The sequence below is a fragment of the Heptranchias perlo genome, chromosome 4 (assembly GCF_035084215.1).
Source record: "Heptranchias perlo isolate sHepPer1 chromosome 4, sHepPer1.hap1, whole genome shotgun sequence".
Taxonomy (NCBI): Eukaryota; Metazoa; Chordata; class Chondrichthyes; order Hexanchiformes; family Hexanchidae; genus Heptranchias; species Heptranchias perlo.
The window spans coordinates 140,331,812-140,475,990 of record NC_090328.1 but is presented as its reverse complement, the minus strand read 5'-3'; positions in this window follow the sequence as shown (position 1 = coordinate 140,475,990).

The window sequence follows — 144,179 nt, the reverse complement described above, 5'->3', positions numbered from 1 at the left end:
CAGCAAATGAACATATTTCAGCGAGCTGGAAGTTTTTTCCTGAATAGAGTAAGATTTTATCTTAAAATACAAGAACTTTTCATGGTTCTTGTCAATTTTTGTTGGTTTTCATCTAATGAACTTATTTCAGTCAGCTAGATCTTTCTTGTTCAAAGCAAAAAGATTTTATCTTCAAATACAAGAACTTTTCGAGGTTTTGATGGTTTTCAGCAAATGAACATATTTCAGCGAGCTGGAAGTTTTTTCTTTAATAGCCTAAGATTTTATCTTAAAATACAAGAACTTTTCGTGGTTCTTGTCAATTTTTGTTGGTTTTCATCGAATGAACTTATTTCAGTCAGCTAGATCTTTCTCCGTCAAAGCAAAAAGATTTTATCTTCAAATACAAGAACTTTTGGTGGTTTTGTTGGTTGTCAGCAAATGAACAGATTTCAGCGAGCTGGAAGTTTTTTCCTTAATAGAGTAAGATTTTATCTTAAAATACAAGAACTTTTCGTGGTTCTTGTCAATTTTTGTTGGTTTTCATCTAATGAACTTATTTCAGTCAGCTAGATCTTTCTTCTTCAAAGAAAAAAGATTTTATCTTCAAATACAAGAACTTTTCGTGGTTTTGATGGTTTTCAGCAAATGAACATAATTCAGCGAACTGGAAGTTTTTTCCTCAATACAGTAAGATTTTATCTTAAAATACAAGAACTTTTCGTGGTTCTTGTCAATTGTTGTTGGTTTTCATCTAATGAACTTATTTCAGTCAGCTGGATCTTTCTTCTTCAAAGCAAAAAGATTTTATCTTCAAATACAAGAACTTTTCGTGGTTTTGATGGTTTTCAGCAAATGAACATATTTCAGCGAGCTGGAAGTTTTTTCCTTAATAGAGTAAGATTTTATCTTAAAATACAAGAACTTTTCGTGGTTCTTGTCAATTTTTGTTGGTTTTCATCGAATGAACTTATTTCAGTCAGCTAGATCTTTCTTCTTCAAAGCAAAAAGATTTTTTCTTCAAATACAAGAACTTTTCGTGGTTTTGATGGTTTTCAGCAAATGAACATATTTTGGCGAGCTGGAAGTTTTTACCTTAATAGAGTAAGATTTTATCTTAAAATACAAGAACTTTTCGTGGTTCTTGTCAATTTTTGTTGGTATTCATCTAATGAACTTATTTCAGTCAGCTAGATCTTTGTTCTTCAAAGAAAAAAGATTTTATCTTCAAATACAAGAACTTTTCGTGGTTTTGATGGTTTTCAGCAAATGAACAGATTTCAGCGAGCTGGAAGTTTTTTCTTTAATAGCCTAAGATTTTATCTTAAAATACAAGAACTTTTCGTGGTTCTTGTCAATTTTTGTTGGTTTTCATCCAATGAACTTATTTCAGTCAGCTCGATCTTTCTTCTTCAAAGCAAAAAGATTTTATCTTCAAATACAAGAACTTTTCGTGGTTTTGATGGTTTTCAGCAAATGAACATATTTCAGCGAGCTGGAAGTTTTTTCCTTAATAGAGTAAGATTTTATCTTAAAATACAAGAACTTTTCGTGGTTCTTGTCAATTTTTGTTGGTTTTCATCTAATGAACTTATTTCAGTCAGCTAGATCTTTCTTCTTCAAAGCAAAAAGATTTTATCTTCAAATACAAGAACTTTTCGTGGTTTTGATGCTTTTCAGCAAATGAACAGATTTCAGCGAGCTGGAAGTTTTTTCTTTAATAGCCTAAGATTTTATCTTAAAATACAAGAACTTTTCGTGGTTCTTGTCAATTTTTGTTGGTTTTCATCTAATGAACTTATTTCAGTCAGCTCGCTCTTTCTTCTTCAAAGCAAAAAGATTTTATCTTCAAATACAAGAACTTTTCGTGGTTTTGATGGTTTTCAGCAAATGAACATATTTCAGCGAGCTGGAAGTTTTTTCCTTAATAGAGTAAGATTTTATCTTAAAATACAAGAACTTTTCGTGGTTCTTGTCAATTTTTGTTGGTTTTCATCTAATGAACTTATTTCAGTCAGCTAGATCTTTCTTCTTCAAAGCAAAAAGATTTTATCTTCAAATACAAGAACTTTTCGTGGTTTTGATGGTTTTCAGCAAATGAACAGATTTCAGCGAGCTGGAAGTTTTTTCTTTAATAGCCTAAGATTTTATCTTAAAATACAAGAACTTTTCGTGGTTCTTGTCAATTTTTGTTGGTTTTCATCTAATGAACTTATTTCAGTCAGCTGGATCTTTCTTCTTCAAAGCAAAAAGATTTTATCTTCAAATACAAGAACTTTTCGTGGTTTTGATGGTTTTCAGCAAATGAACAGATTTCAGCGAGCTGGAAGTTTTTTCTTTAATAGCCTAAGATTTTATCTTAAAATACAAGAACTTTTCGTGGTTCTTGTCAATTTTTGTTGGTTTTCATCTAATGAACTTATTTCAGTCAGCTAGATCTTTCTTCTTCAAAGAAAAAAGATTTTATCTTCAAATACAAGAACTTTTCGTGGTTTTGATGGTTTTCAGCAAATGAACATATTTCAGCGAGCTGGAAGTTTTTTCCTTAATAGAGTAAGATTTTATCTTAAAATACAAGAACTTTTCGTGGTTCTTGTCAATTTTTGTTGGTTTTCATCTAATGAACTTATTTCAGTCAGCTAGATCTTTCTTCTTCAAAGCAAAAAGATTTTATCTTCAAATACAAGAACTTTTCGTGGTTTTGATGGTTTTCAGCAAATGAACAGATTTCAGCGAGCTGGAAGTTTTTTCTTTAATAGCCTAAGATTTTATCTTAAAATACAAGAACTTTTCGTGGTTCTTGTCAATTTTTGTTGGTTTTCATCTAATGAACTTATTTCAGTCAGCTGGATCTTTCTTCTTCAAAGCAAAAAGATTTTATCTTCAAATACAAGAACTTTTCGTGGTTTTGATGGTTTTCAGCAAATGAACAGATTTCAGCGAGCTGGAAGTTTTTTCTTTAATAGCCTAAGATTTTATCTTAAAATACAAGAACTTTTCGTGGTTCTTGTCAATTTTTGTTGGTTTTCATCCAATGAACTTATTTCAGTCAGCTAGATCTTTCTTCGTCAAAGCAAAAAGATTTTATCTTCAAATACAAGAACTTTTCGTGGTTTTGTTGGTTTTCAGCAAATGAACAGATTTCAGCGAGCTGGAAGTTTTTTCCTTAATAGAGCAAGATTTTATCTTAAAATACAAGAACTTTTCGTGGTTCTTGTCAATTTTTGTTGGTTTTCATCTAATGAACTTATTTCAGTCAGCTAGATCTTTCTTCTTCAAAGCAAAAAGATTTTATCTTCAAATACAAGAACTTTTCGTGGTTTTGATGGTTTTCAGCAAATGAACATATTTCAGCGAGCTGGAAGTTTTTTCCTTAATAGAGTAAGATTTTATCTTAAAATACAAGAACTTTTCGTGGTTCTTGTCAATTTTTGTTGGTTTTCATCTAATGAACTTATTTCAGTCAGCTAGATCTTTCTTCTTCAAAGAAAAAAGATTTTATCTTCAAATACAAGAACTTTTCGTGGTTTTGATGGTTTTCAGCAAATGAACAGATTTCAGCGAGCTGGAAGTTTTTTCTTTAATAGCCTAAGATTTTATCTTAAAATACAAGAACTTTTCGTGGTTCTTGTCAATTTTTGTTGGTTTTCATCCAATGAACTTATTTCAGTCAGCTCGATCTTTCTTCTTCAAAGCAAAAAGATTTTATCTTCAAATACAAGAACTTTTCGTGGTTTTGATGGTTTTCAGCAAATGAACATATTTCAGCGAGCTGGAAGTTTTTTCCTTAATAGAGTAAGATTTTATCTTAAAATACAAGAACTTTTCGTGGTTCTTGTCAATTTTTGTTGGTTTTCATCTAATGAACTTATTTCAGTCAGCTAGATCTTTCTTCTTCAAAGCAAAAAGATTTTATCTTCAAATACAAGAACTTTTCGTGGTTTTGATGGTTTTCAGCAAATGAACAGATTTCAGCGAGCTGGAAGTTTTTTCTTTAATAGCCTAAGATTTTATCTTAAAATACAAGAACTTTTCGTGGTTCTTGTCAATTTTTGTTGGTTTTCATCTAATGAACTTATTTCAGTCAGCTGGATCGTTCTTCTTCAAAGCAAAAAGATTTTATCTTCAAATACAAGAACTTTTCGTGGTTTTGATGGTTTTCAGCAAATGAACAGATTTCAGCGAGCTGGAAGTTTTTTCTTTAATAGCCTAAGATTTTATCTTAAAATACAAGAACTTTTCGTGGTTCTTGTCAATTTTTGTTGGTTTTCATCTAATGAACTTATTTCAGTCAGCTAGATCTTTCTTCGTCAAAGCAAAAAGATTTTATCTTCAAATACAAGAACTTTTCGTGGTTTTGTTGGTTTTCAGCAAATGAACAGATTTCAGCGAGCTGGAAGTTTTTTCCTTAAAAAAGCAAGATTTTATCTTAAAATACAAGAACTTTTCGTGGTTCTTGTCAATTTTTGTTGGTTTTCATCGAATGAACTTATTTCAGTCAGCTAGATCTTTCTTCTTCAAAGCAAAAAGATTTTATCTTCAAATACAAGAACTTTTCGTGGTTTTGATGGTTTTCAGCAAATGAACATATTTCAGCGAGCTGGAAGTTTTTTCCTTAATAGAGTAAGATTTTATCTTAAAATACAAGAACTTTTCGTGGTTCTTGTCAATTTTTGTTGATTTTCATCTAATGAACTTATTTCAGTCAGCTAGATCTTTCTTCTTCAAAGCAAAAAGATTTTTTCTTCAAATACATGAACTTTTCGTGGTTTTGATGGTTTTCAGCAAATGAACATATTTCGGCGAGCTGGAAGTTTTTACCTTAATAGAGTAAGATTTTATCTTAAAATACAAGAACTTTTCGTGGTTCTTGTCAATTTTTGTTGGTTTTCATCTAATGAACTTATTTCAGTCAGCTAGATCTTTCTTCTTCAAAGAAAAAAGATTTTATCTTAAAATACAAGAACTTTTCGTGGTTCTTGTCAATTTTTGTTGGTTTTCATCCAATGAACTTATTTCAGTCAGCTCGATCTTTCTTCTTCAAAGCAAAAAGATTTTATCTTCAAATACAAGAACTTTTTGTGGTTTTGATGGTTTTCAGCAAATGAACATATTTCAGCGAGCTGGAAGTTTTTTCCTTAATAGAGTAAGATTTTATCTTAAAATACAAGAACTTTTCGTGGTTCTTGTCAATTTTTGTTGGTTTTCATCTAATGAACTTATTTCAGTCAGCTAGATCTTTCTTCTTCAAAGCAAAAAGATTTTATCTTCAAATACAAGAACTTTTCGTGGTTTTGATGGTTTTCAGCAAATGAACAGATTTCAGCGAGCTGGAAGTTTTTTCTTTAATAGCCTAAGATTTTATCTTAAAATACAAGAACTTTTCGTGGTTCTTGTCAATTTTTGTTGGTTTTCATCTAATGAACTTATTTCAGTCAGCTAGATCTTTCTTCGTCAAAGCAAAAAGATTTTATCTTCAAATACAAGAACTTTTCGTGGTTTTGTTGGTTTTCAGCAAATGAACAGATTTCAGCGAGCTGGAAGTTTTTTCCTTAATAGAGCAAGATTTTATCTTAAAATACAAGAACTTTTCGTGGTTCTTGTCAATTTTTGTTGGTTTTCATCTAATGAACTTATTTCAGTCAGCTAGATCTTTCTTCTTCAAAGCAAAAAGATTTTATCTTCAAATACAAGAACTTTTTGTGGTTTTGATGGTTTTCAGCAAATGAACATATTTCAGCGAGCTGGAAGTTTTTTCCTTAATAGAGTAAGATTTTATCTTAAAATACAAGAACTTTTCGTGGTTCTTGTCAATTTTTGTTGGTTTTCATCTAATGAACTTATTTCAGTCAGCTAGATCTTTCTTCTTCAAAGCAAAAAGATTTTATCTTCAAATACAAGAACTTTTCGTTGTTTTGATGGTTTTCAGCAAATGAACATATTTCAGCGAGCCAGAAGTTTTTTCTTTAATAGCGTAAGATATTATCTTAAAATACAAGAAGTTTTCGTGGTTCTTGTCAAATTTTGTTGGTTTTCATCCAATGAACTTATTTCAGTCAGCTCGATCTTTCTTCTTCAAAGCAAAAAGATGTGATCTTCAAATACAAGAACTTTTCGTGGTTTTGATGGTTTTCAGCAAATGAACATATTTCAGCGAGCTGGAAGTTTTTTCCTGAATAGAGTAAGATTTTATCTTAAAATACAAGAACTTTTCGTGGTTCTTGTCAATTTTTGTTGGTTTTCATCTAATGAACTTATTTCAGTCAGCTAGATCTTTCTTCGTCAAAGCAAAAAGATTTTATCTTCAAATACAAGAACTTTTCGTGGTTTTGTTGGTTTTCAGCAAATGAACAGATTTCAGCGAGCTGGAAGTTTTTTCCTTAATAGAGTAAGATTTTATCTTAAAATCCAAGAACTTTTCGTGGTTCTTGTCAATTTTTGTTGGTTTTCATCTAATGAACTTATTTCAGTCAGCTGGATCTTTCTTCTTCAAAGCAAAAAGATTTTATCTTCAAATACAAGAACTTTTCGTGGTTTTGATGGTTTTCAGCAAATGAACATAATTCAGCGAACTAGAAGTTTTTTCCTCAAAAGAGTAAGATTTTATCTTAAAATACAAGAACTTTTCGTGGTTCTTGTCAATTTTTGTTGGTTTTCATCTGATGAACTTATTTCAGTCAGCTGGATCTTTCTTCTTCAAAGCAAAAAGATTTTATCTTCAAATACAAGAACTTTTCGTGGTTTTGATGGTTTTCAGCAAATGAACATATTTCAGCGAGCTGGAAGTTTTTTCCTGAATAGAGTAAGATTTTATCTTAAAATACAAGAACTTTTCGTGGTTCTTGTCAATTTTTGTTGGTTTTCATCTAATGAACTTATTTCAGTCAGCTGGATCTTTCTTCTTCAAAGCAAAAAGATTTTATCTTCAAATACAAGAACTTTTCGTGGTTTTGATGGTTTTCAGCAAATGAACATATTTCAGCGAGCTGGAAGTTTTTTCCTTAATAGAGTAAGATTTTATCTTAAAATACAAGAACTTTTCGTGGTTCTTGTCAATTTTTGTTGGTTTTCATCTAATGAACTTATTTCAGTCAGCTAGATCTTTCTTCTTCAAAGCAAAAAGATTTTATCTTCAAATACAAGAACTTTTCGTGGTTTTGATGGTTTTCAGCAAATGAACAGATTTCAGCGAGCTGGAAGTTTTTTCTTTAATAGCCTAAGATTTTATCTTAAAATACAAGTACTTTTCGTGGTTCTTGTCAATTTTTGTTGGTTTTCATCTAATGAACTTATTTCAGTCAGCTGGATCTTTCTTCCTCAAAGCAAAAAGATTTTATCTTCAAATACAAGAACTTTTCGTGGTTTTGATGGTTTTCAGCAAATGAACAGATTTCAGCGAGCTGGGAGTTTTTTCTTTAATAGCCTAAGATTTTATCTTAAAATACAAGAACTTTTCGTGGTTCTTGTCAATTTTTGTTGGTTTTCATCTAATGAACTTATTTCAGTCAGCTAGATCTTTCTTCGTCAAAGCAAAAAGATTTTATCTTCAAATACAAGAACTTTTCGTGGTTTTGTTGGTTTTCAGCAAATGAACAGATTTCAGCGAGCTGGAAGTTTTTTCCTTAATAGAGCAAGATTTTATCTTAAAATACAAGAACTTTTCGTGGTTCTTGTCAATTTTTGTTGGTTTTCATCTAATGAACCTATTTCAGTCAGCTAGATCTTTCTTCTTCAAAGCAAAAAGATTTTATCTTCAAATACAAGAACTTTTTGTGGTTTTGATGGTTTTCAGCAAATGAACATATTTCAGCGAGCTGGAAGTTTTTTCCTTAATAGAGTAAGATTTTATCTTAAAATACAAGAACTTTTCGTGGTTCTTGTCAATTTTTGTTGGTTTTCATCTAATGAACTTATTTCAGTCAGCTAGATCTTTCTTCTTCAAAGCAAAAAGATTTTATCTTCAAATACAAGAACTTTTCGTTGTTTTGATGGTTTTCAGCAAATGAACATATTTCAGCGAGCCAGAAGTTTTTTCTTTAATAGCGTAAGATATTATCTTAAAATACAAGAACTTTTCGTGGTTCTTGTCAATTTTTGTTGGTTTTCATCTAATGAACTTATTTCAGTCAGCTGGATCTTTCTTCTTCAAAGCAAAAAGATTTTATCTTCAAATACAAGAACTTTTCGTGGTTTTGATGGTTTTCAGCAAATGAACATATTTCAGCGAGCTGGAAGTTTTTTCCTTAATAGAGTAAGATTTTATCTTAAAATACAAGAACTTTTCGTGGTTCTTGTCAATTTTTGTTGGTTTTCATCTAATGAACTTATTTCAGTCAGCTGGATCTTTCTTCTTCAAAGCAAAAAGATTTTATCTTCAAATACAAGAACTTTTCGTGGTTTTGATGGTTTTCAGCAAATGAACATATTTCAGCGAGCTGGAAGTTTTTTCCTTAATAGAGTAAGATTTTATCTTAAAATACAAGAACTTTTCGTGGTTCTTGTCAATTTTTGTTGGTTTTCATCTAATGAACTTATTTCAGTCAGCTGGATCTTTCTTCTTCAAAGCAAAAAGATTTTATCTTCAAATACAAGAACTTTTCGAGGTTTTGATGGTTTTCAGCAAATGAACATATTTCAGCGAGCTGGAAGTTTTTTCTTTAATAGCCTAAGATTTTATCTTAAAATACAAGAACGTTTCGTGGTTCTTGTCAATTTTTGTTGGTTTTCATCGAATGAACTTATTTCAGTCAGCTAGATCTTTCTCCGTCAAAGCAAAAAGATTTTATCTTCAAATACAAGAACTTTTGGTGGTTTTGTTGGTTGTCAGCAAATGAACAGATTTCAGCGAGCTGGAAGTTTTTTCCTTAATAGAGTAAGATTTTATCTTAAAATACAAGAACTTTTCGTGGTTCTTGTCAATTTTTGTTGGTTTTCATCTAATGAACTTATTTCAGTCAGCTAGATCTTTCTTCTTCAAAGCAAAAAGATTTTATCTTCAAATACAAGAACTTTTCGTTGTTTTGATGGTTTTCAGCAAATGAACATAATTCAGCGAACTGGAAGTTTTTTCCTCAATAGAGTAAGATTTTATCTTAAAATACAAGAACTTTTCGTGGTTCTTGTCAATTTTTGTTGGTTTTCATCCAATGAACTTATTTCAGTCAGCTGGATCTTTCTTCTTCAAAGCAAAAAGATTTTATCTTCAAATACAAGAACTTTTCGTGGTTTTGATGGTTTTCAGCAAATGAACATATTTCAGCGAGCTGGAAGTTTTTTCCTTAATAGAGTAAGATTTTATCTTAAAATACAAGAACTTTTCGTGGTTCTTGTCAATTTTTGTTGGTTTTCATCGAATGAACTTATTTCAGTCAGCTAGATCATTCTTCTTCAAAGCAAAAAGATTTTATCTTCAAATACAAGAACTTTTCGTGGTTTTGATGGTTTTCAGCAAATGAACATATTTCAGCGAGCTGGAAGTTTTTTCCTTAATAGAGTAAGATTTTATCTTAAAATACAAGAACTTTTCGTGGTTCTTGTCAATTTTTGTTGGTTTTCATCTAATGAACTTATTTCAGTCAGCTAGATCTTTCTTCTTCAAAGCAAAAAGATTTTATCTTCAAATACAAGAACTTTTCATGGTTTTGATGGTTTTCAGCAAATGAACATATTTCAGCGAGCTGGAAGTTTTTTCCTTAATAGAGTAAGATTTTATCTTAAAATACAAGAACTTTTCGTGGTTCTTGTCAATTTTTGTTGGTTTTCATCTAATGAACTTATTTCAGTCAGCTAGATCTTTCTTCTTCAAAGCAAAAAGATTTTATCTTCAAATACAAGAACTTTTCGTGGTTTTGATGGTTTTCAGCAAATGAACATATTTCAGCGAGCTGGAAGTTTTTTCCTTAATAGAGTAAGATTTTATCTTAAAATACAAGAACTTTTCGTGGTTCTTGTCAATTTTTGTTGGTTTTCATCGAATGAACTTATTTCAGTCAGCTAGATCTTTCTTCTTCAAAGCAAAAAGATTTTATCTTCAAATACAAGAACTTTTCGTGGTTTTGATGGTTTTCAGCAAATGAACATATTTCAGCGAGCTGGAAGTTTTTTCCTTAATAGAGTAAGATTTTATCTTAAAATACAAGAACTTTTCGTGGTTCTTGTCAATTTTTGTTGGTTTTCATCTAATGAACTTATTTCAGTCAGCTAGATCTTTCTTCTTCAAAGCAAAAAGATTTTTTCTTCAAATACATGAACTTTTCGTGGTTTTGATGGTTTTCAGCAAATGAACATATTTCGGCGAGCTGGAAGTTTTTACCTTAATAGAGTAAGATTTTATCTTAAAATACAAGAACTTTTCGTGGTTCTTGTCAATTTTTGTTGGTTTTCATCTAATGAACTTATTTCAGTCAGCTAGATCTTTCTTCTTCAAAGAAAAAAGATTTTATCTTCAAATACAAGAACTTTTCGTGGATTTGATGGTTTTCAGCAAATGAACAGATTTCAGCGAGCTGGAAGTTTTTTCTTTAATAGCCTAAGATTTTATCTTAAAATACAAGAACTTTTCGTGGTTCTTGTCAATTTTTGTTGGTTTTCATCCAATGAACTTATTTCAGTCAGCTCGATCTTTCTTCTTCAAAGCAAAAAGATTTTATCTTCAAATACAAGAACTTTTCGTGGTTTTGATGGTTTTCAGCAAATGAACATATTTCAGCGAGCTGGAAGTTTTTTCCTTAATAGAGTAAGATTTTATCTTAAAATACAAGAACTTTTCGTGGTTCTTGTCAATTTTTGTTGGTTTTCATCTAATGAACTCATTTCAGTCAGCTGGATCTTTCTTCTTCAAAGCAAAAAGATTTTATCTTCAAATACAAGAACTTTTCGTGGTTTTGATGGTTTTCAGCAAATGAACAGATTTCAGCGAGCTGGAAGTTTTTTCTTTAATAGCCTAAGATTTTATCTTAAAATACAAGAACTTTTCGTGGTTCTTGTCAATTTTTGTTGGTTTTCATCGAATGAACTTATTTCAGTCAGCTAGATCTTTCTTCTTCAAAGCAAAAAGATTTTATCTTCAAATACAAGAACTTTTCGTGGTTTTGTTGGTTTTCAGCAAATGAACAGATTTCAGCGAGCTGGAAATTTTTTCCTTAATAGAGCAAGATTTTATCTTAAAATACAAGAACTTTTCGTGGTTCTTGTCAATTTTTGTTGGTTTTCATCTAATGAACTTATTTCAGTCAGCTAGATCTTTCTTCTTCAAAGCAAAAAGATTTTATCTTCAAATACAAGAACTTTTCGTGGTTTTGATGGTTTTCAGCAAATGAACATATTTCAGCGAGCTGGAAGTTTTTTCCTTAATAGAGTAAGATTTTATCTTAAAATACAAGAACATTTCGTGGTTCTTGTCAATTTTTGTTGGTTTTCATCGAATGAACTTATTTCAGTCAGCTAGATCTTTCTTCTTCAAAGCAAAAAGATTTTATCTTCAAATACAAGAACTTTTCGTGGTTTTGATGGTTTTCAGCAAATGAACATATTTCGGCGAGCTGGAAGTTTTTACCTTAATAGAGTAAGATTTTATCTTAAAATACAAGAACTTTTCGTGGTTCTTGTCAATTTTTGTTGGTTTTCATCTAATGAACTCATTTCAGTCAGCTAGATCTTTCTTCTTCAAAGAAAAAAGATTTTATCTTCAAATACAAGAACTTTTCGTGGTTTTGATGGTTTTCAGCAAATGAACAGATTTCAGCGAGCTGGAAGTTTTTTCTTTAATAGCCTAAGATTTTATCTTAAAATACAAGAACTTTTCGTGGTTCTTGTCAATTTTTGTTGGTTTTCATCCAATGAACTTATTTCAGTCAGCTCGATCTTTCTTCTTCAAAGCAAAAAGATTTTATCTTCAAATACAAGAACTTTTCGTGGTTTTGATGGTTTTCAGCAAATGAACATATTTCAGCGAGCTGGAAGTTTTTTCTTAATAGAGTAAGATTTTATCTTAAAATACAAGAACTTTTCGTGGTTCTTGTCAATTTTTGTTGGTTTTCATCTAATGAACTTATTTCAGTCAGCTAGATCTTTCTTCTTCAAAGCAAAAAGATTTTATCTTCAAATACAAGAACTTTTCGTGGTTTTGATGGTTTTCAGCAAATGAACAGATTTCAGCGAGCTGGAAGTTTTTTCTTTAATAGCCTAAGATTTTATCTTAAAATACAAGAACTTTTCGTGGTTCTTGTCAATTTTTGTTGGTTTTCATCTAATGAACTTATTTCAGTCAGCTGGATCTTTCTTCTTCAAAGCAAAAAGATTTTATCTTCAAATACAAGAACTTTTCGTGGTTTTGATGGTTTTCAGCAAATGAACAGATTTCAGCGAGCTGGAAGTTTTTTCTTTAATAGCCTAAGATTTTATCTTAAAATACAAGAACTTTTCGTGGTTCTTGTCAATTTTTGTTGGTTTTCATCCAATGAACTTATTTCAGTCAGCTCGATCTTTCTTCTTCAAAGCAAAAAGATTTTATCTTCAAATACAAGAACTTTTCGTGGTTTTGATGGTTTTCAGCAAATGAACATATTTCAGCGAGCTGGAAGTTTTTTCCTTAATAGAGTAAGATTTTATCTTAAAATACAAGAACTTTTCGTGGTTCTTGTCAATTTTTGTTGGTTTTCATCTAATGAACTTATTTCAGTCAGCTAGATCTTTCTTCTTCAAAGCAAAAAGATTTTATCTTCAAATACAAGAACTTTTCGTGGTTTTGATGGTTTTCAGCAAATGAACATATTTCAGCGAGCTGGAAGTTTTTTCTTTAATAGCCTAAGATTTTATCTTAAAATACAAGAACTTTTCGTGGTTCTTGTCAATTTTTGTTGGTTTTCATCTAATGAACTTATTTCAGTCAGCTGGATCTTTCTTCTTCAAAGCAAAAAGATTTTATCTTCAAATACAAGAACTTTTCGTGGTTTTGATGGTTTTCAGCAAATGAACAGATTTCAGCGAGCTGGAAGTTTTTTCTTTAATAGCCTAAGATTTTATCTTAAAATACAAGAACTTTTCGTGGTTCTTGTCAATTTTTGTTGGTTTTCATCTAATGAACTTATTTCAGTCAGCTAGATCTTTCTTCGTCAAAGCAAAAAGATTTTATCTTCAAATACAAGAACTTTTCGTGGTTTTGTTGGTTTTCAGCAAAGGAACAGATTTCAGCGAGCTGGAAGTTTTTTCCTTAATAGAGCAAGATTTTATCTTAAAATACAAGAACTTTTCGTGGTTCTTGTCAATTTTTGTTGGTTTTCATCTAATGAACTTATTTCAGTCAGCTGGATCTTTCTTCTTCAAAGCAAAAAGATTTTATCTTCAAATACAAGAACTTTTCGTGGTTTTGATGGTTTTCAGCAAATGAACATATTTCAGCGAGCTGGAAGTTTTTTCTTTAATAGCCTAAGATTTTATCTTAAAATACAAGAACTTTTCGTGGTTCTTGTCAATTTTTGTTGGTTTTCATCTAATGAACTTATTTCAGTCAGCTGGATCTTTCTTCTTCAAAGCAAAAAGATTTTATTTTCAAATACAAGAACTTTTCGTGGTTTTGATGGTTTTCAGCAAATGAACAGATTTCAGCGAGCTGGAAGTTTTTTCTTTAATAGCCTAAGATTTTATCTTAAAATACAAGAACTTTTCGTGGTTCTTGTCAATTTTTGTTGGTTTTCATCTAATGAACTTATTTCAGTCAGCTAGATCTTTCTTCGTCAAAGCAAAAAGATTTTATCTTCAAATACAAGAACTTTTCGTGGTTTTGTTGGTTTTCAGCAAAGGAACAGATTTCAGCGAGCTGGAAGTTTTTTCCTTAATAGAGCAAGATTTTATCTTAAAATACAAGAACTTTTCGTGGTTCTTGTCAATTTTTGTTGGTTTTCATCTAATGAACTTATTTCAGTCAGCTGGATCTTTCTTCTTCAAAGCAAAAAGATTTTATCTTCAAATACAAGAACTTTTCGTGGTTTTGATGGTTTTCAGCAAATGAACATATTTCAGCGAGCTGGAAGTTTTTTCCTTAATAGAGTAAGATTTTAACTTAAAATACAAGAACTTTTCGTGGTTCTTGTCAATTTTTGTTGGTTTTCATCGAATGAACTTATTTCAGTCAGCTAGATCTTTCTTCTTCAAAGCAAAAAGATTTTTTCTTCAAATACATGAACTTTTCGTGGTTTTGATGGTTTTCAGCAAATGAACATATTTCGGCGAGCTGGAGGTTTTTACCTTAATAGAGTAAGATTTTATCTTAAAATACAAGAACTTTTCGTGGTTCTTGTCAATTTTTGTTGGTTTTCATCTAATGAACTTATTTCAGTCAGCTAGATCTTTCTTCCTCAAAGAAAAAAGATTTTATCTTCAAATACAAGAACTTTTCGTGGTTTTGATGGTTTTCAGCAAATGAACAGATTTCAGCGAGCTGGAAGTTTTTTCTTTAATAGCCTAAGATTTTATCTTAAAATACAAGAACTTTTCGTGGTTCTTGTCAATTTTTGTTGTTTTTCATCCAATGAACTTATTTCAGTCAGCTGGATCTTTCTTCTTCAAAGCAAAAAGATTTTATCTTCAAATACAAGAACTTTTCGTGGTTTTGATGGTTTTCAGCAAATGAACATATTTCAGCGAGCTGGAAGTTTTTTCCTTAATAGAGTAAGATTTTATCTTAAAATACAAGAACTTTTCGTGGTTCTTGTCAATTTTTGTTGGTTTTCATCGAATGAACTTATTTCAGTCAGCTAGATCTTTCTTCTTCAAAGAAAAAAGATTTTATCTTCAAATACAAGAACTTTTCGTGGTTTTGTTGGTTTTCAGCAAATGAACAGATTTCAGCGAGCTGGAAGTTTTTTCCTTAATAGAGCAAGATTTTTTCTTAAAATACAAGAACTTTTCGTGGTTCTTGTCAATTTTTGTTGGTTTTCATCCAATGAACTTATTTCAGTCAGCTCGATCTTTCTTCTTCAAAGCAAAAAGATTTTATCTTCAAATACAAGAACTTTTCGTGCTTTTGATGGTTTTCAGCAAATGAACATATTTCAGCGAGCTGGAAGTTTTTTCCTTAATAGAGTAAGATTTTATCTTAAAATACAAGAACTTTTCGTGGTTCTTGTCAATTTTTGTTGGTTTTCATCCAATGAACTTATTTCAGTCAGCTGGATCTTTCTTCGTCAATGCAAAAAGATTTTATCTTCAAATACAAGAACTTTTCGTGGTTTTGTTGGTTTTCAGCAAATGAACAGATTTCAGCGAGCTGGAAGTTTTTTCCTTAATAGAGTAAGATTTTATCTTAAAATACAAGAACGTTTCGTGGTTCTTGTCAATTTTTGTTGGTTTTCATCTAATGAACTTATTTCAGTCAGCTCGATCTTTCTTCTTCAAAGCAAAAAGATTTTATCTTCAAATACAAGAACTTTTCGTGGTTTTGATGGTTTTCAGCAAATGAACATATTTCAGCGAGCCAGAAGTTTTTTCTTTAATAGCGTAAGATATTATCTTAAAATACAAGACGTTTTCGTGGTTCTTGTCAAATTTTGTTGGTTTTCATCTAATGAACTTATTTCAGTCAGCTAGATCTTTCTTCGTCAAAGCAAAAAGATTTTATCTTCAAATACAAGAACTTTTCGTGGTTTTGTTGGTTTTCAGCAAATGAACAGATTTCAGCGAGCTGGAAGTTTTTTCCTTAATAGAGCAAGATTTTATCTTAAAATACAAGAACTTTTCGTGGTTCTTGTCAATTTTTGTTGGTTTTCATCGAATGAACTTATTTCAGTCAGCTAGATCTTTCTTCTTCAAAGCAAAAAGATTTTATCTTCAAATACAAGAACTTTTTGTGGTTTTGATGGTTTTCAGCAAATGAACATATTTCAGCGAGCTGGAAGTTTTTTCCTTAATAGAGTAAGATTTTATCTTAAAATACAAGAACTTTTCGTGGTTCTTGTCAATTTTTGTTGGTTTTCATCTAATGAACTTATTTCAGTCAGCTAGATCTTTCTTCTTCAAAGCAAAAAGATTTTATCTTCAAATACAAGAACTTTTCGTTGTTTTGATGGTTTTCAGCAAATGAACATATTTCAGCGAGCCAGAAGTTTTTTCTTTAATAGCGTAAGATATTATCTTAAAATACAAGAAGTTTTCGTGGTTCTTGTCAAATTTTGTTGGTTTTCATCCAATGAACTTATTTCAGTCAGCTAGATCTTTCTTCTTCAAAGCAAAAAGATGTTATCTTCAAATACAAGAACTTTTCGTGGTTTTTGTCAATTTTTGTTGGTTTTCATCCAATGAACTTATTTCAGTCAGCTAGATCTTTCTTCTTCAAAGCAAAAAGATTTTATCTTCAAATACAAGAACTTTTCGTGGTTTTGATGGTTTTCAGCAAATGAACATATTTCAGCGAGCTGGAAGTTTTTTCCTTAATAGAGTAAGATTTTATCTTAAAATACAAGAACTTTTCGTGGTTCTTGTCAATTTTTGTTGGTTTTCATCGAATGAACTTATTTCAGTCAGCTAGATCTTTCTTCTTCAAAGCAAAAAGATTTTATCTTCAAATACAAGAACTTTTCGTGGTTTTGATGGTTTTCAGCAAATGAACATATTTCAGCGAGCTGGAAGTTTTTTCCTTAATAGAGTAAGATTTTATCTTAAAATACAAGAACTTTTCGTGGTTCTTGTCAATTTTTGTTGGTTTTCATCCAATGAACTTATTTCAGTCAGCTGGATCTTTCTTCGTCAATGCAAAAAGATTTTATCTTCAAATACAAGAACTTTTCGTGGTTTTGTTGGTTTTCAGCAAATGAACAGATTTCAGCGAGCTGGAAGTTTTTTCCTTAATAGAGTAAGATTTTATCTTAAAATACAAGAACGTTTCGTGCTTCTTGTCAATTTTTGTTGGTTTTCATCTAATGAACTTATTTCAGTCAGCTGGATCTTTCTTCTTCAAAGCAAAAAGATTTTATCTTCAAATACAAGAACTTTTCGTGGTTTTGATGGTTTTCAGCAAATGAACATATTTCAGCGAGCTGGAAGTTTTTTCCTTAATAGCGTAAGATTTTATCTGAAAATACAAGAACTTTTCGTGGTTCTTGTCAATTTTTGTTGGTTTTCATCCAATGAACTTATTTCAGTCAGCTAGATCTTTCTTCTTCAAAGCAAAAAGATTTTATCTTCAAATACAAGAACTTTTCGTGGTTTTGATGGTTTTCAGCAAATGAACATATTTCAGCGAGCTGGAAGTTTTTTCCTGAATAGAGTAAGATTTTATCTTAAAATACAAGAACTTTTCGTGGTTCTTGTCAATTTTTGTTGGTTTTCATCCAATGAACTTATTTCAGTCAGCTGGATCTTTCTTCGTCAATGCAAAAAGATTTTATCTTCAAATACAAGAACTTTTCGTGGTTTTGTTGGTTTTCAGCAAATGAACAGATTTCAGCGAGCTGGAAGTTTTTTCCTTAATAGAGTAAGATTTTATCTTAAAATACAAGAACGTTTCGTGGTTCTTGTCAATTTTTGTTGGTTTTCATCCAATGAACTTATTTCAGTCAGCTGGATCTTTCTTCTTCAAAGCAAAAAGATTTTATCTTCAAATACAAGAACTTTTCGTGGTTTTGATGGTTTTCAGCAAATGAACATATTTCAGCGAGCTGGAAGTTTTTTCCTTAATAGAGTAAGATTTTATCTTAAAATACAAGAACTTTTCGTGGTTCTTGTCAATTTTTGTTGGTTTTCATCCAATGAACTTATTTCAGTCAGCTAGATCTTTCTTCTTCAAAGCAAAAAGATTTTATCTTCAAATACAAGAACTTTTCGTGGTTTTGATGGTTTTCAGCAAATGAACATATTTCAGCGAGCTGGAAGTTTTTTCCTTAATAGAGTAAGATTTTATCTTAAAATACAAGAACTTTTCGTGGTTCTTGTCAATTTTTGTTGGTTTTCATCGAATGAACTTATTTCAGTCAGCTAGATCTTTCTTCTTCAAAGCAAAAAGATTTTATCTTCAAATACAAGAACTTTTCGTGGTTTTGATGGTTTTCAGCAAATGAACATATTTCAGCGAGCTGGAAGTTTTTTCCTTAATAGAGTAAGATTTTATCTTAAAATACAAGAACTTTTCGTGGTTCTTGTCAATTTTTGTTGGTTTTCATCTAATGAACTTATTTCAGTCAGCTAGATCTTTCTTCTTCAAAGCAAAAAGATTTTTTCTTCAAATACATGAACTTTTCGTGGTTTTGATGGTTTTCAGCAAATGAACATATTTCGGCGAGCTGGAAGTTTTTACCTTAATAGAGTAAGATTTTATCTTAAAATACAAGAACTTTTCGTGGTTCTTGTCAATTTTTGTTGGTTTTCATCTAATGAACTTATTTCAGTCAGCTAGATCTTTCTTCTTCAAAGAAAAAAGATTTTATCTTCAAATACAAGAACTTTTCGTGGTTTTGATGGTTTTCAGCAAATGAACAGATTTCAGCGAGCTGGAAGTTTTTTCTTTAATAGCCTAAGATTTTATCTTAAAATACAAGAACTTTTCGTGGTTCTTGTCAATTTTTGTTGGTTTTCATCCAATGAACTTATTTCAGTCAGCTCGATCTTTCTTCTTCAAAGCAAAAAGATTTTATCTTCAAATACAAGAACTTTTCATGGTTTTGATGGTTTTCAGCAAATGAACAGATTTCAGCGAGCTGGAAGTTTTTTCTTTAATAGCCTAAGATTTTATCTTAAAATACAAGAACTTTTCGTGGTTCTTGTCAATTTTTGTTGGTTTTCATCTAATGAACTTATTTCAGTCAGCTAGATCTTTCTTCGTCAAAGCAAAAAGATTTTATCTTCAAATACAAGAACTTTTCGTGGTTTTGTTGGTTTTCAGCAAATGAACAGATTTCAGCGAGCTGGAAGTTTTTTCCTTAATAGAGCAAGATTTTATCTTAAAATACAAGAACTTTTCGTGGTTCTTGTCAATTTTTGTTGGTTTTCATCTAATGAACTTATTTCAGTCAGCTAGATCTTTCTTCTTCAAAGCAAAAAGATTTTATCTTCAAATACAAGAACTTTTCGTGGTTTTGATGGTTTTCAGCAAATGAACATATTTCAGCGAGCTGGAAGTTTTTTCCTTAATAGAGTAAGATTTTATCTTAAAATACAAGAACTTTTCGTGGTTCTTGTCAATTTTTGTTGGTTTTCATCGAATGAACTTATTTCAGTCAGCTAGATCTTTCTTCTTCAAAGCAAAAAGATTTTATCTTCAAATACAAGAACTTTTCGTGGTTTTGATGGTTTTCAGCAAATGAACATATTTCGGCGAGCTGGAAGTTTTTACCTTAATAGAGTAAGATTTTATCTTAAAATACAAGAACTTTTCGTGGTTCTTGTCAATTTTTGTTGGTTTTCATCGAATGAACTTATTTCAGTCAGCTAGATCTTTCTTCTTCAAAGAAAAAAGATTTTATCTTCAAATACAAGAACTTTTCGTGGTTTTGATGGTTTTCAGCAAATGAACAGATTTCAGCGAGCTGGAAGTTTTTTCTTTAATAGCCTAAGATTTTATCTTAAAATACAAGAACTTTTCGTGGTTCTTGTCAATTTTTGTTGGTTTTCATCCAATGAACTTATTTCAGTCAGCTCGATCTTTCTTCTTCAAAGCAAAAAGATTTTATCTTCAAATACAAGAACTTTTCGTGGTTTTGATGGTTTTCAGCAAATGAACAGATTTCAGCGAGCTGGAAGTTTTTTCCTTAATAGAGTAAGATTTTATCTTAAAATACAAGAACTTTTCGTGGTTCTTGTCAATTTTTGTTGGTTTTCATCTAATGAACTTATTTCAGTCAGCTAGATCTTTCTTCTTCAAAGCAAAAAGATTTTATCTTCAAATACAAGAACTTTTCGTGGTTTTGATGGTTTTCAGCAAATGAACAGATTTCAGCGAGCTGGAAGTTTTTTCTTTAATAGCCTAAGATTTTATCTTAAAATACAAGAACTTTTCGTGGTTCTTGTCAATTTTTGTTGGTTTTCATCTAATGAACTTATTTCAGTCAGCTGGATCTTTCTTCTTCAAAGCAAAAAGATTTTATCTTCAAATACAAGAACTTTTCGTGGTTTTGATGGTTTTCAGCAAATGAACCGATTTCAGCGAGCTGGAAGTTTTTTCGTTAATAGCCTAAGATTTTATCTTAAAATACAAGAACTTTTCGTGGTTCTTGTCAATTTTTGTTGGTTTTCATCTAATGAACTTATTTCAGTCAGCTAGATCTTTCTTCGTCAAAGCAAAAAGATTTTATCTTCAAATACAAGAACTTTTCGTGGTTTTGTTGGTTTTCAGCAAAGGAACAGATTTCAGCGAGCTGGAAGTTTTTTCCTTAATAGAGCAAGATTTTATCTTAAAATACAAGAACTTTTCGTGGTTCTTGTCAATTTTTGTTGGTTTTCATCTAATGAACTTATTTCAGTCAGCTAGATCTTTCTTCTTCAAAGAAAAAAGATTTTATCTTCAAATACAAGAACTTTTCGTGGTTTTGATGGTTTTCAGCAAATGAACAGATTTCAGCGAGCTGGAAGTTTTTTCTTTAATAGCCTAAGATTTTATCTTAAAATACAAGAACTTTTCGTGGTTCTTGTCAATTTTTGTTGGTTTTCATCCAATGAACTTATTTCAGTCAGCTCGATCTTTCTTCTTCAAAGCAAAAAGATTTTATCTTCAAATACAAGAACTTTTCGTGGTTTTGATGGTTTTCAGCAAATGAACATATTTCAGCGAGCTGGAAGTTTTTTCCTTAATAGAGTAAGATTTTATCTTAAAATACAAGAACTTTTCGTGGTTCTTGTCAATTTTTGTTGGTTTTCATCTAATGAACTTATTTCAGTCAGCTAGATCTTTCTTCTTCAAAGCAAAAAGATTTTATCTTCAAATACAAGAACTTTTCGTGGTTTTGATGGTTTTCAGCAAATGAACATATTTCAGCGAGCTGGAAGTTTTTTCCTTAATAGAGTAAGATTTTATCTTAAAATACAAGAACTTTTCGTGGTTCTTGTCAATTTTTGTTGGTTTTCATCGAATGAACTTATTTCAGTCAGCTAGATCTTTCTTCTTCAAAGCAAAAAGATTTTATCTTCAAATACAAGAACTTTTCGTGGTTTTGATGGTTTTCAGCAAATGAACATATTTCAGCGAGCTGGAAGTTTTTTCCTTAATAGAGTAAGATTTTATCTTAAAATACAAGAACTTTTCGTGGTTCTTGTCAATTTTTGTTGGTTTTCATCTAATGAACTTATTTCAGTCAGCTAGATCTTTCTTCTTCAAAGCAAAAAGATTTTTTCTTCAAATACATGAACTTTTCGTGGTTTTGATGGTTTTCAGCAAATGAACATATTTCGGCGAGCTGGAAGTTTTTACCTTAATAGAGTAAGATTTTATCTTAAAATACAAGAACTTTTCGTGGTTCTTGTCAATTTTTGTTGGTTTTCATCTAATGAACTTATTTCAGTCAGCTAGATCTTTCTTCTTCAAAGAAAAAAGATTTTATCTTCAAATACAAGAACTTTTCGTGGTTTTGATGGTTTTCAGCAAATGAACAGATTTCAGCGAGCTGGAAGTTTTTTCTTTAATAGCCTAAGATTTTATCTTAAAATACAAGAACTTTTCGTGGTTCTTGTCAATTTTTGTTGGTTTTCATCCAATGAACTTATTTCAGTCAGCTCGATCTTTCTTCTTCAAAGCAAAAAGATTTTATCTTCAAATACAAGAACTTTTCGTGGTTTTGATGGTTTTCAGCAAATGAACATATTTCAGCGAGCTGGAAGTTTTTTCCTTAATAGAGTAAGATTTTATCTTAAAATACAAGAACTTTTCGTGGTTCTTGTCAATTTTTGTTGGTTTTCATCTAATGAACTTATTTCAGTCAGCTGGATCTTTCTTCTTCAAAGCAAAAAGATTTTATCTTCAAATACAAGAACTTTTCATGGTTTTGATGGTTTTCAGCAAATGAACAGATTTCAGCGAGCTGGAAGTTTTTTCTTTAATAGCCTAAGATTTTATCTTAAAATACAAGAACTTTTCGTGGTTCTTGTCAATTTTTGTTGGTTTTCATCTAATGAACTTATTTCAGTCAGCTAGATCTTTCTTCGTCAAAGCAAAAAGATTTTATCTTCAAATACAAGAACTTTTCGTGGTTTTGTTGGTTTTCAGCAAATGAACAGATTTCAGCGAGCTGGAAGTTTTTTCCTTAATAGAGCAAGATTTTATCTTAAAATACAAGAACTTTTCGTGGTTCTTGTCAATTTTTGTTGGTTTTCATCTAATGAACTTATTTCAGTCAGCTAGATCTTTCTTCTTCAAAGCAAAAAGATTTTATCTTCAAATACAAGAACTTTTCGTGGTTTTGATGGTTTTCAGCAAATGAACATATTTCAGCGAGCTGGAAGTTTTTTCCTTAATAGAGTAAGATTTTATCTTAAAATACAAGAACTTTTCGTGGTTCTTGTCAATTTTTGTTGGTTTTCATCGAATGAACTTATTTCAGTCAGCTAGATCTTTCTTCTTCAAAGCAAAAAGATTTTATCTTCAAATACAAGAACTTTTCGTGGTTTTGATGGTTTTCAGCAAATGAACATATTTCGGCGAGCTGGAAGTTTTTACCTTAATAGAGTAAGATTTTATCTTAAAATACAAGAACTTTTCGTGGTTCTTGTCAATTTTTGTTGGTTTTCATCGAATGAACTTATTTCAGTCAGCTAGATCTTTCTTCTTCAAAGAAAAAAGATTTTATCTTCAAATACAAGAACTTTTCGTGGTTTTGATGGTTTTCAGCAAATGAACAGATTTCAGCGAGCTGGAAGTTTTTTCTTTAATAGCCTAAGATTTTATCTTAAAATACAAGAACTTTTCGTGGTTCTTGTCAATTTTTGTTGGTTTTCATCCAATGAACTTATTTCAGTCAGCTCGATCTTTCTTCTTCAAAGCAAAAAGATTTTATCTTCAAATACAAGAACTTTTCGTGGTTTTGATGGTTTTCAGCAAATGAACAGATTTCAGCGAGCTGGAAGTTTTTTCCTTAATAGAGTAAGATTTTATCTTAAAATACAAGAACTTTTCGTGGTTCTTGTCAATTTTTGTTGGTTTTCATCTAATGAACTTATTTCAGTCAGCTAGATCTTTCTTCTTCAAAGCAAAAAGATTTTATCTTCAAATACAAGAACTTTTCGTGGTTTTGATGGTTTTCAGCAAATGAACAGATTTCAGCGAGCTGGAAGTTTTTTCTTTAATAGCCTAAGATTTTATCTTAAAATACAAGAACTTTTCGTGGTTCTTGTCAATTTTTGTTGGTTTTCATCTAATGAACTTATTTCAGTCAGCTGGATCTTTCTTCTTCAAAGCAAAAAGATTTTATCTTCAAATACAAGAACTTTTCGTGGTTTTGATGGTTTTCAGCAAATGAACCGATTTCAGCGAGCTGGAAGTTTTTTCGTTAATAGCCTAAGATTTTATCTTAAAATACAAGAACTTTTCGTGGTTCTTGTCAATTTTTGTTGGTTTTCATCTAATGAACTTATTTCAGTCAGCTAGATCTTTCTTCGTCAAAGCAAAAAGATTTTATCTTCAAATACAAGAACTTTTCGTGGTTTTGTTGGTTTTCAGCAAAGGAACAGATTTCAGCGAGCTGGAAGTTTTTTCCTTAATAGAGCAAGATTTTATCTTAAAATACAAGAACTTTTCGTGGTTCTTGTCAATTTTTGTTGGTTTTCATCTAATGAACTTATTTCAGTCAGCTAGATCTTTCTTCTTCAAAGAAAAAAGATTTTATCTTCAAATACAAGAACTTTTCGTGGTTTTGATGGTTTTCAGCAAATGAACAGATTTCAGCGAGCTGGAAGTTTTTTCTTTAATAGCCTAAGATTTTATCTTAAAATACAAGAACTTTTCGTGGTTCTTGTCAATTTTTGTTGGTTTTCATCCAATGAACTTATTTCAGTCAGCTCGATCTTTCTTCTTCAAAGCAAAAAGATTTTATCTTCAAATACAAGAACTTTTCGTGGTTTTGATGGTTTTCAGCAAATGAACATATTTCAGCGAGCTGGAAGTTTTTTCCTTAATAGAGTAAGATTTTATCTTAAAATACAAGAACTTTTCGTGGTTCTTGTCAATTTTTGTTGGTTTTCATCTAATGAACTTATTTCAGTCAGCTGGATCTTTCTTCTTCAAAGCAAAAAGATTTTATCTTCAAATACAAGAACTTTTCGTGGTTTTGATGGTTTTCAGCAAATGAACAGATTTCAGCGAGCTGGAAGTTTTTTCTTTAATAGCCTAAGATTTTATCTTAAAATACAAGAACTTTTCGTGGTTCTTGTCAATTTTTGTTGGTTTTCATCTAATGAACTTATTTCAGTCAGCTAGATCTTTCTTCGTCAAAGCCAAAAGATTTTATCTTCAAATACAAGAACTTTTCGTGGTTTTGTTGGTTTTCAGCAAATGAACAGATTTCAGCGAGCTGGAAGTTTTTTCCTTAATAGAGCAAGATTTTATCTTAAAATACAAGAACTTTTCGTGGTTCTTGTCAATTTTTGTTGGTTTTCATCTAATGAACTTATTTCAGTCAGCTAGATCTTTCTTCTTCAAAGCAAAAAGATTTTATCTTCAAATACAAGAACTTTTCGTGGTTTTGATGGTTTTCAGCAAATGAACATATTTCAGCGAGCTGGAAGTTTTTTCCTTAATAGAGTAAGATTTTATCTTAAAATACAAGAACTTTTCGTGGTTCTTGTCAATTTTTGTTGGTTTTCATCGAATGAACTTATTTCAGTCAGCTAGATCTTTCTTCGTCAAAGCAAAAAGATTTTATCTTCAAATACAAGAACTTTTCGTGGTTTTGATGGTTTTCAGCAAATGAACATATTTCGGCGAGCTGGAAGTTTTTACCTTAATAGAGTAAGATTTTATCTTAAAATACAAGAACTTTTCGTGGTTCTTGTCAATTTTTGTTGGTTTTCATCTAATGAACTTATTTCAGTCAGCTAGATCTTTCTTCTTCAAAGAAAAAAGATTTTATCTTCAAATACAAGAACTTTTCGTGGTTTTGATGGTTTTCAGCAAATGAACAGATTTCAGCGAGCTGGAAGTTTTTTCTTTAATAGCCTAAGATTTTATCTTAAAATACAAGAACTTTTCGTGGTTCTTGTCAATTTTTGTTGGTTTTCATCCAATGAACTTATTTCAGTCAGCTCGATCTTTCTTCTTCAAAGCAAAAAGATTTTATCTTCAAATACAAGAACTTTTCGTGGTTTTGATGGTTTTCAGCAAATGAACAGATTTCAGCGAGCTGGAAGTTTTTTCCTTAATAGAGTAAGATTTTATCTTAAAATACAAGAACTTTTCGTGGTTCTTGTCAATTTTTGTTGGTTTTCATCTAATGAACTTATTTCAGTCAGCTGGATCTTTCTTCTTCAAAGCAAAAAGATTTTATCTTCAAATACAAGAACTTTTCGTGGTTTTGATGGTTTTCAGCAAATGAACCGATTTCAGCGAGCTGGAAGTTTTTTCGTTAATAGCCTAAGATTTTATCTTAAAATACAAGAACTTTTCGTGGTTCTTGTCAATTTTTGTTGGTTTTCATCTAATGAACTTATTTCAGTCAGCTAGATCTTTCTTCGTCAAAGCAAAAAGATTTTATCTTCAAATACAAGAACTTTTCGTGGTTTTGTTGGTTTTCAGCAAAGGAACAGATTTCAGCGAGCTGGAAGTTTTTTCCTTAATAGAGCAAGATTTTATCTTAAAATACAAGAACTTTTCGTGGTTCTTGTCAATTTTTGTTGGTTTTCATCTAATGAACTTATTTCAGTCAGCTGGATCTTTCTTCTTCAAAGCAAAAAGATTTTATCTTCAAATACAAGAACTTTTCGTGGTTTTGATGGTTTTCAGCAAATGAACATATTTCAGCGAGCTGGAAGTTTTTTCCTTAATAGAGTAAGATTTTATCTTAAAATACAAGAACTTTTCGTGGTTCTTGTCAATTTTTGTTGGTTTTCATCGAATGAACTTATTTCAGTCAGCTGGATCTTTCTTCTTCAAAGCAAAAAGATTTTATCTTCAAATACAAGAACTTTTCATGGTTTTGATGGTTTTCAGCAAATGAACAGATTTCAGCGAGCTGGAAGTTTTTTCTTTAATAGCCTAAGATTTTATCTTAAAATACAAGAACTTTTCGTGGTTCTTGTCAATTTTTGTTGGTTTTCATCTAATGAACTTATTTCAGTCAGCTAGATCTTTCTTCGTCAAAGCAAAAAGATTTTATCTTCAAATACAAGAACTTTTCGTGGTTTTGTTGGTTTTCAGCAAATGAACAGATTTCAGCGAGCTGGAAGTTTTTTCCTTAATAGAGCAAGATTTTATCTTAAAATACAAGAACTTTTCGTGGTTCTTGTCAATTTTTGTTGGTTTTCATCTAATGAACTTATTTCAGTCAGCTAGATCTTTCTTCTTCAAAGCAAAAAGATTTTATCTTCAAATACAAGAACTTTTCGTGGTTTTGATGGTTTTCAGCAAATGAACATATTTCAGCGAGCTGGAAGTTTTTTCCTTAATAGAGTAAGATTTTATCTTAAAATACAAGAACTTTTCGTGGTTCTTGTCAATTTTTGTTGGTTTTCATCGAATGAACTTATTTCAGTCAGCTAGATCTTTCTTCTTCAAAGCAAAAAGATTTTATCTTCAAATACAAGAACTTTTCGTGGTTTTGATGGTTTTCAGCAAATGAACATATTTCGGCGAGCTGGAAGTTTTTACCTTAATAGAGTAAGATTTTATCTTAAAATACAAGAACTTTTCGTGGTTCTTGTCAATTTTTGTTGGCTTTCATCGAATGAACTTATTTCAGTCAGCTAGATCTTTCTTCTTCAAAGAAAAAAGATTTTATCTTCAAATACAAGAACTTTTCGTGGTTTTGATGGTTTTCAGCAAATGAACAGATTTCAGCGAGCTGGAAGTTTTTTCTTTAATAGCCTAAGATTTTATCTTAAAATACAAGAACTTTTCGTGGTTCTTGTCAATTTTTGTTGGTTTTCATCCAATGAACTTATTTCAGTCAGCTCGATCTTTCTTCTTCAAAGCAAAAAGATTTTATCTTCAAATACAAGAACTTTTCGTGGTTTTGATGGTTTTCAGCAAATGAACAGATTTCAGCGAGCTGGAAGTTTTTTCCTTAATAGAGTAAGATTTTATCTTAAAATACAAGAACTTTTCGTGGTTCTTGTCAATTTTTGTTGGTTTTCATCTAATGAACTTATTTCAGTCAGCTAGATCTTTCTTCTTCAAAGCAAAAAGATTTTATCTTCAAATACAAGAACTTTTCGTGGTTTTGATGGTTTTCAGCAAATGAACAGATTTCAGCGAGCTGGAAGTTTTTTCTTTAATAGCCTAAGATTTTATCTTAAAATACAAGAACTTTTCGTGGTTCTTGTCAATTTTTGTTGGTTTTCATCTAATGAACTTATTTCAGTCAGCTGGATCTTTCTTCTTCAAAGCAAAAAGATTTTATCTTCAAATACAAGAACTTTTCGTGGTTTTGATGGTTTTCAGCAAATGAACCGATTTCAGCGAGCTGGAAGTTTTTTCGTTAATAGCCTAAGATTTTATCTTAAAATACAAGAACTTTTCGTGGTTCTTGTCAATTTTTGTTGGTTTTCATCTAATGAACTTATTTCAGTCAGCTAGATCTTTCTTCGTCAAAGCAAAAAGATTTTATCTTCAAATACAAGAACTTTTCGTGGTTTTGTTGGTTTTCAGCAAAGGAACAGATTTCAGCGAGCTGGAAGTTTTTTCCTTAATAGAGCAAGATTTTATCTTAAAATACAAGAACTTTTCGTGGTTCTTGTCAATTTTTGTTGGTTTTCATCTAATGAACTTATTTCAGTCAGCTAGATCTTTCTTCTTCAAAGAAAAAAGATTTTATCTTCAAATACAAGAACTTTTCGTGGTTTTGATGGTTTTCAGCAAATGAACAGATTTCAGCGAGCTGGAAGTTTTTTCTTTAATAGCCTAAGATTTTATCTTAAAATACAAGAACTTTTCGTGGTTCTTGTCAATTTTTGTTGGTTTTCATCCAATGAACTTATTTCAGTCAGCTCGATCTTTCTTCTTCAAAGCAAAAAGATTTTATCTTCAAATACAAGAACTTTTCGTGGTTTTGATGGTTTTCAGCAAATGAACATATTTCAGCGAGCTGGAAGTTTTTTCCTTAATAGAGTAAGATTTTATCTTAAAATACAAGAACTTTTCGTGGTTCTTGTCAATTTTTGTTGGTTTTCATCTAATGAACTTATTTCAGTCAGCTAGATCTTTCTTCTTCAAAGCAAAAAGATTTTATCTTCAAATACAAGAACTTTTCGTGGTTTTGATGGTTTTCAGCAAATGAACATATTTCAGCGAGCTGGAAGTTTTTTCCTTAATAGAGTAAGATTTTATCTTAAAATACAAGAACTTTTCGTGGTTCTTGTCAATTTTTGTTGGTTTTCATCGAATGAACTTATTTCAGTCAGCTAGATCTTTCTTCTTCAAAGCAAAAAGATTTTATCTTCAAATACAAGAACTTTTCGTGGTTTTGATGGTTTTCAGCAAATGAACATATTTCAGCGAGCTGGAAGTTTTTTCCTTAATAGAGTAAGATTTTATCTTAAAATACAAGAACTTTTCGTGGTTCTTGTCAATTTTTGTTGGTTTTCATCTAATGAACTTATTTCAGTCAGCTAGATCTTTCTTCTTCAAAGCAAAAAGATTTTTTCTTCAAATACATGAACTTTTCGTGGTTTTGATGGTTTTCAGCAAATGAACATATTTCGGCGAGCTGGAAGTTTTTACCTTAATAGAGTAAGATTTTATCTTAAAATACAAGAACTTTTCGTGGTTCTTGTCAATTTTTGTTGGTTTTCATCTAATGAACTTATTTCAGTCAGCTAGATCTTTCTTCTTCAAAGAAAAAAGATTTTATCTTCAAATACAAGAACTTTTCGTGGTTTTGATGGTTTTCAGCAAATGAACAGATTTCAGCGAGCTGGAAGTTTTTTCTTTAATAGCCTAAGATTTTATCTTAAAATACAAGAACTTTTCGTGGTTCTTGTCAATTTTTGTTGGTTTTCATCCAATGAACTTATTTCAGTCAGCTCGATCTTTCTTCTTCAAAGCAAAAAGATTTTATCTTCAAATACAAGAACTTTTCGTGGTTTTGATGGTTTTCAGCAAATGAACATATTTCAGCGAGCTGGAAGTTTTTTCCTTAATAGAGTAAGATTTTATCTTAAAATACAAGAACTTTTCGTGGTTCTTGTCAATTTTTGTTGGTTTTCATCTAATGAACTTATTTCAGTCAGCTGGATCTTTCTTCTTCAAAGCAAAAAGATTTTATCTTCAAATACAAGAACTTTTCATGGTTTTGATGGTTTTCAGCAAATGAACAGATTTCAGCGAGCTGGAAGTTTTTTCTTTAATAGCCTAAGATTTTATCTTAAAATACAAGAACTTTTCGTGGTTCTTGTCAATTTTTGTTGGTTTTCATCTAATGAACTTATTTCAGTCAGCTAGATCTTTCTTCGTCAAAGCAAAAAGATTTTATCTTCAAATACAAGAACTTTTCGTGGTTTTGTTGGTTTTCAGCAAATGAACAGATTTCAGCGAGCTGGAAGTTTTTTCCTTAATAGAGCAAGATTTTATCTTAAAATACAAGAACTTTTCGTGGTTCTTGTCAATTTTTGTTGGTTTTCATCTAATGAACTTATTTCAGTCAGCTAGATCTTTCTTCTTCAAAGCAAAAAGATTTTATCTTCAAATACAAGAACTTTTCGTGGTTTTGATGGTTTTCAGCAAATGAACATATTTCAGCGAGCTGGAAGTTTTTTCCTTAATAGAGTAAGATTTTATCTTAAAATACAAGAACTTTTCGTGGTTCTTGTCAATTTTTGTTGGTTTTCATCGAATGAACTTATTTCAGTCAGCTAGATCTTTCTTCTTCAAAGCAAAAAGATTTTATCTTCAAATACAAGAACTTTTCGTGGTTTTGATGGTTTTCAGCAAATGAACATATTTCGGCGAGCTGGAAGTTTTTACCTTAATAGAGTAAGATTTTATCTTAAAATACAAGAACTTTTCGTGGTTCTTGTCAATTTTTGTTGGTTTTCATCGAATGAACTTATTTCAGTCAGCTAGATCTTTCTTCTTCAAAGAAAAAAGATTTTATCTTCAAATACAAGAACTTTTCGTGGTTTTGATGGTTTTCAGCAAATGAACAGATTTCAGCGAGCTGGAAGTTTTTTCTTTAATAGCCTAAGATTTTATCTTAAAATACAAGAACTTTTCGTGGTTCTTGTCAATTTTTGTTGGTTTTCATCCAATGAACTTATTTCAGTCAGCTCGATCTTTCTTCTTCAAAGCAAAAAGATTTTATCTTCAAATACAAGAACTTTTCGTGGTTTTGATGGTTTTCAGCAAATGAACAGATTTCAGCGAGCTGGAAGTTTTTTCCTTAATAGAGTAAGATTTTATCTTAAAATACAAGAACTTTTCGTGGTTCTTGTCAATTTTTGTTGGTTTTCATCTAATGAACTTATTTCAGTCAGCTAGATCTTTCTTCTTCAAAGCAAAAAGATTTTATCTTCAAATACAAGAACTTTTCGTGGTTTTGATGGTTTTCAGCAAATGAACAGATTTCAGCGAGCTGGAAGTTTTTTCTTTAATAGCCTAAGATTTTATCTTAAAATACAAGAACTTTTCGTGGTTCTTGTCAATTTTTGTTGGTTTTCATCTAATGAACTTATTTCAGTCAGCTGGATCTTTCTTCTTCAAAGCAAAAAGATTTTATCTTCAAATACAAGAACTTTTCGTGGTTTTGATGGTTTTCAGCAAATGAACCGATTTCAGCGAGCTGGAAGTTTTTTCGTTAATAGCCTAAGATTTTATCTTAAAATACAAGAACTTTTCGTGGTTCTTGTCAATTTTTGTTGGTTTTCATCTAATGAACTTATTTCAGTCAGCTAGATCTTTCTTCGTCAAAGCAAAAAGATTTTATCTTCAAATACAAGAACTTTTCGTGGTTTTGTTGGTTTTCAGCAAAGGAACAGATTTCAGCGAGCTGGAAGTTTTTTCCTTAATAGAGCAAGATTTTATCTTAAAATACAAGAACTTTTCGTGGTTCTTGTCAATTTTTGTTGGTTTTCATCTAATGAACTTATTTCAGTCAGCTAGATCTTTCTTCTTCAAAGAAAAAAGATTTTATCTTCAAATACAAGAACTTTTCGTGGTTTTGATGGTTTTCAGCAAATGAACAGATTTCAGCGAGCTGGAAGTTTTTTCTTTAATAGCCTAAGATTTTATCTTAAAATACAAGAACTTTTCGTGGTTCTTGTCAATTTTTGTTGGTTTTCATCCAATGAACTTATTTCAGTCAGCTCGATCTTTCTTCTTCAAAGCAAAAAGATTTTATCTTCAAATACAAGAACTTTTCGTGGTTTTGATGGTTTTCAGCAAATGAACATATTTCAGCGAGCTGGAAGTTTTTTCCTTAATAGAGTAAGATTTTATCTTAAAATACAAGAACTTTTCGTGGTTCTTGTCAATTTTTGTTGGTTTTCATCTAATGAACTTATTTCAGTCAGCTGGATCTTTCTTCTTCAAAGCAAAAAGATTTTATCTTCAAATACAAGAACTTTTCGTGGTTTTGATGGTTTTCAGCAAATGAACAGATTTCAGCGAGCTGGAAGTTTTTTCTTTAATAGCCTAAGATTTTATCTTAAAATACAAGAACTTTTCGTGGTTCTTGTCAATTTTTGTTGGTTTTCATCTAATGAACTTATTTCAGTCAGCTAGATCTTTCTTCGTCAAAGCCAAAAGATTTTATCTTCAAATACAAGAACTTTTCGTGGTTTTGTTGGTTTTCAGCAAATGAACAGATTTCAGCGAGCTGGAAGTTTTTTCCTTAATAGAGCAAGATTTTATCTTAAAATACAAGAACTTTTCGTGGTTCTTGTCAATTTTTGTTGGTTTTCATCTAATGAACTTATTTCAGTCAGCTAGATCTTTCTTCTTCAAAGCAAAAAGATTTTATCTTCAAATACAAGAACTTTTCGTGGTTTTGATGGTTTTCAGCAAATGAACATATTTCAGCGAGCTGGAAGTTTTTTCCTTAATAGAGTAAGATTTTATCTTAAAATACAAGAACTTTTCGTGGTTCTTGTCAATTTTTGTTGGTTTTCATCGAATGAACTTATTTCAGTCAGCTAGATCTTTCTTCGTCAAAGCAAAAAGATTTTATCTTCAAATACAAGAACTTTTCGTGGTTTTGATGGTTTTCAGCAAATGAACATATTTCGGCGAGCTGGAAGTTTTTACCTTAATAGAGTAAGATTTTATCTTAAAATACAAGAACTTTTCGTGGTTCTTGTCAATTTTTGTTGGTTTTCATCTAATGAACTTATTTCAGTCAGCTAGATCTTTCTTCTTCAAAGAAAAAAGATTTTATCTTCAAATACAAGAACTTTTCGTGGTTTTGATGGTTTTCAGCAAATGAACAGATTTCAGCGAGCTGGAAGTTTTTTCTTTAATAGCCTAAGATTTTATCTTAAAATACAAGAACTTTTCGTGGTTCTTGTCAATTTTTGTTGGTTTTCATCCAATGAACTTATTTCAGTCAGCTCGATCTTTCTTCTTCAAAGCAAAAAGATTTTATCTTCAAATACAAGAACTTTTCGTGGTTTTGATGGTTTTCAGCAAATGAACAGATTTCAGCGAGCTGGAAGTTTTTTCCTTAATAGAGTAAGATTTTATCTTAAAATACAAGAACTTTTCGTGGTTCTTGTCAATTTTTGTTGGTTTTCATCTAATGAACTTATTTCAGTCAGCTGGATCTTTCTTCTTCAAAGCAAAAAGATTTTATCTTCAAATACAAGAACTTTTCGTGGTTTTGATGGTTTTCAGCAAATGAACCGATTTCAGCGAGCTGGAAGTTTTTTCGTTAATAGCCTAAGATTTTATCTTAAAATACAAGAACTTTTCGTGGTTCTTGTCAATTTTTGTTGGTTTTCATCCAATGAACTTATTTCAGTCAGCTAGATCTTTCTTCGTCAAAGCAAAAAGATTTTATCTTCAAATACAAGAACTTTTCGTGGTTTTGTTGGTTTTCAGCAAAGGAACAGATTTCAGCGAGCTGGAAGTTTTTTCCTTAATAGAGCAAGATTTTATCTTAAAATACAAGAACTTTTCGTGGTTCTTGTCAATTTTTGTTGGTTTTCATCTAATGAACTTATTTCAGTCAGCTGGATCTTTCTTCTTCAAAGCAAAAAGATTTTATCTTCAAATACAAGAACTTTTCGTGGTTTTGATGGTTTTCAGCAAATGAACATATTTCAGCGAGCTGGAAGTTTTTTCCTTAATAGAGTAAGATTTTATCTTAAAATACAAGAACTTTTCGTGGTTCTTGTCAATTTTTGTTGGTTTTCATCGAATGAACTTATTTCAGTCAGCTAGATCTTTCTTCTTCAAAGCAAAAAGATTTTATCTTCAAATACAAGAACTTTTCGTGGTTTTGATGGTTTTCAGCAAATGAACATATTTCAGCGAGCTGGAAGTTTTTTCCTTAATAGAGTAAGATTTTATCTTAAAATACAAGAACTTTTCGTGGTTCTTGTCAATTTTTGTTGGTTTTCATCTAATGAACTTATTTCAGTCAGCTAGATCTTTCTTCTTCAAAGCAAAAAGATTTTTTCTTCAAATACATGAACTTTTCGTGGTTTTGATGGTTTTCAGCAAATGAACATATTTCGGCGAGCTGGAGGTTTTTACCTTAATAGAGTAAGATTTTATCTTAAAATACAATAACTTTTCGTGGTTCTTGTCAATTTTTGTTGGTTTTCATCTAATGAACTTATTTCAGTCAGCTAGATCTTTCTTCTTCAAAGAAAAAAGATTTTATCTTCAAATACAAGAACTTTTCGTGGTTTTGATGGTTTTCAGCAAATGAACAGATTTCAGCGAGCTGGAAGTTTTTTCTTTAATAGCCTAAGATTTTATCTTAAAATACAAGAACTTTTCGTGGTTCTTGTCAATTTTTGTTGTTTTTCATCCAATGAACTTATTTCAGTCAGCTGGATCTTTCTTCTTCAAAGCAAAAAGATTTTATCTTCAAATACAAGAACTTTTCGTGGTTTTGATGGTTTTCAGCAAATGAACATATTTCAGCGAGCTGGAAGTTTTTTCCTTAATAGAGTAAGATTTTATCTTAAAATACAAGAACTTTTCGTGGTTCTTGTCAATTTTTGTTGGTTTTCATCTAATGAACTTATTTCAGTCAGCTAGATCTTTCTTCTTCAAAGCAAAAAGATTTTATCTTCAAATACAAGAACTTTTCGTGGTTTTGATGGTTTTCAGCAAATGAACAGATTTCAGCGAGCTGGAAGTTTTTTCTTTAATAGCCTAAGATTTTATCTTAAAATACAAGAACTTTTCGTGGTTCTTGTCAATTTTTGTTGGTTTTCATCCAATGAACTTATTTCAGTCAGCTGGATCTTTCTTCGTCAATGCAAAAAGATTTTATCTTCAAATACAAGAACTTTTCGTGGTTTTGTTGGTTTTCAGCAAATGAACAGATTTCAGCGAGCTGGAAGTTTTTTCCTTAATAGAGTAAGATTTTATCTTAAAATACAAGAACGTTTCGTGGTTCTTGTCAATTTTTGTTGGTTTTCATCTAATGAACTTATTTCAGTCAGCTGGATCTTTCTTCTTCAAAGCAAAAAGATTTTATCTTCAAATACAAGAACTTTTCGTGGTTTTGATGGTTTTCAGCAAATGAACATATTTCAGCGAGCTGGAAGTTTTTTCCTTAATAGAGTAAGATTTTATCTTAAAATACAAGAACTTTTCGTGGTTCTTGTCAATTTTTGTTGGTTTTCATCCAATGAACTTATTTCAGTCAGCTAGATCTTTCTTCTTCAAAGCAAAAAGATTTTATCTTCAAATACAAGAACTTTTCGTGGTTTTGATGGTTTTCAGCAAATGAACATATTTCAGCGAGCTGGAAGTTTTTTCCTTAATAGAGTAAGATTTTATCTTAAAATACAAGAACTTTTCGTGGTTCTTGTCAATTTTTGTTGGTTTTCATCCAATGAACTTATTTCAGTCAGCTGGATCTTTCTTCGTCAATGCAAAAAGATTTTATCTTCAAATACAAGAACTTTTCGTGGTTTTGTTGGTTTTCAGCAAATGAACAGATTTCAGCGAGCTGGAAGTTTTTTCCTTAATAGAGTAAGATTTTATCTTAAAATACAAGAACTTTTCGTGGTTCTTGTCAATTTTTGTTGGTTTTCATCCAATGAACTTATTTCAGTCAGCTAGATCTTTCTTCTTCAAAGCAAAAAGATTTTATCTTCAAATACAAGAACTTTTCGTGGTTTTGATGGTTTTCAGCAAATGAACATATTTCAGCGAGCTGGAAGTTTTTTCCTTAATAGAGTAAGATTTTATCTTAAAATACAAGAACTTTTCGTGGTTCTTGTCAATTTTTGTTGGTTTTCATCGAATGAACTTATTTCAGTCAGCTAGATCTTTCTTCTTCAAAGCAAAAAGATTTTATCTTCAAATACAAGAACTTTTCGTGGTTTTGATGGTTTTCAGCAAATGAACATATTTCAGCGAGCTGGAAGTTTTTTCCTTAATAGAGTAAGATTTTATCTTAAAATACAAGAACTTTTCGTGGTTCTTGTCAATTTTTGTTGGTTTTCATCTAATGAACTTATTTCAGTCAGCTAGATCTTTCTTCTTCAAAGAAAAAAGATTTTATCTTCAAATACAAGAACTTTTCGTGGTTTTGATGGTTTTCAGCAAATGAACAGATTTCAGCGAGCTGGAAGTTTTTTCTTTAATAGCCTAAGATTTTATCTTAAAATACAAGAACTTTTCGTGGTTCTTGTCAATTTTTGTTGTTTTTCATCCAATGAACTTATTTCAGTCAGCTGGATCTTTCTTCTTCAAAGCAAAAAGATTTTATCTTCAAATACAAGAACTTTTCGTGGTTTTGTTGGTTTTCAGCAAATGAACAGATTTCAGCGAGCTGGAAGTTTTTTCCTTAATAGAGTAAGATTTTATCTTAAAATACAAGAACGTTTCGTGGTTCTTGTCAATTTTTGTTGGTTTTCATCGAATGAACTTATTTCAGTCAGCTGGATCTTTCTTCTTCAAAGCAAAAAGATTTTATCTTCAAATACAAGAACTTTTCGTGGTTTTGATGGTTTTCAGCAAATGAACATATTTCACCGAGCTGGAAGTTTTTTCCTTAATAGAGTAAGATTTTATCTTAAAATACAAGAACTTTTCGTGGTTCTTGTCAATTTTTGTTGGTTTTCATCCAATGAACTTATTTCAGTCAGCTAGATCTTTCTTCTTCAAAGCAAAAAGATTTTATCTTCAAATACAAGAACTTTTCGTGGTTTTGATGGTTTTCAGCAAATGAACATATTTCAGCGAGCTGGAAGTTTTTTCCTTAATAGAGTAAGATTTTATCTTAAAATACAAGAACTTTTCGTGGTTCTTGTCAATTTTTGTTGGTTTTCATCGAATGAACTTATTTCAGTCAGCTAGATCTTTCTTCTTCAAAGCAAAAAGATTTTATCTTCAAATACAAGAACTTTTCGTGGTTTTGATGGTTTTCAGCAAATGAACATATTTCAGCGAGCTGGAAGTTTTTTCCTTAATAGAGTAAGATTTTATCTTAAAATACAAGAACTTTTCGTAGTTCTTGTCAATTTTTGTTGGTTTTCATCTAATGAACTTATTTCAGTCAGCTAGATCTTTCTTCTTCAAAGAAAAAAGATTTTATCTTCAAATACAATAACTTTTCGTGGTTTTGATGGTTTTCAGCAAATGAACATATTTCAGCGAGCTGGAAGTTTTTTCTTTAATAGCCTAAGATTTTATCTTAAAATACAAGAACTTTTCGTGGTTCTTGTCAATTTTTGTTGGTTTTCATCTAATGAACTTATTTCAGTCAGCTAGATCTTTCTTCGTCAAAGCAAAAAGATTTTATCTTCAAATACAAGAACTTTTCGTGGTTTTGTTGGTTTTCAGCAAAGGAACAGATTTCAGCGAGCTGGAAGTTTTTTCCTTAATAGAGCAAGATTTTATCTTAAAATACAAGAACTTTTCGTGGTTCTTGTCAATTTTTGTTGGTTTTCATCTAATGAACTTATTTCAGTCAGCTGGATCTTTCTTCTTCAAAGCAAAAATATTTTATCTTCAAATACAAGAACTTTTCGTGGTTTTGATGGTTTTCAGCAAATGAACATATTTCAGCGAGCTGGAAGTTTTTTCCTTAATAGAGTAAGATTTTATCTTAAAATACAAGAACTTTTCGTGGTTCTTGTCAATTTTTGTTGGTTTTCATCGAATGAACTTATTTCAGTCAGCTAGATCTTTCTTCTTCAAAGCAAAAAGATTTTATCTTCAAATACAAGAACTTTTCGTGGTCTTGATGGTTTTCAGCAAATGAACATATTTCAGCGAGCTGGAAGTTTTTTCCTTAATAGAGTAAGATTTTATCTTAAAATACAAGAACTTTTCGTGGTTCTTGTCAATTTTTGTTGGTTTTCATCTAATGAACTTATTTCAGTCAGCTAGATCTTTCTTCTTCAAAGCAAAAAGATTTTTTCTTCAAATACATGAACTTTTTGTGGTTTTGATGGTTTTCAGCAAATGAACATATTTCGGCGAGCTGGAGGTTTTTACCTTAATAGAGTAAGATTTTATCTTAAAATACAAGAACTTTTCGTGGTTCTTGTCAATTTTTGTTGGTTTTCATCTAATGAACTTATTTCAGTCAGCTAGATCTTTCTTCTTCAAAGAAAAAAGATTTTATCTTCAAATACAAGAACTTTTCGTGGTTTTGATGGTTTTCAGCAAATGAACAGATTTCAGCGAGCTGGAAGTTTTTTCTTTAATAGCCTAAGATTTTATCTTAAAATACAAGAACTTTTCGTGGTTCTTGTCAATTTTTGTTGTTTTTCATCCAATGAACTTATTTCAGTCAGCTGGATCTTTCTTCTTCAAAGCAAAAAGATTTTATCTTCAAATACAAGAACTTTTCGTGGTTTTGATGGTTTTCAGCAAATGAACAGATTTCAGCGAGCTGGAAGTTTTTTCCTTAATAGAGCAAGATTTTATCTTAAAATACAAGAACTTTTCGTGGTTCTTGTCAATTTTTGTTGGTTTTCATCTAATGAACTTATTTCAGTCAGCTAGATCTTTCTTCTTCAAAGCAAAAAGATTTTATCTTCAAATACAAGAACTTTTTGTGGTTTTGATGGTTTTCAGCAAATGAACATATTTCAGCGAGCTGGAAGTTTTTTCCTTAATAGAGTAAGATTTTATCTTAAAATACAAGAACTTTTCGTGGTTCTTGTCAATTTTTGTTGGTTTTCATCTAATGAACTTATTTCAGTCAGCTAGATCTTTCTTCTTCAAAGCAAAAAGATTTTTTCTTCAAATACAAGAACTTTTCGTTGTTTTGATGGTTTTCAGCAAATGAACATATTTCAGCGAGCCAGAAGTTTTTTCTTTAATAGCGTAAGATATTATCTTAAAATACAAGAAGTTTCCGTGGTTCTTGTCAAATTTTGTTGGTTTTCATCCAATGAACTTATTTCAGTCAGCTAGATCTTTCTTCTTCAAAGCAAAAAGATGTTATCTTCAAATACAAGAACTTTTCGTGGTTTTGATGGTTTTCAGCAAATGAACAGATTTCAGCGAGCTGGAAGTTTTTTCCTGAATAGAGTAAGATTTTATCTTAAAATACAAGAACTTTTCGTGGTTCTTGTCAATTTTTGTTGGTTTTCATCTAATGAACTTATTTCAGTCAGCTAGATCTTTCTTCGTCAAAGCAAAAAGATTTTATCTTCAAATACAAGAACTTTTCGTGGTTTTGATGGTTTTCAGCAAATGAACATATTTCAGCGAGCTGGAAGTTTTTTCCTTAATAGAGTAAGATTTTATCTTAAAATACAAGAACTTTTCGTGGTTCTTGTCAATTTTTGTTGGTTTTCATCGAATGAACTTATTTCAGTCAGCTAGATCTTTCTTCTTCAAAGCAAAAAGATTTTTTCTTCAAATACATGAACTTTTCGTGGTTTTGATGGTTTTCAGCAAATGAACATATTTCGGCGAGCTGGAGGTTTTTACCTTAATAGAGTAAGATTTTATCTTAAAATACAAGAACTTTTCGTGGTTCTTGTCAATTTTTGTTGGTTTTCATCGAATGAACTTATTTCAGTCAGCTAGATCTTTCTTCTTCAAAGAAAAAAGATTTTATCTTCAAATACAAGAACTTTTCGTGGTTTTGATGGTTTTCAGCAAATGAACAGATTTCAGCGAGCTGGAAGTTTTTTCTTTAATAGCCTAAGATTTTATCTTAAAATACAAGAACTTTTCGTGGTTCTTGTCAATTTTTGTTGTTTTTCATCCAATGAACTTATTTCAGTCAGCTGGATCTTTCTTCTTCAAAGCAAAAAGATTTTATCTTCAAATACAAGAACTTTTCGTGGTTTTGTTGGTTTTCAGCAAATGAACAGATTTCAGCGAGCTGGAAGTTTTTTCCTTAATAGAGTAAGATTTTATCTTAAAATACAAGAACGTTTCGTGGTTCTTGTCAATTTTTGTTGGTTTTCATCGAATGAACTTATTTCAGTCAGCTGGATCTTTCTTCTTCAAAGCAAAAAGATTTTATCTTCAAATACAAGAACTTTTCGTGGTTTTGATGGTTTTCAGCAAATGAACATATTTCAGCGAGCTGGAAGTTTTTTCCTTAATAGAGTAAGATTTTATCTTAAAATACAAGAACTTTTCGTGGTTCTTGTCAATTTTTGTTGGTTTTCATCTAATGAACTTATTTCAGTCAGCTAGATCTTTCTTCTTCAAAGCAAAAAGATTTTATCTTCAAATACAAGAACTTTTCGTGGTTTTGATGGTTTTCAGCAAATGAACATATTTCAGCGAGCTGGAAGTTTTTTCCTTAATAGAGTAAGATTTTATCTTAAAATACAAGAACTTTTCGTGGTTCTTGTCAATTTTTGTTGGTTTTCATCTAATGAACTTATTTCAGTCAGCTAGATCTTTCTTCTTCAAAGCAAAAAGATTTTATCTTCAAATACAATAACTTTTCGTGGTTTTGATGGTTTTCAGCAAATGAACATATTTCAGCGAGCTGGAAGTTTTTTCCTTAATAGAGTAAGATTTTATCTTAAAATACAAGAACTTTTCGTGGTTCTTGTCAATTTTTGTTGGTTTTCATCGAATGAACTTATTTCAGTCAGCTAGATCTTTCTTCTTCAAAGCAAAAAGATTTTATCTTCAAATACAAGAACTTTTCGTGGTTTTGATGGTTTTCAGCAAATGAACATATTTCGGCGAGCTGGAAGTTTTTACCTTAATAGAGTAAGATTTTATCTTAAAATACAAGAACTTTTCGTGGTTCTTGTCAATTTTTGTTGGTTTTCATCTAATGAACTTATTTCAGTCAGCTAGATCTTTCTTCTTCAAAGCAAAAAGATTTTATCTTCAAATACAAGAACTTTTCGTGGTTTTGATGGTTTTCAGCAAATGAACAGATTTCAGCGAGCTGGAAGTTTTTTCTTTAATAGCCTAAGATTTTATCTTAAAATACAAGAACTTTTCGTGGTTCTTGTCAATTTTTGTTGGTTTTCATCTAATGAACTTATTTCAGTCAGCTAGATCTTTCTTCGTCAAAGCAAAAAGATTTTATCTTCAAATACAAGAACTTTTCGTGGTTTTGTTGGTTTTCAGCAAAGGAACAGATTTCAGCGAGCTGGAAGTTTTTTCCTTAATAGAGCAAGATTTTATCTTAAAATACAAGAACTTTTCGTGGTTCTTGTCAATTTTTGTTGGTTTTCATCTAATGAACTTATTTCAGTCAGCTGGATCTTTCTTCTTCAAAGCAAAAATATTTTATCTTCAAATACAAGAACTTTTCGTGGTTTTGATGGTTTTCAGCAAATGAACATATTTCAGCGAGCTGGAAGTTTTTTCCTTAATAGAGTAAGATTTTATCTTAAAATACAAGAACTTTTCGTGGTTCTTGTCAATTTTTGTTGGTTTTCATCGAATGAACTTATTTCAGTCAGCTAGATCTTTCTTCTTCAAAGCAAAAAGATTTTATCTTCAAATACAAGAACTTTTCGTGGTCTTGATGGTTTTCAGCAAATGAACATATTTCAGCGAGCTGGAAGTTTTTTCCTTAATAGAGTAAGATTTTATCTTAAAATACAAGAACTTTTCGTGGTTCTTGTCAATTTTTGTTGGTTTTCATCCAATGAACTTATTTCAGTCAGCCAGATCTTTCTTCTTCAAAGCAAAAAGATTTTTTCTTCAAATACATGAACTTTTTGTGGTTTTGATGGTTTTCAGCAAATGAACATATTTCGGCGAGCTGGAGGTTTTTACCTTAATAGAGTAAGATTTTATCTTAAAATACAAGAACTTTTCGTGGTTCTTGTCAATTTTTGTTGGTTTTCATCTAATGAACTTATTTCAGTCAGCTAGATCTTTCTTCTTCAAAGAAAAAAGATTTTATCTTCAAATACAAGAACTTTTCGTGGTTTTGATGGTTTTCAGCAAATGAACAGATTTCAGCGAGCTGGAAGTTTTTTCTTTAATAGCCTAAGATTTTATCTTAAAATACAAGAACTTTTCGTGGTTCTTGTCAATTTTTGTTGTTTTTCATCCAATGAACTTATTTCAGTCAGCTGGATCTTTCTTCTTCAAAGCAAAAAGATTTTATCTTCAAATACAAGAACTTTTCGTGGTTTTGATGGTTTTCAGCAAATGAACAGATTTCAGCGAGCTGGAAGTTTTTTCCTTAATAGAGCAAGATTTTATCTTAAAATACAAGAACTTTTCGTGGTTCTTGTCAATTTTTGTTGGTTTTCATCTAATGAACTTATTTCAGTCAGCTAGATCTTTCTTCTTCAAAGCAAAAAGATTTTATCTTCAAATACAAGAACTTTTTGTGGTTTTGATGGTTTTCAGCAAATGAACATATTTCAGCGAGCTGGAAGTTTTTTCCTTAATAGAGTAAGATTTTATCTTAAAATACAAGAACTTTTCGTGGTTCTTGTCAATTTTTGTTGGTTTTCATCTAATGAACTTATTTCAGTCAGCTAGATCTTTCTTCTTCAAAGCAAAAAGATTTTATCTTCAAATACAAGAACTTTTCGTTGTTTTGATGGTTTTCAGCAAATGAACATATTTCAGCGAGCCAGAAGTTTTTTCTTTAATAGCGTAAGATATTATCTTAAAATACAAGAAGTTTTCGTGGTTCTTGTCAAATTTTGTTGGTTTTCATCCAATGAACTTATTTCAGTCAGCTAGATCTTTCTTCTTCAAAGCAAAAAGATGTTATCTTCAAATACAAGAACTTTTCGTGGTTTTGATGGTTTTCAGCAAATGAACAGATTTCAGCGAGCTGGAAGTTTTTTCCTGAATAGAGTAAGATTTTATCTTAAAATACAAGAACTTTTCGTGGTTCTTGTCAATTTTTGTTGGTTTTCATCTAATGAACTTATTTCAGTCAGCTAGATCTTTCTTCGTCAAAGCAAAAAGATTTTATCTTCAAATACAAGAACTTTTCGTGGTTTTGATGGTTTTCAGCAAATGAACATATTTCAGCGAGCTGGAAGTTTTTTCCTTAATAGAGTAAGATTTTATCTTAAAATACAAGAACTTTTCGTGGTTCTTGTCAATTTTTGTTGGTTTTCATCGAATGAACTTATTTCAGTCAGCTAGATCTTTCTTCTTCAAAGCAAAAAGATTTTATCTTCAAATACAAGAACTTTTCGTGGTTTTGATGGTTTTCAGCAAATGAACATATTTCAGCGAGCTGGAAGTTTTTTCCTTAATAGAGTAAGATTTTATCTTAAAATACAAGAACTTTTCGTGGTTCTTGTCAATTTTTGTTGGTTTTCATCTAATGAACTTATTTCAGTCAGCTAGATCTTTCTTCTTCAAAGCAAAAAGATTTTTTCTTCAAATACAAGAACTTTTCGTGGTTTTGATGGTTTTCAGCAAATGAACATATTTCAGCGAGCTGGAAGTTTTTTCCTTAATAGAGTAAGATTTTATCTTAAAATACAAGAACTTTTCGTGGTTCTTGTCAATTTTTGTTGGTTTTCATCTAATGAACTTATTTCAGTCAGCTAGATCTTTCTTCTTCAAAGCAAAAAGATTTTTTCTTCAAATACATGAACTTTTCGTGGTTTTGATGGTTTTCAGCAAATGAACATATTTCGGCGAGCTGGAAGTTTTTACCTTAATAGAGTAAGATTTTATCTTAAAATACAAGAACTTTTCGTGGTTCTTGTCAATTTTTGTTGGTTTTCATCTAATGAACTTATTTCAGTCAGCTAGATCTTTCTTCTTCAAAGAAAAAAGATTTTATCTTCAAATACAAGAACTTTTCGTGGTTTTGATGGTTTTCAGCAAATGAACAGATTTCAGCGAGCTGGAAGTTTTTTCTTTAATAGCCTAAGATTTTATCTTAAAATACAAGAACTTTTCGTGGTTCTTGTCAATTTTTGTTGGTTTTCATCCAATGAACTTATTTCAGTCAGCTCGATCTTTCTTCTTCAAAGCAAAAAGATTTTATCTTCAAATACAAGAACTTTTCGTGGTTTTGATGGTTTTCAGCAAATGAACATATTTCAGCGAGCTGGAAGTTTTTTCCTTAATAGAGTAAGATTTTATCTTAAAATACAAGAACTTTTCGTGGTTCTTGTCAATTTTTGTTGGTTTTCATCTAATGAACTTATTTCAGTCAGCTGGATCTTTCTTCTTCAAAGCAAAAAGATTTTATCTTCAAATACAAGAACTTTTCATGGTTTTGATGGTTTTCAGCAAATGAACAGATTTCAGCGAGCTGGAAGTTTTTTCTTTAATAGCCTAAGATTTTATCTTAAAATACAAGAACTTTTCGTGGTTCTTGTCAATTTTTGTTGGTTTTCATCTAATGAACTTATTTCAGTCAGCTAGATCTTTCTTCGTCAAAGCAAAAAGATTTTATCTTCAAATACAAGAACTTTTCGTGGTTTTGTTGGTTTTCAGCAAATGAACAGATTTCAGCGAGCTGGAAGTTTTTTCCTTAATAGAGCAAGATTTTATCTTAAAATACAAGAACTTTTCGTGGTTCTTGTCAATTTTTGTTGGTTTTCATCTAATGAACTTATTTCAGTCAGCTAGATCTTTCTTCTTCAAAGCAAAAAGATTTTATCTTCAAATACAAGAACTTTTCGTGGTTTTGATGGTTTTCAGCAAATGAACATATTTCAGCGAGCTGGAAGTTTTTTCCTTAATAGAGTAAGATTTTATCTTAAAATACAAGAACTTTTCGTGGTTCTTGTCAATTTTTGTTGGTTTTCATCGAATGAACTTATTTCAGTCAGCTAGATCTTTCTTCTTCAAAGCAAAAAGATTTTATCTTCAAATACAAGAACTTTTCGTGGTTTTGATGGTTTTCAGCAAATGAACATATTTCGGCGAGCTGGAAGTTTTTACCTTAATAGAGTAAGATTTTATCTTAAAATACAAGAACTTTTCGTGGTTCTTGTCAATTTTTGTTGGTTTTCATCGAATGAACTTATTTCAGTCAGCTAGATCTTTCTTCTTCAAAGAAAAAAGATTTTATCTTCAAATACAAGAACTTTTCGTGGTTTTGATGGTTTTCAGCAAATGAACAGATTTCAGCGAGCTGGAAGTTTTTTCTTTAATAGCCTAAGATTTTATCTTAAAATACAAGAACTTTTCGTGGTTCTTGTCAATTTTTGTTGGTTTTCATCCAATGAACTTATTTCAGTCAGCTCGATCTTTCTTCTTCAAAGCAAAAAGATTTTATCTTCAAATACAAGAACTTTTCGTGGTTTTGATGGTTTTCAGCAAATGAACAGATTTCAGCGAGCTGGAAGTTTTTTCCTTAATAGAGTAAGATTTTATCTTAAAATACAAGAACTTTTCGTGGTTCTTGTCAATTTTTGTTGGTTTTCATCTAATGAACTTATTTCAGTCAGCTAGATCTTTCTTCTTCAAAGCAAAAAGATTTTATCTTCAAATACAAGAACTTTTCGTGGTTTTGATGGTTTTCAGCAAATGAACAGATTTCAGCGAGCTGGAAGTTTTTTCTTTAATAGCCTAAGATTTTATCTTAAATTACAAGAACTTTTCGTGGTTCTTGTCAATTTTTGTTGGTTTTCATCTAATGAACTTATTTCAGTCAGCTGGATCTTTCTTCTTCAAAGCAAAAAGATTTTATCTTCAAATACAAGAACTTTTCGTGGTTTTGATGGTTTTCAGCAAATGAACCGATTTCAGCGAGCTGGAAGTTTTTTCGTTAATAGCCTAAGATTTTATCTTAAAATACAAGAACTTTTCGTGGTTCTTGTCAATTTTTGTTGGTTTTCATCTAATGAACTTATTTCAGTCAGCTAGATCTTTCTTCGTCAAAGCAAAAAGATTTTATCTTCAAATACAAGAACTTTTCGTGGTTTTGTTGGTTTTCAGCAAAGGAACAGATTTCAGCGAGCTGGAAGTTTTTTCCTTAATAGAGCAAGATTTTATCTTAAAATACAAGAACTTTTCGTGGTTCTTGTCAATTTTTGTTGGTTTTCATCTAATGAACTTATTTCAGTCAGCTAGATCTTTCTTCTTCAAAGAAAAAAGATTTTATCTTCAAATACAAGAACTTTTCGTGGTTTTGATGGTTTTCAGCAAATGAACAGATTTCAGCGAGCTGGAAGTTTTTTCTTTAATAGCCTAAGATTTTATCTTAAAATACAAGAACTTTTCGTGGTTCTTGTCAATTTTTGTTGGTTTTCATCCAATGAACTTATTTCAGTCAGCTCGATCTTTCTTCTTCAAAGCAAAAAGATTTTATCTTCAAATACAAGAACTTTTCGTGGTTTTGATGGTTTTCAGCAAATGAACATATTTCAGCGAGCTGGAAGTTTTTTCCTTAATAGAGTAAGATTTTATCTTAAAATACAAGAACTTTTCGTGGTTCTTGTCAATTTTTGTTGGTTTTCATCTAATGAACTTATTTCAGTCAGCTGGATCTTTCTTCTTCAAAGCAAAAAGATTTTATCTTCAAATACAAGAACTTTTCGTGGTTTTGATGGTTTTCAGCAAATGAACAGATTTCAGCGAGCTGGAAGTTTTTTCTTTAATAGCCTAAGATTTTATCTTAAAATACAAGAACTTTTCGTGGTTCTTGTCAATTTTTGTTGGTTTTCATCTAATGAACTTATTTCAGTCAGCTAGATCTTTCTTCGTCAAAGCCAAAAGATTTTATCTTCAAATACAAGAACTTTTCGTGGTTTTGTTGGTTTTCAGCAAATGAACAGATTTCAGCGAGCTGGAAGTTTTTTCCTTAATAGAGCAAGATTTTATCTTAAAATACAAGAACTTTTCGTGGTTCTTGTCAATTTTTGTTGGTTTTCATCTAATGAACTTATTTCAGTCAGCTAGATCTTTCTTCTTCAAAGCAAAAAGATTTTATCTTCAAATACAAGAACTTTTCGTGGTTTTGATGGTTTTCAGCAAATGAACATATTTCAGCGAGCTGGAAGTTTTTTCCTTAATAGAGTAAGATTTTATCTTAAAATACAAGAACTTTTCGTGGTTCTTGTCAATTTTTGTTGGTTTTCATCGAATGAACTTATTTCAGTCAGCTAGATCTTTCTTCGTCAAAGCAAAAAGATTTTATCTTCAAATACAAGAACTTTTCGTGGTTTTGATGGTTTTCAGCAAATGAACATATTTCGGCGAGCTGGAAGTTTTTACCTTAATAGAGTAAGATTTTATCTTAAAATACAAGAACTTTTCGTGGTTCTTGTCAATTTTTGTTGGTTTTCATCTAATGAACTTATTTCAGTCAGCTAGATCTTTCTTCTTCAAAGAAAAAAGATTTTATCTTCAAATACAAGAACTTTTCGTGGTTTTGATGGTTTTCAGCAAATGAACAGATTTCAGCGAGCTGGAAGTTTTTTCTTTAATAGCCTAAGATTTTATCTTAAAATACAAGAACTTTTCGTGGTTCTTGTCAATTTTTGTTGGTTTTCATCCAATGAACTTATTTCAGTCAGCTCGATCTTTCTTCTTCAAAGCAAAAAGATTTTATCTTCAAATACAAGAACTTTTCGTGGTTTTGATGGTTTTCAGCAAATGAACAGATTTCAGCGAGCTGGAAGTTTTTTCCTTAATAGAGTAAGATTTTATCTTAAAATACAAGAACTTTTCGTGGTTCTTGTCAATTTTTGTTGGTTTTCATCTAATGAACTTATTTCAGTCAGCTGGATCTTTCTTCTTCAAAGCAAAAAGATTTTATCTTCAAATACAAGAACTTTTCGTGGTTTTGATGGTTTTCAGCAAATGAACCGATTTCAGCGAGCTGGAAGTTTTTTCGTTAATAGCCTAAGATTTTATCTTAAAATACAAGAACTTTTCGTGGTTCTTGTCAATTTTTGTTGGTTTTCATCCAATGAACTTATTTCAGTCAGCTAGATCTTTCTTCGTCAAAGCAAAAAGATTTTATCTTCAAATACAAGAACTTTTCGTGGTTTTGTTGGTTTTCAGCAAAGGAACAGATTTCAGCGAGCTGGAAGTTTTTTCCTTAATAGAGCAAGATTTTATCTTAAAATACAAGAACTTTTCGTGGTTCTTGTCAATTTTTGTTGGTTTTCATCTAATGAACTTATTTCAGTCAGCTGGATCTTTCTTCTTCAAAGCAAAAAGATTTTATCTTCAAATACAAGAACTTTTCGTGGTTTTGATGGTTTTCAGCAAATGAACATATTTCAGCGAGCTGGAAGTTTTTTCCTTAATAGAGTAAGATTTTATCTTAAAATACAAGAACTTTTCGTGGTTCTTGTCAATTTTTGTTGGTTTTCATCGAATGAACTTATTTCAGTCAGCTAGATCTTTCTTCTTCAAAGCAAAAAGATTTTATCTTCAAATACAAGAACTTTTCGTGGTTTTGATGGTTTTCAGCAAATGAACATATTTCAGCGAGCTGGAAGTTTTTTCCTTAATAGAGTAAGATTTTATCTTAAAATACAAGAACTTTTCGTGGTTCTTGTCAATTTTTGTTGGTTTTCATCTAATGAACTTATTTCAGTCAGCTAGATCTTTCTTCTTCAAAGCAAAAAGATTTTTTCTTCAAATACATGAACTTTTCGTGGTTTTGATGGTTTTCAGCAAATGAACATATTTCGGCGAGCTGGAGGTTTTTACCTTAATAGAGTAAGATTTTATCTTAAAATACAATAACTTTTCGTGGTTCTTGTCAATTTTTGTTGGTTTTCATCTAATGAACTTATTTCAGTCAGCTAGATCTTTCTTCTTCAAAGAAAAAAGATTTTATCTTCAAATACAAGAACTTTTCGTGGTTTTGATGGTTTTCAGCAAATGAACAGATTTCAGCGAGCTGGAAGTTTTTTCTTTAATAGCCTAAGATTTTATCTTAAAATACAAGAACTTTTCGTGGTTCTTGTCAATTTTTGTTGTTTTTCATCCAATGAACTTATTTCAGTCAGCTGGATCTTTCTTCTTCAAAGCAAAAAGATTTTATCTTCAAATACAAGAACTTTTCGTGGTTTTGATGGTTTTCAGCAAATGAACATATTTCAGCGAGCTGGAAGTTTTTTCCTTAATAGAGTAAGATTTTATCTTAAAATACAAGAACTTTTCGTGGTTCTTGTCAATTTTTGTTGGTTTTCATCTAATGAACTTATTTCAGTCAGCTAGATCTTTCTTCTTCAAAGCAAAAAGATTTTATCTTCAAATACAAGAACTTTTCGTGGTTTTGATGGTTTTCAGCAAATGAACAGATTTCAGCGAGCTGGAAGTTTTTTCTTTAATAGCCTAAGATTTTATCTTAAAATACAAGAACTTTTCGTGGTTCTTGTCAATTTTTGTTGGTTTTCATCCAATGAACTTATTTCAGTCAGCTGGATCTTTCTTCGTCAATGCAAAAAGATTTTATCTTCAAATACAAGAACTTTTCGTGGTTTTGTTGGTTTTCAGCAAATGAACAGATTTCAGCGAGCTGGAAGTTTTTTCCTTAATAGAGTAAGATTTTATCTTAAAATACAAGAACGTTTCGTGGTTCTTGTCAATTTTTGTTGGTTTTCATCTAATGAACTTATTTCAGTCAGCTGGATCTTTCTTCTTCAAAGCAAAAAGATTTTATCTTCAAATACAAGAACTTTTCGTGGTTTTGATGGTTTTCAGCAAATGAACATATTTCAGCGAGCTGGAAGTTTTTTCCTTAATAGAGTAAGATTTTATCTTAAAATACAAGAACTTTTCGTGGTTCTTGTCAATTTTTGTTGGTTTTCATCCAATGAACTTATTTCAGTCAGCTAGATCTTTCTTCTTCAAAGCAAAAAGATTTTATCTTCAAATACAAGAACTTTTCGTGGTTTTGATGGTTTTCAGCAAATGAACATATTTCAGCGAGCTGGAAGTTTTTTCCTTAATAGAGTAAGATTTTATCTTAAAATACAAGAACTTTTCGTGGTTCTTGTCAATTTTTGTTGGTTTTCATCCAATGAACTTATTTCAGTCAGCTGGATCTTTCTTCGTCAATGCAAAAAGATTTTATCTTCAAATACAAGAACTTTTCGTGGTTTTGTTGGTTTTCAGCAAATGAACAGATTTCAGCGAGCTGGAAGTTTTTTCCTTAATAGAGTAAGATTTTATCTTAAAATACAAGAACTTTTCGTGGTTCTTGTCAATTTTTGTTGGTTTTCATCCAATGAACTTATTTCAGTCAGCTAGATCTTTCTTCTTCAAAGCAAAAAGATTTTATCTTCAAATACAAGAACTTTTCGTGGTTTTGATGGTTTTCAGCAAATGAACATATTTCAGCGAGCTGGAAGTTTTTTCCTTAATAGAGTAAGATTTTATCTTAAAATACAAGAACTTTTCGTGGTTCTTGTCAATTTTTGTTGGTTTTCATCGAATGAACTTATTTCAGTCAGCTAGATCTTTCTTCTTCAAAGCAAAAAGATTTTATCTTCAAATACAAGAACTTTTCGTGGTTTTGATGGTTTTCAGCAAATGAACATATTTCAGCGAGCTGGAAGTTTTTTCCTTAATAGAGTAAGATTTTATCTTAAAATACAAGAACTTTTCGTGGTTCTTGTCAATTTTTGTTGGTTTTCATCTAATGAACTTATTTCAGTCAGCTAGATCTTTCTTCTTCAAAGAAAAAAGATTTTATCTTCAAATACAAGAACTTTTCGTGGTTTTGATGGTTTTCAGCAAATGAACAGATTTCAGCGAGCTGGAAGTTTTTTCTTTAATAGCCTAAGATTTTATCTTAAAATACAAGAACTTTTCGTGGTTCTTGTCAATTTTTGTTGTTTTTCATCCAATGAACTTATTTCAGTCAGCTGGATCTTTCTTCTTCAAAGCAAAAAGATTTTATCTTCAAATACAAGAACTTTTCGTGGTTTTGTTGGTTTTCAGCAAATGAACAGATTTCAGCGAGCTGGAAGTTTTTTCCTTAATAGAGTAAGATTTTATCTTAAAATACAAGAACGTTTCGTGGTTCTTGTCAATTTTTGTTGGTTTTCATCGAATGAACTTATTTCAGTCAGCTGGATCTTTCTTCTTCAAAGCAAAAAGATTTTATCTTCAAATACAAGAACTTTTCGTGGTTTTGATGGTTTTCAGCAAATGAACATATTTCACCGAGCTGGAAGTTTTTTCCTTAATAGAGTAAGATTTTATCTTAAAATACAAGAACTTTTCGTGGTTCTTGTCAATTTTTGTTGGTTTTCATCCAATGAACTTATTTCAGTCAGCTAGATCTTTCTTCTTCAAAGCAAAAAGATTTTATCTTCAAATACAAGAACTTTTCGTGGTTTTGATGGTTTTCAGCAAATGAACATATTTCAGCGAGCTGGAAGTTTTTTCCTTAATAGAGTAAGATTTTATCTTAAAATACAAGAACTTTTCGTGGTTCTTGTCAATTTTTGTTGGTTTTCATCGAATGAACTTATTTCAGTCAGCTAGATCTTTCTTCTTCAAAGCAAAAAGATTTTATCTTCAAATACAAGAACTTTTCGTGGTTTTGATGGTTTTCAGCAAATGAACATATTTCAGCGAGCTGGAAGTTTTTTCCTTAATAGAGTAAGATTTTATCTTAAAATACAAGAACTTTTCGTAGTTCTTGTCAATTTTTGTTGGTTTTCATCTAATGAACTTATTTCAGTCAGCTAGATCTTTCTTCTTCAAAGAAAAAAGATTTTATCTTCAAATACAATAACTTTTCGTGGTTTTGATGGTTTTCAGCAAATGAACATATTTCAGCGAGCTGGAAGTTTTTTCCTTAATAGAGTAAGATTTTATCTTAAAATACAAGAACTTTTCGTGGTTCTTGTCAATTTTTGTTGGTTTTCATCGAATGAACTTATTTCAGTCAGCTAGATCTTTCTTCTTCAAAGCAAAAAGATTTTATCTTCAAATACAAGAACTTTTCGTGGTTTTGATGGTTTTCAGCAAATGAACATATTTCGGCGAGCTGGAAGTTTTTACCTTAATAGAGTAAGATTTTATCTTAAAATACAAGAACTTTTCGTGGTTCTTGTCAATTTTTGTTGGTTTTCATCTAATGAACTTATTTCAGTCAGCTAGATCTTTCTTCTTCAAAGCAAAAAGATTTTATCTTCAAATACAAGAACTTTTCGTGGTTTTGATGGTTTTCAGCAAATGAACAGATTTCAGCGAGCTGGAAGTTTTTTCTTTAATAGCCTAAGATTTTATCTTAAAATACAAGAACTTTTCGTGGTTCTTGTCAATTTTTGTTGGTTTTCATCTAATGAACTTATTTCAGTCAGCTAGATCTTTCTTCGTCAAAGCAAAAAGATTTTATCTTCAAATACAAGAACTTTTCGTGGTTTTGTTGGTTTTCAGCAAAGGAACAGATTTCAGCGAGCTGGAAGTTTTTTCCTTAATAGAGCAAGATTTTATCTTAAAATACAAGAACTTTTCGTGGTTCTTGTCAATTTTTGTTGGTTTTCATCTAATGAACTTATTTCAGTCAGCTGGATCTTTCTTCTTCAAAGCAAAAATATTTTATCTTCAAATACAAGAACTTTTCGTGGTTTTGATGGTTTTCAGCAAATGAACATATTTCAGCGAGCTGGAAGTTTTTTCCTTAATAGAGTAAGATTTTATCTTAAAATACAAGAACTTTTCGTGGTTCTTGTCAATTTTTGTTGGTTTTCATCGAATGAACTTATTTCAGTCAGCTAGATCTTTCTTCTTCAAAGCAAAAAGATTTTATCTTCAAATACAAGAACTTTTCGTGGTCTTGATGGTTTTCAGCAAATGAACATATTTCAGCGAGCTGGAAGTTTTTTCCTTAATAGAGTAAGATTTTATCTTAAAATACAAGAACTTTTCGTGGTTCTTGTCAATTTTTGTTGGTTTTCATCTAATGAACTTATTTCAGTCAGCTAGATCTTTCTTCTTCAAAGCAAAAAGATTTTTTCTTCAAATACATGAACTTTTTGTGGTTTTGATGGTTTTCAGCAAATGAACATATTTCGGCGAGCTGGAGGTTTTTACCTTAATAGAGTAAGATTTTATCTTAAAATACAAGAACTTTTCGTGGTTCTTGTCAATTTTTGTTGGTTTTCATCTAATGAACTTATTTCAGTCAGCTAGATCTTTCTTCTTCAAAGAAAAAAGATTTTATCTTCAAATACAAGAACTTTTCGTGGTTTTGATGGTTTTCAGCAAATGAACAGATTTCAGCGAGCTGGAAGTTTTTTCTTTAATAGCCTAAGATTTTATCTTAAAATACAAGAACTTTTCGTGGTTCTTGTCAATTTTTGTTGTTTTTCATCCAATGAACTTATTTCAGTCAGCTGGATCTTTCTTCTTCAAAGCAAAAAGATTTTATCTTCAAATACAAGAACTTTTCGTGGTTTTGATGGTTTTCAGCAAATGAACAGATTTCAGCGAGCTGGAAGTTTTTTCCTTAATAGAGCAAGATTTTATCTTAAAATACAAGAACTTTTCGTGGTTCTTGTCAATTTTTGTTGGTTTTCATCTAATGAACTTATTTCAGTCAGCTAGATCTTTCTTCTTCAAAGCAAAAAGATTTTATCTTCAAATACAAGAACTTTTTGTGGTTTTGATGGTTTTCAGCAAATGAACATATTTCAGCGAGCTGGAAGTTTTTTCCTTAATAGAGTAAGATTTTATCTTAAAATACAAGAACTTTTCGTGGTTCTTGTCAATTTTTGTTGGTTTTCATCTAATGAACTTATTTCAGTCAGCTAGATCTTTCTTCTTCAAAGCAAAAAGATTTTATCTTCAAATACAAGAACTTTTCGTTGTTTTGATGGTTTTCAGCAAATGAACATATTTCAGCGAGCCAGAAGTTTTTTCTTTAATAGCGTAAGATATTATCTTAAAATACAAGAAGTTTTCGTGGTTCTTGTCAAATTTTGTTGGTTTTCATCCAATGAACTTATTTCAGTCAGCTAGATCTTTCTTCTTCAAAGCAAAAAGATGTTATCTTCAAATACAAGAACTTTTCGTGGTTTTGATGGTTTTCAGCAAATGAACAGATTTCAGCGAGCTGGAAGTTTTTTCCTGAATAGAGTAAGATTTTATCTTAAAATACAAGAACTTTTCGTGGTTCTTGTCAATTTTTGTTGGTTTTCATCTAATGAACTTATTTCAGTCAGCTAGATCTTTCTTCGTCAAAGCAAAAAGATTTTATCTTCAAATACAAGAACTTTTCGTGGTTTTGATGGTTTTCAGCAAATGAACATATTTCAGCGAGCTGGAAGTTTTTTCCTTAATAGAGTAAGATTTTATCTTAAAATACAAGAACTTTTCGTGGTTCTTGTCAATTTTTGTTGGTTTTCATCGAATGAACTTATTTCAGTCAGCTAGATCTTTCTTCTTCAAAGCAAAAAGATTTTTTCTTCAAATACATGAACTTTTCGTGGTTTTGATGGTTTTCAGCAAATGAACATATTTCGGCGAGCTGGAGGTTTTTACCTTAATAGAGTAAGATTTTATCTTAAAATACAAGAACTTTTCGTGGTTCTTGTCAATTTTTGTTGGTTTTCATCGAATGAACTTATTTCAGTCAGCTAGATCTTTCTTCTTCAAAGAAAAAAGATTTTATCTTCAAATACAAGAACTTTTCGTGGTTTTGATGGTTTTCAGCAAATGAACAGATTTCAGCGAGCTGGAAGTTTTTTCTTTAATAGCCTAAGATTTTATCTTAAAATACAAGAACTTTTCGTGGTTCTTGTCAATTTTTGTTGTTTTTCATCCAATGAACTTATTTCAGTCAGCTGGATCTTTCTTCTTCAAAGCAAAAAGATTTTATCTTCAAATACAAGAACTTTTCGTGGTTTTGTTGGTTTTCAGCAAATGAACAGATTTCAGCGAGCTGGAAGTTTTTTCCTTAATAGAGTAAGATTTTATCTTAAAATACAAGAACGTTTCGTGGTTCTTGTCAATTTTTGTTGGTTTTCATCGAATGAACTTATTTCAGTCAGCTGGATCTTTCTTCTTCAAAGCAAAAAGATTTTATCTTCAAATACAAGAACTTTTCGTGGTTTTGATGGTTTTCAGCAAATGAACATATTTCAGCGAGCTGGAAGTTTTTTCCTTAATAGAGTAAGATTTTATCTTAAAATACAAGAACTTTTCGTGGTTCTTGTCAATTTTTGTTGGTTTTCATCTAATGAACTTATTTCAGTCAGCTAGATCTTTCTTCTTCAAAGCAAAAAGATTTTATCTTCAAATACAAGAACTTTTCGTGGTTTTGATGGTTTTCAGCAAATGAACATATTTCAGCGAGCTGGAAGTTTTTTCCTTAATAGAGTAAGATTTTATCTTAAAATACAAGAACTTTTCGTGGTTCTTGTCAATTTTTGTTGGTTTTCATCTAATGAACTTATTTCAGTCAGCTAGATCTTTCTTCTTCAAAGCAAAAAGATTTTATCTTCAAATACAATAACTTTTCGTGGTTTTGATGGTTTTCAGCAAATGAACATATTTCAGCGAGCTGGAAGTTTTTTCCTTAATAGAGTAAGATTTTATCTTAAAATACAAGAACTTTTCGTGGTTCTTGTCAATTTTTGTTGGTTTTCATCGAATGAACTTATTTCAGTCAGCTAGATCTTTCTTCTTCAAAGCAAAAAGATTTTATCTTCAAATACAAGAACTTTTCGTGGTTTTGATGGTTTTCAGCAAATGAACATATTTCGGCGAGCTGGAAGTTTTTACCTTAATAGAGTAAGATTTTATCTTAAAATACAAGAACTTTTCGTGGTTCTTGTCAATTTTTGTTGGTTTTCATCTAATGAACTTATTTCAGTCAGCTAGATCTTTCTTCTTCAAAGCAAAAAGATTTTATCTTCAAATACAAGAACTTTTCGTGGTTTTGATGGTTTTCAGCAAATGAACAGATTTCAGCGAGCTGGAAGTTTTTTCTTTAATAGCCTAAGATTTTATCTTAAAATACAAGAACTTTTCGTGGTTCTTGTCAATTTTTGTTGGTTTTCATCTAATGAACTTATTTCAGTCAGCTAGATCTTTCTTCGTCAAAGCAAAAAGATTTTATCTTCAAATACAAGAACTTTTCGTGGTTTTGTTGGTTTTCAGCAAAGGAACAGATTTCAGCGAGCTGGAAGTTTTTTCCTTAATAGAGCAAGATTTTATCTTAAAATACAAGAACTTTTCGTGGTTCTTGTCAATTTTTGTTGGTTTTCATCTAATGAACTTATTTCAGTCAGCTGGATCTTTCTTCTTCAAAGCAAAAATATTTTATCTTCAAATACAAGAACTTTTCGTGGTTTTGATGGTTTTCAGCAAATGAACATATTTCAGCGAGCTGGAAGTTTTTTCCTTAATAGAGTAAGATTTTATCTTAAAATACAAGAACTTTTCGTGGTTCTTGTCAATTTTTGTTGGTTTTCATCGAATGAACTTATTTCAGTCAGCTAGATCTTTCTTCTTCAAAGCAAAAAGATTTTATCTTCAAATACAAGAACTTTTCGTGGTCTTGATGGTTTTCAGCAAATGAACATATTTCAGCGAGCTGGAAGTTTTTTCCTTAATAGAGTAAGATTTTATCTTAAAATACAAGAACTTTTCGTGGTTCTTGTCAATTTTTGTTGGTTTTCATCCAATGAACTTATTTCAGTCAGCCAGATCTTTCTTCTTCAAAGCAAAAAGATTTTTTCTTCAAATACATGAACTTTTTGTGGTTTTGATGGTTTTCAGCAAATGAACATATTTCGGCGAGCTGGAGGTTTTTACCTTAATAGAGTAAGATTTTATCTTAAAATACAAGAACTTTTCGTGGTTCTTGTCAATTTTTGTTGGTTTTCATCTAATGAACTTATTTCAGTCAGCTAGATCTTTCTTCTTCAAAGAAAAAAGATTTTATCTTCAAATACAAGAACTTTTCGTGGTTTTGATGGTTTTCAGCAAATGAACAGATTTCAGCGAGCTGGAAGTTTTTTCTTTAATAGCCTAAGATTTTATCTTAAAATACAAGAACTTTTCGTGGTTCTTGTCAATTTTTGTTGTTTTTCATCCAATGAACTTATTTCAGTCAGCTGGATCTTTCTTCTTCAAAGCAAAAAGATTTTATCTTCAAATACAAGAACTTTTCGTGGTTTTGATGGTTTTCAGCAAATGAACAGATTTCAGCGAGCTGGAAGTTTTTTCCTTAATAGAGCAAGATTTTATCTTAAAATACAAGAACTTTTCGTGGTTCTTGTCAATTTTTGTTGGTTTTCATCTAATGAACTTATTTCAGTCAGCTAGATCTTTCTTCTTCAAAGCAAAAAGATTTTATCTTCAAATACAAGAACTTTTTGTGGTTTTGATGGTTTTCAGCAAATGAACATATTTCAGCGAGCTGGAAGTTTTTTCCTTAATAGAGTAAGATTTTATCTTAAAATACAAGAACTTTTCGTGGTTCTTGTCAATTTTTGTTGGTTTTCATCTAATGAACTTATTTCAGTCAGCTAGATCTTTCTTCTTCAAAGCAAAAAGATTTTATCTTCAAATACAAGAACTTTTCGTTGTTTTGATGGTTTTCAGCAAATGAACATATTTCAGCGAGCCAGAAGTTTTTTCTTTAATAGCGTAAGATATTATCTTAAAATACAAGAAGTTTTCGTGGTTCTTGTCAAATTTTGTTGGTTTTCATCCAATGAACTTATTTCAGTCAGCTAGATCTTTCTTCTTCAAAGCAAAAAGATGTTATCTTCAAATACAAGAACTTTTCGTGGTTTTGATGGTTTTCAGCAAATGAACAGATTTCAGCGAGCTGGAAGTTTTTTCCTGAATAGAGTAAGATTTTATCTTAAAATACAAGAACTTTTCGTGGTTCTTGTCAATTTTTGTTGGTTTTCATCTAATGAACTTATTTCAGTCAGCTAGATCTTTCTTCGTCAAAGCAAAAAGATTTTATCTTCAAATACAAGAACTTTTCGTGGTTTTGATGGTTTTCAGCAAATGAACATATTTCAGCGAGCTGGAAGTTTTTTCCTTAATAGAGTAAGATTTTATCTTAAAATACAAGAACTTTTCGTGGTTCTTGTCAATTTTTGTTGGTTTTCATCGAATGAACTTATTTCAGTCAGCTAGATCTTTCTTCTTCAAAGCAAAAAGATTTTATCTTCAAATACAAGAACTTTTCGTGGTTTTGATGGTTTTCAGCAAATGAACATATTTCAGCGAGCTGGAAGTTTTTTCCTTAATAGAGTAAGATTTTATCTTAAAATACAAGAACTTTTCGTGGTTCTTGTCAATTTTTGTTGGTTTTCATCTAATGAACTTATTTCAGTCAGCTAGATCTTTCTTCTTCAAAGCAAAAAGATTTTTTCTTCAAATACATGAACTTTTCGTGGTTTTGATGGTTTTCAGCAAATGAACATATTTCGGCGAGCTGGAGGTTTTTACCTTAATAGAGTAAGATTTTATCTTAAAATACAAGAACTTTTCGTGGTTCTTGTCAATTTTTGTTGGTTTTCATCGAATGAACTTATTTCAGTCAGCTAGATCTTTCTTCTTCAAAGAAAAAAGATTTTATCTTCAAATACAAGAACTTTTCGTGGTTTTGATGGTTTTCAGCAAATGAACAGATTTCAGCGAGCTGGAAGTTTTTTCTTTAATAGCCTAAGATTTTATCTTAAAATACAAGAACTTTTCGTGGTTCTTGTCAATTTTTGTTGTTTTTCATCCAATGAACTTATTTCAGTCAGCTGGATCATTCTTCTTCAAAGCAAAAAGATTTTATCTTCAAATACAAGAACTTTTCGTGGTTTTGATGGTTTTCAGCAAATGAACATATTTCAGCGAGCTGGAAGTTTTTTCCTTAATAGAGTAAGATTTTATCTTAAAATACAAGAACTTTTCGTGGTTCTTGTCAATTTTTGTTGGTTTTCATCTAATGAACTTATTTCAGTCAGCTCGATCTTTCTTCTTCAAAGCAAAAAGATTTTATCTTCAAATACAAGAACTTTTTGTGGTTTTGATGGTTTTCAGCAAATGAACATATTTCAGCGAGCTGGAAGTTTTTTCCTTAATAGAGTAAGATTTTATCTTAAAATACAAGAACTTTTCGTGGTTCTTGTCAATTTTTGTTGGTTTTCATCTAATGAACTTATTTCAGTCAGCTAGATCTTTCTTCTTCAAAGCAAAAAGATTTTATCTTCAAATACAAGAACTTTTCGTTGTTTTGATGGTTTTCAGCAAATGAACATATTTCAGCGAGCCAGAAGTTTTTTCTTTAATAGCGTAAGATATTATCTTAAAATACAAGAAGTTTTCGTGGTTCTTGTCAAATTTTGTTGGTTTTCATCCAATGAACTTATTTCAGTCAGCTAGATCTTTCTTCTTCAAAGCAAAAAGATGTTATCTTCAAATACAAGAACTTTTCGTGGTTTTGGTGGTTTTCAGCAAATGAACATATTTCAGCGAGCTGGAAGTTTTTTCCTGAAGAGAGTAAGATTTTATCTTAAAATACAAGAACTTTTCGTGGTTCTTGTCAATTTTTGTTGGTTTTCATCTAATGAACTTATTTCAGTCAGCTAGATCTTTCTTCGTCAAAGCAAAAAGATTTTATCTTCAAATACAAGAACTTTTCGTGGTTTTGTTGGTTTTCAGCAAATGAACAGATTTCAGCGAGCTGGAAGTTTTTTCCTTAATAGAGTAAGATTTTATCTTAAAATAGAAGAACTTTTCGTGGTTCTTGTCAATTTTTGTTGGTTTTCATCTAATGAACTTATTTCAGTCAGCTAGATCTTTCTTCTTCAAAGCAAAAAGATTTTATCTTCAAATACAAGAACTTTTGGTGGTTTTGTTGGTTGTCAGCAAATGAACATAATTCAGCGAACTGGAAGTTTTTTCCTTAATAGAGTACGATTTTATCTTAAAATACAAGAACCTTTCGTGGTTCTTGTCAATTTTTGTTGGTTTTCATCGAATGAACTTATTTCAGTTAGCTGGATCTTTCTTCGTCAAAGCAAAAAGATTTGATCTTCAAATACAAGAACTTTTCGTGGTTTTGATGGTTTTCAGCAAATGAACATATTTCAGCGAGCTGGAAGTTTTTTCCTTAATAGAGTAAGATTTTATCTTAAAATACAAGAACTTTTCGTGGTTCTTGTCAATTTTTGTTGGTTTTCATCCAATGAACTTATTTCAGTCAGCTAGATCTTTCTTCTTCAAAGCAAAAAGATTTTATCTTCAAATACAAGAACTTTTCGTGGTTTTGATGGTTTTCAGCAAATGAACATATTTCAGCGAGCTGGAAGTTTTTTCCTTAATAGAGTAAGATTTTATCTTAAAATACAAGAACTTTTCGTGGTTCTTGTCAATTTTTGTTGGTTTTCATCGAATGAACTTATTTCAGTCAGCTGGATCTTTCTTCGTCAATGCAAAAAGATTTTATCTTCAAATACAAGAACTTTTCGTGGTTTTGTTGGTTTTCAGCAAATGAACAGATTTCAGCGAGCTGGAAGTTTTTTCCTTAATAGAGTAAGATTTTATCTTAAAATACAAGAACGTTTCGTGGTTCTTGTCAATTTTTGTTGGTTTTCATCTAATGAACTTATTTCAGTCAGCTCGATCTTTCTTCTTCAAAGCAAAAAGATTTTATCTTCAAATACAAGAATTTTTCGTGGTTTTGATGGTTTTCAGCAAATGAACATATTTCAGCGAGCTGGAAGTTTTTTCCTTAATAGAGTAAGATTTTATCTTAAAATACAAGAACTTTTCGTGGTTCTTGTCAATTTTTGTTGGTTTTCATCCAATGAACTTATTTCAGTCAGCTGGATCTTTCTTCGTCAATGCAAAAAGATTTTATCTTCAAATACAAGAACTTTTCGTGGTTTTGTTGGTTTTCAGCAAATCAACAGATTTCAGCGAGCTGGAAGTTTTTTCCTTAATAGAGTAAGATTTTATCTTAAAATACAAGAACGTTTCGTGGTTCTTGTCAATTTTTGTTGGTTTTCATCTAATGAACTTATTTCAGTCAGCTCGATCTTTCTTCTTCAAAGCAAAAAGATTTTATCTTCAAATACAAGAACTTTTCGTGGTTTTGTTGGTTTTCAGCAAATGAACAGATTTCAGCGAGCTGGAAGTTTTTTCCTTAATAGAGCAAGATTTTATCTTAAAATACAAGAACTTTTCGTGGTTCTTGTCAATTTTTGTTGGTTTTCATCTAATGAACTTATTTCAGTCAGCTAGATCTTTCTTCTTCAAAGCAAAAAGATTTTATCTTCAAATACAAGAACTTTTTGTGGTTTTGATGGTTTTCAGCAAATGAACATATTTCAGCGAGCTGGAAGTTTTTTCCTTAATAGAGTAAGATTTTATCTTAAAATACAAGAACTTTTCGTGGTTCTTGTCAATTTTTGTTGGTTTTCATCTAATGAACTTATTTCAGTCAGCTAGATCTTTCTTCTTCAAAGCAAAAAGATTTTATCTTCAAATACAAGAACTTTTCGTTGTTTTGATGGTTTTCAGCAAATGAACATATTTCAGCGAGCCAGAAGTTTTTTCTTTAATAGCGTAAGATATTATCTTAAAATAGAAGAACTTTTCGTGGTTCTTGTCAATTTTTGTTGGTTTTCATCTAATGAACTTATTTCAGTCAGCTAGATCTTTCTTCTTCAAAGCAAAAAGATTTTATCTTCAAATACAAGAACTTTTGGTGGTTTTGTTGGTTGTCAGCAAATGAACATAATTCAGCGAACTGGAAGTTTTTTCCTTAATAGAGTACGATTTTATCTTAAAATACAAGAACCTTTCGTGGTTCTTGTCAATTTTTGTTGGTTTTCATCGAATGAACTTATTTCAGTCAGCTGGATCTTTCTTCTTCAAAGCAAAAAGATTTGATCTTCAAATACAAGAACTTTTCGTGGTTTTGATGGTTTTCAGCAAATGAACATATTTCAGCGAGCTGGAAGTTTTTTCCTTAATAGAGTAAGATTTTATCTTAAAATACAAGAACTTTTCGTGGTTCTTGTCAATTTTTGTTGGTTTTCATCCAATGAACTTATTTCAGTCAGCTAGATCTTTCTTCTTCAAAGCAAAAAGATTTTATCTTCAAATACAAGAACTTTTCGTGGTTTTGATGGTTTTCAGCAAATGAACATATTTCAGCGAGCTGGAAGTTTTTTCCTTAATAGAGTAAGATTTTATCTTAAAATACAAGAACTTTTCGTGGTTCTTGTCAATTTTTGTTGGTTTTCATCGAATGAACTTATTTCAGTCAGCTGGATCTTTCTTCGTCAATGCAAAAAGATTTTATCTTCAAATACAAGAACTTTTCGTGGTTTTGTTGGTTTTCAGCAAATGAACAGATTTCAGCGAGCTGGAAGTTTTTTCCTTAATAGAGTAAGATTTTATCTTAAAATACAAGAACGTTTCGTGGTTCTTGTCAATTTTTGTTGGTTTTCATCTAATGAACTTATTTCAGTCAGCTCGATCTTTCTTCTTCAAAGCAAAAAGATTTTATCTTCAAATACAAGAATTTTTCGTGGTTTTGATGGTTTTCAGCAAATGAACATATTTCAGCGAGCTGGAAGTTTTTTCCTTAATAGAGTAAGATTTTATCTTAAAATACAAGAACTTTTCGTGGTTCTTGTCAATTTTTGTTGGTTTTCATCCAATGAACTTATTTCAGTCAGCTGGATCTTTCTTCGTCAATGCAAAAAGATTTTATCTTCAAATACAAGAACTTTTCGTGGTTTTGTTGGTTTTCAGCAAATGAACAGATTTCAGCGAGCTGGAAGTTTTTTCCTTAATAGAGCAAGATTTTATCTTAAAATACAAGAACTTTTCGTGGTTCTTGTCAATTTTTGTTGGTTTTCATCTAATGAACTTATTTCAGTCAGCTAGATCTTTCTTCTTCAAAGCAAAAAGATTTTATCTTCAAATACAAGAACTTTTTGTGGTTTTGATGGTTTTCAGCAAATGAACATATTTCAGCGAGCTGGAAGTTTTTTCCTTAATAGAGTAAGATTTTATCTTAAAATACAAGAACTTTTCGTGGTTCTTGTCAATTTTTGTTGGTTTTCATCTAATGAACTTATTTCAGTCAGCTAGATCTTTCTTCTTCAAAGCAAAAAGATTTTATCTTCAAATACAAGAACTTTTCGTTGTTTTGATGGTTTTCAGCAAATGAACATATTTCAGCGAGCCAGAAGTTTTTTCTTTAATAGCGTAAGATATTATCTTAAAATACAAGAAGTTTTCGTGGTTCTTGTCAAATTTTGTTGGTTTTCATCCAATGAACTTATTTCAGTCAGCTAGATCTTTCTTCTTCAAAGCAAAAAGATGTTATCTTCAAATACAAGAACTTTTCGTGGTTTTGATGGTTTTCAGCAAATGAACATATTTCAGCGAGCTGGAAGTTTTTTCCTGAATAGAGTAAGATTTTATCTTAAAATACAAGAACTTTTCGTGGTTCTTGTCAATTTTTGTTGGTTTTCATCTAATGAACTTATTTCAGTCAGCTAGATCTTTCTTCGTCAAAGCAAAAAGATTTTATCTTCAAATACAAGAACTTTTCGTGGTTTTGTTGGTTTTCAGCAAATGAACAGATTTCAGCGAGCTGGAAGTTTTTTCCTTAATAGAGTAAGATTTTATCTTAAAATAGAAGAACTTTTCGTGGTTCTTGTCAATTTTTGTTGGTTTTCATCTAATGAACTTATTTCAGTCAGCTAGATCTTTCTTCTTCAAAGCAAAAAGATTTTATCTTCAAATACAAGAACTTTTGGTGGTTTTGTTGGTTGTCAGCAAATGAACATAATTCAGCGAACTGGAAGTTTTTTCCTTAATAGAGTACGATTTTATCTTAAAATACAAGAACTTTTCGTGGTTCTTGTCAATTTTTGTTGGTTTTCATCGAATGAACTTATTTCAGTCAGCTGGATCTTTCTTCTTCAAAGCAAAAAGATTTTATCTTCAAATACAAGAACTTTTCGTGGTTTTGATGGTTTTCAGCAAATGAACATATTTCAGCGAGCTGGAAGTTTTTTCCTTAATAGAGTAAGATTTTATCTTAAAATACAAGAACTTTTCGTGGTTCTTGTCAATTTTTGTTGGTTTTCATCCAATGAACTTATTTCAGTCAGCTAGATCTTTCTTCTTCAAAGCAAAAAGATTTTATCTTCAAATACAAGAACTTTTCGTGGTTTTGATGGTTTTCAGCAAATGAACATATTTCAGCGAGCTGGAAGTTTTTTCCTTAATAGAGTAAGATTTTATCTTAAAATACAAGAACTTTTCGTGGTTCTTGTCAATTTTTGTTGGTTTTCATCGAATGAACTTATTTCAGTCAGCTAGATCTTTCTTCTTCAAAGCAAAAAGATTTTATCTTCAAATACAAGAACTTTTCGTGGTTTTGATGGTTTTCAGCAAATGAACATATTTCAGCGAGCTGGAAGTTTTTTCCTTAATAGAGTAAGATTTTATCTTAAAATACAAGAACTTTTCGTGGTTCTTGTCAATTTTTGTTGGTTTTCATCCAATGAACTTATTTCAGTCAGCTGGATCTTTCTTCGTCAATGCAAAAAGATTTTATCTTCAAATACAAGAACTTTTCGTGGTTTTGTTGGTTTTCAGCAAATGAACAGATTTCAGCGAGCTGGAAGTTTTTTCCTTAATAGAGTAAGATTTTATCTTAAAATACAAGAAAGTTTCGTGGTTCTTGTCAATTTTTGTTGGTTTTCATCTAATGAACTTATTTCAGTCAGCTCGATCTTTCTTCTTCAAAGCAAAAAGATTTTATCTTCAAATACAAGAACTTTTTGTGGTTTTGATGGTTTTCAGCAAATGAACATATTTCAGCGAGCTGGAAGTTTTTTCCTTAATAGAGTAAGATTTTATCTTAAAATACAAGAAGTTTTCGTGGTTCTTGTCAATTTTTTTTAGTTTTCATCTAATGAACTTATTTCAGTCAGCCAGATCTTTCTTCTTCAAAGCAAAAAGATTTTATCTTCAAATACAAGAACTTTTCGTGGTTTTGATGGTTTTCAGCAAATGAACAGATTTCAGCGAGCTGGAAGTTTTTTCTTTAATAGCGTAAGATATTATCTTAAAATACAAGACGTTTTCGTTGTTCTTGTCAAATTTTGTTGGTTTTCATCGAATGAACTTATTTCAGTCAGCTAGATCTTTCTTCTTCAAAGCAAAAAGATTTTATCTTCAAATACAAGAACTTTTCGAGGTTTTGATGGTTTTCAGCAAATGAACATATTTCAGCGAGCTGGAAGTTTTTTCTTTAATAGCCTAAGATTTTATCTTAAAATACAAGAACTTTTCGTGGTTCTTGTCAATTTTGGTTGGTTTTCATCGAATGAACTTATTTCAGTCAGCTAGATCGTTCTCCGTCAAAGCAAAAAGATTTTATCTTCAAATACAAGAACTTTTGGTGGTTTTGTTGGTTGTCAGCAAATGAACAGATTTCAGCGAGCTGGAAGTTTTTTCCTTAATAGAGTAAGATTTTATCTTAAAATACAAGAACTTTTCGTGGTTCTTGTCAATTTTTGTTGGTTTTCATCTAATGAACTTATTTCAGTCAGCTAGATCTTTCTTCTTCAAAGCAAAAAGATTTTATCTTCAAATACAAGAACTTTTCGTTGTTTTGATGGTTTTCAGCAAATGAACATATTTCAGCGAGCCAGAAGTTTTTTCTTTAATAGCGTAAGATATTATCTTAAAATACAAGAAGTTTTCGTGGTTCTTGTCAAATTTTGTTGGTTTTCATCCAATGAACTTATTTCAGTCAGCTAGATCTTTCTTCTTCAAAGCAAAAAGATGTTATCTTCAAACACAAGAACTTTTCGTGGTTTTGATGGTTTTCAGCAAATGAACATATTTCAGCGAGCTGGAAGTTTTTTCCTGAATAGAGTAAGATTTTATCTTAAAATACAAGAACTTTTCGTGGTTCTTGTCAATTTTTGTTGGTTTTCATCTAATGAACTTATTTCAGTCAGCTAGATCTTTCTTCTTCAAAGCAAAAAGATTTTATCTTCAAATACAAGAACTTTTCGTGGTTTTGTTGGTTTTCAGCAAATGAACAGATTTCAGCGAGCTGGAAGTTTTTTCCTTAATAGAGTAAGATTTTATCTTAAAATAGAAGAACTTTTCGTGGTTCTTGTCAATTTTTGTTGGTTTTCATCTAATGAACTTATTTCAGTCAGCTAGATCTTTCTTCTTCAAAGCAAAAAGATTTTATCTTCAAATACAAGAACTTTTGGTGGTTTTGTTGGTTGTCAGCAAATGAACATAATTCAGCGAACTGGAAGTTTTTTCCTTAATAGAGTACGATTTTATCTTAAAATACAAGAACTATTCGTGGTTCTTGTCAATTTTTGTTGGTTTTCATCGAATGAACTTATTTCAGTCAGCTGGATCTTTCTTCTTCAAAGCAAAAAGATTTTATCTTCAAATACAAGAACTTTTCGTGGTTTTGATGGTTTTCAGCAAATGAACATATTTCAGCGAGCTGGAAGTTTTTTCCTTAATAGAGTAAGATTTTATCTTAAAATACAAGAACTTTTCGTGGTTCTTGTCAATTTTTGTTGGTTTTCATCCAATGAACTTATTTCAGTCAGCTAGATCTTTCTTCTTCAAAGCAAAAAGATTTTATCTTCAAATACAAGAACTTTTCGTGGTTTTGATGGTTTTCAGCAAATGAACATATTTCAGCGAGCTGGAAGTTTTTTCCTTAATAGAGTAAGATTTTATCTTAAAATACAAGAACTTTTCGTGGTTCTTGTCAATTTTTGTTGGTTTTCATCGAATGAACTTATTTCAGTCAGCTAGATCTTTCTTCTTCAAAGCAAAAAGATTTTATCTTCAAATACAAGAACTTTTCGTGGTTTTGATGGTTTTCAGCAAATGAACATATTTCAGCGAGCTGGAAGTTTTTTCCTTAATAGAGTAAGATTTTATCTTAAAATACAAGAACTTTTCGTGGTTCTTGTCAATTTTTGTTGGTTTTCATCCAATGAACTTATTTCAGTCAGCTGGATCTTTCTTCGTCAATGCAAAAAGATTTTATCTTCAAATACAAGAACTTTTCGTGGTTTTGTTGGTTTTCAGCAAATGAACAGATTTCAGCGAGCTGGAAGTTTTTTCCATAATAGAGTAAGATTTTATCTTAAAATACAAGAAAGTTTCGTGGTTCTTGTCAATTTTTGTTGGTTTTCATCTAATGAACTTATTTCAGTCAGCTCGATCTTTCTTCTTCAAAGCAAAAAGATTTTATCTTCAAATACAAGAACTTTTTGTGGTTTTGATGGTTTTCAGCAAATGAACATATTTCAGCGAGCTGGAAGTTTTTTCCTTAATAGAGTAAGATTTTATCTTAAAATACAAGAAGTTTTCGTGGTTCTTGTCAATTTTTTTTAGTTTTCATCTAATGAACTTATTTCAGTCAGCCAGATCTTTCTTCTTCAAAGCAAAAAGATTTTATCATCAAATACAAGAACTTTTCGTGGTTTTGATGGTTTTCAGCAAATGAACAGATTTCAGCGAGCTGGAAGTTTTTTCTTTAATAGCGTAAGATATTATCTTAAAATACAAGACGTTTTCGTTGTTCTTGTCAAATTTTGTTGGTTTTCATCGAATGAACTTATTTCAGTCAGCTAGATCTTTCTTCTTCAAAGCAAAAAGATTTTATCTTCAAATACAAGAACTTTTCGTGGTTTTGATGGTTTTCAGCAAATGAACATATTTCAGCGAGCTGGAAGTTTTTTCCTTAATAGAGTAAGATTTTATCTTAAAATACAAGAACTTTTCGTGGTTCTTGTCAATTTTTGTTGGTTTTCATCTAATGAACTTATTTCAGTCAGCTAGATCTTTCTTCTTCAAAGCAAAAAGATTTTATCATCAAATACAAGAACTTTTCGTGGTTTTGATCGTTTTCAGCAAATGAACAGATTTCAGCGAGCTGGAAGTTTTTTCTTTAATAGCGTAAGATATTATCTTAAAATACAAGACGTTTTCGTTGTTCTTGTCAAATTTTGTTGGTTTTCATCGAATGAACTTATTTCAGTCAGCTAGATCTTTCTTCTTCAAAGCAAAAAGATTTTATCTTCAAATACAAGAACTTTTCGTGGTTTTGATGGTTTTCAGCAAATGAACATATTTCAGCGAGCTGGAAGTTTTTTCCTTAATAGAGTAAGATTTTATCTTAAAATACAAGAACTTTTCGTGGTTCTTGTCAATATTTGTTGGTTTTCATCTAATGAACTTATTTCAGTCAGCTAGATCTTTCTTCTTCAAAGCAAAAAGATTTTATCTTCAAATACAAGAACTTTTCGAGGTTTTGATGGTTTTCAGCAAATGAACATATTTCAGCGAGCTGGAAGTTTTTTCTTTAATAGCCTAAGATTTTATCTTAAAATACAAGAACTTTTCGTGGTTCTTGTCAATTTTTGTTGGTTTTCATCGAATGAACTTATTTCAGTCAGCTAGATCGTTCTCCGTCAAAGCAAAAAGATTTTATCTTCAAATACAAGAACTTTTGGTGGTTTTGTTGGTTGTCAGCAAATGAACAGATTTCAGCGAGCTGGAAGTTTTTTCCTTAATAGAGTAAGATTTTATCTTAAAATACAAGAACATTTCGTGGTTCTTGTCAATTTTTATTGGTTTTCATCTAATGAACTTATTTCAGTCAGCTGGATCTTTCTTCTTCAAAGCAAAAAGATTTTATCTTCAAACACAAGAACTTTTCGTGGTTTTGATGGTTTTCAGCAAATGAACATAATTCAGCGAACTGCAAGTTTTTTCCTTAATAGAGTACGATTTTATCTTAAAATACAAGAACATTTCGTGGTTCTTGTCAATTTTTATTGGTTTTCATCTAATGAACTTATTTCAGTCAGCTGGATCTTTCTTCTTCAAAGCAAAAAGATTTTATCTTCAAACACAAGAACTTTTCGTGGTTTTGATGGTTTTCAGCAAATGAACATAATTCAGCGAACTGGAAGTTTTTTCCTTAATAGAGTACGATTTTATCTTAAAATACAAGAACTTTTCGTGGTTCTTGTCAATTTTTGTTGGTTTTCATCGAATGAACTTATTTCAGTCAGCTGGATCTTTCTTCTTCAAAGCAAAAAGATTTTATCTTCAAATACAAGAACTTTTCGTGGTTTTGATGGTTTTCAGCAAATGAACATATTTCAGCGAGCTGGAAGTTTTTTCCTTAATAGAGTAAGATTTTATCTTAAAATACAAGAACTTTTCGTGGTTCTTGTCAATTTTTGTTGGTTTTCATCCAATGAACTTATTTCAGTCAGCTAGATCTTTCTTCTTCAAAGCAAAAAGATTATATCTTCAAATACAAGAACTTTTCGTGGTTTTGATGGTTTTCAGCAAATGAACAGATTTCAGCGAGCTGGAAGTTTTTTCCTTAATAGAGTAAGATTTTATCTTAAAATACAAGAACTTTTCGTGGTTCTTGTCAATTTTTGTTGGTTTTCATCGAATGAACTTATTTCAGTCAGCTAGATCTTTCTTCTTCAAAGCAAAAAGATTTTATCTTCAAATACAAGAACTTTTCGTGGTTTTGATGGTTTTCAGCAAATGAACATATTTCAGCGAGCTGGAAGTTTTTTCCTTAATAGAGTAAGATTTTATCTTAAAATACAAGAACTTTTCGTGGTTCTTGTCAATTTTTGTTGGTTTTCATCTAATGAACTTATTTCAGTCAGCTGGATCTTTCTTCTTCCAAGAAAAAAGATTTTATCTTCAAATACAAGAACTTTTCGTGGTTTTGATGGTTTTCAGCAAATGAACATATTTCAGCGAGCTGGAAGTTTTTTCCTTAATAGAGTAAGATTTTATCTTAAAATACAAGAACTTTTCGTGGTTCTTGTCAATTTTTGTTGGTTTTCATCTAATGAACTTATTTCAGTCAGCTAGATCTTTCTTCTTCAAAGAAAAAAGATTTTATCTTCAAATACAAGAACTTTTCGTGGTTTTGATGGTTTTCAGCAAATGAACAGATTTCAGCGAGCTGGAAGTTTTTTCTTTAATAGCCTAAGATTTTATCTTAAAATACAAGAACGTTTCGTGGTTCTTGTCAATTTTTGTTGGTTTTCATCCAATGAACTTATTTCAGTCAGCTGGATCTTTCTTCGTCAAAGCAAAAAGATTTTATCTTCAAATACAAGAACTTTTCGTGGTTTTGATGGTTTTCAGCAAATGAACAGATTTCAGCGAGCTGGAAGTTTTTTCCTTAATAGAGTAAGATTTTATCTTAAAATACAAGAACTTTTCGTGGTTCTTGTCAATTTTTGTTGGTTTTCATCGAATGAACTTATTTCAGTCAGCTGGATCGTTCTCCGTCAAAGCAAAAAGATTTTATCTTCAAATACAAGAACTTTTGGTGGTTTTGTTGGTTGTCAGCAAATGAACAGATTTCAGCGAGCTGGAAGTTTTTTCCTCAATAGAGTAAGATTTTATCTTAAAATACAAGAACATTTCGTGGTTCTTGTCAATTTTTGTTGGTTTTCATCTAATGAACTTATTTCAGTCAGCTAGATCTTTCTTCTTCAAAGCAAAAAGATTTTATCTTCAAACACAAGAACTTTTCGTGGTTTTGATGGTTTTCAGCAAATGAACATAATTCAGCGAACTGGAAGTTTTTTCCTTAATAGAGTACGATTTTATCTTAAAATACAAGAACTTTTCGTGGTTCTTGTCAATTTTTGTTGGTTTTCATCGAATGAACTTATTTCAGTCAGCTGGATCTTTCTTCTTCAAAGCAAAAAGATTTTATCTTCAAATACAAGAACTTTTCGTGGTTTTGATGGTTTTCAGCAAATGAACATATTTCAGCGAGCTGGAAGTTTTTTCCTTAATAGAGTAAGATTTTATCTTAAAATACAAGAACTTTTCGTGGTTCTTGTCAATTTTTGTTGGTTTTCATCCAATGAACTTATTTCAGTCAGCTAGATCTTTCTTCTTCAAAGCAAAAAGATTTTATCTTCAAATACAAGAACTTTTCGTGGTTTTGATGGTTTTCAGCAAATGAACATATTTCAGCGAGCTGGAAGTTTTTTCCTTAATAGAGTAAGATTTTATCTTAAAATACAAGAACTTTTCGTGGTTCTTGTCAATTTTTGTTGGTTTTCATCGAATGAACTTATTTCAGTCAGCTAGATCTTTCTTCTTCAAAGCAAAAAGATTTTATCTTCAAATACAAGAACTTTTCGTGGTTTTGATGGTTTTCAGCAAATGAACATATTTCAGCGAGCTGGAAGTTTTTTCCTTAATAGAGTAAGATTTTATCTTAAAATACAAGAACTTTTCGTGGTTCTTGTCAATTTTTGTTGGTTTTCATCTAATGAACTTATTTCAGTCAGCTGGATCTTTCTTCTTCAAAGCAAAAAGATTTTTTCTTCAAATACAAGAACTTTTCGTGGTTTTGATGGTTTTCAGCAAATGAACATATTTCGGCGAGCTGGAAGTTTTTACCTTAATAGAGTAAGATTTTATCTTAAAATACAAGAACTTTTCGTGGTTCTTGTCAATTTTTGTTGGTTTTCATCTAATGAACTTATTTCAGTCAGCTAGATCTTTCTTCTTCAAAGAAAAAAGATTTTATCTTCAAATACAAGAACTTTTCGTGGTTTTGATGGTTTTCAGCAAATGAACATATTTCAGCGAGCTGGAAGTTTTTTCCTTAATAGAGTAAGATTTTATCTTAAAATACAAGAACTTTTCGTGGTTCTTGTCAATTTTTGTTGGTTTTCATCTAATGAACTTATTTCAGTCAGCTGGATCTTTCTTCTTCCAAGAAAAAAGATTTTATCTTCAAATACAAGAACTTTTCGTGGTTTTGATGGTTTTCAGCAAATGAACATATTTCAGCGAGCTGGAAGTTTTTTCCTTAATAGAGTAAGATTTTATCTTAAAATACAAGAACTTTTCGTGGTTCTTGTCAATTTTTGTTGGTTTTCATCTAATGAACTTATTTCAGTCAGCTAGATCTTTCTTCTTCAAAGAAAAAAGATTTTATCTTCAAATACAAGAACTTTTCGTGGTTTTGATGGTTTTCAGCAAATGAACAGATTTCAGCGAGCTGGAAGTTTTTTCTTTAATAGCCTAAGATTTTATCTTAAAATACAAGAACGTTTCGTGGTTCTTGTCAATTTTTGTTGGTTTTCATCCAATGAACTTATTTCAGTCAGCTGGATCTTTCTTCGTCAAAGCAAAAAGATTTTATCTTCAAATACAAGAACTTTTCGTGGTTTTGATGGTTTTCAGCAAATGAACAGATTTCAGCGAGCTGGAAGTTTTTTCCTTAATAGAGTAAGATTTTATCTTAAAATACAAGAACTTTTCGTGGTTCTTGTCAATTTTTGTTGGTTTTCATCGAATGAACTTATTTCAGTCAGCTGGATCGTTCTCCGTCAAAGCAAAAAGATTTTATCTTCAAATACAAGAACTTTTGGTGGTTTTGTTGGTTGTCAGCAAATGAACAGATTTCAGCGAGCTGGAAGTTTTTTCCTCAATAGAGTAAGATTTTATCTTAAAATACAAGAACATTTCGTGGTTCTTGTCAATTTTTGTTGGTTTTCATCTAATGAACTTATTTCAGTCAGCTAGATCTTTCTTCTTCAAAGCAAAAAGATTTTATCTTCAAACACAAGAACTTTTCGTGGTTTTGATGGTTTTCAGCAAATGAACATAATTCAGCGAACTGGAAGTTTTTTCCTTAATAGAGTACGATTTTATCTTAAAATACAAGAACTTTTCGTGGTTCTTGTCAATTTTTGTTGGTTTTCATCGAATGAACTTATTTCAGTCAGCTGGATCTTTCTTCTTCAAAGCAAAAAGATTTTATCTTCAAATACAAGAACTTTTCGTGGTTTTGATGGTTTTCAGCAAATGAACATATTTCAGCGAGCTGGAAGTTTTTTCCTTAATAGAGTAAGATTTTATCTTAAAATACAAGAACTTTTCGTGGTTCTTGTCAATTTTTGTTGGTTTTCATCCAATGAACTTATTTCAGTCAGCTAGATCTTTCTTCTTCAAAGCAAAAAGATTTTATCTTCAAATACAAGAACTTTTCGTGGTTTTGATGGTTTTCAGCAAATGAACATATTTCAGCGAGCTGGAAGTTTTTTCCTTAATAGAGTAAGATTTTATCTTAAAATACAAGAACTTTTCGTGGTTCTTGTCAATTTTTGTTGGTTTTCATCGAATGAACTTATTTCAGTCAGCTAGATCTTTCTTCTTCAAAGCAAAAAGATTTTATCTTCAAATACAAGAACTTTTCGTGGTTTTGATGGTTTTCAGCAAATGAACATATTTCAGCGAGCTGGAAGTTTTTTCCTTAATAGAGTAAGATTTTATCTTAAAATACAAGAACTTTTCGTGGTTCTTGTCAATTTTTGTTGGTTTTCATCTAATGAACTTATTTCAGTCAGCTGGATCTTTCTTCTTCAAAGCAAAAAGATTTTTTCTTCAAATACAAGAACTTTTCGTGGTTTTGATGGTTTTCAGCAAATGAACATATTTCGGCGAGCTGGAAGTTTTTACCTTAATAGAGTAAGATTTTATCTTAAAATACAAGAACTTTTCGTGGTTCTTGTCAATTTTTGTTGGTTTTCATCTAATGAACTTATTTCAGTCAGCGAGATCTTTCTTCTTCAAAGAAAAAAGATTTTATCTTCAAATACAAGAACTTTTCGTGGTTTTGATGGTTTTCAGCAAATGAACAGATTTCAGCGAGCTGGAAGTTTTTTCCTTAATAGAGTAAGATTTTATCTTAAAATACAAGAACTTTTCGTGGTTCTTGTCAATTTTTGTTGGTTTTCATCTAATGAACTGATTTCAGTCAGCTAGATCTTTCTTCTTCAAAGCAAAAAGATTTTATCTTCAAATACAAGAACTTTTCGTGGTTTTGATGGTTTTCAGCAAATGAACATATTTCAGCGAGCTGGAAGTTTTTTCCTTAATAGAGTAAGATTTTATCTTAAAATACAAGAACTTTTCGTGGTTCTTGTCAATTTTTGTTGGTTTTCATCTAATGAACTTATTTCAGTCAGCTAGATCTTTCTTCTTCCAAGAAAAAAGATTTTATCTTCAAATACAAGAACTTTTCGTGGTTTTGATGGTTTTCAGCAAATGAACATATTTCAGCGAGCTGGAAGTTTTTTCCTTAATAGAGTAAGATTTTATCTTAAAATACAAGAACTTTTCGTGGTTCTTGTCAATTTTTGTTGGTTTTCATCTAATGAACTTATTTCAGTCAGCTAGATCTTTCTTCTTCAAAGAAAAAAGATTTTATCTTCAAATACAAGAACTTTTCGTGGTTTTGATGGTTTTCAGCAAATGAACAGATTTCAGCGAGCTGGAAGTTTTTTCTTTAATAGCCTAAGATTTTATCTTAAAATACAAGAACTTTTCGTGGTTCTAGTCAATTTTTGTTGGTTTTCATCTAATGAACTTATTTCAGTCAGCTAGATCTTTCTTCTTCAAAGCAAAAAGATTTTTTCTTCAAATACAAGAACTTTTCGTGGTTTTGATGGTTTTCAGCAAATGAACATATTTCAGCGAGCTGGAAGTTTTTTCCTTAATAGAGTAAGATTTTATCTTAAAATACAAGAACTTTTCGTGGTTCTTGTCAATTTTTGTTGGTTTTCATCTAATGAACTTATTTCAGTCAGCTAGATCTTTCTTCTTCAAAGCAAAAAGATTTTATCTTCAAATACAAGAACTTTTCGTGGTTTTGATGGTTTTCAGCAAAGGAACATATTTCAGCGAGCTGGAAGTTTTTTCCTTAATTGAGTAAGATTTTATCTTAAAATACAAGAACTTTTCGTGGTTCTTGTCAATTTTTGTTGGTTTTCATCTAATGAACTTATTTCAGTCAGCTGGATCTTTCTTCTTCAAAGCAAAAAGATTTTATCTTCAAATACAAGAACTTTTCGTGGTTTTGATGGTTTTCAGCAAATGAACATATTTCAGCGAGCTGGAAGTTTTTTCCTTAATAGAGTAAGATTTTATCTTAAAATACAAGAACTTTTCGTGGTTCTTGTCAATTTTTGTTGGTTTTCATCTAATGAACTTATTTCAGTCAGCGAGATCTTTCTTCTTCAAAGAAAAAAGATTTTATCTTCAAATACAAGAACTTTTCGTGGTTTTGATGGTTTTCAGCAAATGAACAGATTTCAGCGAGCTGGAAGTTTTTTCCTTAATAGAGTAAGATTTTATCTTAAAATACAAGAACTTTTCGTGGTTCTTGTCAATTTTTGTTGGTTTTCATCTAATGAACTTATTTCAGTCAGCTAGATCCTTCTTCTTCAAAGAAAAAAGATTTTATCTTCAAATACAAGAACTTTTCGTGGTTTTGATGGTTTTCAGCAAATGAACAGATTTCAGCGAGCTGGAAGTTTTTTCTTTAATAGCCTAAGATTTTATCTTAAAATACAAGAACTTTTCGTGGTTCTTGTCAATTTTTGTTGGTTTTCATCCAATGAACTTATTTCAGTCAGCTGGATCATTCTTCGTCAAAGCAAAAAGATTTTATCTTCAAATACAAGAACTTTTCGTGGTTTTGATGGTTTTCAGCAAATGAACATATTTCAGCGAGCTGGAAGTTTTTTCCTTAATAGAGTAAGACTTTATCTTAAAATACAAGAACTTTTTGTGGTTCTTGTCAATTTTTGTTGGTTTTCATCGAATGAACTTATTTCAGTCAGCTAGATCTTTCTTCTTCAAAGCAAAAAGATTTTATCTTCAAATACAAGAACTTTTCGTGGTTTTGATGGTTTTCAGCAAATGAACAGATTTCAGCGAGCTGGAAGTTTTTTCCTTAATAGAGTAAGATTTTATCTTAAAATACAAGAACTTTTCGTGGTTCTTGTCAATTTTTGTTGGTTTTCATCGAATGAACTTATTTCAGTCAGCTAGATCTTTCTTCTTCAAAGCAAAAAGATTTTATCTTCAAATACAAGAACTTTTCGTGGTTTTGATGGTTTTCAGCAAATGAACATATTTCAGCGAGCTGGAAGTTTTTTCCTTAATAGAGTAAGATTTTATCTTAAAATACAAGAACTTTTCGTGGTTCTTGTCAATTTTTGTTGGTTTTCATCTAATGAACTTATTTCAGTCAGCTAGATCTTTCTTCTTCAAAGCAAAAATATTTTATCTTCAAATACAAGAACTTTTCGTGGTTTTGTTGGTTTTCAGCAAATGAACATATTTCAGCGAGCTGGGAGTTTTTTCTTTAATAGCGTAAGATTTTATCTTAAAATACAAGAACTTTTCGTGGTTCTTGTCAATTTTTGTTGGTTTTCATCTAATGAACTTATTTCAGTCAGCTAGATCTTTCTTCTTCAAAGCAAAAAGATTTTATCTTCAAATACAAGAACTTTTCGTGGTTTTGATGGTTTTCAGCAAATGAACATATTTCAGCGAGATGGAAGTTTTTTCCTGAATAGAGTAAGATTTTATCTTAAAATACAAGAACTTTTCATGGTTCTTTTCAATTTTTGTTGGTTTTCATCTAATGAACTTATTTCAGTCAGCTAGATCTTTCTTCTTCAAAGCAAAAAGATTTTATCTTCAAATACAAGAACTTTTCGAGGTTTTGATGGTTTTCAGCAAATGAACATATTTCAGCGAGCTGGAAGTTTTTTCTTCAATAGCCTAAGATTTTATCTTAAAATACAAGAACTTTTCGTGGTTCTTGTCAATTTTTGTTGGTTTTCATCGAATGAACTTATTTCAGTCAGCGAGATCTTTCTCCGTCAAAGCAAAAAGATTTTATCTTCAAATACAAGAACTTTTGGTGGTTTTGTTGGTTGTCAGCAAATGAACAGATTTCAGCGAGCTGGAAGTTTTTTCCTTAATAGAGTAAGATTTTATCTTAAAATACAAGAACATTTCGTGGTTCTTGTCAATTTTTGTTGGTTTTCATCTAATGAACTTATTTCAGTCAGCTAGATCTTTCTTCTTCAAAGCAAAAAGATTTTATCTTCAAACACAAGAACTTTTCGTGGTTTTGATGGTTTTCAGCAAATGAACATAATTCAGCGAACTGGAAGTTTTTTCCTTAATAGAGTACGATTTTATCTTAAAATACAAGAACTTTTCGTGGTTCTTGTCAATTTTTGTTGGTTTTCATCGAATGAACTTATTTCAGTCAGCTGGATCTTTCTTCTTCAAAGCAAAAAGATTTTATCTTCAAATACAAGAACTTTTCGTGGTTTTGATGGTTTTCAGCAAATGAACATATTTCAGCGAGCTGGAAGTTTTTTCCTTAATAGAGTAAGATTTTATCTTAAAATACAAGAACTTTTCGTGGTTCTTGTCAATTTTTGTTGGTTTTCATCCAATGAACTTATTTCAGTCAGCTAGATCTTTCTTCTTCAAAGCAAAAAGATTTTATCTTCAAATACGAGAACTTTTCGTGGTTTTGATGGTTTTCAGCAAATGAACAGATTTCAGCGAGCTGGAAGTTTTTTCCTTAATAGAGTAAGATTTTATCTTAAAATACAAGAACTTTTCGTGGTTCTTGTCAATTTTTGTTGGTTTTCATCGAATGAACTTATTTCAGTCAGCTGGATCTTTCTTCTTCAATGCAAAAAGATTTTATCTTCAAATACAAGAACTTTTCGTGGTTTTGTTGGTTTTCAGCAAATGAACAGATTTCAGCGAGCTGGAAGTTTTTTCCTTAATAGAGTAAGATTTTATCTTAAAATACAAGAACGTTTCGTGGTTCTTGTCAATTTTTGTTGGTTTTCATCTAATGAACTTATTTCAGTCAGCTAGATCTTTCTTCTTCAAAGCAAAAATATTTTATCTTCAAATACAAGAACTTTTCGTGGTTTTGTTGGTTTTCAGCAAATGAACATATTTCAGCGAGCTGGGAGTTTTTTCTTTAATAGCGTAAGATTTTATCTTAAAATACAAGAACTTTTCGTGGTTCTTTTCAATTTTTGTTGGTTTTCATCTAATGAACTTATTTCAGTCAGCTAGATCTTTCTTCTTCAAAGCAAAAAGATTTTATCTTCAAATACAAGAACTTTTCGAGGTTTTGATGGTTTTCAGCAAATGAACATATTTCAGCGAGCTGGAAGTTTTTTCTTCAATAGCCTAAGATTTTATCTTAAAATACAAGAACTTTTCGTGGTTCTTGTCAATTTTTGTTGGTTTTCATCGAATGAACTTATTTCAGTCAGCGAGATCTTTCTCCGTCAAAGCAAAAAGATTTTATCTTCAAATACAAGAACTTTTGGTGGTTTTGTTGGTTGTCAGCAAATGAACAGATTTCAGCGAGCTGGAAGTTTTTTCCTTAATAGAGTAAGATTTTATCTTAAAATACAAGAACATTTCGTGGTTCTTGTCAATTTTTGTTGGTTTTCATCTAATGAACTTATTTCAGTCAGCTAGATCTTTCTTCTTCAAAGCAAAAAGATTTTATCTTCAAACACAAGAACTTTTCGTGGTTTTGATGGTTTTCAGCAAATGAACATAATTCAGCGAACTGGAAGTTTTTTCCTTAATAGAGTACGATTTTATCTTAAAATACAAGAACTTTTCGTGGTTCTTGTCAATTTTTGTTGGTTTTCATCGAATGAACTTATTTCAGTCAGCTGGATCTTTCTTCTTCAAAGCAAAAAGATTTTATCTTCAAATACAAGAACTTTTCGTGGTTTTGATGGTTTTCAGCAAATGAACATATTTCAGCGAGCTGGAAGTTTTTTCCTTAATAGAGTAAGATTTTATCTTAAAATACAAGAACTTTTCGTGGTTCTTGTCAATTTTTGTTGGTTTTCATCCAATGAACTTATTTCAGTCAGCTAGATCTTTCTTCTTCAAAGCAAAAAGATTTTATCTTCAAATACGAGAACTTTTCGTGGTTTTGATGGTTTTCAGCAAATGAACAGATTTCAGCGAGCTGGAAGTTTTTTCCTTAATAGAGTAAGATTTTATCTTAAAATACAAGAACTTTTCGTGGTTCTTGTCAATTTTTGTTGGTTTTCATCGAATGAACTTATTTCAGTCAGCTGGATCTTTCTTCTTCAATGCAAAAAGATTTTATCTTCAAATACAAGAACTTTTCGTGGTTTTGTTGGTTTTCAGCAAATGAACAGATTTCAGCGAGCTGGAAGTTTTTTCCTTAATAGAGTAAGATTTTATCTTAAAATACAAGAACGTTTCGTGGTTCTTGTCAATTTTTGTTGGTTTTCATCTAATGAACTTATTTCAGTCAGCTAGATCTTTCTTCTTCAAAGCAAAAATATTTTATCTTCAAATACAAGAACTTTTCGTGGTTTTGTTGGTTTTCAGCAAATGAACATATTTCAGCGAGCTGGGAGTTTTTTCTTTAATAGCGTAAGATTTTATCTTAAAATACAAGAACTTTTCGTGGTTCTTGTCAATTTTTGTTGGTTTTCATCTAATGAACTTATTTCAGACAGCTAGATCTTTCTTCTTCAAAGCAAAAAGATTTTATCTTCAAATACAAGAACTTTTCGTGGTTTTGATGGTTTTCAGCAAATGAACATATTTCAGCGAGATGGAAGTTTTTTCCTGAATAGAGTAAGATTTTATCTTAAAATACAAGAACTTTTCATGGTTCTTTTCAATTTTTGTTGGTTTTCATCTAATGAACTTATTTCAGTCAGCTCGATCTTTCTTCTTCAAAGCAAAAAGATTTTATCTTCAAATACAAGAACTTTTCGAGGTTTTGATGGTTTTCAGCAAATGAACATATTTCAGCGAGCTGGAAGTTTTTTCTTTAATAGCCTAAGATTTTATCTTAAAATACAAGAACTTTTCGTGGTTCTTGTCAATTTTTGTTGGTTTTCATCGAATGAACTTATTTCAGTCAGCTAGATCTTTCTCCGTCAAAGCAAAAAGATTTTATCTTCAAATACAAGAACTTTTGGTGGTTTTGTTGGTTGTCAGCAAATGAACAGATTTCAGCGAGCTGGAAGTTTTTTCCTTAATAGAGTAAGATTTTATCTTAAAATACAAGAACATTTCGTGGTTCTTGTCAATTTTTGTTGGTTTTCATCTAATGAACTTATTTCAGTCAGCTAGATCTTTCTTCTTCAAAGCAAAAAGATTTTATCTTCAAACACAAGAACTTTTCGTGGTTTTGATGGTTTTCAGCAAATGAACATAATTCAGCGAACTGGAAGTTTTTTCCTTAATAGAGTACGATTTTATCTTAAAATACAAGAACTTTTCGTGGTTCTTGTCAATTTTTGTTGGTTTTCATCGAATGAACTTATTTCAGTCAGCTGGATCTTTCTTCTTCAAAGCAAAAAGATTTTATCTTCAAATACAAGAACTTTTCGTGGTTTTGATGGTTTTCAGCAAATGAACATATTTCAGCGAGCTGGAAGTTTTTTCCTTAATAGAGTAAGATTTTATCTTAAAATACAAGAACTTTTCGTGGTTCTTGTCAATTTTTGTTGGTTTTCATCGAATGAACTTATTTCAGTCAGCTAGATCTTTCTTCTTCAAAGCAAAAAGATTTTATCTTCAAATACGAGAACTTTTCGTGGTTTTGATGGTTTTCAGCAAATGAACAGATTTCAGCGAGCTGGAAGTTTTTTCCTTAATAGAGTAAGATTTTATCTTAAAATACAAGAACTTTTCGTGGTTCTTGTCAATTTTTGTTGGTTTTCATCGAATGAACTTATTTCAGTCAGCTAGATCTTTCTTCTTCAAAGCAAAAAGATTTTATCTTCAAATACAAGAACTTTTCGTGGTTTTGATGGTTTTCAGCAAATGAACATATTTCAGCGAGCTGGAAGTTTTTTCCTTAATAGAGTAAGATTTTATCTTAAAATACAAGAACTTTTCGTGGTTCTTGTCAATTTTTGTTGGTTTTCATCCAATGAACTTATTTCAGTCAGCTGGATCTTTCTTCGTCAATGCAAAAAGATTTTATCTTCAAATACAAGAACTTTTCGTGGTTTTGTTGGTTTTCAGCAAATGAACAGATTTCAGCGAGCTGGAAGTTTTTTCCTTAATAGAGTAAGATTTTATCTTAAAATACAAGAACGTTTCGTGGTTCTTGTCAATTTTTGTTGGTTTTCATCTAATGAACTTATTTCAGTCAGCTAGATCTTTCTTCTTCAAAGCAAAAAGATTTTTTCTTCAAATACAAGAACTTTTCGTGGTTTTGATGGTTTTCAGCAAATGAACATATTTCGGCGAGCTGGAAGTTTTTACCTTAATAGAGTAAGATTTTATCTTAAAATACAAGAACCTTTCGTGGTTCTTGTCAATTTTTGTTGGTTTTCATCGAATGAACTTATTTCAGTCAGCTAGATCTTTCTTCTTCAAAGCAAAAAGATTTTATCTTCAAATACAAGAACTTTTCGTGGTTTTGATGGTTTTCAGCAAATGAACATATTTCAGCGAGCTGGAAGTTTTTTCCTTAATAGAGTAAGATTTTATCTTAAAATACAAGAACTTTTCGTGGTTCTTGTCAATTTTTGTTGGTTTTCATCTAATGAACTTATTTCAGTCAGCTAGATCTTTCTTCTTCAAAGCAAAAAGATTTTATCTTCAAATACAAGAACTTTTCGTGGTTTTGATGGTTTTCAGCAAATGAACATATTTCAGCGAGCTGGAAGTTTTTTCCTTAATAGAGTAAGATTTTATCTTAAAATACAAGAACTTTTCGTGGTTCTTGTCAATTTTTGTTGGTTTTCATCTAATGAACTTATTTCAGTCAGCTAGATCTTTCTTCTTCAAAGCAAAAAGATTTTATCTTCAAATACAAGAACTTTTCGTGGTTTTGATGGTTTTCAGCAAATGAACGTATTTCAGCGAGCTGGAAGTTTTTTCCTTAATAGAGTAAGATTTTATCTTAAAATACAAGAACTTTTCGTGGTTCTTGTCAATTTTTGTTGGTTTTCATCTAATGAACTTATTTCAGTCAGCGAGATCTTTCTTCTTCAAAGAAAAAAGATTTTATCTTCAAATACAAGAACTTTTCGTGGTTTTGATGGTTTTCAGCAAATGAACAGATTTCAGCGAGCTGGAAGTTTTTTCCTTAATAGAGTAAGATTTTATCTTAAAATACAAGAACTTTTCGTGGTTCTTGTCAATTTTTGTTGGTTTTCATCTAATGAACTTATTTCAGTCAGCTAGATCTTTCTTCTTCAAAGAAAAAAGATTTTATCTTCAAATACAAGAACTTTTCGTGGTTTTGATGGTTTTCAGCAAATGAACAGATTTCAGCGAGCTGGAAGTTTTTTCTTTAATAGCCTAAGATTTTATCTTAAAATACAAGAACTTTTCGTGGTTCTCGTCAATTTTTGTTGGTTTTCATCCAATGAACTTATTTCAGTCAGCTGGATCATTCTTCGTCAAAGCAAAAAGATTTTATCTTCAAATACAATAACTTTTCGTGGTTTTGATGGTTTTCAGCAAATGAACATATTTCAGCGAGCTGGAAGTTTTTTCCTTAATAGAGTATGATTTTATCTTAAAATACAAGAACTTTTTGTGGTTCTTGTCAATTTTTGTTGGTTTTCATCGAATGAACTTATTTCAGTCAGCTAGATCTTTCTTCTTCAAAGCAAAAAGATTTTATCTTCAAATACAAGAACTTTTCGTGGTTTTGATGGTTTTCAGCAAATGAACAGATTTCAGCGAGCTGGAAGTTTTTTCTTTAATAGCGTAAGATATTATCTTAAAATACAAGACGTTTTCGTTGTTCTTGTCAAATTTTGTTGGTTTTCATCGAATGAACTTATTTCAGTCAGCTAGATCTTTCTTCTTCAAAGCAAAAAGATTTTATCTTCAAATACAAGAACTTTTCGTGGTTTTGATGGTTTTCAGCAAATGAACATATTTCAGCGAGCTGGAAGTTTTTTCCTTAATAGAGTAAGATTTTATCTTAAAATACAAGAACTTTTCGTGGTTCTTGTCAATTTTTGTTGGTTTTCATCTAATGAACTTATTTCAGTCAGCTAGATCTTTCTTCTTCAAAGCAAAAAGATTTTATCTTCAAATACAAGAACTTTTCGTGGTTTTGATGGTTTTCAGCAAATGAACATATTTCAGCGAGCTGGAAGTTTTTTCCTTAATAGAGTAAGATTTTATCTTAAAATACAAGAACTTTTCGTGGTTCTTGTCAATTTTTGTTGGTTTTCATCTAATGAACTTATTTCAGTCAGCTAGATCTTTCTTCTTCAAAGCAAAAAGATTTTATCTTCAAATACAAGAACTTTTCGTGGTTTTGTTGGTTTTCAGCAAATGAACATATTTCAGCGAGCTGGGAGTTTTTTCTTTAATAGCGTAAGATTTTATCTTAAAATACAAGAACTTTTCGTGGTTCTTGTCAATTTTTGTTGGTTTTCATCCAATGAACTTATTTCAGTCAGCTGGATCTTTCTTCGTCAAAGCAAAAAGATTTTATCTTCAAATACAAGAACTTTTCGTGGTTTTGATGGTTTTCAGCAAATGAACATATTTCAGCGAGCTGGAAGTTTTTTCCTTAATAGAGTAAGATTTTATCTTAAAATACAAGAACTTTTTGTGGTTCTTGTCAATTTTTGTTGGTTTTCATCTAATGAACTTATTTCAGTCAGCTAGATCTTTCTTCTTCAAAGCAAAAAGATTTTATCTTCAAACACAAGAACTTTTCGTGGTTTTGATGGTTTTCAGCAAATGAACATAATTCAGCGAACTTGGAAGTTTTTTCCTTAATAGAGTACGATTTTATCTTAAAATACAAGAACTTTTCGTGGCTCTTGTCAATTTTTGTTGGTTTTCATCGAATGAACTTATTTCAGTCAGCTGGATCTTTCTTCTTCAAAGCAAAAAGATTTTATCTTCAAATACAAGAACTTTTCGTGGTTTTGATGGTTTTCAGCAAATGAACATATTTCAGCGAGCTGGAAGTTTTTTCCTTAATAGAGTAAGATTTTATCTTAAAATACAAGAACTTTTCGTGGTTCTTGTCAATTTTTGTTGGTTTTCATCCAATGAACTTATTTCAGTCAGCTAGATCTTTCTTCTTCAAAGCAAAAAGATTTTATCTTCAAATACAAGAACTTTTCGTGGTTTTGATGGTTTTCAGCAAATGAACATATTTCAGCGAGCTGGAAGTTTTTTCCTTAATAGAGTAAGATTTTATCTTAAAATACAAGAACTTTTCGTGGTTCTTGTCAATTTTTGTTGGTTTTCATCGAAGGAACTTATTTCAGTCAGCTAGATCTTTCTTCTTCAAAGCAAAAAGATTTTATCTTCAAATACAAGAACTTTTCGTGGTTTTGATGGTTTTCAGCAAATGAACATATTTCAGCGAGCTGGAAGTTTTTTCCTTAATAGAGTAAGATTTTATCTTAAAATACAAGAACTTTTCGTGGTTCTTGTCCATTTTTGTTGGTTTTCATCCAATGAACTTATTTCAGTCAGCTGGATCTTTCTTCTTCAATGCAAAAAGATTTTATCTTCAAATACAAGAACTTTTCGTGGTTTTGTTGGTTTTCAGCAAATGAACAGATTTCAGCGAGCTGGAAGTTTTTTCCTTAATAGAGTAAGATTTTATCTTAAAATACAAGAACGTTTCGTGGTTCTTGTCAATTTTTGTTGGTTTTCATCTAATGAACTTATTTCAGTCAGCTCGATCTTTCTTCTTCAAAGCAAAAAGAATTTATCTTCAAATACAAGAACTTTTCGTGATTTTGATGGTTTTCAGCAAATGAACATATTTCAGCGAGCTGGAAGTTTTTTCTTTAATAGCCTAAGATTTTATCTTAAAATACAAGAACTTTTCGTGGTTCTTGTCAATTTTTGTTGGTTTTCATCCAATGAACTTATTTCAGTCAGCTAGATCTTTCTTCTTCAAAGCAAAAAGATTTTATTTTCAAATACAAGAACTTTTCGTGGTTTTGATGGTTTTCAGCAAATGAACATATTTCAGCGAGCTGGAAGTTTTTTCCTGAATAGAGTAAGATTTTATCTTAAAATACAAGAACTTTTCGTGGTTCTTGTCAATTTCTGTTGGTTTTCATCTAATGAACTTATTTCAGTCAGCTCGATCTTTCTTCTTCAAAGCAAAAAGATTTTATCTTCAAATACAAGAACTTTTCGTGGTTTTGATGGTTTTCAGCAAATGAACAGATTTCAGCGAGCTGGAAGTTATTTCCTTAATAGAGTAAGATTTTATCTTAAAATACAAGAACTTTTCGTGGTTCTTGTCAATTTTTGTTGGTTTTCATCTAATGAACTTATTTCAGTCAGCTAGATCTTTCTTCTTCAAAGCAAAAAGATTTTATCTTCAAATACAAGAACTTTTCGTGGTTTTGTTGGTTTTCAGCAAATGAACATATTTCAGGGAGCTGGGCGTTTTTTCTTTAATAGCGTAAGATTTTATCTTAAAATACAAGAACTTTTCGTGGTTCTTGTCAATTTTTGTTGGTTTTCATCTAATGAACTTATTTCAGTCAGCTAGATCTTTCTTCTTCAAAGCAAAAAGATTTTATCTTCAAACACAAGAACTTTTCGTGGTTTTGATGGTTTTCAGCAAATGAACATATTTCAGCGAGCTGGAAGTTTTTTCCTGAATAGAGTAAGATTTTATCTTAAAATACAAGAACTTTTCATGGTTCTTGTCAATTTTTGTTGGTTTTCATCTAATGAACTTATTTCAGTCAGCTGGATCTTTCTTCTTCAAAGCAAAAAGATTTTATCTTCAAATACAAGAACTTTTCGTGGTTTTGATGGTTTTCAGCAAATGAACATAATTCAGCGAACTGGATGTTTTTTCCTTAATAGAGTAAGATTTTATCTTAAAATACAAGAACTTTTCGTGGTTCTTGTCAATTTTTGTTGGTTTTCATCTAATGAACTTATTTCAGTCAGCTGGATTTTTCTTCTTCAAAGCAAAAAGATTTTATCTTCAAATACAAGAACTTTTCGTGGTTTTGATGGTTTTCAGCAAATGAACATATTTCAGCGAGCTGGAAGTTTTTTCCTTAATAGAGTAAGATTTTATCTTAAAATACAAGAACTTTTCGTGGTTCTTGTCAATTTTTGTTGGTTTTCATCCAATGAACTTATTTCAGTCAGCTAGATCTTTCTTCTTCAAAGCAAAAAGATTTTATCTTCAAATACAAGAACTTTTCGTGGTTTTGATGGTTTTCAGCAAATGAACAGATTTCAGCGAGCTGGAAGTTTTTCTTTAATAGCGTAAGATATTATCTTAAAATACAAGACGTTTTCGTTGTTCTTGTCAAATTTTGTTGGTTTTCATCGAATGAACTTATTTCAGTCAGCTAGATCTTTCTTCTTCAAAGCAAAAAGATTTTATCTTCAAATACAAGAACTTTTCGTGGTTTTGATGGTTTTCAGCAAATGAACATATTTCAGCGAGCTGGAAGTTTTTTCCTTAATAGAGTAAGATTTTATCTTAAAATACAAGAACTTTTCGTGGTTCTTGTCAATTTTTCTTGGTTTTCATCTAATGAACTTATTTCAGTCAGCTAGATCTTTCTTCTTCAAAGCAAAAAGATTTTATCTTCAAATACAAGAACTTTTCGTGGTTTTGATGGTTTTCAGCAAATGAACATATTTCAGCGAGATGGAAGTTTTTTCCTGAATAGAGTAAGATTTTATCTTAAAATACAAGAACTTTTCATGGTTCTTTTCAATTTTTGTTGGTTTTCATCTAATGAACTTATTTCAGTCAGCTAGATCTTTCTTCTTCAAAGCAAAAAGATTTTATCTTCAAATACAAGAACTTTTGGTGGTTTTGTTGGTTGTCAGCAAATGAACAGATTTCAGCGAGCTGGAAGTTTTTTCCTTAATAGACTAAGATTTCATCTTAAAATACAAGAACATTTCGTGGTTCTTGTCAATTTTTGTTGGTTTTCATCTAATGAACTTATTTCAGTCAGCTAGATCTTTCTTCTTCAAAGCAAAAAGATTTTATCTTCAAACACAACAACTTTTCGTGGTTTTGATGGTTTTCAGCAAATGAACATAATTCAGCGAACTGGAAGTTTTTTCCTTAATAGAGTACGATTTTATCTTAAAATACAAGAACTTTTCGTGGTTCTTGTCAATTTTTGTTGGTTTTCATCGAATGAACTTATTTCAGTCAGCTGGATCTTTCTTCTTCAAATACAAGAACTTTTCGTGGTTTTGATGGTTTTCAGCAAATGAACATATTTCAGCGAGCTGGAAGTTTTTTCCTTAATAGAGTAAGATTTTATCTTAAAATACAAGAACTTTTCGTGGTTCTTGTCAATTTTTGTTGGTTTTCATCCAATGAACTTATTTCAGTCAGCTAGATCTTTCTTCTTCAAAGCAAAAAGATTTTATCTTCAAATACAAGAACTTTTCGTGGTTTTGATGGTTTTCAGCAAATGAACATATTTCAGCGAGCTGGAAGTTTTTTCCTTAATAGAGTAAGATTTTATCTTAAAATACAAGAACTTTTCGTGGTTCTTGTCAATTTTTGTTGGTTTTCATCTAATGAACTTATTTCAGTCAGCTGGATCTTTCTTCTTCAAAGCAAAAAGATTTTTTCTTCAAATACAAGAACTTTTCGTGGTTTTGATGGTTTTCAGCAAATGAACATATTTCGGCGAGCTGGAAGTTTTTACCTTAATAGAGTAAGATTTTATCTTAAAATACAAGAACTTTTCGTGGTTCTTGTCAATTTTTGTTGGTTTTCATCTAATGAACTTATTTCAGTCAGCTCGATCTTTCTTCTTCAAAGAAAAAAGATTTTATCTTCAAATACAAGAACTTTTCGTGGTTTTGATGGTTTTCAGCAAATGAACAGATTTCAGCGAGCTGGAAGTTTTTTTTTTAATAGCCTAAGATTTTATCTTAAAATACAAGAACTTTTCGTGGTTCTTGTCAATTTTTGTTGGTTTTCATCCAATGAACTTATTTCAGTCAGCTAGATCTTTCTTCTTCAAAGCAAAAAGATTTTATCTTCAAATACAAGAACTTTTCGTGGTTTTGATGGTTTTCAGCAAATGAACATATTTCAGCGAGCTGGAAGTTTTTTCCTTAATAGAGTAAGATTTTATCTTAAAATACAAGAACTTTTCGTGGTTCTTGTCAATTTTTGTTGGTTTTCATCTAATGAACTGATTTCAGTCAGCTAGATCTTTCTTCTTCAAAGCAAAAAGATTTTATCTTCAAATACAAGAACTTTTCGTGGTTTTGATGGTTTTCAGCAAATGAACATATTTCAGCGAGCTGGAAGTTTTTTCCTTAATAGAGTAAGATTTTATCTTAAAATACAAGAACTTTTCGTGGTTCTTGTCAATTTTTGTTGGTTTTCATCTAATGAACTTATTTCAGTCAGCTAGATCTTTCTTCTTCCAAGAAAAAAGATTTTATCTTCAAATACAAGAACTTTTCGTGGTTTTGATGGTTTTCAGCAAATGAACAGATTTCAGCGAGCTGGAAGTTTTTTCCTTAATAGAGTAAGATTTTATCTTAAAATGCAAGAACTTTTCGTGGTTCTTGTCAATTTTTGTTGGTTTTCATCTAATGAACTTATTTCAGTCAGCTAGATCTTTCTTCTTCAAAGAAAAAAGATTTTATCTTCAAATACAAGAACTTTTCGTGGTTTTGATGGTTTTCAGCAAATGAACAGATTTCAGCGAGCTGGAAGTTTTTTCTTTAATAGCCTAAGATTTTATCTTAAAATACAAGAACTTTTCGTGGTTCTTGTCAATTTTTGTTGGTTTTCATCCAATGAACTTATTTCAGTCAGCTGGATCTTTCTTCGTCAAAGCAAAAAGATTTTATCTTCAAATACAAGAACTTTTCGTGGTTTTGATGGTTTTCAGCAAATGAACAGATTTCAGCGAGCTGGAAGTTATTTCCTCAATAGAGTAAGATTTTATCTTAAAATACAAGAACTTTTCGTGGTTCTTGTCAATTTTTGTTGGTTTTCATCTAATGAACTTATTTCAGTCAGCTAGATGTTTCTTCTTCAAAGAAAAAAGATTTTATCTTCAAATACAAGAACTTTTCGTGGTTTTGTTGGTTTTCAGCAAATGAACATATTTCAGCGAGCTGGGCGTTTTTTCTTTAATAGCGTAAGATGTTATCTTAAAATACAAGAACTTTTCGTGGTTCTTGTCAATTTTTGTTGGTTTTCATCTAATGAACTTATTTCAGTCAGCTAGATCTTTCTTCTTCAAAGCAAAAAGATTTTACCTTCAAACACAAGAACTTTTCGTGGTTTTGATGGTTTTCAGCAAATGAACATATTTCAGCGAGCTGGAAGTTTTTTCCTGAATAGAGTAAGATTTTATCTTAAAATACAAGAACTTTTCATGGTTCTTGGCAATTTTTGTTGGTTTTCATCTAATGAACTTATTTCAGTCAGCTGGATCTTTCTTCTTCAAAGCAAAAAGATTTTATCTTCAAATACAAGAACTTTTCGTGGTTTTGATGGTTTTCAGCAAATGAACATAATTCAGCGAACTGGAAGTTTTTTCCTTAATAGAGTAAGATTTTATCTTAAAATACAAGAACTTTTCGTGGTTCTTGTCAATTTTTGTTGGTTTTCATCTAGTGAACTTATTTCAGTCAGCTGGATTTTTCTTCTTCAAAGCAAAAAGATTTTATCTTCAAATACAAGAACTTTTCGTGGTTTTGATGGTTTTCAGCAAATGAACATATTTCAGCGAGCTGGAAGTTTTTTCCTTAATAGAGTAAGATTTTATCTTAAAATACAAGAACTTTTCGTGGTTCTTGTCAATTTTTGTTGGTTTTCATCCAATGAACTTATTTCAGTCAGCTAGATCTTTCTTCTTCAAAGCAAAAAGATTTTATCTTCAAATACAAGAACTTTTCGTGGTTTTGATGGTTTTCAGCAAATGAACATATTTCAGCGAGCTGGAAGTTTTTTCCTTAATAGAGTAAGATTTTATCTTAAAATACAAGAACTTTTCGTGGTTCTTGTCAATTTTTGTTGGTTTTCATCTAATCAACTTATTTCAGTCAGCTGGATCTTTCTTCTTCAAAGAAAAAAGATTTTATCTTCAAATACAAGAACTTTTCGTGGTTTTGATGGTTTTCAGCAAATGAACAGATTTCAGCGAGCTGGAAGTTTTTTCTTTAATAGCCTAAGATTTTATCTTAAAATACAAGAACTTTTCGTGGTTCTTGTCAATTTTTGTTGGATTTCATCGAATGAACTTATTTCAGTCAGCTAGATCTTTCTTCTTCAAAGCAAAAAGATTTTATCTTCAAATACAAGAACTTTTCGTGGTTTTGATGGTTTTCAGCAAATGAACATATTTCAGCGAGCTGGAAGTTTTTTCCTTAATAGAGTAAGATTTTATCTTAAAATACAAGAACTTTTCGTGGTTCTTGTCAATTTTTGTTGGTTTTCATCTAATCAACTTATTTCAGTCAGCTAGATCTTTCTTCTTCAAAGAAAAAAGATTTTATCTTCAAATACAAGAACTTTTCGTGGTTTTGATGGTTTTCAGCAAATGAACAGATTTCAGCGAGCTGGAAGTTTTTTCTTTAATAGCCTAAGATTTTATCTTAAAATACAAGAACTTTTCGTGGTTCTTGTCAATTTTTGTTGGATTTCATCGAATGAACTTATTTCAGTCAGCTAGATCTTTCTTCTTCAAAGCAAAAAGATTTTATCTTCAAATACAAGAACTTTTCGTGGTTTTGTTGGTTTTCAGCAAATGAACAGATTTCAGCGAGCTGGAAGTTTTTTCCTTAATAGAGTAAGATTTTATCTTAAAATACAAGAAGTTTTCGTGGTTCTTGTCAATTTTTTTTAGTTTTCATCTAATGAACTTATTTCAGTCAGCTAGATCTTTCTTCTTCAAAGCAAAAAGATTTTATCTTCAAATACAAGAACTTTTCGTGGTTTTGATGGTTTTCAGCAAATGAACAGATTTCAGCGAGCTGGAAGTTTTTCTTTAATAGCGTAAGATATTATCTTAAAATACAAGACGTTTTCGTTGTTCTTGTCAAATTTTGTTGGTTTTCATCGAATGAACTTATTTCAGTCAGCTAGATCTTTCTTCTTCAAAGCAAAAAGATTTTATCTTCAAATACAAGAACTTTTCGTGGTTTTGATGGTTTTCAGCAAATGAACATATTTCAGCGAGCTGGAAGTTTTTTCCTTAATAGAGTAAGATTTTATCTTAAAATACAAGAACTTTTCGTGGTTCTTGTCAATTTTTCTTGGTTTTCATCTAATGAACTTATTTCAGTCAGCTAGATCTTTCTTCTTCAAAGCAAAAAGATTTTATCTTCAAATACAAGAACTTTTCGTGGTTTTGATGGTTTTCAGCAAATGAACAGATTTCAGCGAGCTGGAAGTTTTTTCTTTAATAGCGTAAGATATTATCTTAAAATACAAGACGTTTTCGTTGTTCTTGTCAAATTTTGTTGGTTTTCATCGAATGAACTTATTTCAGTCAGCTAGATCTTTCTTCTTCAAAGCAAAAAGATTTTATCTTCAAATACAAGAACTTTTCGTGGTTTTGATGGTTTTCAGCAAATGAACATATTTCAGCGAGATGGAAGTTTTTTCTTTAATAGCGTAAGATATTATCTTAAAATACAAGACGTTTTCGTTGTTCTTGTCAAATTTTGTTGGTTTTCATCGAATGAACTTATTTCAGTCAGCTAGATCTTTCTTCTTCAAAGCAAAAAGATTTTATCTTCAAATACAAGAACTTTTCGTGGTTTTGATGGTTTTCAGCAAATGAACATATTTCAGCGAGCTGGAAGTTTTTTCCTTAATAGAGTAAGATTTTATCTTAAAATACAAGAACTTTTCGTGGTTCTTGTCAATTTTTGTTGGTTTTCATCTAATGAACTTATTTCAGTCAGCTCGATCTTTCTTCTTCAAAGCAAAAAGATTTTATCTTCAAATACAAGAACTTTTCGTGGTTTTGATGGTTTTCAGCAAATGAACAGATTTCAGCGAGCTGGAAGTTTTTTCCTTAATAGAGTAAGATTTTATCTTAAAATACAAGAACTTTTCGTGGTTCTTGTCAATTTTTGTTGGTTTTCATCTAATGAACTTATTTCAGTCAGCTAGATCTTTCTTCTTCAAAGCAAAAAGATTTTATCTTCAAATACAAGAACTTTTCGTGGTTTTGTTGGTTTTCAGCAAATGAACATATTTCAGCGAGCTGGGAGTTTTTTCTTTAATAGCGTAAGATTTTATCTTAAAATACAAGAACTTTTCGTGGTTCTTGTCAATTTTTGTTGGTTTTCATCCAATGAACTTATTTCAGTCAGCTGGATCTTTCTTCGTCAAAGCAAAAAGATTTTATCTTCAAATACAAGAACTTTTCGTGGTTTTGATGGTTTTCAGCAAATGAACATATTTCAGCGAGCTGGAAGTTTTTTCCTTAATAGAGTAAGATTTTATCTTAAAATACAAGAACTTTTTGTGGTTCTTGTCAATTTTTGTTGGTTTTCATCTAATGAACTTATTTCAGTCAGCTAGATCTTTCTTCTTCAAAGCAAAAAGATTTTATCTTCAAACACAAGAACTTTTCGTGGTTTTGATGGTTTTCAGCAAATGAACATAATTCAGCGAACTTGGAAGTTTTTTCCTTAATAGAGTACGATTTTATCTTAAAATACAAGAACTTTTCGTGGCTCTTGTCAATTTTTGTTGGTTTTCATCGAATGAACTTATTTCAGTCAGCTGGATCTTTCTTCTTCAAAGCAAAAAGATTTTATCTTCAAATACAAGAACTTTTCGTGGTTTTGATGGTTTTCAGCAAATGAACATATTTCAGCGAGCTGGAAGTTTTTTCCTTAATAGAGTAAGATTTTATCTTAAAATACAAGAACTTTTCGTGGTTCTTGTCAATTTTTGTTGGTTTTCATCTAATCAACTTATTTCAGTCAGCTAGATCTTTCTTCTTCAAAGAAAAAAGATTTTATCTTCAAATACAAGAACTTTTCGTGGTTTTGATGGTTTTCAGCAAATGAACAGATTTCAGCGAGCTGGAAGTTTTTTCTTTAATAGCCTAAGATTTTATCTTAAAATACAAGAACTTTTCGTGGTTCTTGTCAATTTTTGTTGGTTTTCATCTAATCAACTTATTTCAGTCAGCTAGATCTTTCTTCTTCAAAGCAAAAAGATTTTATCTTCAAATACAAGAACTTTTCGTGGTTTTGATGGTTTTCAGCAAATGAACATATTTCAGCGAGCTGGAAGTTTTTTCCTTAATAGAGTAAGATTTTATCTTAAAATACAAGAACTTTTTGTGGTTCTTGTCAATTTTTGTTGGTTTTCATCGAATGAACTTATTTCAGTCAGCTGGATCTTTCTTCTTCAAAGCAAAAAGATTTTATCTTCAAACACAAGAACTTTTCGTGGTTTTGATGGTTTTCAGCAAATGAACATAATTCAGCGAACTGGAAGTTTTTTCCTTAATAGAGTAAGATTTTATCTTAAAATACAAGAACTTTTCGTGGTTCTTGTCAATTTTTGTTGGTTTTCATCTAGTGAACTTATTTCAGTCAGCTGGATTTTTCTTCTTCAAAGCAAAAAGATTTTATCTTCAAATACAAGAACTTTTCGTGGTTTTGATGGTTTTCAGCAAATGAACATATTTCAGCGAGCTGGAAGTTTTTTCCTTAATAGAGTAAGATTTTATCTTAAAATACAAGAACTTTTCGTGGTTCTTGTCAATTTTTGTTGGTTTTCATCTAATGAACTTATTTCAGTCAGCTCGATCTTTCTTCTTCAAAGCAAAAAGATTTTATCTTCAAATACAAGAACTTTTCGTGGTTTTGATGGTTTTCAGCAAATGAACAGATTTCAGCGAGCTGGAAGTTTTTTCCTTAATAGAGTAAGATTTTATCTTAAAATACAAGAACTTTTCGTGGTTCTTGTCAATTTTTGTTGGTTTTCATCTAATGAACTTATTTCAGTCAGCTAGATCTTTCTTCTTCAAAGCAAAAAGATTTTATCTTCAAATACAAGAACTTTTCGTGGTTTTGTTGGTTTTCAGCAAATGAACATATTTCAGCGAGCTGGGAGTTTTTTCTTTAATAGCGTAAGATTTTATCTTAAAATACAAGAACTTTTCGTGGTTCTTGTCAATTTTTGTTGGTTTTCATCCAATGAACTTATTTCAGTCAGCTGGATCTTTCTTCGTCAAAGCAAAAAGATTTTATCTTCAAATACAAGAACTTTTCGTGGTTTTGATGGTTTTCAGCAAATGAACATATTTCAGCGAGCTGGAAGTTTTTTCCTTAATAGAGTAAGATTTTATCTTAAAATACAAGAACTTTTTGTGGTTCTTGTCAATTTTTGTTGGTTTTCATCTAATGAACTTATTTCAGTCAGCTAGATCTTTCTTCTTCAAAGCAAAAAGATTTTATCTTCAAACACAAGAACTTTTCGTGGTTTTGATGGTTTTCAGCAAATGAACATAATTCAGCGAACTTGGAAGTTTTTTCCTTAATAGAGTACGATTTTATCTTAAAATACAAGAACTTTTCGTGGCTCTTGTCAATTTTTGTTGGTTTTCATCGAATGAACTTATTTCAGTCAGCTGGATCTTTCTTCTTCAAAGCAAAAAGATTTTATCTTCAAATACAAGAACTTTTCGTGGTTTTGATGGTTTTCAGCAAATGAACATATTTCAGCGAGCTGGAAGTTTTTTCCTTAATAGAGTAAGATTTTATCTTAAAATACAAGAACTTTTCGTGGTTCTTGTCAATTTTTGTTGGTTTTCATCTAATCAACTTATTTCAGTCAGCTAGATCTTTCTTCTTCAAAGAAAAAAGATTTTATCTTCAAATACAAGAACTTTTCGTGGTTTTGATGGTTTTCAGCAAATGAACAGATTTCAGCGAGCTGGAAGTTTTTTCTTTAATAGCCTAGGATTTTATCTTAAAATACAAGAACTTTTCGTGGTTCTTGTCAATTTTTGTTGGTTTTCATCTAATCAACTTATTTCAGTCAGCTAGATCTTTCTTCTTCAAAGCAAAAAGATTTTATCTTCAAATACAAGAACTTTTCGTGGTTTTGATGGTTTTCAGCAAATGAACATATTTCAGCGAGCTGGAAGTTTTTTCCTTAATAGAGTAAGATTTTATCTTAAAATACAAGAACTTTTTGTGGTTCTTGTCAATTTTTGTTGGTTTTCATCGAATGAACTTATTTCAGTCAGCTGGATCTTTCTTCTTCAAAGCAAAAAGATTTTATCTTCAAACACAAGAACTTTTCGTGGTTTTGATGGTTTTCAGCAAATGAACATAATTCAGCGAACTGGAAGTTTTTTCCTTAATAGAGTAAGATTTTATCTTAAAATACAAGAACTTTTCGTGGTTCTTGTCAATTTTTGTTGGTTTTCATCTAGTGAACTTATTTCAGTCAGCTGGATTTTTCTTCTTCAAAGCAAAAAGATTTTATCTTCAAATACAAGAACTTTTCGTGGTTTTGATGGTTTTCAGCAAATGAACATATTTCAGCGAGCTGGAAGTTTTTTCCTTAATAGAGTAAGATTTTATCTTAAAATACAAGAACTTTTCGTGGTTCTTGTCAATTTTTGTTGGTTTTCATCTAATGAACTTATTTCAGTCAGCTCGATCTTTCTTCTTCAAAGCAAAAAGATTTTATCTTCAAATACAAGAACTTTTCGTGGTTTTGATGGTTTTCAGCAAATGAACATATTTCAGCGAGCTGGAAGTTTTTTCCTTAATGGAGTAAGATTTTATCTTAAAATACAAGAACTTTTCGTGGTTCTTGTCAATTTTTGTTGGTTTTCATCTAATCAACTTATTTCAGTCAGCTAGATCTTTCTTCTTCAAAGAAAAAAGATTTTATCTTCAAATACAAGAACTTTTCGTGGTTTTGATGGTTTTCAGCAAATGAACAGATTTCAGCGAGCTGGAAGTTTTTTCTCTAATAGCCTAAGATTTTATCTTAAAATACAAGAACTTTTCGTGGTTCTTGTCAATTTTTGTTGGATTTCATCGAATGAACTTATTTCAGTCAGCTCGATCTTTCTTCTTCAAAGCAAAAAGATTTTATCTTCAAATACAAGAACTTTTCGTGGTTTTGATGGTTTTCAGCAAATGAACATATTTCAGCGAGCTGGAAGTTTTTTCCTTAATAGAGTAAGATTTTATCTTAAAATACAAGAACTTTTCGTGGTTCTTGTCAATTTTTGTTGGTTTTCATCTAATCAACTTATTTCAGTCAGCTAGATCTTTCTTCTTCAAAGAAAAAAGATTTTATCTTCAAATACAAGAACTTTTCGTGGTTTTGATGGTTTTCAGCAAATGAACAGATTTCAGCGAGCTGGAAGTTTTTTCTTTAATAGCCTAAGATTTTATCTTAAAATACAAGAACTTTTCGTGGTTCTTGTCAATTTTTGTTGGATTTCATCTAATGAAGTTATTTCAGTCAGCTAGATCTTTCTTCTTCAAAGCAAAAAGATTTTATCTTCAAATACAAGAACTTTTCGTGGTTTTGTTGGTTTTCAGCAAATGAACAGATTTCAGCGAGCTGGAAGTTTTTTCCTTAATAGAGTAAGATTTTATCTTAAAATACAAGAAGTTTTCGTGGTTCTTGTCAATTTTTTTTAGTTTTCATCTAATGAACTTATTTCAGTCAGCTAGATCTTTCTTCTTCAAAGCAAAAAGATTTTATCTTCAAATACAAGAACTTTTCGTGGTTTTGATGGTTTTCAGCAAATGAACAGATTTCAGCGAGCTGGAAGTTTTTCTTTAATAGCGTAAGATATTATCTTAAAATACAAGACGTTTTCGTTGTTCTTGTCAAATTTTGTTGGTTTTCATCGAATGAACTTATTTCAGTCAGCTAGATCTTTCTTCTTCAAAGCAAAAAGATTTTATCTTCAAATACAAGAACTTTTCGTGGTTTTGATGGTTTTCAGCAAATGAACATATTTCAGCGAGCTGGAAGTTTTTTCCTTAATAGAGTAAGATTTTATCTTAAAATACAAGAACTTTTCGTGGTTCTTGTCAATTTTTCTTGGTTTTCATCTAATGAACTTATTTCAGTCAGCTAGATCTTTCTTCTTCAAAGCAAAAAGATTTTATCTTCAAATACAAGAACTTTTCGTGGTTTTGATGGTTTTCAGCAAATGAACATATTTCAGCGAGCTGGAAGTTTTTTCCTTAATAGAGTAAGATTTTATCTTAAAATACAAGAACTTTTCGTGGTTCTTGTCAATTTTTGTTGGTTTTCATCTAATCAACTTATTTCAGTCAGCTATATCTTTCTTCTTCAAAGAAAAAAGATTTTATCTTCAAATACAAGAACTTTTCGTGGTTTTGATGGTTTTCAGCAAATGAACAGATTTCAGCGAGCTGGAAGTTTTTTCTTTAATAGCCTAAGATTTTATCTTAAAATACAAGAACTTTTCGTGGTTCTTGTCAATTTTTGTTGGATTTCATCGAATGAACTTATTTCAGTCAGCTAGATCTTTCTTCTTCAAAGCAAAAAGATTTTATCTTCAAATACAAGAACTTTTCGTGGTTTTGTTGGTTTTCAGCAAATGAACAGATTTCAGCGAGCTGGAAGTTTTTTCCTTAATAGAGTAAGATTTTATCTTAAAATACAAGAACTTTTCGTGGTTCTTGTCAATTTTTCTTGGTTTTCATCTAATGAACTTATTTCAGTCAGCTAGATCTTTCTTCTTCAAAGCAAAAAGATTTTATCTTCAAATACAAGAACTTTTCGTGGTTTTGATGGTTTTCAGCAAATGAACAGATTTCAGCGAGCTGGAAGTTTTTTCTTTAATAGCGTAAGATATTATCTTAAAATACAAGACGTTTTCGTTGTTCTTGTCAAATTTTGTTGGTTTTCATCGAATGAACTTATTTCAGTCAGCTAGATCTTTCTTCTTCAAAGCAAAAAGATTTTATCTTCAAATACAAGAACCTTTCGTGGTTTTGATGGTTTTCAGCAAATGAACATATTTCAGCGAGATGGAAGTTTTTTCTTTAATAGCGTAAGATATTATCTTAAAATACAAGAAGTTTTCGTTGTTCTTGTCAAATTTTGTTGGTTTTCATCGAATGAACTTATTTCAGTCAGCTAGATCTTTCTTCTTCAAAGCAAAAAGATTTTATCTTCAAATACAAGAACTTTTCGTGGTTTTGATGGTTTTCAGCAAATGAACATATTTCAGCGAGCTGGAAGTTTTTTCCTTAATAGAGTAAGATTTTATCTTAAAATACAAGAACTTTTCGTGGTTCTTGTCAATTTTTGTTGGTTTTCATCTAATGAACTTATTTCAGTCAGCTGGATCTTTCTTCTTCAAAGCAAAAAGATTTTATCTTCAAATACAAGAACTTTTCGTGGTTTTGATGGTTTTCAGCAAATGAACAGATTTCAGCGAGCTGGAAGTTTTTTCCTTAATAGAGTAAGATTTTATCTTAAAATACAAGAACTTTTCGTGGTTCTTGTCAATTTTTGTTGGTTTTCATCTAATGAACTTATTTCAGTCAGCTAGATCTTTCTTCTTCAAAGCAAAAAGATTTTATCTTCAAATACAAGAACTTTTCGTGGTTTTGTTGGTTTTCAGCAAATGAACATATTTCAGCGAGCTGGGAGTTTTTTCTTTAATAGCGTAAGATTTTATCTTAAAATACAAGAACTTTTCGTGGTTCTTGTCAATTTTTGTTGGTTTTCATCCAATGAACTTATTTCAGTCAGCTGGATCTTTCTTCGTCAAAGCAAAAAGATTTTATCTTCAAATACAAGAACTTTTCGTGGTTTTGATGGTTTTCAGCAAATGAACATATTTCAGCGAGCTGGAAGTTTTTTCCTTAATAGAGTAAGATTTTATCTTAAAATACAAGAACTTTTTGTGGTTCTTGTCAATTTTTGTTGGTTTTCATCTAATGAACTTATTTCAGTCAGCTAGATCTTTCTTCTTCAAAGCAAAAAGATTTTATCTTCAAACACAAGAACTTTTCGTGGTTTTGATGGTTTTCAGCAAATGAACATAATTCAGCGAACTTGGAAGTTTTTTCCTTAATAGAGTACGATTTTATCTTAAAATACAAGAACTTTTCGTGGCTCTTGTCAATTTTTGTTGGTTTTCATCGAATGAACTTATTTCAGTCAGCTCGATCTTTCTTCTTCAAAGCAAAAAGATTTTATCTTCAAATACAAGAACTTTTCGTGGTTTTGATGGTTTTCAGCAAATGAACATATTTCAGCGAGCTGGAAGTTTTTTCCTTAATAGAGTAAGATTTTATCTTAAAATACAAGAACTTTTCGTGGTTCTTGTCAATTTTTGTTGGTTTTCATCTAATCAACTTATTTCAGTCAGCTAGATCTTTCTTCTTCAAAGAAAAAAGATTTTATCTTCAAATACAAGAACTTTTCGTGGTTTTGATGGTTTTCAGCAAATGAACAGATTTCAGCGAGCTGGAAGTTTTTTCTTTAATAGCCTAAGATTTTATCTTAAAATACAAGAACTTTTCGTGGTTCTTGTCAATTTTTGTTGGTTTTCATCTAATCAACTTATTTCAGTCAGCTAGATCTTTCTTCTTCAAAGCAAAAAGATTTTATCTTCAAATACAAGAACTTTTCGTGGTTTTGATGGTTTTCAGCAAATGAACATATTTCAGCGAGCTGGAAGTTTTTTCCTTAATAGAGTAAGATTTTATCTTAAAATACAAGAACTTTTTGTGGTTCTTGTCAATTTTTGTTGGTTTTCATCGAATGAACTTATTTCAGTCAGCTAGATCTTTCTTCTTCAAAGCAAAAAGATTTTATCTTCAAACACAAGAACTTTTCGTGGTTTTGATGGTTTTCAGCAAATGAACATAATTCAGCGAACTGGAAGTTTTTTCCTTAATAGAGTAAGATTTTATCTTAAAATACAAGAACTTTTCGTGGTTCTTGTCAATTTTTGTTGGTTTTCATCTAGTGAACTTATTTCAGTCAGCTGGATTTTTCTTCTTCAAAGCAAAAAGATTTTATCTTCAAATACAAGAACTTTTCGTGGTTTTGATGGTTTTCAGCAAATGAACATATTTCAGCGAGATGGAAGTTTTTTCTTTAATAGCGTAAGATATTATCTTAAAATACAAGACGTTTTCGTTGTTCTTGTCAAATTTTGTTGGTTTTCATCGAATGAACTTATTTCAGTCAGCTAGATCTTTCTTCTTCAAAGCAAAAAGATTTTATCTTCAAATACAAGAACTTTTCGTGGTTTTGATGGTTTTCAGCAAATGAACATATTTCAGCGAGCTGGAAGTTTTTTCCTTAATAGAGTAAGATTTTATCTTAAAATACAAGAACTTTTCGTGGTTCTTGTCAATTTTTGTTGGTTTTCATCTAATGAACTTATTTCAGTCAGCTCGATCTTTCTTCTTCAAAGCAAAAAGATTTTATCTTCAAATACAAGAACTTTTCGTGGTTTTGATGGTTTTCAGCAAATGAACATATTTCAGCGAGCTGGAAGTTTTTTCCTTAATAGAGTAAGATTTTATCTTAAAATACAAGAACTTTTCGTGGTTCTTGTCAATTTTTGTTGGTTTTCATCTAATGAACTTATTTCAGTCAGCTCGATCTTTCTTCTTCAAAGCAAAAAGATTTTATCTTCAAATACAAGAACTTTTCGTGGTTTTGATGGTTTTCAGCAAATGAACATATTTCAGCGAGCTGGAAGTTTTTTCCTTAATAGAGTAAGATTTTATCTTAAAATACAAGAACTTTTCGTGGTTCTTGTCAATTTTTGTTGGTTTTCATCTAATCAACTTATTTCAGTCAGCTAGATCTTTCTTCTTCAAAGAAAAAAGATTTTATCTTCAAATACAAGAACTTTTCGTGGTTTTGATGGTTTTCAGCAAATGAACAGATTTCAGCGAGCTGGAAGTTTTTTCTTTAATAGCCTAAGATTTTATCTTAAAATACAAGAACTTTTCGTGGTTCTTGTCAATTTTTGTTGGATTTCATCGAATGAACTTATTTCAGTCAGCTAGATCTTTCTTCTTCAAAGCAAAAAGATTTTATCTTCAAATACAAGAACTTTTCGTGGTTTTGATGGTTTTCAGCAAATGAACATATTTCAGCGAGCTGGAAGTTTTTTCCTTAATAGAGTAAGATTTTATCTTAAAATACAAGAACTTTTCGTGGTTCTTGTCAATTTTTGTTGGTTTTCATCTAATCAACTTATTTCAGTCAGCTAGATCTTTCTTCTTCAAAGAAAAAAGATTTTATCTTCAAATACAAGAACTTTTCGTGGTTTTGATGGTTTTCAGCAAATGAACAGATTTCAGCGAGCTGGAAGTTTTTTCTTTAATAGCCTAAGATTTTATCTTAAAATACAAGAACTTTTCGTGGTTCTTGTCAATTTTTGTTGGATTTCATCTAATGAAGTTATTTCAGTCAGCTAGATCTTTCTTCTTCAAAGCAAAAAGATTTTATCTTCAAATACAAGAACTTTTCGTGGTTTTGTTGGTTTTCAGCAAATGAACAGATTTCAGCGAGCTGGAAGTTTTTTCCTTAATAGAGTAAGATTTTATCTTAAAATACAAGAGGTTTTCGTGGTTCTTGTCAATTTTTGTTGGTTTTCATCGAATGAACTTATTTCAGTCAGCTAGATCTTTCTTCTTCAAAGCAAAAAGATTTTATCTTCAAATACAAGAACTTTTCGTGGTTTTGATGGTTTTCAGCAAATGAACAGATTTCAGCGAGCTGGAAGTTTTTCTTTAATAGCGTAAGATATTATCTTAAAATACAAGACGTTTTCGTTGTTCTTGTCAAATTTTGTTGGTTTTCATCGAATGAACTTATTTCAGTCAGCTAGATCTTTCTTCTTCAAAGCAAAAAGATTTTATCTTCAAATACAAGAACTTTTCGTGGTTTTGATGGTTTTCAGCAAATGAACATATTTCAGCGAGCTGGAAGTTTTTTCCTTAATAGAGTAAGATTTTATCTTAAAATACAAGAACTTTTCGTGGTTCTTGTCAATTTTTCTTGGTTTTCATCTAATGAACTTATTTCAGTCAGCTAGATCTTTCTTCTTCAAAGAAAAAAGATTTTATCTTCAAATACAAGAACTTTTCGTGGTTTTGATGGTTTTCAGCAAATGAACATATTTCAGCGAGCTGGAAGTTTTTTCCTTAATAGAGTAAGATTTTATCTTAAAATACAAGAACTTTTCGTGGTTCTTGTCAATTTTTGTTGGTTTTCATCTAATGAACTTATTTCAGTCAGCTCGATCTTTCTTCTTCAAAGCAAAAAGATTTTATCTTCAAATACAAGAACTTTTCGTGGTTTTGATGGTTTTCAGCAAATGAACATATTTCAGCGAGCTGGAAGTTTTTTCCTTAATAGAGTAAGATTTTATCTTAAAATACAAGAACTTTTCGTGGTTCTTGTCAATTTTTGTTGGTTTTCATCTAATCAACTTATTTCAGTCAGCTAGATCTTTCTTCTTCAAAGAAAAAAGATTTTATCTTCAAATACAAGAACTTTTCGTGGTTTTGATGGTTTTCAGCAAATGAACAGATTTCAGCGAGCTGGAAGTTTTTTCTTTAATAGCCTAAGATTTTATCTTAAAATACAAGAACTTTTCGTGGTTCTTGTCAATTTTTGTTGGATTTCATCGAATGAACTTATTTCAGTCAGCTCGATCTTTCTTCTTCAAAGCAAAAAGATTTTATCTTCAAATACAAGAACTTTTCGTGGTTTTGATGGTTTTCAGCAAATGAACATATTTCAGCGAGCTGGAAGTTTTTTCCTTAATAGAGTAAGATTTTATCTTAAAATACAAGAACTTTTCGTGGTTCTTGTCAATTTTTGTTGGTTTTCATCTAATCAACTTATTTCAGTCAGCTAGATCTTTCTTCTTCAAAGAAAAAAGATTTTATCTTCAAATACAAGAACTTTTCGTGGTTTTGATGGTTTTCAGCAAATGAACAGATTTCAGCGAGCTGGAAGTTTTTCTTTAATAGCGTAAGATATTATCTTAAAATACAAGACGTTTTCGTTGTTCTTGTCAAATTTTGTTGGTTTTCATCGAATGAACTTATTTCAGTCAGCTAGATCTTTCTTCTTCAAAGCAAAAAGATTTTATCTTCAAATACAAGAACTTTTCGTGGTTTTGATGGTTTTCAGCAAATGAACATATTTCAGCGAGCTGGAAGTTTTTTCCTTAATAGAGTAAGATTTTATCTTAAAATACAAGAACTTTTCGTGGTTCTTGTCAATTTTTCTTGGTTTTCATCTAATGAACTTATTTCAGTCAGCTAGATCTTTCTTCTTCAAAGCAAAAAGATTTTATCTTCAAATACAAGAACTTTTCGTGGTTTTGATGGTTTTCAGCAAATGAACATATTTCAGCGAGCTGGAAGTTTTTTCCTTAATAGAGTAAGATTTTATCTTAAAATACAAGAACTTTTCGTGGTTCTTGTCAATTTTTGTTGGTTTTCATCTAATCAACTTATTTCAGTCAGCTATATCTTTCTTCTTCAAAGAAAAAAGATTTTATCTTCAAATACAAGAACTTTTCGTGGTTTTGATGGTTTTCAGCAAATGAACAGATTTCAGCGAGCTGGAAGTTTTTTCTTTAATAGCCTAAGATTTTATCTTAAAATACAAGAACTTTTCGTGGTTCTTGTCAATTTTTGTTGGATTTCATCGAATGAACTTATTTCAGTCAGCTAGATCTTTCTTCTTCAAAGCAAAAAGATTTTATCTTCAAATACAAGAACTTTTCGTGGTTTTGTTGGTTTTCAGCAAATGAACAGATTTCAGCGAGCTGGAAGTTTTTTCCTTAATAGAGTAAGATTTTATCTTAAAATACAAGAAGTTTTCGTGGTTCTTGTCAATTTTTTTTAGTTTTCATCTAATGAACTTATTTCAGTCAGCTAGATCTTTCTTCTTCAAAGCAAAAAGATTTTATCTTCAAATACAAGAACTTTTCGTGGTTTTGATGGTTTTCAGCAAATGAACAGATTTCAGCGAGCTGGAAGTTTTTCTTTAATAGCGTAAGATATTATCTTAAAATACAAGACGTTTTCGTTGTTCTTGTCAAATTTTGTTGGTTTTCATCGAATGAACTTATTTCAGTCAGCTAGATCTTTCTTCTTCAAAGCAAAAAGATTTTATCTTCAAATACAAGAACTTTTCGTGGTTTTGATGGTTTTCAGCAAATGAACATATTTCAGCGAGCTGGAAGTTTTTTCCTTAATAGAGTAAGATTTTATCTTAAAATACAAGAACTTTTCGTGGTTCTTGTCAATTTTTCTTGGTTTTCATCTAATGAACTTATTTCAGTCAGCTAGATCTTTCTTCTTCAAAGCAAAAAGATTTTATCAGTCAGCTGGATCTTTCTTCTTCAAAGCAAAAAGATTTTATCTTCAAATACAAGAACTTTTCGTGGTTTTGATGGTTTTCAGCAAATGAACATATTTCAGCGAGCTGGAAGTTTTTTCCTTAATAGAGTAAGATTTTATCTTAAAATACAAGAACTTTTCTTGTTCTTGTCAATTTTTGTTGGTTTTCATCTAATGAACTTATTTCAGTCAGCTGGATCTTTCTTCTTCAAAGAAAAAAGATTTTATCTTCAAATACAAGAACTTTTCGTGGTTTTGATGGTTTTCAGCAAATGAACAGATTTCAGCGAGCTGGAAGTTTTTCTTTAATAGCGTAAGATATTATCTTAAAATACAAGACGTTTTCGTTGTTCTTGTCAAATTTTGTTGGTTTTCATCGAATGAACTTATTTCAGTCAGCTAGATCTTTCTTCTTCAAAGCAAAAAGATTTTATCTTCAAATACAAGAACTTTTCGTGGTTTTGATGGTTTTCAGCAAATGAACATATTTCAGCGAGCTGGAAGTTTTTTCCTTAATAGAGTAAGCTTTTATCTTAAAATACAAGAACTTTTCGTGGTTCTTGTCAATTTTTCTTGGTTTTCATCTAATGAACTTATTTCAGTCAGCTAGATCTTTCTTCTTCAAAGCAAAAAGATTTTATCTTCAAATACAAGAACTTTTCGTGGTTTTGATGGTTTTCAGCAAATGAACATATTTCAGCGAGCTGGAAGTTTTTTCCTTAATAGAGTAACATTTTATCTTAAAATACAAGAACTTTTCGTGGTTCTTGTCAATTTTTGTTGGTTTTCATCTAATCAACTTATTTCAGTCAGCTATATCTTTCTTCTTCAAAGAAAAAAGATTTTATCTTCAAATACAAGAACTTTTCGTGGTTTTGATGGTTTTCAGCAAATGAACAGATTTCAGCGAGCTGGAAGTTTTTTCTTTAATAGCCTAAGATTTTATCTTAAAATACAAGAACTTTTCGTGGTTCTTGTCAATTTTTGTTGGATTTCATCGAATGAACTTATTTCAGTCAGCTAGATCTTTCTTCTTCAAAGCAAAAAGATTTTATCTTCAAATACAAGAACTTTTCGTGGTTTTGTTGGTTTTCAGCAAATGAACAGATTTCAGCGAGCTGGAAGTTTTTTCCTTAATAGAGTAAGATTTTATCTTAAAATACAAGAAGTTTTCGTGGTTCTTGTCAATTTTTTTTAGTTTTCATCTAATGAACTTATTTCAGTCAGCTAGATCTTTCTTCTTCAAAGCAAAAAGATTTTATCTTCAAATACAAGAACTTTTCGTGGTTTTGATGGTTTTCAGCAAATGAACAGATTTCAGCGAGCTGGAAGTTTTTCTTTAATAGCGTAAGATATTATCTTAAAATACAAGACGTTTTCGTTGTTCTTGTCAAATTTTGTTGGTTTTCATCGAATGAACTTATTTCAGTCAGCTAGATCTTTCTTCTTCAAAGCAAAAAGATTTTATCTTCAAATACAAGAACTTTTCGTGGTTTTGATGGTTTTCAGCAAATGAACATATTTCAGCGAGCTGGAAGTTTTTTCCTTAATAGAGTAAGATTTTATCTTAAAATACAAGAACTTTTCGTGGTTCTTGTCAATTTTTCTTGGTTTTCATCTAATGAACTTATTTCAGTCAGCTAGATCTTTCTTCTTCAAAGCAAAAAGATTTTATCAGTCAGCTGGATCTTTCTTCTTCAAAGCAAAAAGATTTTATCTTCAAATACAAGAACTTTTCGTGGTTTTGATGGTTTTCAGCAAATGAACATATTTCAGCGAGCTGGAAGTTTTTTCCTTAATAGAGTAAGATTTTATCTTAAAATACAAGAACTTTTCTTGTTCTTGTCAATTTTTGTTGGTTTTCATCTAATGAACTTATTTCAGTCAGCTGGATCTTTCTTCTTCAAAGAAAAAAGATTTTATCTTCAAATACAAGAACTTTTCGTGGTTTTGTTGGTTTTCAGCAAATGAACATATTTCAGCGAGCTGGGAGTTTTTTCTTTAATAGCGTAAGATTTTATCGTAAAATACAAGAACTTTTCGTGGTTCTTGTCAATTTTTGTTGGTTTTCATCTAATGAACTTATTTCAGTCAGCTAGATCTTTCTTCTTCAAAGCAAAAAGATTTTATCAGTCAGCTGGATCTTTCTTCTTCAAAGCAAAAAGATTTTATCTTCAAATACAAGAACTTTTCGTGGTTTTGATGGTTTTCAGCAAATGAACATATTTCAGCGAGCTGGAAGTTTTTTCCTTAATAGAGTAAGATTTTATCTTAAAATACAAGAACTTTTCTTGTTCTTGTCAATTTTTGTTGGTTTTCATCTAATGAACTTATTTCAGTCAGCTGGATCTTTCTTCTTCAAAGAAAAAAGATTTTATCTTCAAATACAAGAACTTTTCGTGGTTTTGATGGTTTTCAGCAAATGAACAGATTTCAGCGAGCTGGAAGTTTTTCTTTAATAGCGTAAGATATTATCTTAAAATACAAGACGTTTTCGTTGTTCTTGTCAAATTTTGTTGGTTTTCATCGAATGAACTTATTTCAGTCAGCTAGATCTTTCTTCTTCAAAGCAAAAAGATTTTATCTTCAAATACAAGAACTTTTCGTGGTTTTGATGGTTTTCAGCAAATGAACATATTTCAGCGAGCTGGAAGTTTTTTCCTTAATAGAGTAAGATTTTATCTTAAAATACAAGAACTTTTCGTGGTTCTTGTCAATTTTTCTTGGTTTTCATCTAATGAACTTATTTCAGTCAGCTAGATCTTTCTTCTTCAAAGCAAAAAGATTTTATCTTCAAATACAAGAACTTTTCGTGGTTTTGATGGTTTTCAGCAAATGAACATATTTCAGCGAGCTGGAAGTTTTTTCCTTAATAGAGTAACATTTTATCTTAAAATACAAGAACTTTTCGTGGTTCTTGTCAATTTTTGTTGGTTTTCATCTAATCAACTTATTTCAGTCAGCTATATCTTTCTTCTTCAAAGAAAAAAGATTTTATCTTCAAATACAAGAACTTTTCGTGGTTTTGATGGTTTTCAGCAAATGAACAGATTTCAGCGAGCTGGAAGTTTTTTCTTTAATAGCCTAAGATTTTATCTTAAAATACAAGAACTTTTCGTGGTTCTTGTCAATTTTTGTTGGATTTCATCGAATGAACTTATTTCAGTCAGCTAGATCTTTCTTCTTCAAAGCAAAAAGATTTTATCTTCAAATACAAGAACTTTTCGTGGTTTTGTTGGTTTTCAGCAAATGAACAGATTTCAGCGAGCTGGAAGTTTTTTCCTTAATAGAGTAAGATTTTATCTTAAAATACAAGAAGTTTTCGTGGTTCTTGTCAATTTTTTTTAGTTTTCATCTAATGAACTTATTTCAGTCAGCTAGATCTTTCTTCTTCAAAGCAAAAAGATTTTATCTTCAAATACAAGAACTTTTCGTGGTTTTGATGGTTTTCAGCAAATGAACAGATTTCAGCGAGCTGGAAGTTTTTCTTTAATAGCGTAAGATATTATCTTAAAATACAAGACGTTTTCGTTGTTCTTGTCAAATTTTGTTGGTTTTCATCGAATGAACTTATTTCAGTCAGCTAGATCTTTCTTCTTCAAAGCAAAAAGATTTTATCTTCAAATACAAGAACTTTTCGTGGTTTTGATGGTTTTCAGCAAATGAACATATTTCAGCGAGCTGGAAGTTTTTTCCTTAATAGAGTAAGATTTTATCTTAAAATACAAGAACTTTTCGTGGTTCTTGTCAATTTTTCTTGGTTTTCATCTAATGAACTTATTTCAGTCAGCTAGATCTTTCTTCTTCAAAGCAAAAAGATTTTATCAGTCAGCTGGATCTTTCTTCTTCAAAGCAAAAAGATTTTATCTTCAAATACAAGAACTTTTCGTGGTTTTGATGGTTTTCAGCAAATGAACATATTTCAGCGAGCTGGAAGTTTTTTCCTTAATAGAGTAAGATTTTATCTTAAAATACAAGAACTTTTCTTGTTCTTGTCAATTTTTGTTGGTTTTCATCTAATGAACTTATTTCAGTCAGCTGGATCTTTCTTCTTCAAAGAAAAAAGATTTTATCTTCAAATACAAGAACTTTTCGTGGTTTTGTTGGTTTTCAGCAAATGAACATATTTCAGCGAGCTGGGAGTTTTTTCTTTAATAGCGTAAGATTTTATCGTAAAATACAAGAACTTTTCGTGGTTCTTGTCAATTTTTGTTGGTTTTCATCTAATGAACTTATTTCAGTCAGCTAGATCTTTCTTCTTCAAAGCAAAAAGATTTTATCTTCAATTACAAGAACTTTTCGTGGTTTAGATGGTTTTCAGCAAATGAACATATTTCAGCGAGCTGGAAGTTTTTTCCTGAATAGAGTAAGATTTTATCTTAAAATACAAGAACTTTTCGTGGTTCTTGTCAATTTTTGTTGGTTTTCATCTAATGAACTTATTTCAGTCAGCTAGATCTTTCTTCTTCAAAGCAAAAAGATTTTATCTTCAAATTCAAGAACTTTTCGTGGTTTTGATGGTTTTCAGCAAATGAACATATTTCAGCGAGCTGGAAGTTTTTTCCTTAATAGAGTAAGATTTTATCTTAAAATACAAGAACTTTTCGTGGTTCTTGTCAATTTTTGTTGGTTTTCATCTCATGAACTTATTTCAGTCAGCTAGATCTTTCTTCTTCAAAGAAAAAAGATTTTATCTTCAAATACAAGAACTTTTCGTGGTTTTGTTGGTTTTCAGCAAATGAACATATTTCAGCGAGCTGGGAGTTTTTTCTTTAATAGCGTAAGATTTTATCTTAAAATACAAGAACTTTTCGTGGTTCTTGCCAATTTTTGTTGGTTTTCATCCAATGAACTTATTTCAGTCAGCTAGATCTTTCTTCTTCAAAGCAAAAAGATTTTATCTTCAAATACAAGAACTTTTCGTGGTTTTGTTGTTTTTCAGCAAATGAATATATTTCAGCGAGCTGGGAGTTTTTTCTTTAACAGAGTAAGATTTTATCTTAAAATACAAGAACTTTTCGTGGTTCTTGTCAATTTTTGTTGGTTTTCATCTAATGAACTTATTTCAGTCAGCTCGATCTTTCTTCTTCAAAGCAAAAAGATTTTATCTTCAATTACAAGAACTTTTCGCGGTTTTGTTGGTTTTCAGCAAATGAACATATTTCAGCGAGCTGGGAGTTTTTTCTTTAATAGCGTAAGATTTTATCGTAAAATACAAGAACTTTTCGTGGTTCTTGTCAATTTTTGTTGGTTTTCATCTAATGAACTTATTTCAGTCAGCTCGATCTTTCTTCTTCAAAGCAAAAAGATTTTATCTTCAAATACAAGAACTTTTCGTGGTTTTGATGGTTTTCAGCAAATGAACATATTTCAGCGAGCTGGAAGTTTTTTCCTGAATAGAGTAAGATTTTATCTTAAAATACAAGAACTTTTCGTGGTTCTTGTCAATTTTTGTTGGTTTTCATCTGATGAACTTATTTCAGTCAGCTAGATCTTTCTTCTTCAAAGCAAAAAGATTTTATCTTCAAATACAAGAACTTTTCGTGGTTTTGATGGTTTTCAGCAAATGAACATATTTCAGCGAGCTGGAAGTTTTTTCTTTAATAGCCTAAGATTTTATCTTAAAATACAAGAACTTTTCGTGGTTCTTGTCAATTTTTGTTGGTTTTCATCTAATGAACTTATTTCAGTCAGCTGCATCTTTCTTCTTCAAAGCAACAAGATTTTATCTTCAAATACAAGAACTTTTCGTGGTTTTGTTGGTTTTCAGCAAATGAATATATTTTTAGCGAGCCAGAAGTTTTTTCTTTAATAGCGTAAGATATTATCTTAAAATACAAGAAGTTTTCGTGGTTTTTTCAAATTTTGTTGGTTTTCATCTCATGAACTTATTTCAGTCAGCTAGATCTTTCTTCTTCAACGAAAAAAGATTTTATCTTCAAATACAAGAACTTTTCGTGGTTTTGTTGGTCTTCAGCAAATGAACATATTTCAGCGAGCTGGGAGTTTTTTCTTTAATAGCGTAAGATTTTATCTTATGATAAAAGAACTTTTCGTGGTTCTTGTCAATTTTTGTTGGTTTTCATCTAATGAACTTATTTCAGTCAGCTAGATCTTTCTTCTTCAAAGCAAAAAGATTTTATCGTCAAATACAAGAACTTTTCGTGGTTTTGTTGGTTTTCAGCAAATGAACAGATTTCAGCGAGCCAGAAGTTTTTTCTTTAATAGCGTAAGATATTATCTTAAAATACAAGAAGTTTTCGTGGTTCTTGTCAATTTTTGTTGGTTTTCATCTAATGAACTTATTTCAGTCAGCTGGATCTTTCTTCTTCAAAGCAAAAAGATTTTATCTTCAAATACAAGAACTTAACGTGGTTTTGTTGGTTTTCAGCAAATGAACATATTTTTAGCGAGCCAGAAGTTTTTTCTTTAACAGCGTAAGATATTATCTTAAAATACAAGAAGTTTTCGTGGTTCTTGTCAAATTTTGTTGGTTTTCATCTCATGAACTTATTTCAGTCAGCTAGATCTTTCTTCTTCAAAACAAAAAGATTTTATCTTCAAATACAAGAACTTTTCGTGGTTTTGTTGGTTTTCAGCAAATGAACATATTTCAGCGAGCTGGGAGTTTTTTCTTTAATAGCGTAAGATTTTATCTTAAAATACAAGAACTTTTCGTGGTTCTTGCCAATTTTTGTTGGTTTTCATCCAATGAACTTATTTCAGTCAGCTAGATCTTTCTTCTTCAAAGCAAAAAGATTTTATCTTCAAATACAAGAACTTTTCGTGGTTTTGTTGTTTTTCAGCAAATGAATATATTTCAGCGAGCTGGGAGTTTTTTCTTTAACAGAGTAAGATTTTATCTTAAAATACAAGAACTTTTCGTGGTTCTTGTCAATTTTTGTTGGTTTTCATCTGATGAACTTATTTCAGTCAGCTAGATCTTTCTTCTTCAAAGCAAAAAGATTTTATCTTCAAATACAAGAACTTTTCGTGCTTTTGATGGTTTTCAGCAAATGAACATATTTCAGCGAGCTGGAAGTTTTTTCTTTAATAGCCTAAGATTTTATCTTAAAATACAAGAACTTTTCGTGGTTCTTGTCAATTTTTGTTGGTTTTCATCTAATGAACTTATTTCAGTCAGCTGCATCTTTCTTCTTCAAAGCAACAAGATTTTATCTTCAAATACAAGAACTTTTCGTGGTTTTGTTGGTTTTCAGCAAATGAAGTATTTCAGCGAGCCAGAAGTTTTTTCTTTAATAGCGTAAGATATTATCTTAAAATACAAGAAGTTTTCGTGGTTTTTTCAAATTTTGTTGGTTTTCATCTAATGAACTTATTTCAGTCAGCTAGATCTTTCTTCTTCAACGAAAAAAGATTTTATCTTCAAATACAAGAACTTTTCGTGGTTTTGTTGGTCTTCAGCAAATGAACATATTTCAGCGAGCTGGGAGTTTTTTCTTTAATAGCGTAAGATTTTATCTTAAAATACAAGAACTTTTCGTGGTTCTTGTCAATTTTTGTTGGTTTTCATCTAATGAACTTATTTCAGTCAGCTGGATCTTTCTTCTTCAAAGCAAAAAGATTTTATCTTCAAATACAAGAACTTAACGTGGTTTTGTTGGTTTTCAGCAAATGAACATATTTTTAGCGAGCCAGAAGTTTTTTCTTTAACAGCGTAAGATATTATCTTAAAATACAAGAAGTTTTCGTGGTTCTTGTCAAATTTTGTTGGTTTTCATCTCATGAACTTATTTCAGTCAGCTAGATCTTTCTTCTTCAAAGCAAAAAGATTTTATCTTCAAATACAAGAACTTTTCGTGGTTTTGATGGTTTTCAGCAAATGAACAGATTTCAGCGAGCTGGAAGTTTTTTCTTTAATAGCCTAAGATTTTATCTTAAAATACAAGAACTTTTCGTGGTTCTTGTCAATTTTTGTTGGTTTTCATCTAATGAACTTATTTCAGTCAGCTAGATCTTTCTTCTTCAAAGCAAAAAGATTTTATCGTCAAATACAAGAACTTTTCGTGGTTTTGTTGGTTTTCAGCAAATGAACAGATTTCAGCGAGCCAGAAGTTTTTTCTTTAATAGCGTAAGATATTATCTTAAAATACAAGAAGTTTTCGTGGTTCTTGTCAATTTTTGTTGGTTTTCATCTAATGAACTTATTTCAGTCAGCTGGATCTTTCTTCTTCAAAGCAAAAAGATTTTATCTTCAAATACAAGAACTTAACGTGGTTTTGTTGGTTTTCAGCAAATGAACATATTTTTAGCGAGCCAGAAGTTTTTTCTTTAACAGCGTAAGATATTATCTTAAAATACAAGAAGTTTTCGTGGTTCTTGTCAAATTTTGTTGGTTTTCATCTCATGAACTTATTTCAGTCAGCTAGATCTTTCTTCTTCAAAGCAAAAAGATTTTATCTTCAAATACAAGAACTTTTCGTGGTTTTGATGGTTTTCAGCAAATGAACAGATTTCAGCGAGCTGGAAGTTTTTTCTTTAATAGCCTAAGATTTTATCTTAAAATACAAGAACTTTTCGTGGTTCTTGTCAATTTTTGTTGGTTTTCATCTAATGAACTTATTTCAGTCAGCTAGATCTTTCTTCTTCAAAGCAAAAAGATTTTATCTTCAAATACAAGAACTTTTCGTGGTTTTGATGGTTTTCAGCAAATGAACATATTTCAGCGAGCTGGAAGTTTTTTCCTGAATAGAGTAAGATTTTATCTTAAAATACAAGAACTTTTCGTGGTTCTTGTCAATTTTTGTTGGTTTTCATCTGATGAACTTATTTCAGTCAGCTAGATCTTTCTTCTTCAAAGCAAAAAGATTTTATCTTCAAATACAAGAACTTTTCGTGGTTTTGATGGTTTTCAGCAAATGAACATATTTCAGCGAGCTGGAAGTTTTTTCTTTAATAGCCTAAGATTTTATCTTAAAATACAAGAACTTTTCGTGGTTCTTGTCAATTTTTGTTGGTTTTCATCTAATGAACTTATTTCAGTCAGCTGCATCTTTCTTCTTCAAAGCAACAAGATTTTATCTTCAAATACAAGAACTTTTCGTGGTTTTGTTGGTTTTCAGCAAATGAAGTATTTCAGCGAGCCAGAAGTTTTTTCTTTAATAGCGTAAGATATTATCTTAAAATACAAGAAGTTTTCGTGGTTTTTTCAAATTTTGTTGGTTTTCATCTAATGAACTTATTTCAGTCAGCTAGATCTTTCTTCTTCAACGAAAAAAGATTTTATCTTCAAATACAAGAACTTTTCGTGGTTTTGTTGGTCTTCAGCAAATGAACATATTTCAGCGAGCTGGGAGTTTTTTCTTTAATAGCGTAAGATTTTATCTTAAAATACAAGAACTTTTCGTGGTTCTTGTCAATTTTTGTTGGTTTTCATCTAATGAACTTATTTCAGTCAGCTAGATCTTTCTTCTTCAAAGCAAAAAGATTTTATCGTCAAATACAATAACTTTTCATGGTTTTGTTGGTTTTCAGCAAATGAACAGATTTCAGCGAGCCAGAAGTTTTTTCTTTAACAGCGTAAGATATTATCTTAAAATACAAGAAGTTTTCGTGGTTCTTGTCAAATTTTGTTGGTTTTCATCTCATGAACTTATTTCAGTCAGCTAGATCTTTCTTCTTCAAAGCAAAAAGATTTTATCTTCAAATACAAGAACTTTTCGTGGTTTTGATGGTTTTCAGCAAATGAACAGATTTCAGCGAGCTGGAAGTTTTTTCTTTAATAGCCTAAGATTTTATCTTAAAATACAAGAACTTTTCGTGGTTCTTGTCAATTTTTGTTGGTTTTCATCTAATGAACTTATTTCAGTCAGCTAGATCTTTCTTCTTCAAAGCAAAAAGATTTTATCGTCAAATACAAGAACTTTTCGTGGTTTTGTTGGTTTTCAGCAAATGAACAGATTTCAGCGAGCCAGAAGTTTTTTCTTTAATAGCGTAAGATATTATCTTAAAATACAAGAAGTTTTCGTGGTTCTTGTCAATTTTTGTTGGTTTTCATCTAATGAACTTATTTCAGTCAGCTGGATCTTTCTTCTTCAAAGCAAAAAGATTTTATCTTCAAATACAAGAACTTAACGTGGTTTTGTTGGTTTTCAGCAAATGAACATATTTTTAGCGAGCCAGAAGTTTTTTCTTTAACAGCGTAAGATATTATCTTAAAATACAAGAAGTTTTCGTGGTTCTTGTCAAATTTTGTTGGTTTTCATCTCATGAACTTATTTCAGTCAGCTGGATCTTTCTTCTTCAAAGCAAAAAGATTTTATCTTCAAATACAAGAACTTTTCGTGGTTTTGATGGTTTTCAGCAAATGAACAGATTTCAGCGAGCTGGAAGTTTTTTCCTTAATAGAGTAAGATTTTATCTTAAAATACAAGAACTTTTCGTGGTGCTTGTCAATTTTTGTTGGTTTTCATCTAATGAACTTATTTCAGTCAGCTAGATCTTTCTTCTTCAAAGCAAAAAGATTTTATCTTCAAATACAAGAACTTTTCGTGGTTTTGATGGTTTTCAGCAAATGAACATATTTCAGCGAGCTGGAAGTTTTTTCCTTAATAGAGTAAGATTTTATCTTAAAATACAAGAACTTTTCGTGGTTCTTGTCAATTTTTGTTGGTTATCATCTAATGAACGTATTTCAGTCAGCTAGATCTTTCTTCTTCAAAGCAAAAAGATTTTATCTTCAAATACAAGAACTTTTCGTGGTTTTGTTGGTTTTCAGCAAATGAACATATTTCAGCGAGCTGGGAGTTTTCTCTTCAATAGCGTAAGATTTTAACTTAAAATACAAGAACTTTTCGTGGTTCTTGTCAATTTTTGTTGGTTTTCATCGAATGAACTTATTTCAGTCAGCTAGATCTTTCTTCTTCAAAGCAAAAAGATTTTATCTTCAAATACAAGAACTTTTCGTGGTTTTGATGGTTTTCAGCAAATGAACAGATTTCAGCGAGCTGGAAGTTTTTTCCTGAATAGAGTAAGATTTTATCTTAAAATACAAGAACTTTTCGTGGTTCTTGTCAATTTTTGTTGGTTTTCATCTAATGAACTTATTTCAGTCAGCTAGATCTTTCTTCTTCAAAGCAAAAAGATTTTATCTTCAAATACAAGAACTTTTCGTGGTTTTGATGGTTTTCAGCAAATGAACAGATTTCAGCGAGCTGGTAGTTTTTTCTTTAATAGCCTAAGATTTTATCTTAAAATACAAGAACTTTTCGTGGTTCTTGTCAATTTTTGTTGGTTTTCATCGAATGAACTTATTTCAGTCAGCTAGATCTTTCTTCTTCAAAGCAAAAAGATTTTATCTTCAAATACAAGAACTTTTCGTTGTTTTGATGGTTTTCAGCAAATGAACATATTTCAGCGAGCCAGAAGTTTTTTCTTTAATAGCGTAAGATATTATCTTAAAATACAAGAACTTTTCGTGGTTCTTATCAATTTTTGTTGGTTTTCATCTAATGAACTTATTTCAGTCAGCTAGATCTTTCTTCTTCAAAGCAAAAAGATTTTATCTTCAATTACAAGAACTTTTCGTGGTTTTGATGGTTTTCAGCAAATGAACATATTTCAGCGAGCTGGAAGTTTTTTCCTTAATAGAGTAAGATTTTATCTTAAAATACAAGAACTTTTCGTGGTGCTTGTCAATTTTTGTTGGTTTTCATCTAATGAACTTATTTCAGTCAGCTAGATCTTTCTTCTTCAAAGCAAAAAGATTTTATCTTCAAAATCAAGAACTTTTCGTGGTTTTGATGGTTTTCAGCAAATGAACATATTTCAGCGAGCTGGAAGTTTTTCCTTAATAGAGTAAGATTTTATCTTAAAATACAAGAACTTTTCGTGGTTCTTGTCAATTTTTGTTGGTTTTCATCTCATGAACTTATTTCAGTCAGCTAGATCTTTCTTCTTCAAAGAAAAAAGATTTTATCTTCAAATACAAGAACTTTTCGTGGTTTTGTTGGTTTTCAGCAAATGAACATATTTCAGCGAGCTGGGAGTTTTTTCTTTAATAGCGTAAGATTTTATCTTAAAATACAAGAACTTTTCGTGGTTCTTGTCAATTTTTGTTGGTTTTCATCCAATGAACTTATTTCAGTCAGCTGGATCTTTCTTCTTCAAAGCAAAAAGATTTTATCTTCAAATACAAGAACTTTTCGTGGTTTTGTTGTTTTTCAGCAAATGAATATATTTCAGCGAGCTGGGAGTTTTTTCTTTAACAGAGTAAGATTATATCTTAAAATACAAGAACTTTTCGTGGTGCTTGTCAATTTTTGTTGGTTTTCATCTAATGAACTTATTTCAGTCAGCTAGATCTTTCTTCTTCAAAGCAAAAAGATTTTATCTTCAATTACAAGAACTTTTCGCGGTTTTGTTGGTTTTCAGCAAATGAACAGATTTCAGCGAGCTGGAAGTTTTTTCCTTAATAGAGTAAGATTTTATCTTAAAATACAAGAACTTTTCGTGGTGCTTGTCAATTTTTGTTGGTTTTCATCTAATGAACTTATTTCAGTCAGCTAGATCTTTCTTCTTCAAAGCAAAAAGATTTTATCTTCAAATACAAGAACTTTTCGTGGTTTTGATGGTTTTCAGCAAATGAACATATTTCAGCGAGCTGGAAGTTTTTTCCTTAATAGAGTAAGATTTTATCTTAAAATACAAGAACTTTTCGTGGTTCTTGTCAATTTTTGTTGGTTATCATCTAATGAACGTATTTCAGTCAGCTAGATCTTTCTTCTTCAAAGCAAAAAGATTTTATCTTCAAATACAAGAACTTTTCGTGGTTTTGATGGTTTTCAGCAAATGAACAGATTTCAGCGAGCTGGTAGTTTTTTCTTTAATAGCCTAAGATTTTATCTTAAAATACAAGAACTTTTCGTGGTTCTTGTCAATTTTTGTTGGTTTTCATCGAATGAACTTATTTCAGTCAGCTAGATCTTTCTTCTTCAAAGCAAAAAGATTTTATCTTCAAATACAAGAACTTTTCGTTGTTTTGATGGTTTTCAGCAAATGAACATATTTCAGCGAGCCAGAAGTTTTTTCTTTAATAGCGTAAGATATTATCTTAAAATACAAGAACTTTTCGTGGTTCTTGTCAATTTTTGTTGGTTTTCATCTAATGAACTTATTTCAGTCAGCTAGATCTTTCTTCTTCAAAGCAAAAAGATTTTATCTTCAATTACAAGAACTTTTCGTGGTTTTGATGGTTTTCAGCAAATGAACATATTTCAGCGAGCTGGAAGTTTTTTCCTTAATAGAGTAAGATTTTATCTTAAAATACAAGAACTTTTCGTGGTGCTTGTCAATTTTTGTTGGTTTTCATCTAATGAACTTATTTCAGTCAGCTAGATCTTTCTTCTTCAAAGCAAAAAGATTTTATCTTCAAAATCAAGAACTTTTCGTGGTTTTGATGGTTTTCAGCAAATGAACATATTTCAGCGAGCTGGAAGTTTTTCCTTAATAGAGTAAGATTTTATCTTAAAATACAAGAACTTTTCGTGGTTCTTGTCAATTTTTGTTGGTTTTCATCTCATGAACTTATTTCAGTCAGCTAGATCTTTCTTCTTCAAAGAAAAAAGATTTTATCTTCAAATACAAGAACTTTTCGTGGTTTTGTTGGTTTTCAGCAAATGAACATATTTCAGCGAGCTGGGAGTTTTTTCTTTAATAGCGTAAGATTTTATCTTAAAATACAAGAACTTTTCGTGGTTCTTGTCAATTTTTGTTGGTTTTCATCCAATGAACTTATTTCAGTCAGCTGGATCTTTCTTCTTCAAAGCAAAAAGATTTTATCTTCAAATACAAGAACTTTTCGTGGTTTTGTTGTTTTTCAGCAAATGAATATATTTCAGCGAGCTGGGAGTTTTTTCTTTAACAGAGTAAGATTATATCTTAAAATACAAGAACTTTTCGTGGTGCTTGTCAATTTTTGTTGGTTTTCATCTAATGAACTTATTTCAGTCAGCTAGATCTTTCTTCTTCAAAGCAAAAAGATTTTATCTTCAATTACAAGAACTTTTCGCGGTTTTGTTGGTTTTCAGCAAATGAACATATTTCAGCGAGCTGGGAGTTTTTTCTTTAATAGCGTAAGATTTTATCGTAAAATACAAGAACTTTTCGTGGTTCTTGTCGATTTTTGTTGGTTTTCATCTAATGAACTTATTTCAGTCAGCTGGATCTTTCTTCTTCAAAGCAACAAGATTTTATCTTCAAATACAAGAACTTTTCGTGGTTTTGATGGTTTTCAGCAAATGAACAGATTTCAGCGAGCTGGAAGGTTTTTCCTGAATAGAGTAAGATTTTATCTTAAAATACAAGAACTTTTCGTGGTTCTTGTCAATATTTGTTGGTTTTCATCTAATGAACTTATTTCAGTCAGCTAGATCTTTCTTCTTCAAAGCAAAAAGATTTTATCTTCAAATACAAGAACTTTTCGTGGTTTTGATGGTTTTCAGCAAATGAACAGATTTCAGCGAGCTGGTAGTTTTTTCTTTAATAGCCTAAGATTTTATCTTAAAATACAAGAACTTTTCGTGGTTCTTGTCAATTTTTGTTGGTTTTCATCGAATGAACTTATTTCAGTCAGCTAGATCTTTCTTCTTCAAAGCAAAAAGATTTTATCTTCAATTACAAGAACTTTTCGTGGTTTTGATGGTTTTCAGCAAATGAACATATTTCAGCGAGCTGGAAGTTTTTTCCTTAATAGAGTAAGATTTTATCTTAAAATACAAGAACTTTTCGTGGTGCTTGTCAATTTTTGTTGGTTTTCATCTAATGAACTTATTTCAGTCAGCTAGATCTTTCTTCTTCAAAGCAAAAAGATTTTATCTTCAAATACAATAACTTTTCGTGGTTTTGTTGTTTTTCAGCAAATGAATATATTTCAGCGAGCTGGGAGTTTTTTCTTTAACAGAGTAAGATTTTATCTTAAAATACAAGAACTTTTCGTGGTGCTTGTCAATTTTTGTTGGTTTTCATCTAATGAACTTATTTCAGTCAGCTAGATCTTTCTTCTTCAAAGCAAAAAGATTTTATCTTGAATTACAAGAACTTTTCGCGGTTTTGTTGGTTTTCAGCAAATGAACATATTTCAGCGAGCTGGGAGTTTTTTCTTTAATAGCGTAAGATTTTATCGTAAAATACAAGAACTTTTCGTGGTTCTTGTCAATTTTTGTTGGTTTTCATCTAATGAACTTATTTCAGTCAGCTAGATCTTTCTTCTTCAAAGCAAAAAGATTTTATCTTCAAATACAAGAACTTTTCGTGGTTTTGATGGTTTTCAGCAAATGAACATATTTCAGCGAGCTGGAAGTTTTTTCCTGAATAGAGTAAGATTTTATCTTAAAATACAAGAACTTTTCGTGGTTCTTGTCAATTTTTGTTGGTTTTCATCTAATGAACTTATTTCAGTCAGCTAGATCTTTCTTCGTCAAAGCAAAAAGATTTTATCTTCAAATACAAGAACTTTTCGTGGTTTTGTTGGTTTTCAGCAAATGAACAGATTTCAGCGAGCTGGAAGTTTTTTCCTTAATAGAGTAAGATTTTATCTTAAAATACAAGAACTTTTCGTGGTTCTTGTCAATTTTTGTTGGTTTTCATCTCATGAACTTATTTCAGTCAGCTAGATCTTTCTTCTTCAAAGCAAAAAGATTTTATCTTCAAATACAAGAACTTTTCGTGGTTTTGATGGTTTTCAGCAAATGAACATATTTCAGCGAGCTGGAAGTTTTTTCTTTAATAGCCTAAGATTTTATCTTAAAATACAAGAACTTTTCGTTGTTCTTGTCAATTTTTGTTGGTTTTCATCTAATGAACTTATTTCAGTCAGCTGGATCTTTCTTCTTCAAAGCAACAAGATTTTATCTTCAAATACAAGAACTTTTCGTGGTTTTGTTGGTTTTCAGCAAATGAACATATTTCAGCGAGCCAGAAGTTTTTTCTTTAATAGCGTAAGATATTATCTTAAAATACAAGAAGTTTTCGTGGTTTTTGTCAAATTTTGTTGGTTTTCATCTAATGAACTTATTTCAGTCAGCTAGATCTTTCTTCTTCAACGAAAAAAGATTTTATCTTCAAATACAAGAACTTTTCGTGGTTTTGTTGGTTTTCAGCAAATGAACATATTTCAGCGAGCTGGGAGTTTTTTCTTTAATAGCGTAAGATTTTATCTTAAAATACAAGAACTTTTCGTGGTTCTTGTCAATTTTTGTTGGTTTTCATCTAATGAACTTATTTCAGTCAGCTAGATCTTTCTTCTTCAAAGCAAAAAGATTTTATCTTCAAATACAAGAACTTTTCGTGGTTTTGATGGTTTTCAGCAAATGAACAGATTTCAGCGAGCTGGAAGTTTTTTCTTTAATAGCCTAAGATTTTATCTTAAAATACAAGAACTTTTCGTGGTTCTTGTCAATTTTTGTTGGTTTTCATCTGATGAACTTATTTCAGTCAGCTAGATCTTTCTTCTTCAAAGCAAAAAGATTTTATCGTCAAATACAAGAACTTTTCGTGGTTTTGTTGGTTTTCAGCAAATGAACAGATTTCAGCGAGCCAGAAGTTTTTTCTTTAATAGCGTAAGATATTATCTTAAAATTCAAGAAGTTTTCGTGGTTCTTGTCAATTTTTGTTGGTTTTCATCTAATGAACTTATTTCAGTCAGCTGGATCTTTCTTCTTCAAAGCAAAAAGATTTTATCTTCAAATACAAGAACTTTACGTGGTTTTGTTGGTTTTCAGCAAATGAATATATTTTTAGCGAGCCAGAAGTTTTTTCTTTAACAGCGTAAGATATTATCTTAAAATACAAGAAGTTTTCGTGGTTCTTGTCAAATTTTGTTGTTTTTCATCTCATGAACTTATTTCAGTCAGCTGGATCTTTCTTCTTCAAAGCAAAAAGATTTTATCTTCAAATACAAGAACTTTTCGTGGTTTTGATGGTTTTCAGCAAATGAACATATTTCAGCGAGCTGGAAGTTTTTTCCTTAATAGAGTAAGATTTTATCTTAAAATACAAGAACTTTTCGTGGTTCTTGTCAATTTTTGTTGGTTTTCATCTAATGAACTTATTTCAGTCAGCTAGATCTTTCTTCTTCAAAGCAAAAAGATTTTATCTTCAAATACAAGAACTTTTCGTGGTTTTGTTGGTTTTCAGCAAATGAACATATTTCAGCGAGCTGGGAGTTTTCTCTTCAATAGCGTAAGATTTTATCTTAAAATACAAGAACTTTTCGTGGTTCTTGTCAATTTTTGTTGGTTTTCATCGAATGAACTTATTTCAGTCAGCTAGATCTTTCTTCTTCAAAGCAAAAAGATTTTATCTTCAAATACAAGAACTTTTCGTGGATTTGATGGTTTTCAGCAAATGAACATATTTCAGCGAGCTGGAAGTTTTTTCCTGAATAGAGTAAGATTTTATCTTAAAATACAAGAACTTTTCGTGGTTCTTGTCAATTTTTGTTGGTTTTCATCTAATGAACTTATTTCAGTCAGCGAGATCTTTCTTCTTCAAAGCAAAAAGATTTTATCTTCAAATACAAGAACTTTTCGTGGTTTTGATGGTTTTCAGCAAATGAACAGATTTCAGCGAGCTGGTAGTTTTTTCTTTAATAGCCTAAGATTTTATCTTAAAATACAAGAACTTTTCGTGGTTCTTGTCAATTTTTGTTGGTTTTCATCTAATGAACTTATTTCAGTCAGCTAGATCTTTCTTCTTCAAAGCAAAAATATTTTATCTTCAAATACAAGAAGTTTTCGTGGTTTTGATGGTTTTCAGCAAATGAAAAGATTTCAGCGAGCTGGTAGTTTTTTCTTTAATAGCCTAAGATTTTATCTTAAAATACAAGAACTTTTCGTGGTTCTTGTCAATTTTTGTTGGTTTTCATCTAATGAACTTATTTCAGTCAGCTAGATCTTTCTTCTTCAAAGCAAAAAGATTTTATCTTCAAATACAAGAACTTTTCGTGGTTTTGATGGTTTTCAGCAAATGAACATATTTCAGTGAGCTGGAAGTTTTTTCCTTAACAGAGTAAGATTTTATCTTAAAATACAAGAACTTTTCGTGGTTCTTGTCAATTTTTGTTGGTTTTCATCTAATGAACTTATTTCAGTCAGCTAGATCTTTCTTCGTCAAAGCAAAAAGATTTTATCTTCAAATACAAGAACTTTTCGTGGTTTTGTTGGTTTTCAGCAAATGAACAGATTTCAGCGAGCTGGAAGTTTTTTCCTTAATAGAGTAAGATTTTATCTTAAAATACAAGAACTTTTCGTGGTTCTTGTCAATTTTTGTTGGTTTTCATCTAATGAACTTATTTCAGTCAGCTAGGTCTTTCTTCTTCAAAGAAAAAAGATTTTATCTTCAAATACAAGAACTTTTCGTGGTTTTGATGGTTTTCAGCAAATGAACATATTTCAGCGAGCTGGAAGTTTTTTCTTTAATAGCCTAAGATTTTATCTTAAAATACAAGAACTTTTCGTGGTTCTTGTCAATTTTTGTTGGTTTTCATCTAATGAACTTATTTCAGTCAGCTGGATCTTTCTTCTTCAAAGCAACAAGATTTTATCTTCAAATACAAGAACTTTTCGTGGTTTTGTTGGTTTTCAGCAAATGAACATATTTCAGCGAGCCAGAAGTTTTTTCTTTAATAGCGTAAGATATTATCTTAAAATACAAGAAGTTTTCGTGGTTTTTGTCAAATTTTGTTGGTTTTCATCTAATGAACTTATTTCAGTCAGCTAGATCTTTCTTCTTCAACGAAAAAAGATTTCATCTTCAAATACAAGAACTTTTCGTGGTTTTGTTGGTTTTCAGCAAATGAACATATTTCAGCGAGCTGGAAGTTTTTTCCTGAATAGAGTAAGATTTTATCTTAAAATACAAGAACTTTTCGTGTTTCTTGTCAATTTTTGTTGGTTTTCATCTAATGAACTTATTTCAGTCAGCTGGATCTTTCTTCTTGAAAGCAAAAAGATTTTATCTTCAAATACAAGAACTTTTCGTGGTTTTGATGGTTTTCAGCAAATGAACAGATTTCAGCGAGCTGGTAGTTTTTTCTTTAATAGCCTAAGATTTTATCTTAAAATACAAGAACTTTTCGTGGTTCTTGTCAATTTTTGTTGGTTTTCATCTAATGAACTTATTTCAGTCAGCTAGATCTTTCTTCTTCAAAGCAAAAATATTTTATCTTCAAATACAAGAAGTTTTCGTGGTTTTGATGGTTTTCAGCAAATGAAAAGATTTCAGCGAGCTGGTAGTTTTTTCTTTAATAGCCTAAGATTTTATCTTAAAATACAAGAACTTTTCGTGGTTCTTGTCAATTTTTGTTGGTTTTCATCTAATGAACTTATTTCAGTCAGCTAGATCTTTCTTCTTCAAAGCAAAAAGATTTTATCTTCAATTACAAGAACTTTTCGCGGTTTTGTTGGTTTTCAGCAAATGAACATATTTCAGCGAGCTGGGAGTTTTTTCTTTAATAGCGTAAGATTTTATCGTAAAATACAAGAACATTTCGTGGTTCTTGTCGATTTTTGTTGGTTTTCATCTAATGAACTTATTTCAGTCAGCTGGATCTTTCTTCTTCAAAGCAACAAGATTTTATCTTCAAATACAAGAACTTTTCGTGGTTTTGATGGTTTTCAGCAAATGAACAGATTTCAGCGAGCTGGAAGTTTTTTCTTTAATAGCGTAAGATATTATCTTAAAATACAAGAAGTTTTCGTGGTTTTTGTCAAATTTTGTTGGTTTTCATCTAATGAACTTATTTCAGTCAGCTAGATCTTTCTTCTTCAACGAAAAAAGATTTTATCTTCAAATACAAGAACTTTTCGTGGTTTTGTTGGTCTTCAGCAAATGAACATATTTCAGCGAGCTGGGAGTTTTTTCTTTAATAGCGTAAGATTTTATCTTAAAATACAAGAAGTTTTCGTGGTTCTTGTCAATTTTTGTTGTTTTTCATCTAATGAACTTATTTCAGTCAGCTAGATCTTTCTTCTTCAAAGCAAAAAGATTTTATCTTCAAATACAAGAACTTTTCGTGGTTTTGATGGTTTTCAGCAAATGAACAGATTTCAGCGAGCTGGAAGTTTTTTCCTGAACAGAGTAAGATTTTATCTTAAAATACAAGAACTTTTCGTGGTTCTTGTCAATTTTTGTTGGTTTTCATCTAATGAACTTATTTCAGTCAGCTAGATCTTTCTTCTTCAAAGCAAAAAGATTTTATCTTCAAATACAAGAACTTTTCGTGGTTTTGATGGTTTTCAGCAAATGAACAGATTTCAGCGAGCTGGTAGTTTTTTCTTTAATAGCCTAAGATTTTATCTTAAAATACAAGAACTTTTCGTGGTTCTTGTCAATTTTTGTTGGTTTTCATCTAATGAACTTATTTCAGTCAGCTAGATCTTTCTTCTTCAAAGCAAAAATATTTTATCTTCAAATACAAGAAGTTTTCGTGGTTTTGATGGTTTTCAGCAAATGAACAGATTTCAGCGAGCTGGTAGTTTTTTCTTTAATAGCCTAAGATTTTATCTTAAAATACAAGAACGTTTCGTGGTTCTTGTCAATTTTTGTTGGTTTTCATCTAATGAACTTATTTCAGTCAGCTACATCTTTCTTCTTCAAAGCAAAAAGATTTTATCTTCAAATACAAGAACTTTTCGTTGTTTTGATGGTTTTCAGCAAATGAACATATTTCAGCGAGCCAGAAGTTTTTTCTTTAATAGCGTAAGATATTATCTTAAAATACAAGAACTTTTCGTGGTTCTTGTCAAATTTTGTTGGTTTTCATCCAATAAACTTATTTCAGTCAGCTAGATCTTTCTTCTTCAAAGCAAAAAGATTTTATCTTCAAATACAAGAACTTTTCGTGGTTTTGATGGTTTTCAGCAAATGAACATATTTCAGTGAGCTGGAAGTTTTTTCCTGAACAGAGTAAGATTTTATCTTAAAATACAAGAACTTTTCGTGGTTCTTGTCAATTTTTGTTGGTTTTCATCTAATGAACTTATTTCAGTCAGCTGGATCTTTCTTCTTCAAAGCAAAAAGATTTTATCTTCAAATACAAGAACTTTTCGTGGTTTTGTTGGTTTTCAGCAAATGAACATATTTCAGCGAGCTGGGAGTTTTTTCTTTAATAGCGTAAGATTTTATCGTAAAATACAAGAACTTTTCGTGGTTCTTGTCAATTTTTGTTGGTTTTCATCTAATGAACTTATTTCAGTCAGCTAGATCTTTCTTCTTCAAAGCAAAAAGATTTTATCTTCAAATACAAGAACTTTTCGTGGTTTTGATGGTTTTCAGCAAATGAACATATTTCAGCGAGCTGGAAGTTTTTTCCTTCATGGAGTAAGATTTTATCTTAAAATACAAGAACTTTTCGTGGTTCTTGTCAATTTTTGTTGGTTTTCATCTAATGAACTTATTTCAGTCAGCTAGATCTTTCTTCTTCAAAGCAAAAAGATTTTATCTTCAAATACAAGAACTTTTCGTGGTTTTGTTGGTTTTCAGCAAATGAACATATTTCAGCGAGCTGGGAGTTTTCTCTTCAATAGCGTAAGATTTTAACTTAAAATACAAGAACTTTTCGTGGTTCTTGTCAATTTTTGTTGGTTTTAATCGAATGAACTTATTTCAGTCAGCGAGATCTTTCTTCTTCAAAGCAAAAAGATTTTATCTTCAAATACAAGAACTTTTCGTGGTTTTGATGGTTTTCAGCAAATGAACAGATTTCAGCGAGCTGGAAGTTTTTTCTTTAATAGCCTAAGATTTTATCTTAAAATACAAGAACTTTTCGTGGTTCTTGTCAATTTTTGTTGGTTTTCGTCTAATGAACTTATTTCAGTCAGCTAGATCTTTCTTCTTCAAAGCAAAAAGATTTTATCTTCAAATACAAGAACTTTTGGTGGTTTTGTTGGTTTTCAGCAAATGAACAGATTTCAGCGAGCTGGAAGTTTTTTCCTTAATAGAGTAAGATTTTATCTTAAAATACAAGAACTTTTCGTGGTTCTTGTCAATTTTTGTTGGTTTTCATCTAATGAACTTATTTCAGTCAGCTAGATCTTTCTTCTTCAAAGCAAAAAGATTTTATCTTCAAATACAAGAACTTTTCGTGGTTTTGATGGTTTTCAGCAAATGAACATATTTCAGCGAGCTGGAAGTTTTTTCTTTAATAGCCTAAGATTTTATCTTAAAATACAAGAACTTTTCGTGGTTCTTGTCAATTTTTGTTGGTTTTCATCTGATGAACTTATTTCAGTCAGCTGGATCTTTCTTCTTCAAAGCAACAAGATTTTATCTTCAAATACAAGAACTTTTCGTGGTTTTGTTGGTTTTCAGCAAATGAACATATTTCAGCGAGCCAGAAGTTTTTTTCTTTAATAGCGTAAGATATTATCTTAAAATACAAGAAGTTTTCGTGGTTTTTGTCAAATTTTGTTGGTTTTCATCTAATGAACTTATTTCAGTCAGCTAGATCTTTCTTCTTCAACGAAAAAAGATTTTATCTTCAAATACAAGAACTTTTCGTGGTTTTGTTGGTTTTCAGCAAATGAACATATTTCAGCGAGCTGGGAGTTTTTTCTTTAATAGCGTAAGATTTTATCTTAAAATACAAGAACTTTTCGTGGTTCTTGTCAATTTTTGTTGGTTTTCATCTAATGAACTTATTTCAGTCAGCTCGATCTTTCTTCTTCAAAGCAAAAAGATTTTATCTTCAAATACAAGAACTTTTCGTGGTTTTGATGGTTTTCAGCAAATGAACATATTTCAGCGAGCTGGAAGTTTTTTCCTGAATAGAGTAAGATTTTATCTTAAAATACAAGAACTTTTCGTGGTTCTTGTCAATTTTTGTTGGTTTTCATCTAATGAAGTTATTTCAGTCAGCTGGATCTTTCTTCTTCAAAGCAAAAAGATTTTATCTTCAAATACAAGAACTTTACGTGGTTTTGTTGGTTTTCAGCAAATGAACATATTTTTAGCGAGCCAGAAGTTTTTTCTTTAACAGCGTAAGATATTATCTTAAAATACAAGAAGTTTTCGTGGTTCTTGTCAAATTTTGTTGGTTTTCATCTAATGAACTTATTTCAGTCAGCTAGATCTTTCTTCTTCAAAGCAAAAAGATTTTATCTTCAAATACAAGAAGTTTTCGTGGTTTTGATGGTTTTCAGCAAATGAACATATTTCAGCGAGCTGGAAGTTTTTTCCTTAATAGAGTAAGATTTTATCTTAAAATACAAGAACTTTTCGTGGTGCTTGTCAATTTTTGTTGGTTTTCATCTAATGAACTTATTTCAGTCAGCTAGATCTTTCTTCTTCAAAGCAAAAAGATTTTATCTTCAAATACAAGAACTTTTCGTGGTTTTGATGGTTTTCAGCAAATGAACATATTTCAGCGAGCTGGAAGTTTTTTCCTTCATGGAGTAAGATTTTATCTTAAAATACAAGAACTTTTCGTGGTTCTTGTCAATTTTTGTTGGTTTTCATCTAATGAACTTATTTCAGTCAGCTAGATCTTTCTTCTTCAAAGCAAAAAGATTTTATCTTCAAATACAAGAACTTTTCGTGGTTTTGTTGGTTTTCAGCAAATGAACATATTTCAGCGAGCTGGGAGTTTTCTCTTCAATAGCGTAAGATTTTAACTTAAAATACAAGAACTTTTCGTGGTTCTTGTCAATTTTTGTTGGTTTTCATCTAATGAACTTATTTCAGTCAGCTAGATCTTTCTTCTTCAAAGCAAAAAGATTTTATCTTCAAATACAAGAACTTTTCGTGGTTTTGATGGTTTTCAGCAAATGAACAGATTTCAGCGAGCTGGTAGTTTTTTCTTTAATAGCCTAAGATTTTATCTTAAAATACAAGAACTTTTCGTGGTTCTTGTCAATTTTTGTTGGTTTTCATCTAATGAACTTATTTCAGTCAGCTAGATCTTTCTTCTTCAAAGCAAAAATATTTTATCTTCAAATACAAGAAGTTTTCGTGGTTTTGATGGTTTTCAGCAAATGAACAGATTTCAGCGAGCTGGTAGTTTTTTCTTTAATAGCCTAAGATTTTATCTTAAAATACAAGAACGTTTCGTGGTTCTTGTCAATTTTTGTTGGTTTTCATCTAATGAACTTATTTCAGTCAGCTAGATCTTTCTTCTTCAAAGCAAAAAGATTTTATCTTCAAATACAAGAACTTTTCGTTGTTTTGATGGTTTTCAGCAAATGAACATATTTCAGCGAGCCAGAAGTTTTTTCTTTAATAGCGTAAGATATTATCTTAAAATACAAGAACTTTTCGTGGTTCTTGTCAAATTTTGTTGGTTTTCATCCAATAAACTTATTTCAGTCAGCTAGATCTTTCTTCTTCAAAGCAAAAAGATTTTATCTTCAAATACAAGAACTTTTCGTGGTTTTGATGGTTTTCAGCAAATGAACATATTTCAGTGAGCTGGAAGTTTTTTCCTGAACAGAGTAAGATTTTATCTTAAAATACAAGAACTTTTCGTGGTTCTTGTCAATTTTTGTTGGTTTTCATCTAATGAACTTATTTCAGTCAGCTGGATCTTTCTTCTTCAAAGCAAAAAGATTTTATCTTCAAATACAAGAACTTTTCGTGGTTTTGTTGGTTTTCAGCAAATGAACATATTTCAGCGAGCTGGGAGTTTTTTCTTTAATAGCGTAAGATTTTATCGTAAAATACAAGAACTTTTCGTGGTTCTTGTCAATTTTTGTTGGTTTTCATCTAATGAACTTATTTCAGTCAGCTAGATCTTTCTTCTTCAAAGCAAAAAGATTTTATCTTCAATTACAAGAACTTTTCGTGGTTTTGATGGTTTTCAGCAAATGAACATATTTCAGCGAGCTGGAAGTTTTTCCTTAATAGAGTAAGATTTTATCTTAAAATACAAGAACTTTTCGTGGTTCTTGTCAATTTTTGTTGGTTTTCATCTCATGAACTTATTTCAGTCAGCTAGATCTTTCTTCTTCAAAGAAAAAAGATTTTATCTTCAAATACAAGAACTTTTCGAGGTTTTGATGGTTTTCAGCAAATGAACATATTTCAGCGAGCTGGAAGTTTTTTCCTGAATAGAGTAAGATTTTATCTTAAAATACAAGAACTTTTCGTGGTTCTTGTCAATTTTTGTTGGTTTTCATCTGATGAACTTATTTCAGTCAGCTAGATCTTTCTTCTTCAAAGCAAAAAGATTTTATCTTCAAATACAAGAACTTTTCGTGGTTTTGATGGTATTCAGCAAATGAACAGATTTCAGTGAGCTGGAAGTTTTTTCTTTAATAGCCTAAGATTTTATCTTAAAATACAAGAACTTTTCGTGGTTCTTGTCAATTTTTGTTGGTTTTCGTCTAATGAACTTATTTCAGTCAGCTAGATCTTTCTTCTTCAAAGCAAAAAGATTTTATCTTCAAATACAAGAACTTTTGGTGGTTTTGTTGGTTTTCAGCAAATGAACAGATTTCAGCGAGCTGGAAGTTTTTTCCTTAATAGAGTAAGATTTTATCTTAAAATACAAGAACTTTTCGTGGTTCTTGTCAATTTTTGTTGGTTTTCATCTAATGAACTTATTTCAGTCAGCTAGATCTTTCTTCTTCAAAGCAAAAAGATTTTATCTTCAAGTACAAGAACTTTTCGTGGTTTTGATGGTTTTCAGCAAATGAACATATTTCAGCGAGCTGGAAGTTTTTTCTTTAATAGCCTAAGATTTTATCTTAAAATACAAGAACTTTTCGTGGTTCTTGTCAATTTTTGTTGGTTTTCATCTGATGAACTTATTTCAGTCAGCTGGATCTTTCTTCTTCAAAGCAACAAGATTTTATCTTCAAATACAAGAACTTTTCGTGGTTTTGTTGGTTTTCAGCAAATGAACATATTTCAGCGAGCCAGAAGTTTTTTTCTTTAATAGCGTAAGATATTATCTTAAAATACAAGAAGTTTTCGTGGTTTTTGTCAAATTTTGTTGGTTTTCATCTAATGAACTTATTTCAGTCAGCTGGATCTTTCTTCTTCAACGAAAAAAGATTTTATCTTCAAATACAAGAACTTTTCGTGGTTTTGTTGGTTTTCAGCAAATGAACATATTTCAGCGAGCTGGGAGTTTTTTCTTTAATAGCGTAAGATTTTATCTTAAAATACAAGAACTTTTCGTGGTTCTTGTCAATTTTTGTTGGTTTTCATCTAATGAACTTATTTCAGTCAGCTCGATCTTTCTTCTTCAAAGCAAAAAGATTTTATCTTCAAATACAAGAACTTTTCGTGGTTTTGATGGTTTTCAGCAAATGAACATATTTCAGCGAGCTGGAAGTTTTTTCCTGAATAGAGTAAGATTTTATCTTAAAATACAAGAACTTTTCGTGGTTCTTGTCAATTTTTGTTGGTTTTCATCTAATGAAGTTATTTCAGTCAGCTGGATCTTTCTTCTTCAAAGCAAAAAGATTTTATCTTCAAATACAAGAACTTTACGTGGTTTTTTTGGTTTTCAGCAAATGAACATATTTTTAGCGAGCCAGAAGTTTTTTCTTTAACAGCGTAAGATATTATCTTAAAATACAAGAAGTTTTCGTGGTTCTTGTCAAATTTTGTTGGTTTTCATCTAATGAACTTATTTCAGTCAGCTAGATCTTTCTTCTTCAAAGCAAAAAGATTTTATCTTCAAATACAAGAACTTTTCGTGGTTTTGATGGTTTTCAGCAAATGAACATATTTCAGCGAGCTGGTAGTTTTTTCTTTAATAGCCTAAGATTTTATCTTAAAATACAAGAACGTTTCGTGGTTCTTGTCAATTTTTGTTGGTTTTCATCTAATGAACTTATTTCAGTCAGCTAGATCTTTCTTCTTCAAAGCAAAAAGATTTTATCTTACAATACAAGAACTTTTCGTTGTTTTGATGGTTTTCAGCAAATGAACATATTTCAGCGAGCCAGAAGTTTTTTCTTTAATAGCGTAAGATATTATCTTAAAATACAAGAACTTTTCGTGGTTCTTGTCAAATTTTGTTGGTTTTCATCCAATAAACTTATTTCAGTCAGCTAGATCTTTCTTCTTCAAAGCAAAAAGATTTTATCTTCAAATACAAGAACTTTTCGTGGTTTTGATGGTTTTCAGCAAATGAACATATTTCAGTGAGCTGGAAGTTTTTTCCTGAACAGAGTAAGATTTTATCTTAAAATACAAGAACTTTTCGTGGTTCTTGTCAATTTTTGTTGGTTTTCATCTAATGAACTTATTTCAGTCAGCTGGATCTTTCTTCTTCAAAGCAAAAAGATTTTATCTTCAAATACAAGAACTTTTCGTGGTTTTGTTGGTTTTCAGCAAATGAACATATTTCAGCGAGCTGGAAGTTTTTCCTTAATAGAGTAAGATTTTATCTTAAAATACAAGAACTTTTCGTGGTTCTTGTCAATTTTTGTTGGTTTTCATCTCATGAACTTATTTCAGTCAGCTAGATCTTTCTTCTTCAAAGAAAAAAGATTTTATCTTCAAATACAAGAACTTTTCGTGGTTTTGATGGTTTTCAGCAAATGAACATATTTCAGCGAGCTGGAAGTTTTTTCCTGAATAGAGTAAGATTTTATCTTAAAATACAAGAACTTTTCGTGGTTCTTGTCAATTTTTGTTGGTTTTCATCTGATGAACTTATTTCAGTCAGCTAGATCTTTCTTCTTCAAAGCAAAAAGATTTTATCTTCAAATACAAGAACTTTTCGTGGTTTTGATGGTATTCAGCAAATGAACAGATTTCAGTGAGCTGGAAGTTTTTTCTTTAATAGCCTAAGATTTTATCTTAAAATACAAGAACTTTTCGTGGTTCTTGTCAATTTTTGTTGGTTTTCGTCTAATGAACTTATTTCAGTCAGCTAGATCTTTCTTCTTCAAAGCAAAAAGATTTTATCTTCAAATACAAGAACTTTTGGTGGTTTTGTTGGTTTTCAGCAAATGAACAGATTTCAGCGAGCTGGAAGTTTTTTCCTTAATAGAGTAAGATTTTATCTTAAAATACAAGAACTTTTCGTGGTTCTTGTCAATTTTTGTTGGTTTTCATCTAATGAACTTATTTCAGTCAGCTAGATCTTTCTTCTTCAAAGCAAAAAGATTTTATCTTCAAGTACAAGAACTTTTCGTGGTTTTGATGGTTTTCAGCAAATGAACATATTTCAGCGAGCTGGAAGTTTTTTCTTTAATAGCCTAAGATTTTATCTTAAAATACAAGAACTTTTCGTGGTTCTTGTCAATTTTTGTTGGTTTTCATCTGATGAACTTATTTCAGTCAGCTGGATCTTTCTTCTTCAAAGCAACAAGATTTTATCTTCAAATACAAGAACTTTTCGTGGTTTTGTTGGTTTTCAGCAAATGAACATATTTCAGCGAGCCAGAAGTTTTTTTCTTTAATAGCGTAAGATATTATCTTAAAATACAAGAAGTTTTCGTGGTTTTTGTCAAATTTTGTTGGTTTTCATCTAATGAACTTATTTCAGTCAGCTGGATCTTTCTTCTTCAACGAAAAAAGATTTTATCTTCAAATACAAGAACTTTTCGTGGTTTTGTTGGTTTTCAGCAAATGAACATATTTCAGCGAGCTGGGAGTTTTTTCTTTAATAGCGTAAGATTTTATCTTAAAATACAAGAACTTTTCGTGGTTCTTGTCAATTTTTGTTGGTTTTCATCTAATGAACTTATTTCAGTCAGCTCGATCTTTCTTCTTCAAAGCAAAAAGATTTTATCTTCAAATACAAGAACTTTTCGTGGTTTTGATGGTTTTCAGCAAATGAACATATTTCAGCGAGCTGGAAGTTTTTTCCTGAATAGAGTAAGATTTTATCTTAAAATACAAGAACTTTTCGTGGTTCTTGTCAATTTTTGTTGGTTTTCATCTAATGAAGTTATTTCAGTCAGCTGGATCTTTCTTCTTCAAAGCAAAAAGATTTTATCTTCAAATACAAGAACTTTACGTGGTTTTTTTGGTTTTCAGCAAATGAACATATTTTTAGCGAGCCAGAAGTTTTTTCTTTAACAGCGTAAGATATTATCTTAAAATACAAGAAGTTTTCGTGGTTCTTGTCAAATTTTGTTGGTTTTCATCTAATGAACTTATTTCAGTCAGCTAGATCTTTCTTCTTCAAAGCAAAAAGATTTTATCTTCAAATACAAGAACTTTTCGTGGTTTTGATGGTTTTCAGCAAATGAACATATTTCAGCGAGCTGGAAGTTTTTTCCTTAATAGAGTAAGATTTTATCTTAAAATACAAGAACTTTTCGTGGTGCTTGTCAATTTTTGTTGGTTTTCATCTAATGAACTTATTTCAGTCAGCTAGATCTTTCTTCTTCAAAGCAAAAAGATTTTATCTTCAAATACAAGAACTTTTCGTGGTTTTGATGGTTTTCAGCAAATGAACATATTTCAGCGAGCTGGAAGTTTTTTCCTTAATAGAGTAAGATTTTATCTTAAAATACAAGAACTTTTCGTGGTTCTTGTCAATTTTTGTTGGTTTTCATCTAATGAACTTATTTCAGTCAGCTAGATCTTTCTTCTTCAAAGCAAAAAGATTTTATCTTCAAATACAAGAACTTTTCGTGGTTTTGTTGGTTTTCAGCAAATGAACATATTTCAGCGAGCTGGGAGTTTTCTCTTCAATAGCGTAAGATTTTATCTTAAAATACAAGAACTTTTCGTGGTTCTTGTCAATTTTTGTTGGTTTTCATCGAATGAACTTATTTCAGTCAGCTAGATCTTTCTTCTTCTAAGCAAAAAGATTTTATCTTCAAATACAAGAACTTTTCGTGGTTTTGATGGTTTTCAGCAAATGAACATATTTCAGCGAGCTGGAAGTTTTTTCCTGAATAGAGTAAGATTTTATCTTAAAATACAAGAACTTTTCGTGGTTCTTGTCAATTTTTGTTGGTTTTCATCGAATGAACTTATTTCAGTCAGCTAGATCTTTCTTCTTCTAAGCAAAAAGATTTTATCTTCAAATACAAGAACTTTTCGTGGTTTTGATGGTTTTCAGCAAATGAACATATTTCAGCGAGCTGGAAGTTTTTTCCTGAATAGAGTAAGATTTTATCTTAAAATACAAGAACTTTTCGTGGTTCTTGTCAATTTTTGTTGGTTTTCATCTAATGAACTTATTTCAGTCAGCTAGATCTTTCTTCTTCAAAGCAAAAAGATTTTATCTTCAAATACAAGAACTTTTCGTGGTTTTGATGGTTTTCAGCAAATGAACATATTTCAGCGAGCTGGAAGTTTTTTCCTTAATAGAGTAAGATTTTATCTTAAAATACAAGAACTTTTCGTGGTGCTTGTCAATTTTTGTTGGTTTTCATCTAATGAACTTATTTCAGTCAGCTAGATCTTTCTTCTTGAAAGCAAAAAGATTTTATCTTCAATTACAAGAACTTTTCGCGGTTTTGTTGGTTTTCAGCAAATGAACATATTTCAGCGAGCTGGGAGTTTTTTCTTTAATAGCGTAAGATTTTATCGTAAAATACAAGAACTTTTCGTGGTTCTTGTCAATTTTTGTTGGTTTTCATCTGATGAACTTATTTCAGTCAGCTAGATCTTTCTTCTTCAAAGCAAAAAGATTTTATCTTCAAATACAAAAACTTTTGGAGGTTTTGATGGTTTTCAGCAAATGAACATATTTCAGCGAGCTGGAAGTTTTTTGTTTAATAGCCTAAGATTTTATCTTAAAATACAAGAACTTTTCGTGGTTCTTCTCAATTTTTGTTGGTTTTCATCTAATGAAGTTATTTCAGTCAGCTGGATCTTTCTTCTTCAAAGCAAAAAGATTTTATCGTCAAATACAAGAACTTTTCGTGGTTTTGTTGGTTTTCAGCAAATGAACAGATTTCAGCGAGCCAGAAGTTTTTTCTTTAATAGCGTAAGATATTATCTTAAAATACAAGAAGTTTTCGTGGTTCTTGTCAATTTTTGTTGGTTTTCATCTAATGAACTTATTTCAGTCAGCTGGATCTTTCTTCTTCAAAGCAAAAATATTTTATCTTCAAATACAAGAACTTAACGTGGTTTTGTTGGTTTTCAGCAAATGAACATATTTTTAGCGAGCCAGAAGTTTTTTCTTTAACAGCGTAAGATATTATCTTAAAATACAAGAAGTTTTCGTGGTTCTTGTCAAATTTTGTTGGTTTTCATCTCATGAACTTATTTCAGTCAGCTAGATCTTTCTTCTTCAAAGCAAAAAGATTTCATCTTCAAATACAAGAACTTTTCGTGGTTTTGATGGTTTTCAGCAAATGAACATATTTCAGCGAGCTGGAAGTTTTTTCCTTAATAGAGTAAGATTTTATCTTAAAATACAAGAACTTTTCGTGGTGCTTGTCAATTTTTGTTGGTTTTCATCCAATGAACTTATTTCAGTCAGCTAGATCTTTCTTCTTGAAAGCAAAAAGATTTTATCTTCAAATACAAGAACTTTTCGTGGTTTTGATGGTTTTCAGCAAATGAACATATTTCAGCGAGCTGGAAGTTTTTTCCTTAATAGAAATAAGTTTATTGGATGAAAACCAACAAAATTTGACAAGAACCACGAAAAGTTCTTGTATTTTAAGATAATATCTTACGCTATTAAAGAAAAAACTTCTGGCTCGCTGAAATATGTTCATTTGCTGAAAACCATCAAAACCTCCAAAAGTTTTTGTATTTGAAGATAAAATCTTTTTGCTTTGAAGAAGAAAGATCTAGCTGACTGAAATAAGTTCATCAGATGAAAACCAACAAAAATTGACAAGAACCACGAAAAGTTCTTGTATTTTACGATAAAATCTTACGCTATTAAAGAAAAAACTCCCAGCTCGCTGAAATATGTTCATTTGCTGAAAACCAACAAAACCGCGAAAAGTTCTTGTAATTGAAGATAAAATCTTTTTGCTTTCAAGAAGAAAGATCTAGCTGACTGAAATAAGTTCATTAGATGAAAACCAACAAAAATTGACAAGCACCACGAAAAGTTCTTGTATTTTAAGATAAAATCTTACTCTATTAAGGAAAAAACTTCCAGCTCGCTGAAATATGTTCATTTGCTGAAAACCATCAAAACCACGAAAAGTTCTTGTATTTGAAGATAAAATCTTTTTGCTTTGAAGAAGAAAGATCTAGCTGACTGAAATAAGTTCATTAGATGAAAACCAACAAAAATTGACAAGAACCACGAAAAGTTCTTGTATTTTAAGATAAAATCTTACTCTATTCAGGAAAAAACTTCCAGCTCGCTGAAATATGTTCATTTGCTGAAAACCATCAAAACCACGAAAAGTTCTTGTATTTGAAGATAAAATCTTTTTGCTTAGAAGAAGAAAGATCTAGCTGACTGAAATAAGTTCATTCGATGAAAACCAACAAAAATTGACAAGAACCACGAAAAGTTCTTGTATTTTAAGATAAAATCTTACGCTATTGAAGAGAAAACTCCCAGCTCGCTGAAATATGTTCATTTGCTGAAAACCAACAAAACCACGAAAAGTTCTTGTATTTGAAGATAAAATCTTTTTGCTTTGAAGAAGAAAGATCTAGCTGACTGAAATAAGTTCATTAGATGAAAACCAACAAAAATTGACAAGAACCACGAAAAGTTCTTGTATTTTAAGATAAAATCTTACTCTATTAAGGAAAAAACTTCCAGCTCGCTGAAATATGTTCATTTGCTGAAAACCATCAAAACCACGAAAAGTTCTTGTATTTGAAGATAAAATCTTTTTGCTTTGAAGAAGAAAGATCTAGCTGACTGAAATAAGTTCATTAGATGAAAACCAACAAAAATTGACAAGCACCACGAAAAGTTCTTGTATTTTAAGATAAAATCTTACTCTATTAAGGAAAAAACTTCCAGCTCGCTGAAATATGTTCATTTGCTGAAAACCATCAAAACCACGAAAAGTTCTTGTATTTGAAGATAAAATCTTTTTGCTTTGAAGAAGAAAGATCTAGCTGACTGAAATAAGTTCATTAGATGAAAACCAACAAAATTTGACAAGAACCACGAAAACTTCTTGTATTTTAAGATAATATCTTACGCTGTTAAAGAAAAAACTTCTGGCTCGCTAAAAATATGTTCATTTGCTGAAAACCAAAAAAACCACGTAAAGTTCTTGTATTTGAAGATAAAATCTTTTTGCTTTGAAGAAGAAAGATCCAGCTGACTGAAATAACTTCATTAGATGAAAACCAACAAAAATTGACAAGAACCACGAAAAGTTCTTGTATTTTAAGATAAAATCTTACTCTATTCAGGAAAAAACTTCCAGCTCGCTGAAATATGTTCATTTGCTGAAAACCATCAAAACCACGAAAAGTTCTTGTATTTGAAGATAAAATCTTTTTGCTTTGAAGAAGAAAGATCGAGCTGACTGAAATAAGTTCATTAGATGAAAACCAACAAAAATTGACAAGAACCACGAAAAGTTCTTGTATTTTAAGATAAAATCTTACGCTATTAAAGAAAAAACTCCCAGCTCGCTGAAATATGTTCATTTGCTGAAAACCAACAAAACCACGAAAAGTTCTTGTATTTGAAGATAAAATCTTTTTTCGTTGAAGAAGAAAGATCCAGCTGACTGAAATAAGTTCATTAGATGAAAACCAACAAAATTTGACAAAAACCACGAAAACTTCTTGTATTTTAAGATAATATCTTACGCTATTAAAGAAAAAAACTTCTGGCTCGCTGAAATATGTTCATTTGCTGAAAACCAACAAAACCACGAAAAGTTCTTGTATTTGAAGATAAAATCTTGTTGCTTTGAAGAAGAAAGATCCAGCTGACTGAAATAAGTTCATCAGATGAAAACCAACAAAAATTGACAAGAACCACGAAAAGTTCTTGTATTTTAAGATAAAATCTTAGGCTATTAAAGAAAAAACTTCCAGCTCGCTGAAATATGTTCATTTGCTGAAAACCATCAAAACCACGAAAAGTTCTTGTACTTGAAGATAAAATCTTTTTGCTTTGAAGAAGAAAGATCTAGCTGACTGAAATAAGTTCATTAGATGAAAACCAACAAAAATTGACAAGAACCACGAAAAGTTCTTGTATTTTAAGATAAAATCTTACTCTATTAAGGAAAAAACTTCCAGCTCGCTGAAATCTGTTCATTTGCTGAAAACCAACAAAACCACCAAAAGTTCTTGTATTTGAAGATAAAATCTTTTTGCTTTGAAGAAGAAAGATCTAGCTGACTGAAATAAGTTCATTAGACGAAAACCAACAAAAATTGACAAGAACCACGAAAAGTTCTTGTATTTTAAGATAAAATCTTAGGCTATTAAAGAAAAAACTTCCAGCTCACTGAAATCTGTTCATTTGCTGAATACCATCAAAACCACGAAAAGTTCTTGTATTTGAAGATAAAATCTTTTTGCTTTGAAGAAGAAAGATCTAGCTGACTGAAATAAGTTCATCAGATGAAAACCAACAAAAATTGACAAGAACCACGAAAAGTTCTTGTATTTTAAGATAAAATCTTACTCTATTCAGGAAAAAACTTCCAGCTCGCTGAAATATGTTCATTTGCTGAAAACCATCAAAACCACGAAAAGTTCTTGTATTTGAAGATAAAATCTTTTTTCTTTGAAGAAGAAAGATCTAGCTGACTGAAATAAGTTCATGAGATGAAAACCAACAAAAATTGACAAGAACCACGAAAAGTTCTTGTATTTTAAGATAAAATCTTACTCTATTAAGGAAAAACTTCCAGCTCGCTGAAATATGTTCATTTGCTGAAAACCAACAAAACCACGAAAAGTTCTTGTATTTGAAGATAAAATCTTTTTGCTTTGAAGAAGAAAGATCCAGCTGACTGAAATAAGTTCATTAGATGAAAACCAACAAAAATTGACAAGAACCACGAAAAGTTCTTGTATTTTAAGATAAAATCTTACTCTGTTCAGGAAAAAACTTCCAGCTCACTGAAATATGTTCATTTGCTGAAAACCATCAAAACCACGAAAAGTTCTTGTATTTGAAGATAAAATCTTTTTGCTTTGAAGAAGAAAGATCTAGCTGACTGAAATAAGTTTATTGGATGAAAACCAACAAAATTTGACAAGAACCACGAAAAGTTCTTGTATTTTAAGATAATATCTTACGCTATTAAAGAAAAAACTTCTGGCTCGCTGAAATATGTTCATTTGCTGAAAACCATCAAAACAACGAAAAGTTCTTGTATTGTAAGATAAAATCTTTTTGCTTTGAAGAAGAAAGATCTAGCTGACTGAAATAAGTTCATTAGATGAAAACCAACAAAAATTGACAAGAACCACGAAACGTTCTTGTATTTTAAGATAAAATCTTAGGCTATTAAAGAAAAAACTACCAGCTCGCTGAAATATGTTCATTTGCTGAAAACCATCAAAACCACGAAAAGTTCTTGTATTTGAAGATAAAATCTTTTTGCTTTGAAGAAGAAAGATCTAGCTGACTGAAATAAGTTCATTAGATGAAAACCAACAAAATTTGACAAGAACCACGAAAACTTCTTGTATTTTAAGATAATATCTTACGCTGTTAAAGAAAAAACTTCTGGCTCGCTAAAAATATGTTCATTTGCTGAAAACCAAAAAAACCACGTAAAGTTCTTGTATTTGAAGATAAAATCTTTTTGCTTTGAAGAAGAAAGATCCAGCTGACTGAAATAACTTCATTAGATGAAAACCAACAAAAATTGACAAGAACCACGAAAAGTTCTTGTATTTTAAGATAAAATCTTACTCTATTCAGGAAAAAACTTCCAGCTCGCTGAAATATGTTCATTTGCTGAAAACCATCAAAACCACGAAAAGTTCTTGTATTTGAAGATAAAATCTTTTTGCTTTGAAGAAGAAAGATCGAGCTGACTGAAATAAGTTCATTAGATGAAAACCAACAAAAATTGACAAGAACCACGAAAAGTTCTTGTATTTTAAGATAAAATCTTACGCTATTAAAGAAAAAACTCCCAGCTCGCTGAAATATGTTCATTTGCTGAAAACCAACAAAACCACGAAAAGTTCTTGTATTTGAAGATAAAATCTTTTTTCGTTGAAGAAGAAAGATCCAGCTGACTGAAATAAGTTCATTAGATGAAAACCAACAAAATTTGACAAAAACCACGAAAACTTCTTGTATTTTAAGATAATATCTTACGCTATTAAAGAAAAAAACTTCTGGCTCGCTGAAATATGTTCATTTGCTGAAAACCAACAAAACCACGAAAAGTTCTTGTATTTGAAGATAAAATCTTGTTGCTTTGAAGAAGAAAGATCCAGCTGACTGAAATAAGTTCATCAGATGAAAACCAACAAAAATTGACAAGAACCACGAAAAGTTCTTGTATTTTAAGATAAAATCTTAGGCTATTAAAGAAAAAACTTCCAGCTCGCTGAAATATGTTCATTTGCTGAAAACCATCAAAACCACGAAAAGTTCTTGTACTTGAAGATAAAATCTTTTTGCTTTGAAGAAGAAAGATCTAGCTGACTGAAATAAGTTCATTAGATGAAAACCAACAAAAATTGACAAGAACCACGAAAAGTTCTTGTATTTTAAGATAAAATCTTACTCTATTAAGGAAAAAACTTCCAGCTCGCTGAAATCTGTTCATTTGCTGAAAACCAACAAAACCACCAAAAGTTCTTGTATTTGAAGATAAAATCTTTTTGCTTTGAAGAAGAAAGATCTAGCTGACTGAAATAAGTTCATTAGACGAAAACCAACAAAAATTGACAAGAACCACGAAAAGTTCTTGTATTTTAAGATAAAATCTTAGGCTATTAAAGAAAAAACTTCCAGCTCACTGAAATCTGTTCATTTGCTGAATACCATCAAAACCACGAAAAGTTCTTGTATTTGAAGATAAAATCTTTTTGCTTTGAAGAAGAAAGATCTAGCTGACTGAAATAAGTTCATCAGATGAAAACCAACAAAAATTGACAAGAACCACGAAAAGTTCTTGTATTTTAAGATAAAATCTTACTCTATTCAGGAAAAAACTTCCAGCTCGCTGAAATATGTTCATTTGCTGAAAACCATCAAAACCACGAAAAGTTCTTGTATTTGAAGATAAAATCTTTTTTCTTTGAAGAAGAAAGATCTAGCTGACTGAAATAAGTTCATGAGATGAAAACCAACAAAAATTGACAAGAACCACGAAAAGTTCTTGTATTTTAAGATAAAATCTTACTCTATTAAGGAAAAACTTCCAGCTCGCTGAAATATGTTCATTTGCTGAAAACCATCAAAACCACGAAAAGTTCTTGTAATTGAAGATAAAATCTTTTTGCTTTGAAGAAGAAAGATCTAGCTGACTGAAATAAGTTCATTAGATGAAAACCAACAAAAATTGACAAGAACCACGAAAAGTTCTTGTATTTTACGATAAAATCTTACGCTATTAAAGAAAAAACTCCCAGCTCGCTGAAATATGTTCATTTGCTGAAAACCAACAAAACCACGAAAAGTTCTTGTATTTGAAGATAAAATCTTTTTGCTTTGAAGAAGAAAGATCCAGCTGACTGAAATAAGTTCATTAGATGAAAACCAACAAAAATTGACAAGAACCACGAAAAGTTCTTGTATTTTAAGATAAAATCTTACTCTGTTCAGGAAAAAACTTCCAGCTCACTGAAATATGTTCATTTGCTGAAAACCATCAAAACCACGAAAAGTTCTTGTATTTGAAGATAAAATCTTTTTGCTTTGAAGAAGAAAGATCTAGCTGACTGAAATAAGTTTATTGGATGAAAACCAACAAAATTTGACAAGAACCACGAAAAGTTCTTGTATTTTAAGATAATATCTTACGCTATTAAAGAAAAAACTTCTGGCTCGCTGAAATATGTTCATTTGCTGAAAACCATCAAAACAACGAAAAGTTCTTGTATTTGAAGATAAAATCTTTTTGCTTTGAAGAAGAAAGATCTAGCTGACTGAAATAAGTTCATTAGATGAAAACCAACAAAAATTGACAAGAACCACGAAACGTTCTTGTATTTTAAGATAAAATCTTAGGCTATTAAAGAAAAAACTACCAGCTCGCTGAAATCTGTTCATTTGCTGAAAACCATCAAAACCACGAAAACTTCTTGTATTTGAAGATAAAATATTTTTGCTTTGAAGAAGAAAGATCTAGCTGACTGAAATAAGTTCATTAGATGAAAACCAACAAAAATTGACAAGAACCACGAAAAGTTCTTGTATTTTAAGATAAAATCTTAGGCTATTAAAGAAAAAACTACCAGCTCGCTGAAATCTGTTCATTTGCTGAAAACCATCAAAACCACGAAAAGTTCTTGTATTTGAAGATAAAATCTTTTTGCTTTGAAGAAGAAAGATCTAGCTGACTGAAATAAGTTCATTAGATGAAAACCAACAAAAATTGACAAGAACCACGAAAAGTTCTTGTATTTTAAGTTAAAATCTTACGCTATTGAAGAGAAAACTCCCAGCTCGCTGAAATATGTTCATTTGCTGAAAACCAACAAAACCACGAAAAGTTCTTGTATTTGAAGATAAAATCTTTTTGCTTTGAAGAAGAAAGATCTAGCTGACTGAAATAAGTTCATTAGATGAAAACCAACAAAAATTGACAAGAACCACGAAAAGTTCTTGTATTTTAAGATAAAATCTTACTCCATGAAGGAAAAAACTTCCAGCTCGCTGAAATATGTTCATTTGCTGAAAACCATCAAAACCACGAAAAGTTCTTGTATTTGAAGATAAAATCTTTTTGCTTTGAAGAAGAAAGATCTAGCTGACTGAAATAAGTTCATTAGATGAAAACCAACAAAAATTGACAAGCACCACGAAAAGTTCTTGTATTTTAAGATAAAATCTTACTCTATTAAGGAAAAAACTTCCAGCTCGCTGAAATATGTTCATTTGCTGAAAACCATCAAAACCACGAAAACTTCTTGTATTTGAAGATAAAATCTTTTTGCTTTGAAGAAGAAAGATCTAGCTGACTGAAATAAGTTCATTAGATGAAAACCAACAAAATTTGACAAGAACCACGAAAACTTCTTGTATTTTAAGATAATATCTTACGCTGTTAAAGAAAAAACTTCTGGCTCGCTAAAAATATGTTCATTTGCTGAAAACCAACAAAACCACGTAAAGTTCTTGTATTTGAAGATAAAATCTTTTTGCTTTGAAGAAGAAAGATCCAGCTGACTGAAATAACTTCATTAGATGAAAACCAACAAAAATTGACAAGAACCACGAAAAGTTCTTGTATTTTAAGATAAAATCTTACTCTATTCAGGAAAAAACTTCCAGCTCGCTGAAATATGTTCATTTGCTGAAAACCATCAAAACCACGAAAAGTTCTTGTATTTGAAGATAAAATCTTTTTGCTTTGAAGAAGAAAGATCGAGCTGACTGAAATAAGTTCATTAGATGAAAACCAACAAAAATTGACAAGAACCACGAAAAGTTCTTGTATTTTAAGATAAAATCTTACGCTATTAAAGAAAAAACTCCCAGCTCGCTGAAATATGTTCATTTGCTGAAAACCAACAAAACCACGAAAAGTTCTTGTATTTGAAGATAAAATCTTTTTTCGTTGAAGAAGAAAGATCTAGCTGACTGAAATAAGTTCATTAGATGAAAACCAACAAAATTTGACAAAAACCACGAAAACTTCTTGTATTTTAAGATAATATCTTACGCTATTAAAGAAAAAAACTTCTGGCTCGCTGAAATATGTTCATTTGCTGAAAACCAACAAAACCACGAAAAGTTCTTGTATTTGAAGATAAAATCTTGTTGCTTTGAAGAAGAAAGATCCAGCTGACTGAAATAAGTTCATCAGATGAAAACCAACAAAAATTGACAAGAACCACGAAAAGTTCTTGTATTTTAAGATAAAATCTTAGGCTATTAAAGAAAAAACTTCCAGCTCGCTGAAATATGTTCATTTGCTGAAAACCATCAAAACCACGAAAAGTTCTTGTATTTGAAGATAAAATCTTTTTGCTTTGAAGAAGAAAGATCTAGCTGACTGAAATAAGTTCATTAGATGAAAACCAACAAAAATTGACAAGAACCACGAAAAGTTCTTGTATTTTAAGATAAAATCTTACTCTATTAAGGAAAAAACTTCCAGCTCGCTGAAATCTGTTCATTTGCTGAAAACCAACAAAACCACCAAAAGTTCTTGTATTTGAAGATAAAATCTTTTTGCTTTGAAGAAGAAAGATCTAGCTGACTGAAATAAGTTCATTAGACGAAAACCAACAAAAATTGACAAGAACCACGAAAAGTTCTTGTATTTTAAGATAAAATCTTAGGCTATTAAAGAAAAAACTTCCAGCTCGCTGAAAT